Source organism: Chelonia mydas, chromosome 8, assembly GCF_015237465.2.
Source record: "Chelonia mydas isolate rCheMyd1 chromosome 8, rCheMyd1.pri.v2, whole genome shotgun sequence".
NCBI classification, from domain to species: Eukaryota; Metazoa; Chordata; order Testudines; family Cheloniidae; genus Chelonia; species Chelonia mydas.
This window is the reverse complement of record NC_057854.1, coordinates 7,619,859-7,732,546: the sequence shown is the minus strand read 5'-3', so window position 1 is coordinate 7,732,546 and position 112,688 is coordinate 7,619,859. Positions and strand designations below refer to the sequence as shown.

The 112,688-nt window shown below is 43.5% G+C and overlaps 2 protein-coding genes across 3 annotated transcripts; one reads left to right on the top strand and one right to left on the bottom strand.

The window, feature by feature from the left end:
- Nucleotides 1-850: 850 nt before the first annotated feature.
- On the top strand, nucleotides 851-14,264 carry LOC102936619 (leukotriene C4 synthase). Its single transcript, XM_007071486.4, has 5 exons — nucleotides 851-1,368; nucleotides 10,082-10,181; nucleotides 11,877-11,947; nucleotides 12,799-12,880; nucleotides 13,726-14,264. Exons 1-5 carry the CDS (start codon nucleotides 1,311-1,313, stop codon nucleotides 13,871-13,873), a joined length of 459 nt encoding a protein of 152 aa, XP_007071548.1. The 5' UTR covers nucleotides 851-1,310; the 3' UTR covers nucleotides 13,874-14,264.
- Nucleotides 14,265-16,402: 2,138 nt separating this feature from the next.
- MGAT4B (alpha-1,3-mannosyl-glycoprotein 4-beta-N-acetylglucosaminyltransferase B) lies at nucleotides 16,403-108,185 on the bottom strand. 2 transcript variants are annotated; one of them, XM_037906096.2, is made up of 15 exons: nucleotides 107,872-108,185; nucleotides 41,225-41,404; nucleotides 40,453-40,593; nucleotides 39,421-39,554; nucleotides 36,317-36,363; nucleotides 33,048-33,161; nucleotides 30,503-30,578; nucleotides 29,508-29,622; nucleotides 28,158-28,288; nucleotides 23,966-24,073; nucleotides 22,279-22,472; nucleotides 20,874-20,952; nucleotides 19,239-19,326; nucleotides 17,566-17,678; nucleotides 16,403-16,571 (listed from the first exon to the last, which is right to left on the bottom strand). In XM_037906096.2, exons 1-15 carry the CDS (start codon nucleotides 107,966-107,968, stop codon nucleotides 16,548-16,550), a joined length of 1,641 nt encoding a protein of 546 aa, XP_037762024.1. In that variant the 5' UTR covers nucleotides 107,969-108,185; the 3' UTR covers nucleotides 16,403-16,547. The 2 variants fall into 2 exon arrangements, with proteins under 2 accessions (XP_037762024.1, XP_037762025.1); XM_037906097.2 differs by having other exon boundaries at nucleotides 20,874-20,937; nucleotides 107,872-108,181.
- Nucleotides 108,186-112,688: the final 4,503 nt, after the last annotated feature.

The window sequence follows — 112,688 nt, the reverse complement described above, 5'->3', positions numbered from 1 at the left end:
CTTAAAACAAATTAGGCACTTGTGAGTCAGGGAGAAGCATTGTTCAGGAGTTATGGAACTCCTGTTACCCAAGTTTTACATCTTAGAGTTGTGTTTTAGAGGATTCTGATGCCAGTCTAAACTTATTTGACCCATAATCTACTCCTTAATTTACAGTTGTGTTCCCTTAAACAAGGAAACAGTTGCTCCACCTTAGCAACTCCAGGGGAATTCCAAATTAGAACCCGTAAACACTCTGGGTAAAATTTTCAAAAGTGCGTTCTTGTACTTTTGCCTACTTCAAGAAAATGTTATTGTGTGAGTAAGATAAGAGCAGAATTGAATTTTCCCTCTTTTAATGTTGATAAACTGTGTTTTTTGTTTTAATATTTAATCTTTCCCCATGTATTTCATATTGTTCCAGCTGCCCCAGCTACCCCTGGGGTATGCAAACAGTTCCTTCCTGGGCTGAGAACTTGGCCAGGGGGAAAAATCGGCTTGTGTGGAATGTAAAAAGCTTCTGAAAGCTGGACTATGTAATGGAGAAGGAAAAACAGCTGTACCACCTCCCTGAAATCCCTAGGCCAAGAAGAGGCTAGAACCTGGTATTTCAAGCTGGCCAAGAATAACAGCCCCAAAGAAAAGGCCGCGGGAGGGAGTCCAACTTTTAGGTTGCAGCTTTTAAATAAATAAAACAAACAAACCCCTCACTGGCCGGTGTGGTTTGGAGTCTCCTTGACTCAGGCACGAAAAGGAAAAAACACCCCCCCCCCCCAGTACCATTCGAGGCGGGGATGCGTCAGTTTCCCCCTTGCCCACGGGCTCCGCTCCCGCCCCTTTCTCCTGCCTCTTCCCCACCCCTGCTCGGCTCTCTCTCAGTCCTTCCACCCCCCGGCTGCAGGGACGCGACTGCAGAGCCCGCTGGGAAGCGCAGCGCAGCCCGGGATTCCCCCGCGCGAGCTGCTGGCCAGGGAGCGGGGCGCAGCCGGGGACCCGGGGGGCGGCCGCTCGTGCGCGCTCTCAAGCCTGTGTCCGCAGGCACCGCCGCCCCCTCAAGAGCAAGAATTTGCTTTTCTGACCTCGGTCCCCAGGGCTGGGCACGCCTTCCCCGAGCCAGGCACTCGCCTACCTGCTGTCGCTGCGGCCGTCCAGGAACAGCTCTGCAGCATGCAAGGGGTTAACTAGCGCTGCGAGGAGGAAGCAAGTGCTAGCGCGGAGCAATAGCTGTCGGTGGCGGTGTACACACGGCAGGGGGAGCGGACCGCACTCCGCAGTCACTCCCCTGCAGGAGCTGGGACCGGTTTTTTGCCCCAACGCCCGTCAGACGCAAGATGCTGGATCAGATCGCGTTGCTAGCCGCTGTGACCGTCCTGGGAGTCTTGGAGCAAGGTACCGTGCCCGGCCCTTCCCCATTCACTGCCGTTGTGTCATTGCAGCGGGGGGGTCACCAGCCTGTGCGGGATGAAAGGTTGCTTTTGTCCTGGGCAGTAAATGATGCAAATTGTTTGGGGGATGCTCGGGATGAAGATGGAAAATGATGCAAAGAGCTCAGATGACTTGCAGCCCTCACACCTCATCAGGTGCTACAGAAATGAAAATGAAATGTTAACTGGAAACTAACAGTTGACTCACGGGCGTTATCAATTCACTATTCTCCACAGTTGTTTTGTGTTTTTTTTTTAAATTGCTGTAATTTTGCAAATAAAAGCATGGTCGCAAAGTATCCAAACTAAAGTCAGTGGGATAACTACTCAGGGCGTTGAGGAAACTTTTATGGTATTTGAAGGTTTGCGTGCACACGTATAGGTGTAAAATATCTGTACATTGTAGTTTAACATAAGACCTATTCCTATTGCTTCACGAGCAATGTCAATATATTGTATGCTACATTCTCTGTAGTAGGTATTCTGTTTCTTATTTAAATCTATTAAGTGTATTAATAGTGGATGATAAATAAGAAGAGCTGATAATGCAATGTAACGAAAAAGCCAATATGACTTTCTAGGCTGTATCATCACAAGCATCAGAGCAGGAGGCATTAATTAGTCTCTCTCTCTAGGACAGTGGTTCTTAGCCTTTCCAGACTACTGTACCCCTTTCAGGCGTCTAATTTGTCTTGCGTACCCCCAAGTTACACGTCACTTAAAAACTACTTGGTTACAAAATCAGACGTAGAAATGCAAAAGTGTCGCAGCAACCTATTACTGAAAAATTGCTTCCTTTCTCATTTTGTCTGTCTGAAATTTTAATTTGTACTGCCTTCGCTAGTGCTTGTTATGTAGCTTGTAAAACTAGACAAATATCTAGATGAGTTGAGGTACCCACAGGAAGACCTCTGCATAGCCCCCAGGGTACACATACCCCAGTTGAGAACCACTGCTCTAGGACTCTAAGCCCGTGCCTAGATCCCTGCATTAAATTTTAGGTATTGATAAACTGGAAGAATTCAGAAAAAAGCAACAAAACTGATCAAGGGGTGGAGAGAGTGAATTTTTGAGGTAAGAGCTTTTTAAGAAGTACCACTTGATTAAGCAGTAATGACTACAGAAGAGGGCGGAGAGGTATGACAGACTATAACTGTCAACCCATATTTAAGAGACAAGGTGTGTGAAGTAATATCTTTTACTGGACCAACTTCTGTTGGTGAGGGAGACAAGCTTCTGAGCTACACAGAGCTCTTCAGCTCTGAGAATGGTACTCTCAGCGTCACAGTTTAATACATGGTGGAACAGAGTAGAATATGCTAAACAATCTGTTCCACCTTGCATTTAGCTGTGACATTGGAAGTATCTTTCCCAGACCTGAAAAAGAGCTCCATGTGGCTCGAAAGCTTGTCTCTCTCACCCAGAGAAGTTGGTCCAATAACAGATATTACCTCACCCACCTTGTCTCGCTAATATTTTGGGACCAACACGGTTACTACAACGCTACATACAACTAGTGTTTGAACAGTATATAGCAGAGGTAGAAAATTTATTTAGTCCAGTCCAAGGAGTACTGGAATTAGAGTTAAGAGAAGAGATCCTCAGATTGAACGTCATGGAGGAGACTGTTTCAGCTGTATAGAGAAGGTTGAGTTGAATGGGTTTTGGGGGTGGAGGGAGGTTGGTTTTTTTACTTGAAGCAGGGATTCAATCTCTTTACACTGTATATTTCATACATAGCAATCTCACTACAATCACAGTTCTCATCTTAGAGTTTAGAATTAATTTTCTGAGAATTGACAAGTAAATCTGTTAATTAGTTTAGGAGTTATAATTCATTTTAAAATGTGCCCTTTAAGGAATCTGGCACCTTGTCAGATCATTTTTTGTCCCTAACAATCCTAATAATGGAATGATACAGACTCTTCAAACTTTTCGTACAGTTAAAGCTAACTGAACTCATGGCCATAGGCTACACTTTTTGGAATTAATGGTCATTTTGCATATTCATTAAGTGAAAGTTTCTTCAAGTAGCGGCTGAAGAATGTTCTATACAGAGACTTGCACAAAGAACTGCTCTCTTTCAAAATGGCTTCCATGTTTATCTTGTACCCACTGGGAGTGAGGCCATAGGGTGCCCTCAATTAGCCATTTTGAAACAAGGGATAGACACCATCTTCACAGAGGGGCATTGTGTCGTCTCAATCCCATTGAAAACAATGGGAAATGGTGGCTGTTTTGAAAGAGGACACTTGTTCATGAGTTCCTCTGAAAGAGATTTTATGCATCAGCTTCTGTTATGACAAATTTGTTATGAAAAATTATGACAAATCCTAATTTCCCATGGGGAGGTGGAATTAATGTAGATTGGCCACTCACAGATCCCCACAACACCAGGCAATCTGGTACTTCTGGGAATGACATGGGCCTGCGTGATCCTGCCCATGCTGCCATGTGTGCATGCAAGGTTACCTGGCAAGCCATTTTGAAGCGCACCCTGCCCTGCCCAGGTGACCTCATGTGCGCAGTCAGAGAGGCAGGGTAGTGCACTCTTCAACATGGTGTCCCCTGTCAACTGCCAGACAAAACCATGACTGGTTTTGCCCCAGTGCCCGGTAGGGTGACCAGATGTCCAGATTTTATAGGAACAGTCCCGATATTTGGGGCTTTTTCTTGTATAGGCGCCTATTACCCCTCACGTTCGTCCCGATTTTTCACACTTGCTATTTGGTCACCGTAGTGCTGGGTGGGTGGCAAACCTTAGAAAACAGGACCGTTCAGTTTAGAACCAAATGAATGGCTTGCCTAAAGTAACGTGTCCTCAGAAATCATTTAAATCTAATCTGGGCCCCAAACACTGTCATGATTTTAGCCATTTTGTGACTATAGGAGAGAGAGTGAAGGTCATTTTGGGTGCTTGTTTGTTTCCATACTTGAGCATGTCTGAATTTCTTTTCAGTTTAAGCTTAACTCCAAATTTCTTGGGTATTTAAGGCTTGATTGGGGAATAATTGAAATATCCCTGTACTGTAGTTTACCCAGAATTCATCTTTAATTCCATTTTAATGTAGACTTGGTCTGGGATTAAAGAAATGTTTCCTGACCATAAGAATTATTAGATGGTGGAAGCACCATTGCTCTGGGACACTTAAAACCAGACTGAACAAGGAATTTGAAAGTGTAGTGTAACAAGGTAATCCTCCACTGGCCGAGATGAGCTAGCCTTTTCAGGTCTAATTGCTCTATTACTCTGAGTATGCTCTGCAGTTGAGTAGAGGAATTCTGCCTCCCTCAAAACATTCACCTCACCTGAATTTGCAATTGAGGACTCAGGTTTTGCAGTCACTCCCCTGATCTATGTCATTCTAAAGATGTTGGTCATTTCTCTGTAGTTAAGGTCTTGAAAGCAGTTTCAGTACAAAGAGCAATTTGCTGCTGTTCTAAAATTGTAGGAAGAATGTCCTTTTGGGAGAAGAATCAGATGTTGCTAAATTTGGGGAGAATGGGCTGATGTTGGAAGTGTGCCTGTAATATAAAAATAAATACATAAAACATTGTTTTTTCCCTGACTGGAAAACTTGTGACACTTGTTTTATGTCCTGTGTCTACAACGGTGAGCCTGAGAAACTGCAAACTGGGGATGTTTTTGTTGGATTTTTGGTGACCACTAGTGCCTTGTAGCAAATGTGGAATGCAGTGCAGTTGTAGCTGTGTTGGTCCCAGGAAATGTGAAAGTTTCATGTTTTAAATAGGACCATCAGATGTTTCAGAGAGTCCCTGAAACAGAGGGGGATTGAAAATGTAGGATAAGTCTAATATGAAAAAAATTAAAGTTACCTTAAGTTTGGTTAAGGAAATAAATCTGTGTTGTAAAGAAAGGCCCCGACTACCAAGTAGAAGAAAGGCCTTGAAAATAATGAGATAAAACCAAAAGGAATGAAGTAGGGAGAATGTCTGGTTTAAAGAATGACTAACGAGATAAGGGGAAGTTTCTAAAAAGAAGTTTATAAAAAGAAGGAGTGACTGCAGATAGTTTTAAATCAAACAAAGATAATCTGTTTTAAAATGAGCCAACATGGCCCTTTCCCAACCCACACAGCAGTGTTAAATCCTGTGTGAACCCAGGTGTTATGGAAAAGCTGTTGAACAACAAGAAAGAGGGGAGGAAAGGCCTTGGGAAAAAAGAAGGTTGTAAAGATTACCTGGATTAAGACTGGAAATAAGGGTGAACTGTCTTAACTTTTTCTGGGGTGTGTGTGCTGAAGTCTGTAATTGGCAGTGACATCGCTTGTTTAAAGGTATTAAAAAGTAAATCCTTAAAGGGTTCATTGCGAATACCCGTCTGATCATTCTGGAGCCAACCAAAATGAGTCTAAGTACTCCAGGGTTTAGCCTGTTTGTAAGTAGTTTGATTACATGCTTATAAATTTTTTGTACTATTTGGATGTAGTAAATCGCCTATTATTTAGGCTTTTTAGGTATGTTTAGAGCAACTGCCCCTAGAATGCCCCTACATCCTAGCTTCCACTTTGACAACTTTGTCTCAAGACAAATATATTATTGGAGACACATATATTATTGGATCAAGGAATTTTTCCAGGGGGTTTTAGAAGTATTCAACTGTAGGCATCTTGCACTTTGCAGATGGCATATAGAAAGTGAGTCACAGAGCACTAGTTTTATACCTACAGGTCTTTGCTAACAAATGTTGGACTGGGTCACAGCCTTGGTCATGCAAAGTAGTATCATTTTATGCCTAGGAAGTTTTTCTGTTGGGTTTGTCTACACTTACACTTAAGGAGGAGAAACAGTGATGAACAGATAGATTTCTCCCAGCATTTCTGAGGATGATGAGATGAGGCTGAATTAAGGTTGTTTGGCTGATAGTAAGTTATTAATACACTTAATCACAGTTTAACAAAGGTGGAAGCTTAGTGTTCAGTGAATGTACACAAATGTCTGATACCGAAGTGTTGAAAGCACAGTGGGCTTCTGTTTTCTTTTTCTTTTGGGCAAAGCTTTCCCCTTTTGCCCCCTTGCGTCAGCGTAATATTGTGTTTGTCCAGAGATGCATAAAAGGCTCTATTGACAAAAACGTAAAGTCTGAACAGATTCAACTGGCTTCCCTCTGGGAGTTGCCTCTGAGGAAAAAGCTTGAACGTGGGTTATTGCAAAGCTTGGGGTGGGTTTTGTAATGTATCATTCTAAGAGCCACCTGTAGTGTGTAATCCTTCGTTCTTACACTGTGCATATATTTCAGATCCCTACAGCAGGGCTAGGGTTCTCAAGCGGCCCTCACTGCTCTCTGATGGGGATGGTTAATTATACAAATTCTTGTTGCGCGCCTGGGGTTTCCTATGGGAACGTGCTGTTCAGTTGTTCCCAGGTGCAAGTAAACTTGTAACAGGTTTAAACTTCGTTTATTGACTAAGCATAAAAAAAAGTGCAGTAACAGGGTTGTGCAATGAAACTAATCCCATGCGTTATTGACTGTTTATAGGGGACTGAACTGAGAATATGTGGGGACACCTGATGTTCTCAGGGTTATGCCAAAATCCAGCACTCTGAGCACTATCTATGCAGTGTCTTTAAATCAGCCTGCACGTTTTTGAGAAGTGCCTTGGGGACAACAAAATGAGAGAGAGAGGGAAAAAAAGCAGCCTTTATTTAGGGGACTGTGTTTTACTGACATGCAGAGGAGTTGACAGGAATTAATATTTGATTAGATCTTGCTTCTGAAGCTCTCCCCACATATCCTGTAGATAGCACTGAACTGTGTACATAGCCAGGCATGATATCAGCCGTATCTGCTCTCTGGCTGTTTTCTTGGGGTTTTACTGAACTCTGTAGCTGAATGGTACATCAGTGGCATTTGTCATATCACAATCAAAGTGATGATGTAGCTCTTATTCACTGGGTTCTACCTCTTTTATAAGTTTCCTCCCCAATATTATATTTACATCTGAATTCTGATTAATAGGAAGAAATGTGCTGAACAGATCAGCAATTGGATAAGGACATGTGTGTTTTTAAAATAGTGATTAAGTAGGGGGGAAGGATAGCTCAGCGGTTTGAGCATTGGCCTGCTAAACCCAGGGTTGTGAACTCAATCCTTGAGGGAGCCATTTAGGGATCTGGGGCAAAAATTGGGGATTGGCCTTGCTTTGAGCCGGGGGTTGGACTAGATGACCTTCTGAGGTCCCTTCCAACTCTGATATTCTATTCTATGATTAAGTAATATTTATTGAAGTTGTATTACAACATCAGATTATGTAAATCTCTAATATAATTCTTCTTTCCTCCAAGTGTGTCTATACCAGCCTCCTCTACTATACAGGACATGAGCGCTGCTCAACTGTAATGTCTTTCTCCTCCTTAAAACTGATTTTTGTTCCTTAAGCCCATCTATATTGATCTCTCAGTATTTTCCTTTATCTGAACCATTGTCCTGGTCATCACTTGTCTGTGTTAGATTGTAACGGCTCTGGATCGCAGCTGTATCTTTGTATGTACTGTGAAGTGCGTTGTAGCTTTCCAAAGCCATATAAATGCTGAATAGTAAATGTCTTCCTCTAGTGGCTGCAGACTACAGGTGCTAAAAACCCAGCATGGCTACACGAGAGTGAATGTTTTGCCTCTAAGATAATAGATATTGTTATTGACACATTGATCCCATCAGAATGTGACACTGGAGAGAGAGAGAGGAGCCCATGCTTATTCGAATTGTCCTATAAAAACAGGGAATTACATCACCTAGGTTCCCAATTAGGGTTCAGTGTGTCTATTGTGTAAACAAGCTTGGGGCAAGAAGGACAGTGGGGGGGGGGGGGGCGGGAGGGCTTCTTAACCTATTTCCATGTGTGTGCACAACTGCATTTAGTGACTTGAAAGCCCACAAGGTTGTGCTTTTCCAAACCGACTTTTTTTTTTTTCATCTGCTGCGTGCTTTGCACCTGACTGTGCCTCCTTAGGCATTGAGTTTCTGGAGAACAGCTGAATCTGACCCTGGTGAACGTGGCCCAGCTGCATGCAAAGTGCTGCTGAGTGTAGCAACCGGGTACAGGCTTCAAAGGAGCAGCCAGCACCCATTCTCAGAAGACACAGAGTTGAATTTGGCAAAGTTCAGTTTAAAAAGACACAAGCTGCTGCGCCTTATTGCAAAAGCTGCAAAAATCATCCTTCCAGGGCAGGGTGTCGGTCTTTACACCAATGCCAGCTGATAGTGTTTGGCTCTAGCTCTGGCAGCATCAGTTGGCTTCTTAGTCTTTGGACCTGGATCCTGACACGTCCAGATCCATTCTTATGCATCAGCTGTCCATCCCACAGGCTCCAGCTACTTCCTCACTGATTGTGTGTAACAAAAGGAGGAGGTGGGTTTTGAACAGGTCCCTCTGAGTCCTGTTCTTTGCTTTCACCCTGAACATCTCCCTTTTCTTAGGGCTTGAGGGGAAGGGAGCTCTTGCCAGTGTCACCAGCTCTCGCAGTGTTATCACGGGGGTGGCGCTCTGTGGTTGTGCTCAGGAATTTGGCGAGCGCTGCCTGCGGTTCCTCCTTCCGCAGCCAGGCCCCGCTTTACAACTGGAGTGGGTCAGGGCTGGAGCAGGGCTGTGTGGGCGTGTTCCTGCTCCCCCCCCCCCCACTTTCCCAAAGCTCAGCTATTGCACTGCAGCCTCACCAGTCAGGCAGTTTTAATGGAGGTAGGTTCTCAGGGCAGCCCTGTCCCTTGGAGATGGGCCAGCTTTCGGGGAAGCGAGTTGTGGGAAGCAGGAGCATCGATAGGGTGACCCGATGTGCCTATTTTATGGGGGCAGTCCCGATATTTGGGGCTTTGTCTTATATGGGCTCCTATTACCCCCTGCCCCACCCCGTCCCGATTGTTCACGCTTGCTGTCTGGTCACCCTAAGCACAGAGGACCTGGGGCCAGAGGACATGTGGGCTAGAGGAAGAGCACTGGCCTGGAACTCAATAGACCTGAGTTATGCTCTCGGCTCTGTCACTGGATTGTGTGTGACCTTGGGCAAGTGATTCTGGCTCTGCCTCAGTTTCCCCAGCTGTAAAATGGGGATACGACAATACTTCACTTGAGAGCTGCTGATTAAAAGTGCTAGGATAAGAGCTAGGACATTAATTATTATGATCATTTGTATGCATTTAAGGTTGAAGTTTCAGCCTATAATCACCCCACACATGCTGAGCATTGTCAGGGGCATTAACCAGAAGACTGTTCCAAAACTATGATTAATATTTTGGCCTAAAAATAATGAGATCTCTTTTAATGTCATGCTTTGGGGGTTTCTGAATCATGATTTTTGAACTCGGGGGGTGGGCAGTCCTGCATTGTTCTGGAGCTGTGTCTAACTTTAGCTGGTTATGAAACAGAATACACTGGGGTGTCTGTTACTGCGGCTGCTAGCTGTGTGTGAGATTGCTATGCAAAGCACAAGTCAAAGTCTAAATTGTCTGTGCCATACAGTCTGTTCAATACAATGCACATACATGAAATAAATGGGGTATTTATTTAGTCTACCCATCAGTAGTGTCTGATTTTCATAGACTGTAATTAAAATCTATAAACATGGTGGCTATTTTTAGAACTCCCTTAGTTCCAACCCAGATAATGCATGGGCTAGTGTAATGAGTGTAACATACAATGTACAGCTTTGTTCTCTTCTTCCAGCCTATTTTGCGCTGCAGGTGATCTATGCCAGACGGAAGTACAAAGTCTCCCCCCCGGATACAGCAGGCCCACCAGAATTTGAGAGAGTCTTCAGAGCTCAGTAAGAGAGTTTTCCTTTACTCGCTGTGTTTACACCTAAACTGAGGCTAGAGCCAGATGCTACATCCAATCTCCCTTGAAAGACTGATCCAGATCAGATCTTCACCACTCAGGCTTACTGCTGGGTCCAGCCACAGTTCCTGTCTGACGTTTAGCAGCGTTATGAATTTAAGCTCCCAGGCTCTTCTTTTGAAGGGGTCATGCAGTGTTCCTTTGAGGTGTAACATGCCAGCTCAGGAAGTAAATTCTGCCCAGGCTGTGTTCCCATTCACGCTGTTGAGTGAAGGGGTGCATAGTAAGAGACTGCCGTAGCCACAAGAACCCTAAGGCCCCGCCTTTCTTTAATCTCTGCACTTTAAGGAGGGTCTGACTCAGCGCTATTCCTGGGGCAAGACACAAGGCCTTGGAAACAGGTTCTTGCTCAGGTCCGCCACACTGCTAACGAACGTGGGACCCAGTTGTTTCTCCATTCAAAAGGGGAGAGGAAGTGTGTGCTCGTTTTAACCACGTTCTGCCTCTTATTTCCACAAGGAGCCAAAAGGCACGGGCTGCGATTTATGATGACGACTGGACGGCTCGTTTCAATCTAGCAGTAAATTTTGAACAGATAATTGACTGTTTGCTGAGTGAGAAACTACAGACTATGTGTGGACTGGCAGAAATGCTCACGCGAGTTCATTTAAGACACCCAGAAATGCCACCAAGCGTGAAATGCCACGGCCAGTTCCAGCCCACAAACCTTTGTCTAATTCTGTGCATGGCAGAAGATGTGAGGCTGAGAATCTCTGTTGCATCTTTTGTAGGGGAAGTGATGTGATCATTGTTACCTGGGGAAGGTTATTTCTGTGGCAATTGATTCTGAGAGATGAGCTGCTTTGATATGTTTTTAAAAACACAGATTTAGTACTTCATAGTGGAAAACCGGCAGCCTCTCTCTCTCTAGCTAAGGTTTTAAATGCATTTGCTTTATAAAATTTGCAGCACTCCTGTTTCTGACTCAAATATGGCATATCCCCTAGGGCCAGAGGAGAAGATTTTGGCCAAATTTTAGATGAGTTGTCCATGGAATTGTAAAACTTTTCACATTTGGACACGTTGCCATTTACTTGCTTGCAGACGATTTAGTGCCTTTTGCCATTTTAAAAAAAAGGAGCTGGAGGGTGCCAGAATGCTCCTTTGGGGACTTTTAAAGTTGAGCAAAAGTTTGACTCAGCACAGTAGTGTGGTGCAGAGCAATTCTTAAACACCTACAACTTTACACTTTAGTTGATTGTGTAATTTCCTATTAATAACCTAAAGGGGGGAAATACCTTACACATGTTTAATTCCAGATCTGATGCAGAAAGCCTGCGGACTGGGGCAAACTATATGACCTCTGCCTTAGTCTGTAAATCTGTGAAGAGGAGATTATGCCACTGCTGCTCAGGATTGGAGGGAGATGCTAATTTTGGCCACGTGTTCAGAAGATTGACAGCACTGCAAATATTGGTTTACTGGTGCTTTTCCTTAGCCCGTGTTGCATATTTGCCCTACAATGTAGAATTGGGGCCTATTGGCCATAATACCACAAACTGATCCTACCCACGCGCGACAAAATATATTTTTGAAAATGAATTGCTAAATGCACTGCCCTGAGAGGGGGTTTATATGGACTTTGGCTTTCAGTTTTAACTTTCTCTTCTCTGGTTCTCCTCAGGGCAAACTGCTCCGAATACTTTCCAATCTTTGTGTCTGTCCTATGGGTGGCTGGAATCTTCTTCCAACAAGGTAAAATAATTAAAAAATCCCACCAAAATCCAGACACTGTTCTGGGTTTATACCATTGGTGCACTTACAGCAAACCATTGCTAGCTAATTGCTGGAAACAAGCTGCCTCCTGGAGCTCAAGGATGAGCTGTTTTGGCATGGGGAAGTGGGAGGGGATAGGGGAGAAATAGGCCAGACTTACTTAAATGAAACTGAGTTGGTTTGGGCGGCTATATTTTAATACTGAAAATCTGACATGCCAACCTCTTCATAAGATATGGAGGTATCTGTGCCATTCCCAAGGGAGACATTTACGTGACTGCATTGTCCTGTGGCTGGTTAGTGCTTCTAGGCTTTAGAGATGAACTAGTCCTGTCTTCCTCCTACTCCTCAAGCTGCTAAACTTTGCTCCTATATGGCCCCGACCTGCAGGAGTTCCTAAAGGTCTCAGGCAATATACTGCTATTCATTTATTTCTCCTAAAGAGGGAGGGGTGTGGAAATATGGCTTTTAGCCTGGGGAAAAAGCCATGACTGCCCCTCCCAGCAGAGGTGGCAGAAGCTTCCTTCCCCCCGAGGCCCTGCACTCCCCGCTTCCCTTGAGGCCCCCCTCCCACACCACCTCTTCCCCCAGCCCCTGCCCCCTCTTGCTCATCCTTATGGCCAGTAAATAGTGGGAGGGCAGTAGGCCTCTGCCTCCTAGTCAGCACTGGGTGCACTGGTCAGATGTCTCACGGTCTATTTGTAATTCTGATTTTGCTGAATTGTTCTCTTCCAATTACTTGTCAGACTTTGTAGCCTTCAGGCTCTGGCAGTGAAGCATTTGGCGCACTGCCCCATGGTAATGATTTTGGTTCTTGGCTTCACATCTAGGTGTGGCTGCAGTCTGTGGGCTACTCTACTTGTATGCTCGGTACCAGTACTTCCAGGGATATACGCTCTCTGCTCATGGAAGGTGAGTACGTAGCCAGGCATGAAATCGTGTGGGTGAAAGTGCCCAACAACGAGCCTGCCTTATACACATTAAAATCAGTGGGAGTTAGGTGCCGAAATACCTATGAAGAGGATCTGGGCCTGTATCCTTTCCCACTTTGCTGTTAGAAACCCACCGCTGCTATTAATTTCCTCCCTGCCCCCCATGGCAAGAGCACCATGAATGTGTTACCAATTCATCAAGTGGGTCTAACCTGGAGTGTAACAATGGGCAGGGCAGTTCCTCTAAATGAAGCGTACATCTTTCCTCTGGAATGCTCACAGTCCATAAAACTCAACCTGCACTCGAGGCTGACTCCAGGGTGCTTAACAATAACTAGCCAGCTGCATTTAGAACTTTAAACATGCTGCTGCTGAAGGTTACTAGTTTGAGAAGCAAGGTTATAACAAAGTAAATTGATTCTGTACTAGCTGAAGGGTTCTTAAGCATGCTAAAGACAACACAAAAGTTTCCTGTTAAATAATTGCCTGGCCCAGCCGCTCAGTGGCTCACTGAGTTTGTGCGTCCCACCTTGTCACCCACAAGCACTTGTGAAGCTGGCTATTCTAGTGTGCAGCAGCTTCAGTGTCACAACCACACATGCAAATGTGGTGGTCTCACTGTTTGTCAGGGGCAAAGACACTTTGCTAGGCTGCACGGAACTTTAAATAAATAGCTTTAAAAACCCCTTGATTTTTGAGGGCAGAAGGTGGCTGTTTTCAACGCCTGTTACAGACCCTGCTTGTTTTTATATTAAAAAAAATATATATCCTTGCTGGCAGAGGAGGTCATTGTTCTCTTTTAATGAATGTTTTCTCCTCACACAGATTGGGGCCTATGTACTTCAGTGCCAAAGTTCTGTGGATTTTGATTGGTTTGTCCATGGCTGGGCTTTTGGTTCACTTCCTGTCGCTCAGTTCTTTTGTGTGGAGAATGGAAATTCCAAGCAAACTGCAACTGCTCTTCCGGTGGTAAACAGGGCCTGTGACTGCTGACCTAAACCCTCAACTCAGCATCTCCTCCAGCGCTGGGGGAAGAGGGAGAAAGTGGTTCTCTCCCTCCCGCCACCCCAAGTTATCCACAGCAAGTTCCACGTACTAGGAAACCGTTTTAATCACAAGTGGAGACTTGAGCAACGCTACAGTCATTTGCCTCAGTTAGCTTTTAAAACCCCTTCTCTTCCCCCACTAAACGTTGTGCATATGCATGTAGAAAAGCACAGGCTTGCTAGAGAGACGTGATTAGCAGCACATGCTGTTCTTCCTTCCCATCCCATGCACCCAGCTGAAACTAAGGATTTTGCCACCAGACTCAGCTTTGGTAGGATGTTGCTTAAGCTAATAAAAAGAGGCTGTTGTAATTCTCAGCTGTTTTGTCTATGCAGCAGTACTTCAAATAGAGCGTTAGTATACAGACAGTGGGAGGCAAGGTCTAGACCACCTACTGCTAGGACATTTGTTCATATAATGCTTAAATGCTTTTAGGCCCATGTTTTCTAATGGCTTATGGCACTGGGCACCCAAGATGAGATTGCTAGGATCTGCTTTGCTAAAGTTCTGGGTGCTCCTAGCTATCAAATTGGGCACTCAAAAGCACGACAATAACTGAAAAAGATGAGCTTTAATTTCCATGGCCAAATCAAGAGCTGTCACAGTCTGATGTTGCTTACCTTTCCTGAACTACAAGTTGCCTTGAAAATCTGACATTTTTACTCTGTTGTAGTTACTTGCTGCTGCACTTACCTGAGCAATGGGAAACATACACAGGTTTTCTGCTATAAGAGTCAATGCATCTAATGTCATAGGACAGTCCAGCGGTGCACTACATACAGAGTTGGTCAGTGGAGACAGAAAAGAGCCAGAAAAGGTCAAGAAATACTTTCCCAGACTTACAGCTTTAGATATACTGGTTTGAAGGGGAGGAACACAGAAGAAAATTGCTAAAGTATTGTTTTATAACCACACTTTAAAAGCAAAAGCCATTCAAAGAAAGGCCCTCTCCTAACCCAACAGAAACTTGCATTGGTTTTAATAAAGGAATGAGGGAGGGAGGAATTAAGTCCCTCTACTTGGATTCAGAGCCACTGAGAATGTTTTCAGCATCATGTGGCCCTTCTCAGTAGTAGACTAGTAAGAGGGGATAAAAAGCACGTTGTAGATGTAACATATTACGAGTGAGAGTTTAGCAATGGTTCCTTTTCCTCGTTTGTGCAGAGCTGGAGTACCGGCTGTTCAGTTATGTTACTACAGCACCCTGGCTATAGACGCAGGGCACCTGGAACTGGCACCGGTGCCACGAGCAGCACCGCCTCGGCTGATTTATAACCCTAGTTATAATCCAGAGTGACACTGCCGAGCCATGGGAAGGGAAAGCAACTTTACAATCTGCAAGTTAAATATGAAGAGCCTCTTGCTAGAAAGTTAAAACTTGAGTGAAGACAAGGGCAAGGATTTTAAATTTAATTAAACTTTATTACAGTGCACGTTATTTTTAATATATATTTATATAGAGATGTACTTGAAAAATCAAATGTATCCAATAATAAAAAATACAGCACATTAAAGTAGTATAATGCATTCCAGTGTATAGCTGAAGAGACATTGGGATTTCAGAAAAAACTTTGAGAAATTACACGACTCCCTACCATTTTAGAACTGGGCTACTTATTTTCAAAATTCACATCAACCAGTAACTGAAATATTTATTAAAAAGATGGATTTTGCACTCAAAATCTCAAGGCGTGAAGACACTGATGCCTTCAACGTAAGTTTTATTCAGGGGCCGTGTTCAACCCTGGCAGGCACAGTGTGGTTTAGTATTTCCCTGCCATACCGATATACGTAATCTCCTCTGGTAGAACCATGACCCTTCCTGGACCAAGAGGAGAGCTCCATCTTCCTACTCACTTAATCCTCAGCTGTAGTCCTGGAGGAAATGCCTCTTGCTGGGGCAAGGGGAAATGAAGCGATTCAGGCAGTGATGGTTTCCCCCAATACACCTCAACTCTGCTCTGCAGTTGGTAAGGGGAATTCAGTCACCCTGCGCTCATTGCCAAAACCCTCCCCCTTCACTGCTCCAGCAATAGGGCCCCCACCCAATATAGCCAGGGTCTGCCCTTTCCTGGGCTGAAGATACGTATGGCCTTCCTGCTCATTAGATCCTTCGTTCTGTAAGCATGCCAAACCGTGCTGTATGTTCATCTGAGCCAACTGCTACACTCAGGGAGCCATGTCCCTGAGAGGATGAGTGACAGTGTGGTCCTCGCCCAGGGGAACACACCAAACCTTTAAACTAGGAGTATTTTCCCTTGGTCTCTATACAGCAAGAGCGGACAGTTTGACCACCCCCCGCAAAGTCAGCTGCAGCCAACACGTGCCAGTGCGGGCACTGGTGCTCTCTCGTTTAATTCCAGCCAGCACCCACCTATGGAAATGTTTCCCCTCCATGTAGTCTGTTGCAGAGCTTGCCAGGATTTGTGTATTTTGGCCACAGATTTTTTTCTTCTTCCTGGCTTGGAGCAGATGGTGGCGCTGGGCATGCAACACTTTCACACCGTTTGCAGACTGGGGGAAGGGAATAAAAGGGAGAGGAAGATTGGGAGGAGGGACTGAGCAACGGCTTTGCGCATCCACCCTTCGTCCTGGGAATTTCATTCTGCTTTTTTCAGAAAAATCTGAAAAGATAGAATGGGGGAGAATAAGAGAAAGGAAGCAAAAGGCCTCAGGGTTGGGCACTTTCTCAGGCAGTCCCCATGCTAGCAGGAAGAGAGGACACACGTGTGAAGTTTGTTTTACAGAAGACATCCAGGAAGGGTATTCAAATGAGGGTGGGGTTTTGTTTTTTTTTGCTAATTTGTTGCTGACAAGACACCATCTTGAGGTGATACCAAAAGATCACGTGACTGCAGCCTGCGACTAGCCTTCAAAGGGCAGTGCACACACCCCTTACTTAGAGATGCTGGTTTGGGGGACAAGCAAGCAAGGTGACAGCTCTGGGGCATTTGCCCCCTTAGAAATGCAAGACACAAATGATGTTAGAGGGCAGAAAAAGCCAAATCCACTGGCCCAGACCCTCAGGCTATTAGAACTGTGGTGGGTTTGAAGGGATACTATCAAGAATTTAATTGTTTAAAAAATACTCTGCATGTTTAAACATTCCTTGTACAAGCCCATTTTCTCCCTTCTCAGTTGTCTGGCTAGTAGTAAGGGGCAAGCACTTATTCCTTTCTCCAAAGGACGCAAAAGGCTGGTTTTAACAACAGTCACATGGCCAGGAAAGCACTTGCCCCAACTAGAGTAACAATCCCTTTGTGCAACTCACTAGAACTCCACAGGTTCATCTCTACATTAAAAGCCTCTGTACAAAATGCATTGCCATTTAGGAGCCTATCCTACGCCCATGGAGATCCAGGTGAGCTTTTCCATTAGCTTTCATGGGAGCAGGATTGTGCTTCTAAGACCAGGCACTCTGGATTCAACAGGTTGAAAGGCCACTCACCCTTCTCCCCTCAAGGAGAACTCAAAATCCCACCACCCCTTTTACCCTGATATCTGCTCCTCCTGTGTGGGAAGAATTTGGGGGGTGGGGAGGGGTTCTGTCTGTTCCAGGCTGTTGGAAGGAGCTGTCCAGATCTAAGTGGCTTTTTTTAAGCCAGAAAAAAAGGTTACCTCACTCAAGATGATCCACACTGGAGAATCAGTCTGGATGACCAGTCGGATGGCTTCTAGAGGCCCAAATGAAGGGTCCACTTCCCCTTCTGCAACACCCTTAGAAAAGGAGCCTGATGGAGAAAAGCAGACAGGTCTGGGGTAGAATATCCTCCCAAGAGCAGCTGAACTGAACTTAAGACTGCTAAGCAAGCAGTCCCCCCCGCAGCAGCAAGCAGTCTCATTTTCAGTCTAGTTTTCCAGTAGCTGTTACAGAGTACTAACCCAGGCCTTCGCTGGGAGCCTTTGATGGATTATGGTCCTGTACAAACCAACCACTCTTCCTCTTTAAGCAGCTGCAACATTTAAGTGTTGCCTACCACTGAACCTGTCAGAGGGTAACCTCCTGTGCTCGTTGTTTTTAGTTTGCACAGAGCACCAAACTACCTGACTGATCCACTGCACTCTCTCCAATGAAAGGGAGTCAAGGCATTGTGAGGTCAAACATAAGCCCTTCCCAGAATAGCAATACCTTTAAAAAAAGTGATGCATCTCAACCAAAGAAACTGGATTCAGAAGTCTAGAAGTGCAGAGACCTACATGGCCAGTAGGTGGCAGTGTTTCACAAGTTAACATTTAATGCATCTATGGAAACCTTGTGAAGTTGAACAGAGTCCTGGAGAAAAGGACGCTGTAAGGAGTCCGATGAAGTATGCATCCGATGAAGTGAGCTGTAGCTCACGAAAGCTTGTGCTCAAATAAATTGGTTAGTCTCTAAGGTGCCACAAGTACTCCTTTTCTTTTTGCAAATACAGACTAACACGGCTGTTACTCTGAAACTGTAAGGAGAATATTTAGCCCCTTAACTTTCCTGAGCGTGTCTGTATGGTGGCAAAGGCCACCAGAATGCAAACAGCAGCACAGGAGTTCCTCACTCAGCACTGGCTACCCTGAACCACAAGTTGGAGCCTGTACTTTGTGATAAAGGAGCTCCATCTCCAGAGATTTTCTTCAGCTCTTTAAGGCGTACTGGAGGCATTGTTCCCGTAGGGACCTTTCCAGCCCTAGGATCTCCCTGGGGGGTGTATTTGAGCCGTGTGTCCACACCAATGTACGCATGAGCCCACAGTACTGCCTGCTCTGCAGAGCAGAAAAAAGAAGGTGAAATTGACTTAAAAATCACATCTATAATTTTTCCCTCATGGTGAAAGCCTTTGCTCTCTCCAACAATGCCCCACATGGGAACCCTCAAAGCCATACAGCAGCAGCAAGGATCCTAGCACAAGGCATCTGAAAACTACTCCTGTTGGTGCTTCTGAGAGGAAACTTGCTGGAAGTTACTAACGAATGCACCACGACAGCATTTTGCTTAATTGAAAGCCAACTTCGTTCGATCCCTTCAGGTCTGTTCAATTCCTCTTTCCCTGCCCTGGGAATCAGCTTTAATCCTTCTATATTGTTAGATGAGAGAGAGCGCGCGCGCCTTGCACAAAGGAGAACTGTGATTAAAACCCATCCAAGTTTTGGCTCATGGAGAGAAAAAAAGCCTAACTTGCTCTACATGATTGACTTTCAATCTCATTTCCAGGCAAATCAATTCCAAGGAAGGTTTTTAGTGGTCTTTATTCATTTATTCAATGTGGCGCATTATCAGCAAACAGCAGGCCAGCTTTTGCCTTGAACAAGTAATTTACCTATCTGTATGTAGCCATCTGATGTCCTGTGGTACTTGAACACTGTCCCTCTTCCCTCTTGCAGGGCTTCCTTATCTGACTGGAGACTCTGTGCGGGAAACAGACAGTCATTGCAGAAAGCCAGTGGCAAGAATTTCGGAAGCCTGCTGTGGGTACAGCATTAATAGGCAGAGCCATATTAATAGGCAGAGCCATAATAATTTTGTATTTTTCAAAGGAAATCACTGCAGCAACATGTAGACTTGTTGTAAGGTCTTTCCCTTCAAGCACAAGTATAATATATTAAAACACATATGGGAGTTATTAAACCATGAGGTCTCTACTGCCATGGGCTTGTGTCTTACCTACAGACAGGCAGCAACAGCACCTGGTTTACCCCGTTGCTTTGGGTATGAGCCAGGACTAGGGTTTGGGTTCTGATTAGACAGCACAGAAGTTTTACATGCTCTTCTTGAAAGATTTTATCCCAAAGTGGTGGAAATCTGACAAGATTATCTGTTCTGATCTTAATGAGATCCTGGATTAGAATCACAAGAGAACAGGTGTTCTGCAAGATTCCTTTGGCATCTGGACTGGAAAGTATGCACCTAATGGTTTCTGATCTGAATTGGAACAAAAACCATAGGGGGATGGTTCAGATTGGGAATCTGAATCTACCTGCCCTCCCACACACCTTGTAATTTGATTGTCTCTGGATTGCAGGTTCTGGTCTAATATTAACCTAGATAGAAGTTATATATCCAACACCAGGCTGCCATGTGACTTTGAGGACAAACTGCAGGAAGGAACCAGTCAGAGTCTCCAGCTGGTAGAAGCAGCTGCAGACGCAACCAAAGCAGGGACTGCTGCATTTGGAGGGAGTGGGGAGCATAAAATGGGGCCCTGCTTGGGCTACCTCTCACCCCAACAGAAGCATGCAAGGGAGACCCCCGCCCCTCTCTGGTGGCAGTAGAACGCAGCAGTGCCTCCCTTCCTCATGTGGTTATGGGGAAAAAGTGCAGAATGGAGCCAGCCAGAGACTCCAGGCAGTACAAGCAGCTGCAGAAGTAGCCACAGCAGGGACCACTGGACATTCAGAAAACTTTCTACAGTTTTGAATGGACTTTCTCTACCCTGTGCTGATTGGCTGTTTACTCCAACCCTCTCCCTGCCCCTCCCTTCAGCTTCATTCCACACCTGCCCCTCTTGTCCCCTGCCCTGTCCCGCTCACCCCACTTCCCTTCAGCATCACCTTTCCCTTCATCTTTCTGTCTGTTTCCCTGATTCCCCTCTGAAGTGCCGAGCAAAAGTCATTGGACAAATATGACATTTGCTGCAATCCCTCTGCTTGTGTGTTAGACCTTTTTCCCCACTGGTGCCTGTCTCGTCTGCTTAGACTGTACGCTCTGCAGGGACCGTCTGCTCCTCTGTGTTTGTGGAGCACCGAGCACAGTGGGCCAAAGGCACCACTGTAACAGGCATGATTATTAATAACAAAGTCAGAAGAGTCTGATACTAGCAGAACCAGCAGACACGTCACAGCCAATAGATCACGTGCACTTACTAAACATTTTCCTTAGAATTTTAAATTCCCTCATCCAAAAAACTTCCACTTCTCCCTACTCCCAACCTCCAGCCCAATCCCCCATAACTTACATCGAAGGGCAAAACCTCCACAGTTGTATTGAAGAGTTTGTCTTCAGGGTGTTCAATGTTGCCACTGCGGAAGAAGAATCTGTGTAACAGAGACCAAAGCTGTAAGAATCTGACTGGATTTAGAGGTGCGGCGGGACCATCGTGTCTCCTGTCAGGAGTGATTTATTGAGTGTCTGAACCAAACTGGCAGTTTTACACTCACGGAGAGCCGCTTTCATTGAGATGGGGACACTGAGATAGCTCTTTATGCAAAAACAGCTAATTATGGATTATTGTTTCATTGCATTTACAAATGAAGGGTTCCAGTGCGTATGGGACAAACATAAGCAGCTGTTATCCCAATGAGAGGAACTTAAGAGGTAACAGAGTGAGCTCTGGGTGATGGAGAGCTGTGGGAGTTCTGGGCATAAATGGACCTTCTGGATACAGGGTTTTTCCTGTCACCTTTGCTGCGGGTGTATCGGGATTATAACTAACACACACGCACGGAAAAGGGAGTCTCAGAGATGAGATGCCTCAACCCCAGATCAAGACAAAACTGCCAGGCCTTGTGAAGTGCACGCACCACCACATCCTGGGCCTGAACAAGAGCCATGTGAAGATGAGGTTTTTTTCTCTGGAAAAACAGGTCCCTCTAGACCCTTAGCATCTGGCACAGCTTTCCCTCACCTGTAAAAGCGGGAGAGCGACAACAGTGCACACCTGCCTCATGGGGGAGGGGAGGCTCTGGGATGTACGTTTGCATACCATGGAGGGATGAGCAAGGCCTTACTCTGGGGCATGCTTAGGAATGAAAAACCCAGGCAGGACTGTTTCCAGAAAAGTTAGTGTCCTACTACTGACTATCAAGAGTCTGACCCATAAACTACTCTCCCCAGTTCAGATCCAATCTTATTCTCCTACAAAGACCACCCCCTCCACCCCCAAGGGAACTGAACTGAGTCAGGAGACCCTCTGCCCTTTAGACACAATGCATTCACAGAGCTGTGTTATCTGTCCGCAACACAGAACAGGGTATTGACTACAGCTGTTTCTATTATCTTGCTGCTCTTCCCTGGCAGTGGTCAGAGCTATGCAAAGCCAAGTCTAGAATCAGGGTGTGCAAGTTTCTGCCCTGCAGCCAGCAGGATGGGACACCTGTCTGGGCACGAGGGACAACACTCCAGAGAGGAAAATCAAGACATCTGACATAAGGAGTGAAATGACAAAGGCTTGCCTTTGCAAGGAGGGGCAGCAACAAGTTAAATGCAAAGGAAAGTAAAATGGAGTCAGAGAAGGAGCCTGCACCACTTGGGATAAAAATCAGGGTAATATAGGGACAGGGGGGCAGAAAAACAGGGAAGCACATCTCAGCCCTTGGTTTTGTATATTTCCTCCACCACCGAGCACACCCCAACACACTAACCTTTCGATGTGGAGTGGTTTAAAGAATCTGAATCGGATGAAGTCTCCTGCCATGGGGGTGAATGCCCAGAAGAAGTCCTCTCTCAGGTAGGCTTTCTCCAAGGTAAAGTGTTGGTAGGTTTTCAGACTGGTGCTCACCTCTGCGGGAGGGTTGACATGTTCTTTTCGCAGGGCTTGCTTTCCAAAGTCTTTGTCCTCAACACATACAATGCAAAGCAAGAGTGAACTCTCACACACGGCTTTCATTGAATGAGAAATAAATAGGGTTTTCAGCTTTAGGGAGACACAGATTAAAGGCCCCAACATCCCAGTGCCAAAGTATCAGTGCAACATTTACAGAATGTGAGATGGAAACTGGTTTGCAAAGGCCGTGGGGAACAACAGAGCACTCGGGTTCTTTTGGGGAGCTGATTCCCAGAAGCACAAGGCTGCAAAGGGGAAATCATCATCATATGCACTGTGGTAGCACATAGGGAGGCCCAATCAGGGACAGAGGCCCAGTTGTGGTAGGTGACATACAAACACAGAACCCTGCCTCAAGCATCTTATAAGCTAAGGAAAGTCTTAGTTAACCTGGGTCAAATGATTTGCCAGTGATGGAGTTATGTCAGAGATTGACTGGGTTCTACGGACAGGATGATACCATATATTTATATAAAGTGATATTCTGTATCAGTTACAGAGCTATAGCCGAGTTGAAATCCTGCTTCTCGCATTTTTATTGCAAAATACACTTTATGAAAAAAATTAGTGGCACTATTCTGTAGTTGGATTTTGTTAAAATTTAAATACCCCGCCCCACAATTTACACTCTTAAGAAGTGAGCCTTCATTTGCCTAAAAATAAACACCAAGAATCAGATAAAACACAGCAACCCGGCAAGACCGCGACATGACAAGAAGGGCTGTTCTACTACAAGCTACAGCTGTGTTGTGATGCTCAAGATGACGGTCAAGTACCTCCAGTCTCTGGAGAAGGGTGGAAACACCTGTCAACCTCACCCTCACTTCAAGTGCAGCTCTGATGCACTGAAACAAATGGGATTAGGGAAACTTGTCTAGTAAACGTGTCCTAACCTCTTCAGTCATGGCACTTGCCCTGCTTCAAGACCTGACTTCCTGACTGAATTCCGATTTCCTTCCAACATATTTTAAAAACTTCATTATCTCGGGAAGTAAAACATTCCTCTTCTGTTTGGTGCCTCCCTTCCTCCTGTAATGCCCTGAATGAAGCATCTGCTTCCCCTGCTCAAAAGTTAGAAAACTCAAATGCCATTGAATCTATGAATTTGCATTACACCAACCACCACAGCATTAACAAGCAGCTTTTAGTACAGACAGATTGCCTAGCAACCAGCAGACAGATTGCCTAGCAACCAGCAGTCCACTGATGACAGGAAGAAAAAGGAGACACAGGGCAGTTTAATAAAGGTGTCTAAAATGTTCATTTAAATTTGCTGAGCTTGAATGTGTCCCATGTTGAAAAAACAAAACAAGGAGCAGGGGTGTTGCATTACTCCACCCACAAATGGAAACCTGGCCATTAAGATATGAAACTCCAAGCACATCTGATTTCCAAATGCAGCAAGTTGGCGTGCGCATGTGAATCCAGTGTGCAAGAAGGGCCTAACATCAGGGAGATCTTTATGGGTGGGGGAAGAATGCCATGCCACGGTGTCAGATACCCACTTTCAATTTCTGTATCTTCCCAGCCAAGGAGGAGTGGGTTCCCACATGCTGGAAGAGTGAGGGCTTGAAGCGGATTCTCAGGTTCGCCTTCTGCCTGTCACAATGTTTCTGAAATGAGAAAGCACTATGAGAACTCTGGCTTCTGCCTTTGTCGTTCAGAGTGCCCAGATCACCTGGAGTGGGGGAAAGCAAAGGTCAGGTCAGACCATGGGGGAGAGAAGGGTGGGAAACATCCTTTAACAGAGTGACCTGTGACTGGTGACACTTTACTCTGCCTTTGATTTGCAAGTACGATGAATCTGTCAGTGACTTGCAGCTGATTATGCAGCAGGATTTGGTGAGCTGCTCCACCAGCGGGAGCAATGGCACCTATGCTCTTATTAATTCCAAGTTCCTACATTTCAAACTCTCCTCCTCACCCAACACTGCCAAGTGTATTTTGCCATCTGCCTAATCAGTGCCCTTCCTCCCTAAGTTCTCAGCTGTTAATATCAAAGGAACAAAATAGATCAGCCTCTCTGGTTTGCCTGGAAACTCATTTCGTTCCTCCCTTCTTCAATCCCTGGATCTTCATTGACTGAAGAGCAGAGCGCTCAACTGATTTAGTTCCTCCTCCCATGCAACGCTCCTCTCTCTTTGGGCAAGTTGGATACAGGCTCCGGAGGGTTTTTCTTAGTTTGCTAGTTCCTCTGGCAAAGCTGTTTGGCCTGATTTCAAACCACCCCAATAAGGTGAGGTTGAAAGTTCAACTCTAATCTGAACTACCTTATCAGGTTCACATTCTACAGAGGAGAGAGAGCGCAGAAAGGGACAAAGGCAAAAAACAATGAGGAAAATATTGTGAATGTGGAGCAGAGAGAAAACCAGACAGAGAGAGATTGGGGAAAGGAGCAGAGAGGAGTCCTAGGGAAAAGACAGTCTACTTATATCATATTCAGGACCTCTATTGGAAGTCCCTGCCTTGTGGGGATTTATCCCCAGTATATTGCCCCGAAGTCGCATTAGCTAGAAATTTAATTCAGTTTTCCTTGTGGGGAGGGCAATGGGATGCAAATATGGATTTAAGCACAGGGAAAAATAAAGAGTTTTTATGGTACAACAATTTTTGTGACCCCACTTATAGGGATGTTTGCAAAGTTTCAAACTCAATGAGGTCTGTCTATGTACCCTTGACATGGGCTCTCTGAATGCAGTCCCTGCACTATACGAAGACCTAAAGAGGGGGACAAGCTGCATAGAATCCCATCGGTGGTACTCAAGCCTTCCCGGCTAAGCAAGCCCTTGGCACAGCCGGTTACCTGTGCAGTACTGCCAACTTCAAGAGATCAAAAATCATGAGCTGGACTCCCAGAAATCATGTTTGACTCCAAGAAATCATAAAATTGGCCCCAAAATCATGACATTTAAAAAAGAGATTATAGTGTGTTTTTTAGCTCAGTCTCTTGATGTTTGAACTCCCCCTGCCCATCCCCAGGGTATGTGCATGGTAGTGTTGCCCACTCTCCCACATGTACTGGATAAGGTGACTTTCGCCCCTGCTGCAGGAGCTCTCACCCCCCACATCTGCCTGTCTTCTGCCCAGCAATTAATCCTGTCCTCACCCACCCCCCTCAATTCAGTCCTCCCATCATCACCACCCCATCAGTTCAGCTCTCCCACCCCATCCACCCCCACTTCCCTCAGTTCACCCTCCCAGAACTCACCCCATCTGCACAGAACCCACCATCAATATAGGCGCCCTACCCCATCATCCCCCACTCTCCTCACTTCAGTCCCCCTGCAGCCCTCAGGCCATGGTTCAGCCCTCCCAGCCTCACCTCTGCTCCTCTTAGGTTTCTTCACCTTCCCCAGATGTAGGGTGGGGGGGCTGCAGTGAGGTCCCCTCTCCCGTTTCCCAGGCTGGCAGGGGAGCAGCCACCTGCGCTTGACATCGGGAGCCTGGCCCCACTGCCACACACCCGAGGCTTGACAGGAGGAGCCCCTGGTGGCTGACAGGATCGCTAAGTAAAATTAAGCCTCACTTTTAGAGCTCTCAGATGTCAGGACCATTCCCCCCTCCCCCACCGCACCTGGTAACCCCCCCCCCCCCATCCTGACCTTTGAGAGTTCTATCGTGAACTCATGAGCGAGGCTTAATTTTACTCAGCAATTGTGACTCTCATGATCAATCCACGAGAGTTGGCATGTCTGTCTGTGCCTCCCTGGAACCTGGACATTCCAGGGGTATTCTCTGCAGGCTGCATTTGAGCTAATCCGTTAATCCAACTCTCATTACATTATAAAATTAAAACTGGCCATGTTAATGGGAGAATCCCTTTGCACTGCCAGCAAAAAACAAGAGCTCATTTCAGGTCCCTATTTTAACCTAGATGGGAAAAACAGGTCAGGGCATTTGTTAGTGCCCTTAACAAAATGAGTAAGGGGTGGCGGAGGTGCTAAGGACACATTTAATGAAAGCACTATTGTCCTAGGCACATTAGGGTGGGGAATTGCTCCACTAGTAACAGCAAGGTCAGCTCTTCATATGCAACTTTACTAAATCTACCATTAGTTTTCAAATGTAAAGAGAACAGGATATATCCAGATCAGGCAAAGCATTTCCCAAAAAGCTCAGGTCAAGCAAACTTTCAATCAAGAAAGCAAATCCTAGCAGCTACCAATTTGATTCGACACAGTGGGATTTACAAGTCATGTTTAAAGGGGCACTGCACAGAGTTAATCATGCACACAGTGGGAGAAGGAGCCAGAAATCCACACTAGAATTAGGTTAAATGTGTAGCAAAGCAACAATTCAGAGGTTTGCAGCATCCCCTGAGAAGACAGTGGAGGGGAAGCAGTCAAGTAGGAGAGTATGAGCTAACCTGGCTGTGCAGTGGGAATTGCATTAAAAGACTGCTCAAGCTAAAGGCTTTACAAGGGGGTGGGGGTGGGGAGCACCAGCTGCATCTCATCACTCCTGCATGGAGCAGATGCACAAACAAATCCCAATCTTGCCCAGACCAGGAGAAGAGGTTCTATAGGATATGCTGATTGAGAATGGGTCTGTCACCCAAGAGCACACCGGGCCAAAACCACCTGAAGAACAAACAAAAGGTGTTCAGAACACAAATCATCCTACACACAAGAGGATCTAATGGATACTGCTACCTATCTCTCTTAGAGCGAGCAGAGGAGGAAAGATAAAAACCTATTAGAGACAGATACTAGTCCTGCTTCTCTGGGGTCTCTGCAGCACTGACCTCTGCCTCAGATTTAAATGTATTCAAAATACAAAACCAGAGTGTGCATCTGGCAACGAGTTCATCTCACACTCACGGCTGCAACCCTCATCCTCCCATGCCCTCCACTCCACTCCATCCCGGTTACTCTAATCTCTTGTTGTTGCTAGTTTAATTTAGAACACCAGAAAGGATGTCCCTTTTTTATTGTCATCTGTAAAGCATCAGACACACATAGCATGGTAAACAATAGATCACAATGACCACAGTACAGCAATAAGGATTCCCTTAGATTCCCCCCACTCTCCACATCTCTACATGGCTACCACTCTCCTGGCTGTGGAGAAGCTCAGGGAGCTGCAATGGGATCCTTGATCTGCTCTGGTTAAGTTGAGACACACGAGTCAGCATGCACCTGTGCTCCAAATTGAGAGGGCACTCAAGTGCAATTCCAAAGGGTTATTTTGCTGTTACGATAAGTGAAGGGGGGTGGGGGGAGGGAGGCTTCAAGGAAGGGAACACACAGAAGTTAAAAAAGATAAGATAAAACCATGGAGGGGAAGAGACCACTCTCCTTAGGGTTTGCGGGAAAATCCTCTACTAACGGAGTTAAACAAGGAGCCGGTCTCAATTTCCACTAGCAACAAAGAGCTTATTGCCTAGAATGGGAAGTATCCTTCTACAGAAGGGAGGTTCTGACTTTTCTACCCAGCACAAAGAATCCCCATAAAGCATCTCTTAGCAACATGCTAATCTGGAAGGCAACATATTGAACTTTCCAAACATTTTTTCCTAGGTAAGATCCTGAACGAAGCTTTCCTGGCTAAATGAGATTAACAAAGATTCAGAACAAAATTTCATCTTCACTACTTATAAAAAGAGATCTTCCCGTCTTTCCCAGCAAGTTCTGGAAATTCAGAGCAAGTGCAGAGTGGAAAGATTCTCAGTGCCCTCTGTGGGGATTGTTTACTTACCGCATCTTTTTCTGGATTGCAGACTTTCACCCAAAGGATGTGATCAAGGAGCCAGTCAATGGGCTTGTCCTTGTAGAACATGAGTATAAACTCCACTATCAGGCTGAGATCCAGCGATTTGAACATCTTTCCTGCAAGCATATTTGGATGGAGAAGAAACAAAGCAGATACAGTGTGAAACAAACAAGATCCAGCAACTGAAAAGAATTACAAGTTCCTCAGGTTTCAGAGTAGCAGCCGTGTTAGTCTGTATCCGCAAAAAGAAAAGGAGTACTTGTGGCACCTTAGAGACTAACAAATTTATTTGAGCATAAGCTGGGAAAACTGGTCTCTCTCCTTGCATCTCTAACGGAGTTTCAAGTAACCATGGATCTGCGCAGTTGGAGCTTATGCACCAGGATCACTGATGCTGCCAGTACAGTTCTAAAATTAGCATTCATTATAGACTGTTGCTAGCGAGTTAGCAACACACACAGTTATGAGTCTCACTGAAGTCAAGGTCAACAGCATGGAACACTCACACCAGGTGGGGAGGGGGCACCAGAGAGGTACGGGTGAAAATGGCATTCACGCACAGTTCTAGCATAGATTATTTTCCTGCCCTGAGAGTTCAGAAAGACATCAAACCCCGTTAAACTAACGTAGCCAACACCCAGCAGAGGAATATCCAAACTGCTTGCATAACCATACAGTGCTGCTCCTGAAACAGTTCTCAGCTGATGTAAAACTTCCTCCGGCCCACAGACTGATTGTGTTATGGCAGGTGCTTCTAGATCCTGTCCAACCAAGAAGCAACCAGTCACATCCAGGAAGCGAGCCTCTCTGCTGGGCCACTGGGTAGATTTACTTTTTTATTAAAAATGAATCAGAATATCAGTAGTTTAATGCTTGTGGAAGATGCAACATGGACAAGCATGGACTTGCACCGTCCCTACCCACTTGTAAGCAAAGTCTGGCAGGCAGCTTGGCCTGTTTTAACACAGCACATCAATAAAACTTTACGCCACATAAAAGGCAATGAGAAGTTAGAGGCAGTTGCTATTGCCATGCTCTGCGTTTTATCTGAACTGTGTCAACAGGAAGGTGACTGACACACAGGTTCTCATTCCAGCTGTGTAACTATCCCAGGGCCAGGAGGCTCAGGACAGAAAACTTTGAGATAGTTTATTTCCTGAGCAAGTCAAAGGGTCACTATAAAAGTGTTAGAAGAAGCCAAGCATATGGAATTTACCCTTACTATGGGAAAACATCTCCAAGCAAGGGGGTTGCTGTTTGTGAGATCTAGCCAGCTATGCGATAGCCACATTTGGAAGGTGCTCAGGGGGAGGGAGGAGGAAGAGAGTCAATTACCGATAAACCCAAGCTGTGAGAATTCCAGGATCATCCACTCCTCAGATGGCTGCTGCAGAGCAAAGTTCTTCATTGTGCTGAGATAGTTTGGTTTGGCTACAATGTCGTCCTCCAGCTGCAAGGGGAAAAGGAAACTTAGCACATGCAACAAAAACACATGTTTGTTCCAGTCTCTCCGCTGCACAACATTCAACACAGAGGGCAGGCGAAGGTGGTTTTGGCAAAGAGAGTTTATTGTGGAAACATACACTTCTAACCTAGTCCAACAAGCTAAGGGAATACTGACTCCTACTCTGTGTGAATCTCCACCTCTTCCATTCCTGGGCAAAATTCTTTAGCCTGTTTGGCCAAAGGGAACTTTAACAGCTGTGCTGGGTAAGCTGCAGCTCATACATGACAGCAGAGGGACTGCTACTTTTCTAGGCATTAGACCAGGTTCCATTGTAAAGCTTTTCTGCAGTGTGGCACCACAGGCTGGCAAATTTCAAAGTGAGCCATCCCTCCCACAGCTGCATGCTGCTCATAATGTAGAGCTAATGTGCTTTGTTTTCAGGAGACTCTACCTCACACTACAATGAAGACTTATGTTTTGGCTTACAAAGGATTAATCTAACCTGGTCCAAAGTAAATATCTATGCACGAGTGGGGGGAAGGGAGAGGTAGAGAGAGAGAGAGAGAGAGAGAGAGAGAGAGTGTGCGCACGAACTTGTTGAAGGAGAAAGGCAGGGGAGTTCCTGAATCAGACTTGAGAGGACTGGATGTGAAAGAGACCGCATATCCTATGAGTGTCACATTTGGAGAAGAGTCGACACCAGAAACACTCCAACGGCATTTGAATTAACCTCTCCCTTCTTCCCCTCCCTGACCCAAAGACTCCACTTTATGTTTTACACACACACAGACACACACACACACACCCACCCCTCCCCTCACTCACTGGTACAAGATACGTGTCTCAGTGAATTCATACATTCCCATCCCACCATCAAACTTACCTGCACATAGTAAATGCCTTTGGACTGGGCATACATCATTAAAAAGCAGTAATCTAGGTTCTGTTTAGTTCTCCACCTGCAAACCAGACAAATGTGATGAGAACACCGCTGCCTTACCATCAGTCAGCAGATGCTTCATCTGGGGAGTGTGACAGTCTGTGTACCCTTACATTCACCCCTTTACAGGACTATGATAAATTTTGTACAAAGCATACCTTGTAAGGTGTCATTTGAAAACTCATAATTTGCTAATCATTATTGTCCCGGTAAAGTATGTGTGGCAACACTGCATGTAAATTTATAATATTCCTCTGTATGGTATTATTAAGACATGTTCCAAGTCTGGGGGAGCAGCCTCAGATCAGTTCCCCAGAAACAAAAGGCTAGCCAACGCCCCAGCCAGGTGTCTACAAAATCAAATGAACCACCGCGTGGTTAAGTGGCCATTCTCTGGCAGGAACGAGGATATGAGTGAAAATCTACATCCTGACAAAGAAACAGCTGGGGGTTCCCATCCATACAGACTTTCTGCCTCCTGAACCTCAGTTGGAGGTGATTCCCAAATAAGAGAAACAACTATAAGAAGAGAGAGGAGACACCACAAATTATCCCTCCTTTTCTCTCAACGGCATCCACAACACCTGAAGAACAAAGGAAAAAGCTTTGGACTTGGGGGAGGGATCCTGACTACAAGGAATTCAGGCAGTAAGGCTGCAAGAACATGTGGCGGGAGAGACTTTGCTTTGAATTCACTTAGCCTGTTAAGTTAAGCGTTAGTTGCATTTTACTTTTATTTTCTTGTAACCCATTTCTGACTTTTATGCCTCATTACTTGTTGTCATTTAAAATCTATCTTTTGTAGATAATACACTTGTTTTATCTAAACCAGTGTGTGTTTTGGGACACTCCATTTGGGATAATAGGATGTGTGCATATCATTTTCTATTAATAAAATGACAGACTTTATATGAGCTTGCATTGCCCAGGAGAAAGCTGGGCAGTACAAGACACACATTTCTGGGGGAAAGTCTGGGACTGGGAATTTGCTGGCGTTGCTCTGCAGTGTAACGCATGAGCAGCTGGCCATAGCACTCATATACTATAACTGGGAGTAATTTACATGCTGGAGACTGTGTGTGAGCAGACCAGGAGTGGCTGCTCTCACAGCGAAGCAGTGTTAAAAGGCATCCCAGATTGGAAAACTGAAGGGACAGAGCTGTTAATCAGTCCAGATTGTACCCCGGGTAATATCATCATAGAATATCAGGGTTGGAAGGGACCTCAGGAGGTCATCTAGTCCAACCCCCTGCTCAAAGCAGGACCAATCCCCAACTAAATCATCCCAGTCAGGGCTTTGTCAAGCCTGACCTTAAAAACTTCTAAGGAAGGAGATTCCACCACCTCCCTAGGTAACGCATTCCAGTGTTTCACCACCCTCCTAGGGAAAAAGATTTTCCTAATATCCAACCTAAACCTCCCCCACTGCAACTTGAGACCATTACTCCTCATTCTGTCATCTGCTACCACTGAGAACAGTCTAGATCCATCCTCTTTGGAACCCCCTTTCAGGTAGTTGAAAGCAGCTATCAAATCTCCCCTCATTCTTCTCTTCCGCAGACTAAACAATCCCAGTTCCCTCAGCCTCTCCTCATAAGTCATGTGTTCCAGTCCCCTAATCATTTTTGTTGCCCTCTGCTGGACTCTTTCCAATTTTTCCACATCCTTCTTGTAGTGTGGGGCCCAAAATTGGACACAGTACTCCAGATGAGGCCTCACCAATGTCGAATAGAGGGGAACGATCACGTCCCTCGATCTGCTGGCAATGCCCCTACTTATACATCCCAAAATGCCATTGGCCTTCTTGGCAACAAGGGCACACTGTTGACACATATCCAGCTTCTCATCCACTGTCACCCCTAGGTCCTTTTCTGCAGAACTGCTGCCGAGCCATTCGGTCCCTAGTCTGTAGCGGTGCATGGGATTCTTCCGTCCTAAGTGCAGGATTCTGCACTTGTCCTTGTTGAACCTCATCAGATTTCTTTTGGCCCAATCCTCTAATTTGTCTAGGTCCCTCTGTATCCTATCCCTACCCTCCAGCGTATCTACCTCTCCTCCCAGTTTAGTGTCATCTGCAAACTTGCTGAGGGTGCAATCCATGCCATCCTCCAGATCATTAATGTCACAGAGAGCCAACACAATACACCTTTCACTTTCACCGGAGGAGAAGATGGGATAAAGAAAGCCTGTTCTTTACTATATGATTAGTTTGGAGTCACTGGAAAACAAGTGGTTTCTCGAGGTAAGTATCCTGTAGGTTAGCAGCTTTGTCTCAGTTTGACTTGTGGAAAAGACACATGGGAAACACAGCAGAGTAAGCCAAGCCACATGAAGCTAACAACAATGCATATTCACTAGCTCCTTAATTCTCACAAAAAGCAAACGTAAGGGCCTTGCATAAATCCACAGAAGTGTTTATCCCTTCTGAGTCAGGACTATGGAGAAAGTAAGTATTACTTATTCAGATTTTTAAGTCATCTGGTATTACCTGACTCTTTCCTTGGGGTCGCCAAAAGACTCCCGGAGACGAGAAAAGTCTGGATAGAAATGTGGAGAGGGGGAAATGACTTCCAGGAGACCAGAGTGTATTTCCTTGGGGAACCTGAGAGAGAAAGGTGGAAGCGAGCAATTGCTGTACCAGGCATAACATGACAGACTCAGACTGAAGTCACTTGGAAAACACCAGACCATGGAGCCAAACAAAATTAACCTCCAAGATAAAACCTCTATAGTAGCGAATGCACTTGCAGACTTAGTTCTAATAAAAGGACACCAGCAGGGTACTTGTCATGGGATTTTAAATCTCCTCTTCCCACGACTGTTTCTAACAGCCCCATGCAAGCCTGGAACTGAAATCTGTTTGTTTACTGGTATTTGTCTCTCTACTGCATGCAAACATGTTGATTTGTTATGGTAGGTTGCTCAGGGATGCTGGGCTGATAGCATAGATTTTCTTTTTTAAGTGATCCACAAGTGTTGTGTGTGGAATGCCCCAAACATTGGCAGGAGAAACGACACTCACCACATAAGGGAATCTAAGCCTTATTTCTTCCTTTCAGGTTTCTCCCCTCAAGTCACACTGTCCAGTTCCCTCTGTGCCACGAAAGTCCAACCTGGCGGTAAGGTGGCATCCCTGTAGGAGCCCCAAGTTGGCACGTTTGGGAGAGGAGAGGAATACCACCAGGGGTGTTAATAAGCATATGATGAGGTTTTGCGAAGATTCTAGAATATTTTAAAGGTATCTTGGCAAAGCCCCAGCACATGCTTTAAAAAAGGTCACTTACGAGGCCCACCCCCACACACTCATTCCAGTGGGTTCCCGCAGCAGTTGTTCTGAAGCAGAGTGGGAGCAGACCAGCTGCCACTTCAGAGGTGGAGGAACCTGAAGAAGCAATTTGGATCCACTGCTGCTGTCTAAGTGTCCCACCTACCACTTCTGCTTGGGGTGATCTGCATTTAACCCCTTAAAAATATTCATCTGTTTTGAAGAAAAACATAAGCATTTATTTGCAGGTAAAGCCCTACAGACAATTAGCGTGACCCCAGCAAATCTGGCAGACCCAAAGTCTGATTTACTAATATAAGGTGGATATACAGGTGTTTGCAAAGTGTTAAAGTAAATGCCAGTTTGCGGAGATTATATTATGCTTATTTGATAGGTTATCAAAACCATTGTAGTTGGTCTTAGCGGTTATTAGAAGACCCCCAGGAATTCTGCCTGTTTTCTACTGCTGATTTGATTTCCTATCGTGCCAGACCAAGCTACCAAAGTATATTTTCTGTTATATAGTTAAGAACAATTTAAAGGGTCACAGTCAATTAAAAAAAAGTCACTTGTCTGAAGTTACCCATTATTGTTACAAACCATATCCAAAGATTACTGTAACTGCAAGGGATTAGACAGAAAGACAGCTTTCCCCCAGTGTTTTACACTGTACATTTTGACAGCACTCTGTGTATCCTCAGTAAGGCTAAGTTTTTGTCATGGATATTTTTAGTAAAAGTCAGGGACAGGTCACGGGAAATAAACAAAAATTAACAGCAACCTGTGACCTATCTCTGACTTTCACTAAAAATAGCCATGGGAGCTCCAGGGACCCCTACCCCTGGGGCTGGGCTGCTGTGGGGTCCCCTTACCCCGGGCAGCTGGTAGCTGCAGGGTCCCCCCTCCTGCCTGCCGCGGATGGGCAGTGGCGCAGGGTCCCCCATCTGCTCGCTACAGTGCAGGGTCCCCCCACCAGGTTGGGAGCTGGGAGCTGTGAGGGCAGGGCTGGCTGGGAGCTCCAGCCCCAGGGCAGAAAATGTCAGAGAGGTCAATGGAAGTCACAGATTCCATGACATAATCGTAGCCTTAATCATCAGTTTCATTGTTTAACCCCTACAGTCAGTCAGTCTCCCTTATTTATGTGTGAGCATTTACGCCGCAAGGGGCGGAACAGACACGACTGACAGAGAGACTCCAGGACAACAGTCCCCGGAACTACTTTTAACTTGTTTTTTAAATGGGTAACATTTCCAGCTGACATCATGGCGTCCCTTTAAGTTACCGTTCCTCATGCAATGTCTGAAACATGGCTTCTCATTACAGATGCTTGGATGTTGATAAAGGAGCACTTGCGCTTTCCCTGAGCAACACACGCTTAGACTGTAGGCCACCCCCACTGAATTTAAGAGATAATTTATGAGTTTATTGGGGAGGGAGGGAATCAAATCACTAAGTTAATTAAAGTTTTAGACCTTTCACAGAGGGGCCCTTCCTTCGATAGTGCCTGGTAATTTCATCAGGGTACATCAGACTATCAGCTCATTATCTCCTGCTGAGTATACACTCCTGCCGCAAAAGGCAGAAGGGTGGATCTGTCTCACTTGCACAGCAAGACAGAGGGCTCTGTTTCAGCTCTTCTGCAAAGTGCAGTAGGAATACAATGCTCTTCTGCTTTTCTATTATTGGAAGCATGTCCCAACCCCTCTCCCATCACCAGCTCAGAAACTGAATTGAGCCATTAGGTCACATCATCCTTTTAGAAGTCTTGCTCTTAAGGTTCTGTGGTTCTTTGGAAACATGCAGACACGGAAGCTGGACTGGATTCAGAGTCTCTGTTGTTACAGTTGCTTTCTTCTTCCTCTTTGAACTCTGATGCTGCTAATGCCTAGACCAGCTCTCTAATAACCAAGTGTTGGAGAGAAACCTGTCACAGGTTTCCCTCCAACACTTAGCAATTGTGAAGCTGCAGCAGCCACTGTAACTCTGGGGCAGAAGTTTGTTACACTACATGTAATTCCAGAGAGATCACAGATGCAAAAAGGAGCAAGGAAATGGACACTTAGGCTGTAACAGCCTTATTTTGGTTTGAGATCATGTGTGCCAGTCATGCTGTTCACTTGCTCTAACTCTGTGAGCAGGCAGGATGCTGAACTAATCAAGAATAGACACCCCCAGGATTACTGTAAGTATAAATAATCCATCTTCTCATAACACAGGACAGGAAGAGTGACTCAGACGGCATGATCATGTGCATTGAGTACATGAAAGCACAAAACTGGTTGGACAAGATCAGAAAGAAGTTAAAGATACAATACCGTACATTGTTTTAGAATTAGATGAATTTGGGATCAGCTTAATTAAGAGACAGGATGAGACTCTGGAATTTATAATGGAAAAATCAAGCAAACAAAAACACATTTATTTTCTTTAACAAGGCTGTTACTTTGTTACAAGCCTAGTTCATATCAGGGTAACGAATGGGAATTGCTTACAAGTTTTTGATATTTTCTGCCACTCCAGTTGTATACTGTTCATCCGTCTGAAAATAAAAAATTAAACATTGTAAGAAGAGATCATTCCGTTTCAGAGAAACCAACCATCAATACCTTAAATTCCTCATCCGGATTTATTCTCTGCCCAGGCCTGCACCTCAGAAGCCACTGCTATTATTCCCCATTCTGTGCTGTCAACACTTCCATACTCCATTCATTCATCTCCAGGCCTTCTTCTGTAAGGCCCTTGTGCCTGAAATCCCCTCCCCATTTTGGTGGATCAAAACTGAACTCTTCTTCAAATCCCTCTGGTTTGGCCAGTGTTAAATCAAACCAAAATGCTAAGCGTCTGGGCCCAAGGATCGCTTCCTCCTCTATTTTCTGTACAGTGCCAAGCAGGCTGTTGGCATTCAACTAAATGAACAGTCCCCGACAGAAAAGGAATTCTACCCTCATCAGCAAAACAGAAGGGTTTCTATTATGACGTGTATTTACGTTTTGGGTTAATTTCAGCTGCAAACCCGAATCTCTTAGTTGGTCCTGAGATTTGTCCTGGTCACTCTCAGCAGCTCAGGGGAAAAGGGTAATCATGCTGCATGACACTAATATAAAAGATATAAATGCACAGACTTATGCAAGGGGCCAGTGGAGAGAAAATAAGGTCCCATGCTCTCTATTCCAGAATGCTGGATCAAGAGGCCTCCAAAGAGTTCACTGCTCTTGAAACAGCAAACACAAGTCCCAGGTCAGGATCTGAAAAGGAGGAGGGACGATGACTTTCACCATCACCAGGAGTAAGTGCTAAACAATAGCTTGCAATGTCCTGCTCAGTACGAGGTGGTGTCAGATTTGGTGCCACAGTGGGGTAAGGAGTGAGATGTCAGGGGTTTAGGCCAGAAGCCAAGGCCAGTGCTTTACCCAGAATAATGACAAGTCAAGTTTTTCTAGAGAGACAAGCTCTCCTTCTCAAGGGGTTCTCAGAACCACCACGAGAGACTAATTTCTTACCCTGGCAGAGCTGGGAAAACAGCTACAAAAAAGGAAGGAAGATGGCCTTATATTCTGGGAGTGGAACATACAACTCCCATCTGTCACAATAACTGCCTCAGCACTTGGCATCGGACAGCAAACACCACATCTGCCCACACATGCCATCCTGCTTTAATTGATGATGTGGGGGAGGAATGGGGCTCCTCACCACACTGACAACACATTGCAATGCAGCAATCCCACTCCATGAGGACTCTTCCTATTACAGCTGCGTTTAACTGCTCTGACAGGGACAGCTGTCACAGTGCCAATGCAGCTAGAGGACTCAGGCTGGAGTCTTATAACATAATAAGCAGGCTGCTTCCCTCAGTCACCCAATGGAATTTTTTTCACAACTTGTAGAAAGGAAGTTAGCTGCCACAGCCATAGCTGTTGAATTGGGAATTGGTTCTGAAATACTCTAAATTTTAGAGGCAGCCATTAAAACTCCCTCAGGATGGAGCCCGTATCATCACAATGATGTCAGTTCTCTTATCTTCTCCCCTGCCCCTCCTAGGACTTCAGTGGCAGCTTGATGTTGCCTAGATTCTTCAAGCTATCTGATGACTCTTCAAATCTCATACCATCTTTTACATCATTTTCTACCCTAGGCCTGAAGACTTGTGACCCACAGGCAGTGATGTACGAAGAAATGCACTGTCTGGACTGGGTGTGTAACAAGCATAGCAATAGTTCACACTTATATAGCGCTCTCTTGCAGATCTCACAGCACCTGACAGTTAAAAGGACAGAGTCTGAAGTAGTTTTACCTTCTATTGTTACCAGTAACATCTACTACTACTGTAACTGAGACATGAGAAAGATTTCCTCTGTTTTTGTGCATTTGGCAATTTATTTAAGAATTAATTTCACTGTTTCTCCACAATCAGTTTCCCCTATCTGTGAGAGTCTTTCATACTTCAAAAGAAGGACAAACTTTTTTAAAATATAGCGAGGGGGAAAAAAATTGGCAGGGGAAACTCAGTACCTGAAACTTCTTGCGAATCAATTTAAAAAAAAGTTAATTTCATATTGATGCTTCCCTTTAAATCCTCACAGGATCCCTGTAAGATCCATTTCACAGACATGTACATTACAGCACGAAGGCATTAAGTGACTGCCCAAAATCACAGCCTGACAATGAAGCAGTTTGGGAGAGAATCAAACCCAGGTCCCCCAGTCCCAGGAGGAACCTACTAATCCAACCCCCCTCACCTTAGCACTTTGGATAGCAGCCACTTGCTCCTCAAGAGTGTGCTTTCCTTTTGTATACAAAACACAAGCTAGAGACCTGTAAGCAAAACCACTCAAACCATCTAATTGCTGGTGAACAGGAAGCAAAGACAGGTATTTATCTTCACTCTGCTCCCGGCAACACACCCCTGACGTTTTGCTTGCTCAGTGGATTTCTGAAAACTATGACAAGCATTTTAGGCTTGAGAAAATAATCCAGAGGGGAAAGCGATGGAGAAAAATAACCACATAAACCCCTAGATAAAAGTAGCTCTAGTGGATTAACACACCAAGCTCCTGAATTAAGCAACTGATTCTGGCCCCAGGCATCAGTGCAATAAAATGTGCTAGTCTCAGCCTTGGAGAAATGGGCTGGGGGATGGCAGAGAAAACATGATGGAGGCATGGGAGGGCAGCATGAATGAGGTGGAGTGTTGTTTGCAGGGCTTCAGTCAACAGCTGCTTTGGAGTTTGTAGGAGTGAGGTTAATGAGCACAACTTAAATGAAAAAGATGAATGCAAGGGCCATGTTGGCAGCTATAATGTAATCATCTGCTAACATATTGACCCTCTGTAGAATAGCGCATCCAAGCACTGTTTCACATTAAAAACAGGCTGCTGGCCCCCATCAGGGGGATGTGCCTGATGAGCCTTGTCAGACAGCAGCCCAAGGTTGGGCTTATCTGCCTCTGCAGCGGTGGATCTGGCCCTCATCCATGAGAAGACATCCTGCTGTTTTATGGCTGCATGCAGCCTCTGGACCAGCACCAAGTCCCTATCAGACAGAGAAAGGGGATGAAGAGCTGATGAAGTGGGATAAATAGATACAAGGGCCATGTTACCTCAGCAATCATAACAACAATCACAGTGTCCTCCTTTTCCTGCTGGGTAAGCTCTGAGATCAGGGAGTTCAGGGTGTCCGTAAGGTATGAATGCACCTCTCGCTTCACGCTGGGGATTCCCATTACTATGGACACTGCTCAGAAACAAAGCAAAGTGTTTTCAGAAAAATGAACACAGGGCAATGGGCCAGGAAAAAAAACAAGACTGTTCACTCAGCCCCCGAGGTCTAACTTTCTACTTGCTTTTAGCACTATGTTCCATCAATAGGAAAATGGGCTGGTGACCAAAACGCCTGTGGCTACCAAGGGCTAATTCACTGAATTATCCCTATCAGCAGGTTAACTTTTTTTCTAACAAACAGTTTGGCCAGGAAACAAAAAGGAACGGTGTGCTAGCATGCAAGGCCCCCCTTTGAAGCATTCAGTACAGTTATTATAGCTTTAAGGCTGATATTTAGGAAATGCTCCAAAATGTTCCACTTCAGAAAGGCCTTTCAACCCAAAAAGACACTCAAGACTGAGACCTCTTCTGCCCAGAACAGGCCAACCAACAAAAACCTTAACAAATCAATGTTAAAAAAAAAAAGTAAATTAATAAAAAGTTAAAAAACAAAAAACAAACAAACAAAAAACCCCTATCCCAAGCAGAGTTTTTACCCCAAGAAGGGGGAAAGTGCCAGGGACTCCATGAAGTCCACTAGGGGCTTTGCCATTCCATTGACTTTACATGGGAGCGGCTCAGATACTATACTGATGGGTGGCAGTAAAACCCTCAGACAGACAGACAAGGGTCAAATAGCACTTTAGGGCTGGTTAAAGCACAGACAGCATCTCCCTGCACCTCTTAACTTACAAGGGTTACACTCTGCGCATCCACCCTAATGCACTGATGCAGTGAGGAAGCCTACATGGAATGTGCTGCTCTGCTTCCAGTCCTGCTCATCTCGAGCCAGGAATGGAGGGGAGTAGAAGGGCACATGTAAAGTGAAGGCAAGAGACATTGGATCTTACTGCTGCTGCAGCTGCTTTTACCTCCAGTGCGTCCCTGTCCCACATGCACAGCTGGTTGTAGACTGTTCTCCTTGGACAGCAAATGTGGCAAATGATGAAAGATGGTGGGAAGATGCAGCACATTCTTGTTGGTGATATTCCACAGTTTTAATTTGGTTTCATCTTAAAGAGGAAAAGGAAGTCAATATGCAGGATACCATACAGGGAGAGATCACAAGGCTTCTAGCAACAAAACCCCCTCACAGGGCAATCTGGCCATTTCAGATTATCACTAGATTAATCCACCCAGCCTTCTCAGCGTGCACCCACAATTCCCACTAACGTAAGTGGGAGCTGTGGGTAAAGGCACCGAATAAGGTCCAAAATCTTTGAGGGGAGGAAAATGAAGATCAATCGGACTTTATCAAAAAGATCCAATTTTCCCATCCAATCAACTTTTGCACTTTTAAATAAGAGAGGTGCACTGAGCAAATCTAAACCCTCCACTGTGATCTGCTTTTCATAAACATTCAGTAATGAGCACACAATGGGTGATAAAAGCTCCTGAGCAAGCAAGTTAGCGTATATTATCTGCAGAGGCTTGATTCAATGTCTAATGGTGCATGGCCATCTCCATTCAAATAGATTTTCTGAACCTCTTAAGCCCCTCATGCTAAATCGGAGGCGATCTGGACCTTGACCTATACTTGCTCTGGGAGCAACAGGATGCCCATCCTATCTGCAGCCCCAGACAAACACACACCTCACTACCTCCTCTATAGCAACAGCGTCTCTCTGTTAAAGTCTGATTCACCAGATAAACTGCTCCATGTCCGGTTTACATCTCGTAGGGCCTGCTTCTCAGAGATAGCTCTCTTTATCTCGTCTAGGACCAGGTTCAACTCCTTGGAGCGCTTTAGGCTCTCCTGTTCAGCAGCATGCAGACGGTCTCTGAGCGCTAGGAACTCTCGCTGATAGATATCCACAACCTCACCTGTGGAGAGAGAAGAGAGAGGACAAACACCTTTTTCTCTTGCTGTGACAGGTTCTAAAGGCAAAGTGTCGTTAGTCATCCATTCTCCCGCTCCGTAGCCCTAGGCACCAAACCTAAAACAGAGGGGGAGAGAAGCATTGCCAAATCACTGGCTGATTTGGAGGTAACTGCTCACCCATGTGTGCTTCACAGCAAGTAAAATTCTCAGCGCACTGGCCATTTTACCTGAGGGCTCTATCATGCAGGCAGAGCTGGTAGCACCACTAACTAATGTGGCCTGGCGCTTCCCATTAAAGCACCCTTTTGTCAGTGCTTATAACTTTGCCAACCCTTACCTGTGAGGGAAACTGGGAGTGGGATGCGGGAGAACAGGACTGGGACCCAGTTGCCTGGGGGAGAGACACCAATTTGACGAGGCCTGGGGGGAAGATTGGGAGTGGCTGGACAAGGAACCAGTGTGGGAATGAGAGCAGGGGAGACAGATCTGCCAGGAGCTGGGGCATGGGTGGCGGGTATCGTAGGCAAGGGGAGGCTTTGCCTCCTCAAACAGCCTACCGTGGCCCCGCCCCCAGGCCAGCGTGCCTCCTCCCGCGACTCGGGGCCGCCAGGGCGGCTGGTGCTGGGGTGTGCTGGCTGCCCGGAGTCCCAGGGCTGAGGCCTCGCCCCGCAGCCCCTGGGGCTGGGGGGGGGGCCACGATGGGGGTGCTTTGGGTTCCTGCGGGGGAGGGGGAAGTAGAAGGGGGGGTGGCAGAAGGGGAGGGGCGTGGTATCAGGCACAAGGGGAGGGGCCGGGGGCTAGCGTCACCGGTTGCCCATGAGCTGGGGTGTAGGTGGAAAACCTGGACTGCCTGGGCAATGAGATGAGTGAAGGAGCCAGCGCGGGGTGAGGCTGGGGAAGGAGCTAAGGGATGAGGACTGAGATTGGATGAGGGGCCCCACAAGGAAGACCAGGACTGGGAGCCAGTGAATAGGGAGGAGAAAGACTAGACAGATGAGATGTCACCAAGCGGGGAAGTGGAAATGGCTGGGTAAGGAGACTGGGGACAAGGAGTTGGGGCAGGAGTGGGAGAACTGGTACTGGACTGTGGAGGGGGAGACAGGTGGGAATTGGTGCTCTGACAGATGGGGAGACCAGGACTGCCTGTCAAGGAATCTGGGACTGGGAAGAGTAGCCTGAGGAAGTGGAGACTGGGACAAGGAGCCTGGGGTTGAGAAGAGCCAGGGGAGGGACAGGCTGCAGGAGGCAGCACAGAAAGGGTCGCGCTTGGAGAAGAGTCTGTGCCCACTAGAGCACACGCCCCTCCAGAGCTTGGAATGGAACCTAAGATTCTTGTCTCAACATTCCTCTTCTGTCAGCACATACTTGCAAAACACACTGGCAGAGTGGGTGTCTCACCCCCATTCATCACTATTATTTGTATTACCATAGCATGTACAATCCCTAGTCATGGACCAGGGCTCCATTTAGCTGGGGACTGTACAAACACAGAACAAAAAGATGGTCCCTGCCCCAGAGAACTTACAGTGTAAATATAAGACAACAGATGATACAATACAGACAGATGGGGGAGTATAAGGAAACAATGAAACAACATTGGTCAGCGTGATAGGCAGAGAGGTTTCAGCACCGCAGCAGCTCAGCTGTTGTCAAGTTTTTGTAGGTGCCATGGAAAAGGAGAGTTTGAAAGAGGCTAAGGAGGTAACTCTGCAGATGGTTGGGCGGAGCTCCTCCCAAGTGCAAGTGGCAGCATAAGATAAAGCACAAAGGTGTTTGTTTGCAAATTTAACAAGTGAGCAATGGAAGCAGGCATCATGGGCTGATTGGTGATGAAAGCTGACATCTCGATAGTGAATAAGAAATAATACGTAGTGAAGAGACAGGCCATGAAGAGCCCTGAAAGTGAAGACAAGTAATTTACGTTTGATGCAATAGAAAGGAGGAGCCAATTACAAACTACTGCTCCTATCAGTTACTCTGTTATCTCCAGTGGCAGAGATCTATGCAGTGGATCTAAAACTTCCAACCCTGCTGATGACCCATGTGTTCTTCAATACGCCGCCACATAAGGGAATTTCTATTTTTGCAGTTTGCTTTTTTACAAATTTAGGAAATTACGTATAAGAAACCTTGCTTAAAACATGAAAATTGCAAAATCAAGTACTCAAAAGTTTGGAAATGCAGAATTAAGTCTGCCCGTGCAACCAAAGGACTCCTGGCTCATTCGGTGCACAGGATGACTGAATCAGGATTGTGTAGTAAAGGAGACTCTGGTCTGTAGGATCCCTGCCTTATTTGTTGAGGAAGTTAGAAAGGTTGTAGAGAGTGGGTAAGAAATAGAAAGGATGGTCTTATGGTGCTGCCCTGGACAATTAAATTCTATCCCTACATCTCTGCCACAGAGTTCTGATGTGATGCTGGTCAAGTCATTTAAACCAAACTGTTCACAGGTGACCATTAATTGTATGTCCCTCAGTTTTCTATGTGCCCAACTTGAGACACTGCAGTCTGACTTGCAGAAGTGCTGAGCACTCACACCTAGAATAGAGTTGGCTGGAAAATTTCCAATGAAACCGAGTTTTGATGGAAAATGCAACTCCATCAAACTGGAAATGTCTTGTGAAAACAGTTCAGGTTTGAAGAAATTTTGTCAAAACACAGGCAGGATTCTGCCAGATACCTGCCCGGGTTCCCTACCATCTTGCCTGGTGGGCTGCTGGGGACCAGCAGCTCCAGGGCCTTTCTGCCATGCCAGGGTTTCAAGGCTTCCTACCACCCCAGGCCTAGCACAGGCACCATTAATGCTGGTACTGAGCGCTTGACTTTGTGACCTTAATGGTGTTATTTTAACATTGGTTTGTGTGCGTAATCCCATTTAGAATGTTAAGCATTTACAATTCTGTCTCAAGTCTATACCCTGGAGCAAGAGTCCAGAATCTACAGGCAATTATAGTAGTAAAGCTATATACGCACAACCTCGATTTCTCTTTTCGACTCAGTTTTCCAGGAGTTTAATATATAACCTGGCTGATTTTAAAGTCACCTTGGGTTGAAAATGTGCTATATAAAAACTTCCCATGTTGTTAAAGATTTCCTACAAAGGAAAAGAAATTGGGCATTTGCCCTTCTCTGCTTCTTTATAATGTACTGTATAAAGGTGACCTGAAAGTTGGGTTTAAAAACAAAAGAAAGACATTCCAAGTGTGCGTGAACTAGAAAGCATGTCCAGCTGTGCGCACCTGACAGCATACGAGAGCCTGAATTACAATATGCATGCCTCCAAGATTCTGCAAGTTTGAGAGCACATGTCCAAGAGATGTTTATGAGTCAGAGAAGAGGGGGCGTGCACATGCAAATGAGCATTCGTGGGTGGTATGTGGGGTGTATGGAAAGGGTGGGCTGGCAGATTTTTGCCTGTCAAATCTTGACAGTTCTGCAAGGCTGAATTAAGCCATGAGAGCTCATGATACACACGCTTTGTTCCTCCAGCAAAACTAGAGGAGACCAGCTTGATGCTCCTGATAGCGTTGGCTTCTCTTTCCCTTCCCTCCAATGCCCCCGCGTTTTCAAAAAACACACAAAACAAAAAATCTTTGGAACTTTATTTAAACAAAACAAAACAAAACAAAACACAGCACATCCTGGGTCTCTTTTATACATCACAGGGGAACCAAAGAAGGCACAAGCCTGATTAAAAAAAAAAAATCCTTTGTAGGTCACAGCTTTAAGAGTCCCTCATGGCAGCACTTTCATCTTTTGTTCATGCCGCATTGAGTGATTTCCGTATATGAAGCAGCTCCAGAAGCTTCTGAAAATGACAGAGCTATGTCCAAGTGAGGGTGAAGTTATCAGAATTTCTTTGAACTGGCTCTCAAATCGCTTTGCAAAAGCGGATGCCGCCACACAAGACGATGTTATTGCTTTTACTATGGCAACAGAAAAAGACACAAAAAATAGCCTGTCTCCTGCATGAAACTCTCCAGTTTATTTTCCACTCTCCAGATAGTACTATGTGCAAACTACAGCGTCAGAGTAGCAGCCGTGTTAGTCTGTATTCGCAAAAAGAAAAGGAGTACTTATGTTCAAATAAATTTGTTAGTCTCTAAGGTGCCACAAGCTTTCGTGAGCTACAGCCCACTTCATCGGATGCTTTCAGTGGAAAATACAGTGGGGAGATTTATATACATAGAGAACATGAAACAATGGGTGTTACCATACAGACTGAATCCCTCTGTCTCACCAGGTTGTCCTCAAGTAACACAGAGGCTAACACAAAACATTTTTCTATCCCTGCCTGAATCCATTTATAATCTGTTCAGTTATACCATTCTGTTTTATTAAAAAACAAAGAAGTCTTTGGGACAACCCCAAGCATGATAAGAAGAACTGGGGATGAGCCACTGTGTCCCTGAAGCGGGACTACAGTGTGGCATCCAAGAAGTGAGGAAGCTGGTAAGAAGGAAAAACCACACTGGTTACATTAAAATTCTAGTTTAAAAGCTCAGTAATAACATTGCTTCCTCGCTTCATAAATATAAACTACTTGGATATACAGCTAGAAACAGTGCAACCATAACTCCGACCCACTCCAGGATGGGGTGTGGAAATCACAGCCAGGACCAAAAGCCAAATCTCCAGCTGTGTCCATGGTCCCAGCTGCTTCAAGTGGATCAGTGTGAATAATTAAGGACAGGGTGCAGGACCTCAGATTGTGTTCTTAGCCAGATGGCAGAAGAAGGCTCTTGGGATGATTAAAAAAAACAAAAAACCTGTGGGTGGAGTGGGCATTTAAAGAACTAAACAGCCTTTTGTTAAAGTATTTTGTAAGTTATATTTCTGATTAGAGATATTAGCGAGATAAGGAAGGAGAAGTAATATCTTTTATTGGACCAACTTCTGTTGGTGAGAGAGACAAACTTTCGAACTTACACGGAGGCAGTCAGCTACACAGTAATTTAGACAGGTCTTACCCAAAAGGTGGTGATAGAGAAACAGCTGCTCCCATGCCTTGATAGCTTTCCCCTGCAGAGCCCCACATGGCTCAATTCTAGCCCTTTCTTCTCCCCCTCCACTTAAGAAAACTGCTACTGGAGCTTGTAAGAGGACATGGACTTTTACACCAGTTAACAGGTGAAGCACCGCTCTATACCACATTCACATCAGACACCAACATGGGACCAGGGCTCTGTCTATACTGAAAAGAAGAGGATTGCAAGAAATCACTATTTGGTATGCTTGGAAGCTGCAACGCTTGTTCTGTGTCTTGTGTTCTCATACAAGTATCTCTAGGCATATATTTAACAGCAGTTACTTTTATTTCAGTGTGCTGATATGCTATTCTGTGCAGGCTTTAAAAAAAGACTGATAAACAACGGGTGCTCCACAAGTACAGATTTTCTATTCTCTATTTCTGACCCAAACTGTCCCCCATTTTACACAGATTCTTCAATAAGGGAGGCAGGCATTGCGAAGTTTTAATTTTAAAAATGAAACCACCTAAGTTTAATGCACAAAATGATAGGAAGTTTATTAGAAGCATGAAAAGCACGTTTTCCCCATTTCAATATCTGCAGTGGAAAAATGGGATTTTAACAAACTTTTACACACAGTCACCCTGGACTGAGGGCAAGAGTGCAGCCAGCAAAGCTAAAGATGGGTTTTCTTTTTTAGAAGTTATGAATGCCCCAAAAACATTATCTTACAACAAGACTGACACACACAACTAAAACACTGCCACATATAATCTGCACTTCTGCTTATGACTGAGAATGAATTATAGAGGAAAAAAGGAGCTCTTTTTTTACCTTGCTGACTATGGCACTGGCTATGTAAGCGTTTTGTTGACTCCAGAGGCTTAGCTTGGTTCTGCCGATAGTTTACCACTCTGCAGTTTTGTAAACTGGCTGGACTGAAATTTCCAAATACAATTCTAAATATAAGTTAGGCCCCTTAATGAGAGAGAAGATTCCTAAAATAAGAAGCAGCTTACATCTTAAAACATAAGTTATAAAATGCAGTTTCCAAGGCATGACACGTTTTCAGTCAATTCTGTAATTAATCCTTTCCCCTAGCTGGAATTTGCCGGGAAAGTTAATTTTCACTCCTATTACCCCCAACCCCCTTCTAACACGTACACACACATTTCTTTAAAGGTTTAATAATTTAAGCAGATGAAACCAGGATTTTGGAATTTGTTAAAAGTTGTGAAGCTCTCATTCATATAAAACAGACTATACTAGGATTAAGGCTGTGCTGCAAGGTTAAAGAAACCTCATTAACTTAAAAATTACACTCCTGCTTTAAAATGTTTTATCTACTTTTACAAGCAACAGCTAAGATTACTGGAAAAAAATCCCCCCCCCCCATTTACTTTGTGCATTTGACAGCACTTTATCCATAAGCTGTTCTACGTTTTTTCCCCTCTCTAAACAATTAGTTTTCCCTTTTTTTGTGTTTGAGTTTTTCACACTGCAATGTTGCAAAAAGAGAGAGAATTATTTAGAAATACATGAAAAAAATTCTGAAAACCACAAAAAACTGGCAGGGGGATTCAGAGGAGGGTGTAGTATCTGAAATTTTTTTTTTTAGGTTGCTGGTGTCTAAATCAAATACAGGCAGATGCCCATGAACTCCCAAATGCTCCAGAGTATTGCTTTTATACCATTTATACCTTTTAACTGAGCCAAACAATACACACAAAGCATCCAGTAAGGAGTAAAAATAAGAGCTATTTAAACAAGACTGAATATTTTTGTGGCAAGAACTGTCATTTACTATATTTGTACAGTGCCTAGCGCAATGGGTTCTCAGTATGGTTGGGGCAACTGCAGTAGCAATGTTAAGTACTAACAACCCAAACAACATAATCTAATCTTTCCCCCTCTCTTAATAACTAAAGATGGATAGTGGGACCTGGTCTGCAAAGACTGGAAACAGGGTTAAGGGGCAAGGCGTTGCTTAATGGATTTTTTTAAAGCACTACACTCTGCTCATGTCAGAGTTAAATGGAAAATGTCACTGATTATTCATTCACTAATGACCTGCTTGCTCAAGCAGACAGCAGTACTTTTCATTAAACTGGAGTGCTGATGCCCACTTGTAGCAATTTGCTGCATTTCCAACTAACAGTAGAAAAAGTGAAATTGTATCTAACTTTAATGCTTCTATTTTATAAATGTCTATAGGAGGCTTTTCACTTCCCTGTGAAGTTACACATGACCCTGTGATTTAATTACAGTGCCTCCTGCTTGGACAAGTGAGAACTAAGGCATTAAAGCAACTACAGAACGATTTTATTTCTTCTGGATTACCAATCATGCCATTTTGTAAATGTCAGCACATAATGTATAGTTGGAAGATTCCTCCCCTTGCCCTCCCAAAAGAAGAGCCCAATTCCTGAGTGACGGTAGGTATCCTCTGAAAAGCCATTAGGAAAAACAGACTTCGCTCTGACACATAAAAGCAAATTCAAAACACAGAAGGCAGGACTTGCTTCTAATTAGGCTGAACAAATTTCTGTGCTAGTGTGTGTTCAAAATAGCTCCTAGCTACACCTCTCAAACGGATAGATTCTGAAAAAAAAAATCTACATTTTTTCTTCCATGGCCTCCAAGTGTAAAAATAATTGCAACGGTAGTTCTCGTAAAGTATCCGGAGAATCAAGCACATTGAGATCCAGACACAAACTCTCACTGTACCTACCAAAAAACCAAAAGTGTGTCTGTTACTTTGTGGCTTCCCTTTTTTTGATATACAGTATATTGCTGCAAAGAAAGCAAACATAACATAAATTGACCTGTGACATAGTGCATGTCTGTGCTAGGGCAGAGATTTGACGGTACAAATGGGATACCTAGTGGTATTCTGATACCTAGTGAACATTCTGTACTGAATGAAAATCTACAGGCCTGGGAGAATGCCAGGTTTCACACATTGCTATGTTTGATCCTCAGCCATTAGCGATAGTCTTTTTTGAAACCTACCCCCATTCAGGAATCAAAGTCAGAATTGAGAAAAGTTATTCTACAACACAGTCCACCATACAGTCCACACAGGGGATGGCTCTGTTTGCAGACTAGCTACTGAGTCCCAGAACAGTCAGCTAGCTCTCAAACAAAGGTGTCACTCATTATCTTACTAGCAAAGTTTTTGAAAGCATAACTAGGCTGGCAGTCAGGGTAACTGCATTAGAAGAACTAGAGTGACATTTTTCAGAGTCACTTAAATAGTTTACTGTCTCACACAGAAGGCCCTTCCCTCTGGCTTCCTTCCCTGCACTGCATTGCTCTTTAAAACAATGGCAAAGATTATTTGTTTTAAAAGTGTGCCTAAAGTTAGGATTCCAAGTCCATATTTAGGCACCTGTACAAGCGGCCTGATTTTCAGAGATGCTGAGCAGCCCCCACTGAAATCAATGGCATGCATACATCCTGGTTGTTTTGGTGATGGTGGGACCCACTCACATGTCTTTCATGACTCACTTAAGGAGATGAAGGAAGAAGATTGAAACGTTTGTTTGGGGAAATAAAATAAGCTTTATATGGACTCTGCAAGCAGATCAGAAACACTGAAGCAGATAAAATTTTGGGCCAGCTAAGACAGTGCCCATTTAACATCCAAATACTTCACCACCACCGAGAATTCTCTGTGGCTTTGCTCTTCTTAAATTGATATAAAAACAATGACCATGTTTGCTAGTTGGGGAGGGGAGGAAGCAAGGTTACCAGTTACTCATAGGTTTTCAGTTTCAATGTTGAAGCAGAGATAGAACTTTAGAATTAAGCAGGGGAGTCACACAGAATCACAAGTGCAATTAAAATTCAGGCCTTGTGAGCCTCTGAGACTAGTCCACATCCACATTTGTCAGGAGTTTTATGACTTCTATCTGTATTAGTTTTTAAAACCGCAGCATAATCTCCCAGAAAGACCTTTGTGCATTTTAAATATGTCAGCATTTCAGGACAAATTAGCTTTATTTTTGTTCTTTGAAGATAACTTTTCCCAGCAGAGCATATTGATGTCCAAAGCCTGAGATTTCTCCACCTTAGTCTTTTAGCAAGTGAATACCAAGTCTTTGCAAACTGCATTTGCCACTCCATACAATTTTATTAAAATTAAAAAGACCCAGATTTTTTATCTTTATAAATCTTGGTTTTGGGAGGGCAACTACATATTTTGATTATTTTGTTGCAAATTCTGGAGTATTGTGAAGCAAATGCTCATTCCTAAGAACAAAAAGGTAAGGAAACAAATACAATTAGCTGGAAAGGAAGTTCAAGTTCTCTGCTTACAAGCCAAGCCTAGTTAGTGCAGGTAACTGCAAACTCTCTAACAAGGAATTTAATTCTAATCTGAGAGAATCACCCCTTCTCGTTTTATTTCAAATATGGGTAAAATGCTTACCATCAAGCTAGAACAGGTTATATTTGCCTCCGACACACTGTAGCTCTAACATGCAAGTGTCTGATCCTCAGGCCTTGCTCGTGGGCATAAATAAAGCAGATATGGGCACTCAAGTAGCTAATATTACAATTCAAATTACATATGGCAGACTTGCAATACAATTTACTAATTCCAGACACTTTTTTGCATTAGTATCACAAGGTGGGCTTGTCTGGAGTACAAAGGCCAGTACTTTAAAATTCTCACAAAAACGGTGAGGTTGAGTAAAGGTTGCTAGACAGCACTGTCCACAAATGCAAACTGCAGAAAGCGAAAAAACAAGCTGTTAAGTAATTCAACATCCCAGAATACTCCAATCCTCAGTCCCCTTCTCAACTTCGGCCACCTCCCTGATACCACTCACATCTCACCAACCTCATCCCAAGTAAGCCAACCAGGCACCCCTGCACGCAGACTACATTTACCGGTTGCGTGTTCTGGCAGTTGAGTGAGTTATATATGGGTCAGTGTAGCTTTCTTAAGTTATCCTGTATGTTGTTCTGGTTCAACAAGTTCCATTGAACCAATGAGTTTGTGTGTGTGAAATTACTGTCCCAAATTTGGGGACTAAATTCGATTACTTAAGTAAAAAGAGGAATGTTAGTTCTTTCTAAATGCAAACCTCATTGCAACCAGAACTATGAGCGTGAAAACCCCTGCAAGGATTACACAGGTATCAGTAAAGACTACAGAATAAACTGCTAATGCCAACGAGAATAAGTTTTTTTCTTTAAATTAGACCTCCCGTCTGCTAGTTGTTCCTGGAAAGAGGAAAACTGCTGCATGAAACATGATTTTAGATGTATCCCACAAGGAATCTGAGCAGAAGGCAATTCTGCTGGACCATCTGGTGCTATAGATCATGCTTGTGACAGCTTGTAGCATTCAGAGTGAGTTCAAGAAAGTACCGATTTACCAGGAAATCAAAATACTTAGCTGTCCCCTTCACTTAGCTGAATGCCAGATTCAGAGCAACAGCACAGTAACTACCCTCACCAGGAAGATTCTTGATTGACAAGGTGTCTTCCTTGATGCAAAAAGTCTAGAGACAAACTGGGGAACAATATCTTATTACTGAACTATTTTAATTTAATGGGATATGTATACTCACACAAAAACCATAGAGAACTCCCTAACCTCCCTAACCTCAAGGTTAGCAAAGAAGCAAACTATGTAACAAATAAATCATGTCTCAAGGCCAGATTTTCAGGAATGCACAACACCTACAATGGAAACTGGATTTTCAAGGGAGCTCTGCTTTCATTTGAGGATCCGGGTACTTCATTTTCGTGCCTAAATGCAAACTGAGCTTTTTAGAAAATCTGGCACCCAACCACTACTAGAAACCCCAAATTGGAATCAGTTACTTTATATTTCAATATCTAGGTAAAATTCAGGAGACAACAAAACAGGAGAAAAAAGCATCCAATCCTTAACAGTCATGAAGTTAGTCCTTATAACAGGCCCATATACAAGTACCACATTTTGTTCAAGAACTTGAGTGTCCAGACAAAGACAAGCATCAACACCATTCAGCCACAGAACAAATAAAGTCGTCTTCCCCCCTGTCAGGTAACAGATTCTAGGGAGTGCCAACATTAGATTTAACAGCTCTTGTTGTGTCTTCTCAGCGAAAGATCAGATGAACCATTGTGTGTATATATATTTGAAATGCCAGCACCCACTCTCTCTCTCTCACACACACACACACAGTTGGTCCAAAATAGTTGGCAGCCAGTATCAAGCGGAGTGCCCCAGGGGTCTGTCCTGGGGCTGGTTTTGTTCAACATCTTCATTAATGATCTGGATGATGGGATGGTTTGCACCCTCAGCAAGTTCACGGATGACACTAAGCTGGGGGGAGAGGTAGATATGCTGGAGGGTAGGGATAGGGTCCAGGGTGACAGAGACAAATTGGAGGATTGGGCTAAAAGAAATCTGATGAGGTTCAACAAGGACAAGTGCAGAGTCCTGCACTTAGGAAGGAAGAATCCCATGCACCGCTACAGGCTGGGGGCCGACTGGCTAAGTGGCAGTTCTGCAGAAAAGGACCTTGGCATTACAGTGGATGAGAAGCTGGATATGAGTCAACAGTGTGTCCTTGTTGCCAAGAAGGTTAATGGCATATTGGGCTGCATTAGTAGGAGCACTGCCAGCAGATCAAGGGAAGTGATTATTCCCCTCTATTTGGCACTGGTGAGGCCACATCTGGAGTACTGCGTCCAGTTTTTGGCCCCCAACTACAGAAAGGATGTGGACAAATTGGAGAGAGTCCAGTGGAGGGCAACGAAAATGATTAGGGGCCTGGGGCACATGACTTATGAGGAGAGGCTGAGGGATCTGGTTTTATTTAGTCTGCAGAAGAGAAGAGAGAGTGGGGATTTGATAGCAGCCTTCAACTACCCGAAGGGAGGTTCCAAAGAGGATGGATCTAGGCTGTTCTCAGTGGTAGCAGATGATAGAATAAGGAGCAATGGTCTCAAGTTGCAGTGGGGGAGGTCTAGGTTGGATATCAGGAAAAACTATTTCACTAGGAGGGTGGTGAAGCACTGGAACAGGTTACCTAAGGAGGTGGTGGAATCTCCATCTTTAATGGTTTTTAAGGCCTGGCTTGACAAAGCCCTGGCTAGGATGATTTATTTGGGGTTGGTCCTGCTTTGAGCAAGGGGTTGGACTAGATGACCTCCTGAGATCCCTTCCAACCCTAATCGTCTATGATTCTATACCTACCTTATAATATGTACATTTAGCACTATAACAATTTATCCTGAGTGTTTTTCCTGGATCCATGCACATTCTATGGCACAATTCATAAAATTTAAAAAGCACATTTTATGCCACACAGAGGCTGATTCTGTTTCCCATGTCTGCACATCTGTGAGAATATTCATGGTCTAGTTAATTTGCCCATCAGCTCCCTATGCCCCCCAATCACAGCCTATCATGCTTCCCCTAACCAAAAAAATAAAATAAAAAAAGTTCAGTTTTATTTTGATTTATCCATAACCAATACCACATTTAAGATAATTAAAAGCTTTGAGTAACCTTGAGTTACTTGCCTCCCTTAAATAAATATTGTATTTGCAATAGCTGGATAAATGTTGTTTAAGTAAGTGACACATATCTATTATTTGTTCACAGGATATCAGCATTGCCACTTTATAAATATCCCAAGTGATCATTACTCCATGCTTACCACCCATCTGATTTAAGCCACCTGAGAGCCTCAAGGAATTCCAGATTATAAATCAAAAGCCAAAGAAGGGATATGTCTCGACCCATTTTACAGTATTAGAAGACCTTATGCCACAATAGGAAAGCAATATGGACAATCATTGGTAATACTGGGAAGCTCATTTTCGTTTATCATTGGAAACTACTGCTAAGCTCATATGGAGTTAGGAGATCCAAAACTAAGTAAAAAAAGGAGGAGATTTTCCAAATCACTATAACACACAAGTGTTCTGCTCAGAGGTAGCGTATCACAGGTCAAACTGCCACCCTCCCCTATCCTGAGGGGTGACAGTGGTCTCAAAATTTGTTTGGGGTTTATTATTTAAACAAAGTAACTACTATGTCTAGAGTCCTGCAAATCCACAGATATCCACTTTATATCCATAGATATGGACCATCTGTGGACCATTTTTGTGAATCATGGATTGGATGCAGATACAAAATTTGTACCTGTGCAGGGCTCTAACTACATCTATTAAATAGCCTATCAGAGCAGTGAAGAGAGATGGGATTAAAAACCCTAATTTGGCTGGAATCTTATTTTATACAATAGCAGTTATATACAAAGGCACCATTTGTAAAACCCAGGAAGTTACTTCCTTTTATGAGCCATTTTCAAAGAACTCATGGCTGATGCAGTATGACACATTCTCACTAAACAACTGCCTGGAAATAGAAGTTGTTATTGACTAAGAACTCTAGAGAGTTTTCTAATTTTCCAAGTCTACTCAACAGCCATTATTTACATGTTTGTGTATTTTTCAAACACGTAAAGCCCAGATTCAGAAAAGCATCCACTAATCAAAAAAGCACTTAAGCACCACTGACATCAATAAAAAGAAAAGGAGTACTTGTGGCACCTTAGAGACTAACAAATTTATTTGAGCATAAGCTTTCGTGAGCTACAGCTCACTTCATCAGATACATTCAGTTAGTCTCTAAGGTGCCACAAGTACTCCTTTTCTTTTTGCAAATTCAGACTAACATGGCTGCTACTCTGAAAACTGACATCAATGATACTTAACTTTAAGCACATGCTTAAGCACTTTCCTGCTTTGGGGCCAAGACTTAAGGGAGACTGCATTTCCATATAGGCAGTGATGAGCTGCCAGAAGCTGAAGAACCGGTTCCTTCAGTCGCTCCGGGTCTTCGGCGGCACTGAAGGGCCCGCTGTCAAAGTGCCACCGAAGGCCCGGAGTGAGCGAAGGACCCGCCGCCAAAGTGGCGCCGAAGGCCCGGAGTGCCGCCGGGTGAGTAAAAATTCTCAGGGGAGCTTCCCCAGCCGAGAGCTCAGGTGGGACGGACAGGACGGTCCAGCGGGCCACTTGCGACCTGCGGGCCGGAGTTTGCCCACCCCTTTAACAACCGGTTCTAAACCGGCTTCAAAATTTAACAACCGGTTCGTGCGCTCACCACTGCATATAGGTGCAGTTTACAGTACATATTTAGATTTATCACATTGGTAACCTCCTCACCCCACAAAACACAGTCTGGCTACAGAGATTGTCAGAAGTATAATTCAGCCTTTTAGAGAACAAGCAGATTTTCAGTAAGCCTTCCCAAGGGCCAACATGCTGGCTCAGCACATTACTGATGTTACTAGCATGTTGATCCCTGATTCACAGCACTTCTTCCAGCCCCAGTGTTGACAGTGGCTCTTGGATTTGAAAGACAAATCAGCACACTTACTACACCACTATTGTGCTGAGCCAACATGTCAGTCCTCATAGGAGATTTATTAAATGTCAGCCCGTTAGGGGAAAAAAAAAAAGAAATCAAGTGCAGGAAATACTCCCACAGACTGCAATCTGTATGGGTTTTTTATTTAGTTATTTAATAAGAGCTTGTGGTATATTTAACACGTCAACCTGCAACAGCACCACAGAATGAACTAGAAATGCAATGTGTGATTAGATGGTGAAGAACCACCAACTAGAGGAACACTTAACACCACACGGTGACCATTTTTGCTGCAAAATGTGCAATGATATTCTAATCCATCTCCTTTTTGATTTCAGTTTCATCCCACCACACACTCACTCAAAAGAGGGGGAAATATATAGAGAGAACTATAAGAGTACCCCATATTGTACTTCCAAAATTCCAAAGTAGGAGTGGGTGCTGGCATTTGAAATCTAGGTTCAGAAAATACGTAAGCCACACCTTCTGGAAACATTAAAAACCACACTTTTAGCACATACTATTTCAGAGACTCGCAACAGTGCCATAATGGATGCACACACACATATATATACACACATGAATACCGGAGATAAAAGCTCATATCCCATGCCATATGGGAAGGGAGGGACTAGAATCAGTCGGCAGAGATAAAGCCTAGATCCAAGGCCCAAAGCAGTGCTCCGTGCTGTGATGCAGAGGCTTGCTGGAACACACAGTTGATAGATGCAACATTCTGATGGATAATAATCCATGCAATCTTTGACTCACTGTTTGAGAAATGAGGTGATGAATCTGTCATGCATGCCTGATGCTTCTAGTTTTAGAGAAGGGAGAGCACTTGAAACAATGAAATTGTCATCACCCATTCCCAGAACAGGTTTTAGGTGACAAATCTTCAATCAGATCCAAGTGGGTGAATCAGACTGAATGGTTTGAGCCTCAGTCTGCACTTCTAGCTTTAGCATTTAAATGGCAGAAAATTGCCGAAGAACAAGAAAATTTCACGATGGGGTCCCATCAGCAGTTTCTGCCAACAAACATCATCTCTAATTAATCGCTTAGAATTCTTTGAACGTATCAATACATGAGTGGATAAAAGAGAAGCAACTGATATAATTTATTTAGTAGGGCTGTCAATTAATCTCAATTAATCACGATTAAAAATAATTAATTGCGATTAATCACACTGATAAACAATAGAATACCAATTTAAATGTATTAAATAGTTTTGGATGTTTTTCTACATTTTCAAATATATTGATTTCTATTACCACACAGAATACAAAATGAACAGTGCTCATTTTATCTTATTTTTATTAAAAATATTTGCAATGTAAAAATGATAAAAGAAATAGTACTTTTCAATTCACCTCATACAAGTACTGTAGAGCAATCCCTTTATCGTGAAAGGGAAACTTACAAATGCAGATTTTTTTTGTTATATAACTGCACTCAAAAACAAAAAAATTTAAAACTTCAGAGTCTACAAGTCCACTCAGTCCTCCTTCTTGTTCAGCCAACTGCTAACACAGTGCAACACCACCACAGTTTGTTTAAATTTACGGGAGATGCTGCTGACTGCTTCTTATTTACAATGTCACCTGAAAGTGAGAACAGGCATTTGCATGGCACATGGCACATTGTAGCCAGCACTGCATGGTATTTGTGTGCCAGATATGCTAAACATTCATATGTCCCTTCATGCTTTGGCCACCATTCCAGAGGACATGCTTCCATGCTGATGATGCTCGTTAAAAAAACAATACGTTAATTACATTTGTGACTGCATTCCTTGGGGGAGAATTGTACGTCTCCTGTTCTGTTTTACCCACATTCTGCCATATATTTCCTGTTACAGCAGTCTCGGATGATGACCCAGCACTTGTTCGTTTTAAGACCACTTTCACTGCAGATTTGACAAAACGCAAAGAAGGTACCAATGTGAGATTTCTACGGATAGATACAGCACTTGACCCAAGGTTTAAGAATCTGAAGTGTCTTCCAAAATCTGAGAGGGATGAGGTGTGGAGCATGCTTTCAGAAGTCTTCAAAGAGCAACACTCTAAGGCAGAAATTACAGAACCCAAACGACCAAAAAAGAAAAATCAACCTTCTGCTGCTGGAATCTGGCTCATGATGATGAAAATGAACACGCATTGGTTCACTCCGCTTTGGACCATTATTGAGCAGAACCCGTCATCAGCATGGACACATGTCTTCTGGAACGGTGGTTGAAGCATGAAGGGACATATGAATCTTTAGAGCATGTGGCACGTAACTATCTTGCGATGCTGTCTACAACAGTGCCATGTGAACGAACGCCTGTTCTCACTTTCAGGTGACATTGTAAACAAGATGCGGGCAGCATTATCTCCTGCAAATTGTAACCAAACTTGTTTGTCTGAGCGATTGGCTGAAGTAGGACTGAGTGGAGTTGTAGGCTCTAAAGCTTTACACTGTTTTATTTTTGAAAGCAGTTATTTTTTGTACATAATTCTACATTTGTAAGTTCAACTTTCATTATAAAGAAATTGCACTACAGAACTTGTAGCACCCGGTAATGACCACTATTTGGAGACAGGATAATGGACTACATGGTCCTCTGGTGTTATACAGTGCGGCAGTTCCTATTCTCCCAACATTTGTAAACAGGCCCAGAAAGTTCCTACCAGTATTACAAATTTACATGGATATTGCAAATGCCATGTTATTTTTTTTTCCAAAGCAGAACTTCTTCATTAGCCATCTAATTATTCTAGCTGAGCAGCACAAAGAAAGCTCTCTAAGCATTTTCTCTCACATACAAAGCAAAAGGCTTTGTTGTTTTTTTAAGCTCTTATTTGGTTGGGGAATAAAAACATGCTGGAAGTGAACAACATATTACAGAAACCCTGGGCCATTAAACCTAAAAATAAGCATAGCTCTACAGGATTTTGACTACAATCATTTGACTACAATCTATAAGTACCTACATAGGGAACAAATATTTAATAATAGGCTCTTCAATCTAGCAGAGAAAGGTATAACATGATCCAATGGCTGGAAGTTGAAGCTAGACAAATTCAGACTGGAAATAAGCATTGTTAGCGGTGAGAGTTGCCAGTCATTGGAACAATTTACTAAGGGTTGTGGTGGATTCTCTATCACTAATAATTTTTAAATCAAAATTGGAAGTTTTTCTAAAAGACATGTTCTAGGAATTATCCAGTTCTCTGGCCTGTGCTATACAGAAGAACAAATCAGATAATCACAATGGCCCCTTCTGGTCTTGGAATCTAATAAGTGACACGCTCCATGACATGCCTATGGATACCAGCTTTAGGGTTTATTGCATGCCCTTGAAATGCTCGTTTACTTGAAGCCATATCAAGAGTTCAGTCTGCTCTCAACATGGGTCTTGAGAGCCTCCAAACCCTGTGTCCTTCCCTTCCTCTTAATACCATGCTCACAATGGGTTCCAAAATAAATTAGTAGCTAGAATTTTATGAACTGTATAACCTAAGATAAAGACATTAGTACAAATGTCTGGAATTTGCAGCACTGCTCTGCTCCAATGGTACTATAAAGATAGCTTACTGGAAAAGTGAACACTTTTCTTTCCAAAAAAGCACTACAAGCCTAGTCAATGCCAGAATTCTACAGCACTTTCGTGTTTAATTTGAAATTAACTTCATTATAGGAACAGGGGATCTTGTTTTTGCTGAACCACCACACCAATCCACCTCCCTCATAAGCTTGACTAGAAAGGAATTCCTTCAGGAAGACAAGCTGATCTTTGGAAATGTCACTGTTAATTATCTCTCCCTTTCTCTCCAACAGCAGCTGCAGCTAATTACCTGTGATGGAGTTAAAATAAAATTCTTGTTAATCCTCCTCGAAACATGACCGTGATCCAACAACAACATTTTCAAACGACGACACATCACTGACGCTTTACTGTAGCAAGTGATGAATTAGCTAGACCAGCACCCAGAACAGATGGAGAATTAGTGGAAGGAAAAACCCTCAAATCTGCAGACTTACTGGTAAATTTATTGTATGGAATAAGCTATTATCACCCCTTTCCAACAAACTCAGAGAGAAGCAAGTTAAAGAAAGCAGCACCAATTATTCCAAGAGTGGAATTCTGGAAGGTTCAATTCTTGAAAGTAGTGTGGTATTTTTCACCTTAAAAAGTACCTTGAATTCATCATAATCCCTGCAAAAAATACATGTAGATATTGTTCCTTTTCATCAAAAAGGCCTTTTAGTGCTTGTGTTACACACTGAAGCTATTAACAGAAACAAGTAGAAATTTTGGAATTTGTTTAGCTAATAGCATAATAAATCTTCAGCACATTTGAGAATCTCAAAGCACTTCATACGTGATTTTACAGCAAGGCTTTGGCAGAGCAGATCACGGAAATCTAGGGGGAAATACTGGCTCCACTTAAGTTAATGGGAGTTAACTTCAATGGAATCAGGATTTCAACCCTTATTCTTAGCTCATCTATCATGCACTGAAGACTGTATAACAGTGGAAGCGTGTTCAGCATGTACCCTCCAAACATCAACTCCGCTGGCTGTGCCTATGAGTTGTATTTCTGCTCTACCTAGAGATAATGCAGATGCAAGCGAATTACAATTCCTCTGTTGTACTAATGTCTGATAAGATGCACAAGATATGCTAGTGGGTAGAAAAAAATTACCTTTTTAACCACCAATTACAGATTATGGGGTGAGCTGATAGAATTGCACTTTGTTTTCATAATTTTAAATTGGCAGGGTGCTTAGAGAGCCTCTATGGGGACTTTTTATTGATTCTAAATAAAAAATGAAATACATAAATGGTACTAAGATATGGAATAATCATTGGCCTGACTGCAAGGTTGTTAACCCAGCACCTTATGGCTCCTTAGTCACCTTGCTTAATGCACTACGGGAAGGTGCTCAGATACTACAATTGTGAGCGCAGTATAAAAGCCTACACATAGAATTGATATAATCAGGACTTGAAAAATCAAGTAGCTAACAACCAGGGGACCAAACACTACTGATTTCTTCAGAATTTAAGTTGTTTTTTAAAACGTTTTTAGTCTTTAAGATTGCAAAGATAACCTTCCAGATATGAACACCAAATAATTCTGTGTATTCTTCTGAAATTGCAGACAGACAGCTTTAGTATCTGTGTTTCTGTTCAAAGCATTCACAAGTAGCAGCAGAGTGTAATTAGTAAGACTAGTCAGTTTCAAAACCTTTTGGGCAGTAAAACTAAATTTCATGTGGTAGAAACTTACTTGACAGCAGCAGAAGCAGGGACTGGGATAATTCCTGGGGTGAAAGACCCCAAAAAACAAAGACTGTTGGAGCAGTAGATTAGCAAGACCTTTCTCCCTTCCACCCTGCACCCAAGATGATGTGGGAAAGGGATAGAGAGTAATGGAGACCCTCCCATCTCACAGCAGCCACGCAGTTTTAGAAATGGCAAAAGAAAAACTTGAATAAATTTTAAACAGACACCTTGTAGCCTCAGGTATGTACAAAAAGATGGAGCCCTAACCAGTGTCGAGTGACATTATCCTCTTAGAAATCTCACTCTTCCCAATTCAAGCGGGCAGGTAGGGCAAGGGTCAGGGAGATAGACTGAGCCCTGGTCTACACTAGGAGTTGAGGTCGAATTTAGCAGCGTTAAATCGATTTAACCCTGCACCCCTCCACATGACGAAGCCCTTTTTTTTTTTTTTTTGACTTACAGGACTCTTAAAATCAATTTCCTTACTCCACCCCTGACAAGGGGATTAGCGCTGAAATTGGCCTTGCCAGGTCGAATTTGGGGTACTGTGGACGCAATTAGACGGTATTGGCCTCCGGGAACTACCCCAGAGTGCTGCATTGTGACCGCTCTGGACAGCACTCTCAACTCAGATGCACTGGCCAGGTAGACAGGAAAAGGCCTGCAAACTTTTGAATTTCAATTTCCTGTTTGGCCAGTGTGGCAAGCTGCAGGTGAGTGCAGAGCTCATCAGCAGAAGTGACCTCATGGAGTCTCAGAATCGCAAAAGAGCTCCAGCATGGACTGAACGGGAGGTACGGGATCTGATCGCTGTATGGGAAGAGGAATCCGTGCTATCAGAACTCCGTTCCAGTTTTCGAAATGCCAAAACATTTGTCAAAATCTCCCAGGGCATGAAGGACAGAGGCCATAACAGGGACCCGAAGCAGTGCCGCGTGAAACTTAAGGAGCTGAGGCAAGCCTACCAGAAAACCAGAGAGGCAAACGGCCACTCTGGGTCAGAGCCCAAATAATGCCGCTTCTGTGATGAGCTGCATGCCATTTTAGGGGGTTCAGCCACCACTACCCCAGCCATGTTGTTTGACTCCTTCAATGGAGATGGAGGCAACACAGAACCAGGTTTTGGGGATGAGGAAGATGATGATGATGAAGTTGTAGATAGCTCACAGCAAGCAAGCGGAGAAACCGGTTTTCCCGACAGCCAGGAACTGTTTCTCACCCTGGACCTGGAGCCAGTACCCCCCGAACCCACCCAAGGCTGTCTCCTGGACCTGCCAGGCGGAGAAGGGACCTCTGGTGAGTGTACATTTCAAAATAGTATACATGGTTTAAAAGCAAGCATGTTTAATGATTAATTTGCCCTGGCATTCGCGGCTCTCCTGGATGTACTCCCAAAGCCTTTGCAAAAGGTTTCTGGGGAGGGCAGCCTTATTCCGTCCACCATAGTAGGACACTTTACCACTCAAGGCCAGTAGCACGTTCTCGGGAATCACTGTAGAACAAAGCATTGAAGTGTATGTTTGCTGGTGTTCAAACAACATCCGTTCTTTATCTCTCTGTGTTATCCTCAGGAGAGTGATATCATTCATGGTCACCTGGTTGAAATAGGGTGCTTTTCTTAAGGGGACATTCAGAGGTGCCCGTTCCTGCTGGGCTGTTTGCCTGTGGCTGAACAGAAATGTTCCCTGCTGTTAGCTACGGGGAGGGTTGAGGGGGTAGCCACGCGGTGGGGGGAGGCAAAATGCGACCTTGGAACGAAAGCACATGTGCTATGTATGTAATGTTAACAGCAAGGTTTACCGTGAAAGAGCGTACCCATTGTTCAAATAAAATGTGTCTTTTTTCCCCTCCACCAGCTGCATGTGTTTCAAGGATCACAGGATCTTCTCCTTCCCAGAGGCTAGTGAAGATTAGAAGGCAAAAAAAAACGCACTCACGATGAAATGTTCTCTGAGCTCATGCTGTCCTCCCACACTGACATAGCACAGACGAACGCGTGGAGGCAAATAATGTCAGAGTGCAGGAAAGCACAAAATGACCGGGAGGAGAGGTGGCGGGCTGAAGAGAGGGCTGAAGCTGAAAGGTGGCAGCAGCGTGATGAGAGGAGGCAGGATTCAATGCTGAGGCTGCTGGAGGGTCAAACTAATATGCTCCAGCATATGGTTGAGCTGCAGGAAAGGCAGCTGGAGCACAGACCGCCGTTACAACCCCTGTGTAACCAACCGCCTTCCTCCCCAAGTTCCACAGCCTCCTCACCCAGACGCCCAAGAATGCGGTGTGGGGGCCTCCAGCCACCCAGCCACTCCACCCCAGAGGATTGCCCAAGCAACAGAAGGCTGGCATTCAATAAGTTTTAAAAGTTTTAAACTTTTAAAGTGCTGTGTGGCCTTGTCCTTCCCTCCTCCTCCACCCCTCCTGGTGATTCTCTCCTCCACCACCCCTCCCGGGCTACCTTGGCAGTTATCCCCCTATTTGTGTGATGAATTAATAAAGAATGCATGAATGTGAAGCAACAACGACTTTATTGCCTCTGCAAGCGGTGATCAAAGGGAGGAGGGGAGGGTGGTTAGCTTACAGGGAAGTAGAGTGAACCAAGGGGTGGGGAGTTTCATCAAGGAGAAACAAACAGAACTTTCACACCAGGGCCTGGCCAGTTATGAAACTGGTTTTCAAAGCTTCTCTGATGCGCACCGTGCCCCCCTGTGCTCTTCTAACCACCCTGGTGTCTGCTCATAACCAGTGATCAGGCGGTTTGCCTCAACCTCCCACCCTGCCACAAACGTCTCCCCCTTACTCTCACAGATATTGTGAAACGCACAGCAAGCAGTAATAACAGTGGGAATATTGGTTTCACTGAGGTCTAACTGAGTCAGTAAACTGTGCTAGCGTGCTTTTAAACGTCCAATTGCACATTCTACCACCATTCTGCACTTGCTCAGCCTGTAGTTGAACAGCTCCTGACTACTGTCCAGGCTGCCTGTGTATGGCTTCATGAGCCATGGCATTTGCTTCTCAACTGTGAGGGCTGCTCTCATCTTGCTATTCATGTGCTTCAGGGCAGGGGAAAGCAAGCCACAAAGTTCCATGGAAGTGCCCTTACGCATGCGAAAGTTTCGCAGCCACTGGGAATCATCCCAGACCTGCAACACTATGCGGTCCCACCAGTCTGTGCTTGTTTCCCAGGCCCAGAATCAGTGTTCCACTGCATGAACCTGCCCCATTAGCACCATGATGCCCGCATTGCCAGGGCCCATGCTTTGAGAGAAGTCTGTGTCCATGTCCTCATCACTCTTATCACCGCGCTGACGTTGTCTACTCGCCCGGTTTCGCTTTGCCAGGTTCTGGTGCTGCATATACTGCTGGATAATGCGTGTGGTGTTTAATGTGCTGCTAATTGCCAAAGTGATCTGAGCGGGCTCCATGCTTGCCGTGGTATGGCGTCTGCACAGAAAAAAGGCGCGGAACGATTGTCTGCCGTTGCTCTAACGGAGGGAGGGGCGACTGACGACATGGCTTACAGGGTTGGTTTACAGGGAATTAAAATCAACAAAGGGGGTGGCTTTACATCAAGGAGAAACAAAAAGAACTGTCACACAGAATGGCCCCCTCAAGGATTGAACTCAAAACCCTGGGTTTAGCAGGCCAATGCTCAACCCACTAAGCTATCCCTCCCTCTCGTAGTTCAGGCAGGACTGAATCTCCATTAAAGTTTTCAAGGTGCCCCTGACAGACCTCACCAAAACCATTGCTGGCCGTTGATTTCACGGAGGGAGGGGGGAGCAAATGAATACAAAACAAATCTGGTCTATTTCTTGTTTTGATCCACTCCATCTATCTTTTACATCTTTGGCTGGCAGCAGACGGTGCAGTAGGACTGCAAGCCATCCACATCTCCTGGCTGCTCGGCAGAAGATGGTACAATGGGATTGCCGGCAGGACTAAAGAGACTGACCTGGTCGAGTCACTCCTAATTTAGTCCCTGCGCCCATGTCTGCCCAGGCGCTCCTGACCGACCTTACTGAGGCGGCCAGGAGCACCTGGGACACAATGATGTTGGTTTTCAGGCCTATTGCACCGTCTGCTGCCACAAGGCAATGGGTTGCTGCTTGCTGTGTAGCAATGCAGTACCGTGTCTGCCAGCACCCAGGAGACATACGGTGACAGTGAGCTGAGCAGGCTCCATGCTTGCCGTGGTATGGCATCTGCACAGGTAACTCAGGAAAAAAGGCACGAAATGATTGTCTGCCGTTGCTTTCATGGAGGGAAGGAGGGAGGGAGGGCCTGACGATATGTACCCAGAACCACCCGCGACAATGTTTTTTGCCCCATCAGGCACTGGGATCTCAACCCAGAATTCCAATGGGCGGCGGAGACTGTGGGAACTGTGGGATAGCTACCCACAGTGCAACACTCTGGAAGTCGACGCTAGCCTCGGTACTGTGGAAGCACTCCGCCGAGTTAATGCACTTAGAGCATTTTGTGTGGGGACACACGCAATCGACCATATAAAAACGATTTCTAAAAAACCGACTTCTATAAATTCGACCTAATTTCGTAGTGTAGACATTCCCTTAGTATTGTCCTTGGACCTTAGTGGTGCTTCCCACTCTCTTTTGTGCCTACCTCCAACTAGCAGATGCTTGGTGCATTTTTCAACGCAGCATATAAACCAGTTCTTACCTTTACACTATATCATACAAGCCCCGCAAAATTCAAGGCCACATTACATATGCTTTATTTCACTGAAGTCCCTAAAATGCTGTTTTCCCATCACTATTGTAAGTAGAGTATTGGAATCAGTGCTGGACAAAGATCAAATCAGAACAAAGAAATTTTGCAAAGAAAAAAAACTACAAAAATACTCTTTTCAGATATCCCACTTGCCTAGGACAAGCCCATTTAAATTAAGTACATATAATTGGATTTTCATTATTTCACACATGGTTACCTTTTACTGGTGGCATAATTACTATATGTGGTGCCATGACTCAATTGTCCAGATTTTACACCAAGAGGGAAGTCATGTAAAAAGCAAGATTCAATTTGACACATTTAGTGGCTGCAAGGAAAATGCAAGAAGAGCTTTCTTCATTCAAGAAGAAAAAAAACCTCAGCTTCTTACAGGAGTTCACAAAATGGACCCCAACAATCAATGTCAGAGCCCATAAAGGATTTTTATATGACAAACAACAACTGCATCTTGTGACTGACTTCAGCACAGAAAGCACCAGCCCAGCTATGAATACTTAAAGAGTACATTCTCATTCCAAGACAAAGTTAAAAGGAAACATCCAGACAGCGTGAGGAGAATGCACTCTTTCATGTATAGCTGTATTCCACTTGGATGAACCCGGTGCACTGTCAACCACATCTCAGAAATAATCAACAACACAAACTGCAATCAATTTTATATTATATTGGAGACAGTGAGGCTTGCTCTAAAGCTCTGACAAGAGGAAATATCTTTTTAATTTGGGGAAGAGAAAGAGAGAAGAGTCAAAGTGACAGTGAGGGAAAGAACTTGGGGCTGGGAATCAGACAAAAGACAAAGTAAAAAGCAGTGGTGCAAGTAGGGCGGTCTGGTCCGCTGGATCATTAAGATATTTTTTGCCGGTTCGCCGTAGCAGAAAGACACAGGCGCAGAATGTAGGGCTGTCGGGAAGACCCACGCCGGCAGCTCCTCTGGCGTGGCTGCACCGCCCCCAGCCCTTCCGTACAGCTGCGTCTCCTGTCTGGGGTCTGTACAGCCCTGCCAGAGGACAGCGCTGGGGGCGGTACAGCCGTGCTGGTGTGGGGCCATCTGGCGGCCTCACATTCTGCTCCTTTTGCCGCTGCAGTTCTGGAGAGCCCTGTGGTTCAGAAGTCTGTATCCGGCACAGTGGGAGGACAGGGCCCCCACTCCAGGTAACGTGGGATGGGGAGGGGACGTGGAGAGCGTGGGGGCCACAGGCTGGGGGCATGGCAGGGAGGAGTCACACAGGGAGGTCATGTGCCTCCCCTTTAGCTGGTGCCCCCCCTTTGTGTCCCTCCCATGAGCTGCCTATGCACAGCGAACCAGTAAGAAATAAATTCTGCTTGCACCACCGATAAAAGGGGACTCAGCTGTTGTGGGGGTTAGTCCAGATAGTCTCTTAGTGGCTCTGGAAAGCTAAAAGAAGAGACTCAGACATTACGTACATTGGAAATTCTACCTAATAGCTGTAACTGGGGAAGCTGCACAATAAAAGTCCCTCATATAGATAAGCAAAAGCACTAATTGTACTGGTGAAACTAACCGCTGCTTGAAACTATAGTAAACTACATTATTGCAAATTATGGTTTACTTAGTGGGCTCTGATGGGTGAAATCGGGGCAAATCCCCCAGTCGGAAGAGAGCCCCACAATCAAAGCAGACAACATGTAAATAGAACAGGACAAGAAACCAAATTTCATATGCACAGATTAAAACTGGCCTCATGCTTGGAACACGAGACACGAACGGTTTGATTCTCCAATCTGAGCCCCTATTGTCCAGAGAAAGCAGGATTTATTCATAGAATCATAGAACAACAGGGTTGGAAGGGACCTCAGGAGGTCATCTAGTCCAACCCCCTGCTCAAAGCAGGACCAATCCCCAGTTTTTGCTCCAGATCCCAAAATGGCCCCTTCAAGGATTGCACTCACAACCCTGGGTTTAGCAGGCCAATGCTCAAACCACTGAGCTATCCCTCTCCCATTACTGTTAGATTCTGATGAACTGCAATGGCGGGGGAAATTGTTTATACCCTCCTTGCCTGTCAAGTATCCACAACTATATTGGAATACAGATGTAACCTCTCCCTTTGGGCATGTTGGGTACCAAACATTTTATTTATTGGGAGGGGCCATTATTTTATTCCTCCTGCCCCCCCCCGTAACTTAAAACTTCTCACTGAGTCCTCACTATAGCACTTAGAGATTAATTACCTTGGTTGGATACCTCCATATTAATAACCCTCACAACTAGTTACCTGAAGATCATCACTCATGGAGATCAGCTTGGTGGTCTAATGATAGAATACAGTGCTGTTGTGGGGGACTCAGGCTGGGGCCCTCTGCTCTGGAGGAAAGCAGGAGCTGGCAGAACCGTGCAGGCAGCTTGCCTAACATCTGATGGCGAGGTAGGGAAATGGAGACAAAAGCGACTCAAAATGCTTTCAAAATGCAGCCCTATCTGTCGGACCAGAAGTCATGTGGAGGGGCTCCAGACAGAAGATATGCCCAGTGGTTGCAAGGATGAAGTGCTGAGATGTAGCATCCTTTTTGGGAGTGGGTGGTACAGCAATGGTGGCATTTCCCGAGGCCCTCCCTGTTGAATTCATAAACATTTTACAGTCAGGCAAGAACAACTGCATATCACCACCACCTGGTACGTGATCATTTATGAATGAGAATGGGCATACAGAGAACACCTCTGTTAAACTGTCAACATAATGAGTTCCAACTCAAGAACTTGTTAAAAATGTGACTTTCCACTATAGCAGGGGTTGGCAACCTTTCAGAAGTGGTGTGCCGAGTCTTCATTTGTTCACTCTGATTTAAGGTTTTGTGTGCTGGTAATACATTTTAACGTTTTTAGAAGGTCTCGCTCTATAAGTCTATATTATATAACTAAACCATTGTTGTATGTAAAGTAAACAAGGTTTTTAAAATGTTTAAGAAGCTTCATTTAAAATTAAATTAAAATGCAGATCTTATTAGTTTATTGCAGTGGTTCTTAACCTGGGGTGCACGCACCCCCTGGGGGTTCAAAATGCCCTTTCTGGGGATGCGAGACGTGTAAGTTTTTTTTTAGAAGGTAAATGGTCAAAAACACAAATTAAGCACAGGCATATAAGTACAACTACTTTGTTTCATCAAACCTATGTATTTATTAACATTGTACATTTTTTAACGATTACTGTAATATATAAAGTTTTTAAGTTTTCAAATTTTTAAGCTAATTGTAGTGTAATTTTGGATAAGGGCTGCAGAGCGCTTGGCCCAGGCCAGGAGCAGAGCCCTGGGCTGGCTGCCAGTACCCCAAGCTGGCAGGAGGGCTGAGCAGGGCCGGAGGCCCGGACCCCAGCTGGCAGGGGGCCAGGCAGCTGGAACCCAGACCAGCAGCGAGGATAGCAGGGCCGGCGGTTGGTAACCCAGGCCGGCAGTGGGCTGAGCGGGGCCGATGGCCAGGACCCCGGTTGACCAGGGGCTGGCGGCCAGAACCCCAGACTGTCAGCGGGCTGAGCTGGGTGGCGGACAGAACCCCAGACTGGCAGCGGCTCACCCGCTGCCGGTCAGGGGTTCCGCCAGCTCCTGCCAGCCGGGATCCCGGCCGCCGGCCCCACTCAGCCCGCTACCGGCCAGGGGTTCCGTTCACTCAGGCCAGCTGTGGGCTAAGCAAGGCTAGCGGCCAAGACCCCGGCTGGCAAGGGGCCAGCAGCCAGAACTCCAGACCAGCAGCGGGCTGAGCGGGGCCAGCAGACAGAACCCCAGACCGGCGGCAGGCTGAGCGGGGCCAGCAGACAGAACCCGAGACTGGCGGCAGGCTGAGCGGCTCAGCCCGCTGCCGGTCTGGGGTTCCGTCCACCGGCTCCTGCCAGCCGGGGTCCTGGCCGCCGGCCCCACTCAGCCACTGTCAGCCTGGGGTTCTGTTCACTCAGGCCAGCAGCGGGTTTAGTGGGGCCGGCAGCTGGGACCCCGGCTTGCAGCAGCGTGCCACCAAAAATCAGCTCGCGTGCCGCAGGTTGGCAACCCCTGCACTATGGTATACTGCTGGAGCCTGAATGACCAATACATACATAGAAACATACATAGTATTGCATACTGAGCTGTTTCACTATACATGTTAACAGAAATTTACTCCCGATTTTAGCATCAGATTACAAGGCTATGAAAGGGAGGAAGAAGTGCTGTTATATTGTAACATTATACATCAAGGGAAATCTATTTTGCTGTTAATGCTCATAACTCCTTTATTGAGAATAATATGCATCAATGGCAGAACAGACACCTAAGACAGTTTCCCCAAAACTTACAATGGTTTCTTAGAAATCTGTTTTGGCCAAGTTTCTTGAAGCACAGAATTGCTGAACTATATAACTCTACTCTTTACAACATCCATTTGTTATTTACTACACGGACTTTAAAGAATTACACTACCAAGACCTGCAAAGTGACAGATCCCATTATCTTTCTAAAGCATTGATTAGCTCCTCTGGTCTAGTTTTCCTCCCTACAATTCATGAATTCTGTTCAAGGGAAAATAATTGTTGGAATTTTAGTAGTAACATACACCTATCTGTTACAATTCACACATGAATGAGGTGCACAATTAAATTCACATTTAAGACATCAGGTAACCTCCTGAGCTGTACTCTGAATGTACTGACAAAAGATGCTTCCCCAAAGCTCATGGAAGATAGTTTGAAGATGAATATGCAGGCTAAGGGACAAAGAGTTTTTAGACAGGACCCTGATTTATGAAGAGGAACATGCCCCAGGCTGAAAACTTTTCAGAAGTGAGACTAAATTTACCTACGGCTTGCTGTTCCAAAGGCATCTTGTGTGTGTAAATAACTTGTTCAAGTTTCCTTGGCTCAGATGGTGATAGCTTGTTTGGTACATTATTTCCAGATGTGTGTTGTATCCTATTCAGTTAGCTTCCTTCCTAAATTAAAAAGCTACATAAACAGTATGGCCTAATTGGCTAATTCACCTTAAACAGTCAGAAGAGACTTTGTAGATAAACCAGATCTAGGTGACAAGGAAAGATCTGTTAATCCAACCAATCCCTCTCACTGATAGAAGAGGTCTCTGAAGGTTGGGGTTGAAACACTTTGTCAGGGCAATTTGAGGCACCTTGCACTGTCATGGGTTCTGCTCTACAGCTTCTGTAGCTCAGAGAAATTACTTCAGGGATGAAACTCCACGCTTGTGAAATGTGCCATGTCCTTTAAAAACAAAAAAAACCACAATGCAAGAAAAAGAAAAAACAAAGCAAGCAAGAGAGCAATATAGCCTTGTTATGTCCTCTTATCTGAGTACAAAAAACAAACTGGGAATTTAAAAGAAGCATAAAGGAGTTGCGTTCCCAAATCTCAACAAATTTCCCCTTAGGCTGCTTTGAAAAGCCCAGTCCAAAAAATAAATATATTTTTTTAAATAGCCAACACCATCTTTTAAAGACAGCCATTGAGACAAAAGTACAAGTTTTACTATTTTAATCAATAGGAACAGAACAAAACCCATAAAACATAAGAACTTTCATCCCCTAAGCTTTTTCTAACTGTACTATTCTACTATGTGGTATTTATTTCTTGCATAACCATAGACCTTTGTTTAAAAGTTTATCAGTTTAGGCTTTTGCCATAAAAGCATCTTTTTTGAAGCTTCATCTGGTCCTGCAACTTATTTTTAATGTCATAATCCTGTTTGTGGCATCAAAGTAGGTCACTGTGGAAATGATTATGAGGTCAAAGGATTAAAAGCAGATTCTGCAAGTATTCTTAGTAATAAAGAATTAGGAAAGAAATCCAAAAGGGAAAAAAAAAAGTTATAAAATGAAGAGTTTCCCAATGCAAGTCATCAAAATGTGCCACAAAGCATTGATGCCTTTTGTTATTCATGGAAGTGGGATATTAAGGCCCAGATTCAGAAAGGTATTAAATCTCATATCTAATTTTAAGTATGCAAGTTGTCCCATGCACTTCAATGGGACTATCTATATGCTTAATGTTAGGCATGTGCTTAAGTACTTTGAGGAATAAGATGCTGAATGAACTCCACAATACTTCACTGGGAAAGAAAAAGCACAGACGGGTATTAGTACTGTTGGTATTGGCAGGCAGTAATTTCTGTTGGTCACAGTATTATGGGTAAGTTCAATAGATTAAAACAGCTGGGAAAGAATGGCACAAACAGTCAGGAGCATCATAATTTCTACTAGACATTTCTACACAAATACTGCAAATCACAGAAATCAGATTAAGAACAGTCCACACTCAGCACAATTCTTGTCTCCAAGCAGTCGCCCACGACCATCATGATAAAACATCCTCCTCCACATGCTAATTTACAGTCCAACAATACTTCACCACGCAATGTACACAACAAAAAACAGTCAGTCTGCAACGCAAAGGTCTGCCCTTTTACAGCACTACATAACAAAATGATTAATATGTCCATTCATAATAAAAATCAGCAGCCAGGCTGCCAGCTCCCATCACCATTTGAGCTATGTCAATGAGACCCGCCCCAAGAAGTTTTATATGACAAAGTAGTTAAAATAGCAAGAAGAGCCAGTGGTCTGATGAAGTGAGCTGTAGCTCACGAAAGCTTATGCTCAAATAAATTGGTTAGTCTCTAAGGTGCCACAAGTACTCCTTTTCTATTTACAGAAGGGCTCTCAAAATTGCTACCCCAGCATTAGCAATTGTGGAAAAATTTCAAAGTATTTCCTTAGTGTACATTGGGCTGTATCATTTTTATAGCGTTTTGACTTTATATACAAGTGCTATTACTGTACTCTGGTTACTCCTTCAAATTTTATTTTTCTTTACTGCACACATGTTATTCCTTCCGTGAGAAATAAAGCCATTTGTGTACTTCTGATGAAAACTAGAAAGTTGGAATGCAACGAGAGGGCAAGACAGATTCACACCCACATTATCTGCATTAAGAGCTCCAGCAAATTTGTGTAATACCCAGTATTAGAGAAATGGATTTCATAAAGGAGAAGAGCAGTTGGCAGGGATTATAAACGAGTTGAAAGGCACACATATAAAAGGACTCTGAACAAATTAATGGAGCAGGAAGAAATAACTGAATATGCACAGAGTAGGTTTGGGCACAAGATGACTTCCTATCATAAAGAAAGTAATGTCTCATTATGGAGGAAACTAATATCATAAAGATGAATATTCCATCTTCTTTTGGCTACGTTTTAAGTGCTAGGTCAATACAAATTCTCAGGTTATATTTCACTAAAATAGCTACTCAATAACATTGTTGGTAACGCAGCAGACACAGAAAATTTCATTTGAAAAATAAATGCTCCACTCTTTCTGCACAGATGGTAAAATGTACAATGTAGGCTTTCCATCATAATACCTTCTCCTGAGAGAAAAGGAAACCCCAAAATGGGTTCACAATGAGAAAATGTTTTCTCCCATTACCCCAGCCTGTACTAACGAATGCTCTACAGAGAGAGCTACAAACAATACAGCTACCAAAGGGTTACAGGAATGTTAACCAAAGTGTTACATATCAAATGGTTTTCTAACTGGTAAACATGGGGGTAATCCTGTATTTAAAGTAATCAGCAGAACTCTCTGTGGCAAAAATGAATTGACAGTGTTATTAATATTATCATACAAAATTATGTTAGATCGTCTAGTCCAGGGTGGGCAAACTATGGCTGCGGGCCGGATCTGATCCCTCAGGGCTTTCGATCCGGCCCTCGGGATTGCCCCCTGTGGTGCCGCAGGCCCCGCACCGCCCTCAGAAGTGGCCGGCACCACGTCCCTGCGGCCCTGGGGCGGTGGGCGCGCAGAGGGCTCGGTGCATTGCCCTTGAGTCCAGGCACCGCCCCCCGCAGCTCCCATTGGCCGGGAACGGGGAACCGTGGCCAATGGGAGCTTCGGGGGAGGTACCTGGAGGCGTGGCAAGGGTAGCGTGAGGAATCCTGTGCCCCCCTGTTTCCCCAGGGGCCGCGCAGGGTGTGGTGCCAGGGAACCTGCCCTGGCCTCGATGCACGCCGCTGCCACCCCGGAGCCGCTTTAGGTAAGCGGCGCTGGGCCAGAGCCCGAACCCCTCCTGCCCCCCGCCCCCCAACTCCCTGCCCCTGCCGCTCCCCTCCTGCACCCCAACCCCCTGCCCTGAGCCCCCTCCTGCACCCTGCACCCCTCCTGCACCCCAACCCCCTTCCCTGAGCCCCCTCATACACCCCGCACCCCTCCTCTGCCCCAATCCCTTGCCCTGAGCCCGTTCCTGCACACCACACCCCCTCCCGCACCCCAACCCGCGTCCCGGCCCTGCATACAATTTCCCCACCCAGATGTGGCCCTCGGCCCAAAAAGTTTGCCCACCCCGGTCTAGTCCCATCTCTGCCAGCCAGTGCAGGACTATACTAGAGTACTATGGAACAACTCTTTATAAAATAACCTAGATTTAAATAATTTTACATAGTATGGAACCACCACCATTCAATGGCTAAACAAAGAAAACTATCAGAAATTTAAAAAAAAAAACATTAAAAACTACTAAGTGTATCAGAGCACTTTGGCAAACACCATGATTTCTAGTCTATTTTCAACTAAGTAAAGTAAAAGAGACAAGGCTTCAGACACATGCATGCTTCTATGCCAAAGCTAAGGTACGACTTGGTTCACTGATTTATTTATTAAATCCCTACAAGGAAACAGGTACATAAAATAGTCCTGAATCTGCAGCCTAAGGTGCATTATAATATACTTGGTTTTGTCTTACAAGACTGTCAGGAAAAGATATCAGACACAAGATCGATTCATCTACTCCTTCAAATGACAATGGGGGAAAAGTATTTATTAGAGCTGTCGATTAATCGCAGTTAACTCACACGATTAAAAAAAATTAATCGCAGTTTTTATCACATTCTTAAACAATTGAATACCAATTGAAATTTATTAAATACCATTTGGATGTTTTTCTACATTTCCAATTACAACACAGAATACAAAGTGTACACTCCTCACTTTATATTACTTTTTTATTACAAATATTTGCACTGTAAAAATGATAAACAAAATAGTATTTTTCAATTCACCTCATACAAGTACTATAGTGCAATCTCTTCATTTGTAAGTTGCACTTTCATGATAAAGATTTTTTTTGTTACATAACTGCACTCAAAAACAAAACAATGCAAAAAACTTTAGAGTCTACAAGTCCACTCAATCCTACTTCTTGTTCAGCCAATTGCTAAGACAAACAAGTTTGTTTACATTTACAGGAGATAATGCTGCCCGCTTCTTATTTACAATGTCACCAGAAAGTGAGAACAGACATTCGCATGGAACTTTTGTAGCCGGCACTGCAAGGTATTTATGTGCCAGATATGCTAAACATTCATATGTCCCTTCATCCAGCGGCCACCATTCCAGAGGACATGTTTCCATGCTGATGTTCGTTAAAAAAATAATGCATTAATTAAATTTGTGACTGAACTCCTTGGGGGATAATTGTGTGTCTCCAGCTCTATTTTACCTCCATTCTGCCATATATTTCAAGTTCTAGTAGTCTCGGACGATGACTCAGCATTTTAAGAACACTTTCACTGCAGATCTGACAAAATGCAAAGAAGGTACCAATGTGAGATTTCTAAGGATAGCTACAGCACTCGACCCAAGGTTTAAGAATCTGAAGTGCCTTCCAAAATCTAAAAGGGTTGAGGTATGGCGCATGCTTTCAGAAGTCTTCAAAGAGCAACACTCCGATGTGGAAACTACAGAACCCGAACCACCAAAAAAGAAAATCAACCTTCTGCTGCTGGAATTTGACTCAGATGATGAAAATGAACATGCGTTGGTCAGCACTGCTTTGGATTGTTATCGAGCAGAACCCGTCATCAGCATGGACACGTTCTCTGGAATGGTGGTTGAAGCACAAGAAGGGACATATGAATCTTCAACACATTTGGCACGTAAATATCTTGTGACACCAGCTACAACAGTGCCATGAGAACACGTGTTCTCACTTTCAGGTGACATTGTGAACAAAAAGTGGGCAGCATTATCTCCTGCAACTGTAAACAAACTTGTTTGTCCGAGTGATTGGCTGAATAAGAAATAGGACTGAATGGACTTGTAGGCTCTAAAGTTTTATATCGTTTTATTTTTGAATGAAGTTTTTTTGGGTACATAATTCTACATTTGTAAGTCCAATTTTCATGATAAAGAGACTGCACTACAGTACTTGTATTAGGTGAATCAAAAATACTATTTCTTTTGTTTTTTACAGTGCAAATATTTGTAATCAATAATAAATATAAAATGAGCACTATACACTTTTTATTCTGTGTTATAATTGAAATCAATATATTTGAAAATGTAGAAAACATCCAAAAATATTTAAATAAATGCTATTCTATTAATGTTTAACAGCATGATTAATCGCGATTAATTTTTTTAATTGCTTGACAGCCCTAGTATTTATTTAATTTTACCCACCAATTTTGCCCTGCAAAGTGGCTTACCTTGGGCTAATGGGCATGCTGAATGTTGCAAGGCAAGGCTAACAAATGGTAACACAAACCACAGAAAAAATAGCGAATACACATTCTGTTCCTGTGAATGAGTTGGGCCTTTAGCCCCAGAAACAGATTTTGCAGGGGGGTGAGAGAAGAGGCCGGGGGAAATATTCCTTGCTTCCATCCCTTCAAATTCATCACTATCTAATTACACTACAAAATACGAACCTTGGGAACTTTATTTAAAAAATACACTATTCAGGTGAACTGGGAACATGGCAGATTCAAAAAAGGGTACTTTGCATCATGAACACCAGTATAAAACAGCAGCGGCAGAAACAAATATAATAAATGCAAAACCACTCCCATTGCACACTAGTAAATATAAGTCAGGAAGTTGCATGGATAAAACCATGTGCAGAACTGTTATGCTTTAACACACTGTCTGTCCAGGCACCTGCTGGCCTCTTTCATCCACTGTGGAGCCACCCACCTGCCACACCCAGTTTCTACAACAAGACAATGTGCATTAACTTTGAGGACACCCTTTAATTCTCTCTCACTGAACATGGCTTAAGGGCCTACATCACTCCTAGTATTGCACCCCACAATTTAGGGAGTTTTCCTATCAATGTATAAGTAGCAATGGACTAGAGTCCTCGCTACATGTAGATGGGAAGTAAGACCCCTCAAATGCTATGAATTATTAAGTATCTTCAACTACTGACTAATAAAAATAAAAAGACTAAAGAATGTTAGGGTTTTCTCATAATTTGGGAGCTCCTTGCTTTACTAATTTGTAGAGTATCTGTCATTGGAGAACTTCATTTTTCATGTATATTCCATTTAGAAACAAGGAATCTCCCTTTGCCTCACATCTTCATTTTGATGTATCAATCATATATCGCATATTCATTTGCATAATTTCTGAGGTGTAAACTAAGTGATCAATCCCCATATTTTAGAATCTTCCAAACTATGTGTACTAAGCTCGCAGCACAGAATTTTTTGGTCTTCTGCAATACTGTATATAGGAAAACATCCGAGAGGGAAAGGATTGGATTTCTTTGAAATGCACAGCAAAATCAATGCCTGCTTGCAACAAAGAGTTCTTACTTTGTTATACAGCTGTGCCCAAGAGAATGCTAGAACCATTATTTTCTCTGTAATTTATCCTATATTACAATTGTAAGTAGTAATATTTCAAAAGCCTTTATTTACTTATCAGAAACAAATCCTTTATCTGCTTAATGCTTCCCTCCTTCAGTCTGTCTGATTATGTACAGTAGAGAGCTCTCATTTAACAAAGCAAAAGACAATTAAGCCAACTTCTGAAAAATAACTGAATAGCTGAAATTCTTAGTGCAGTATTTTATTGGATTATCTTGATTGTAATGGAGAAGAAACAAAGCAAGCACTGCAACAAGAGACAAAGAACTAAGCATCAGCCAGTGCCTAGAAATCAAAAAGGTCATTTTAAGAAAAAAATCATTTCTACTTAAAAATGTTTTCTTCCTACAGTTTCTAACCGCATAGCATTCTTGTAACGGAGATAAGAGAATAAATATTTTTCTCCCCATTTTGTTTACATTGCATTTGACAGCACTTCGTTTATTATCAGTTTATCCAGTTACTCTTTCTAATGTCATGGATCACAGAACATGCCATGTCTTGTACCGTTCTGCAGTGTCCAGGAGTGCACCTTTCCCAGTGACATTCCCTCGGCCTCCACGTCACTCAAGAGGGAGTCCTGCAACTCTGCACTCTAAGACTGCGCCCCTGGGCTTCAGCACCCCAGATTTCTCACGGTGGCTCCTTTAGCAGGGACAATTTGGCTTGGGGTCCTGCAGGAGTCTTCTCTCTTGGGAGCTCTGTAGCCAGAAAACGTATGCGGAGGCATCATTCAGCCTTTTCAAAATAGCCAGCACTAATAGAGTAGTCAGAGAAATGGATTAAAACAACAAAGGAGGCCTAGATGCACGACTCTTACCTTCCTCTCTTACACAGGCCCTGTTTAGCCCAGGCAACCATTAGCCTTGGGCTGGGAGAGAGAGCTTGCATGCCTGCTGCTCCTACTTCAGTTAGCCTTTCCCAGAGTCCTACTCGTCCCTTCCCTGCCCCCCGCGTGACAGGGGTCCAGTTCAAAGGTCTTTATTCCAGATTTTCCCCCATGCTGCCACCTTCCAAGTCTTTTCATTTGCTCTCAGTCTAGACAGAACCAGTTTATGCCTCTCCCTCTGAGTCTTACTCCTCCTCCTGGTGTTGCCTGCCCAGCCAGAGTTCTCTGATAGGTGGGCCTTCAAAGGAATCCACATGTGTGTTGTCTTTTGAATATGGTGACTAGGCTTATCTCAAGTCATTATCTGCACCTTCCCCATACAGACAGACCATGGCTCAGATATGAGAACCCTTGGAGAGTCCAAACAGGCAGCAGTTCAAAACTGAGCAAATAAATGACTAGAATAGTCATAGAAATGATACAGAAGTCTCCCATGTCTTCCACAGTGAGCGAGTTAATCAATTTGTGTGGGTCTTTCACAAAGCAAAAGGGATGGCAGACACATTATTAAAAAAAATAGAAGTGTGTGGTTGAAAGACTACAGAAATTGACAGAGTTGCTCAAGGGCAGGCATAGCACATAGAACCAAGTTTAGGTTTTGGAGATTTTTTTAATTGTCTAGATTTCAAGTTGATAGTGTCTCTTCTGAGACAAGAGGAATGCCCAACAATTATAAACACCTTCTATAAATGATTAGAACAGTTCATTCCTGGCTACCAAGGAATCGTGTGAAGTTACAGCGCCCAGCCTACCAAATATTCACAAGGCTGTAAATATGAACACAGATAACAAGAGAGGTATTATAAAGATGTAAAGAAAATCTATCCCAATCTTCTGCAATGGTAGCCAATTCTAGGGGGACCTATATATAGATAACTTATCTCCTGTTGTGGAAAGAGTTATGTTTCCACAACAGGAGAATCAATTTACTCATCCCAACCTTAGAGTAAATTAATGGTTAACTGCTGTTTTCCAGTAATGTCTATGCCATAAGAAGTTGTTGCCAAAGCAATAGTCTTGTTGTAGAAAATGTAGGGGAATGGAATAAGGATCCTGCCATCCAAGTCCACCTGCAGCATCTCAGCACCAAGAAACACTGATGTCTTCTCCAGGGATCCCATGCAGCTTCTACAGTTACTCCAAGAACATAACCCTCCTTTGCTCTCCCCAACTCTCAAGAGTCCTGCATTGTCAGACAATCTTTCAACCCCAAGAAGGATGCACACAGCCCCCTCTTAATCCAATAAGGCCATTTCCCAGTCAGTCAACAGAGTGATGCAAGGCACTCCTAAACAATTTGAGTGAGCTGCTTCTGTAGCTCTCCCTGCCAGAAAGAGCTACGTGCCAGGTTTTCAAAGGTATTTAAGTGTCTAAAGAGGAAGATAAGCACCTAGTGGGATTTTCAAAAGTGCCTAAACAGGTTAGATGCCTAGCTCCCAGTGAAGTCAACAAATTAGGTACCTAACGTGCTTTGGTGCTTTTTAAAATCTGGTCCTAAATGTTCACATGACAATTCTCTTTAGAGTTGTACATGGCACCATCACCAACACCAGTGATGTCTGCAACAGTTGCTCTACCACAATACTTTAGTGATGGAGCTTCTATCCCCAACCCCTCTCAACTTTTCCAAACAAACCACTTCTAAGATTCCAGCAACGGAACTGACATTTCTTCAGGAAAAACAGGACATAACAGGTCAAATGCCCAAAGTGAAAATTCCTTCACCTCAGGAAACAGTCTTATCTCACAGCAAGTCAGCACATTCAGTCCATGAAAGCTCAGTTCCTAAAGACTCAAAAGTAGGAAGGTACCAAGCAGCATAAGCAACATCAAATGAGGCGCTTTGAATTACAAGTTACTGTCCAATGACCAGAAAGTTACAACTTACACATTTACTTGACTGAACAGGGTGAAATTAAGGTTATTTTAGGTCACTGGCCAATACCACTCTTGTGATTTGTTATGTGCCGCCACAAGCACTTTTATATTGTATTCAGAGTCCGTGAGGAGTTTATTTGGACTGCTCCTCAAACCTAAGATACTTCTCTTATAAAATTACTTCAATCCGTTAAATGGCTGAGCCACAAAGAGGGCAAGTTCTTCATGTAACAATCCCACATATTATATTATTATTTGTATTACCATAAATATTGACCTGTGACACAGATTTACTACGAATGCAATAGTGCACATTACGACACATACAGAAAGGCCTATTGCTCAACATTTCAGGAAGACTTGCGATGGAATGCAAAAAAATATAGGCCTGAAATGAGAAATAAATTAGATTTCAAGTTGATTGTGTCAAGCCACTTCCATCTAAAAATATCACTTCCTGAGATAAATTGTGCTAGTTCACATTCTGCTAAGACACACAGGCACAAGAGAATCGTTTTGCAAAATGGGATTTGTATAGTCATTGTTCACCATTAAACTGTTAGTCATACTTTAATTCCAACCTCATCAAATCCAATCTAGATCATAACAGACATTTCTTCGCTTTTGTGGAAGAGTTCATTCAGCTTTAGCAAGTTAGTAGGGCTGTCAAACAATTTAAAAAATTAAGTGCAATTAATCACAGTTTTAATCATACTGTTAAACAAGAACAGAATGTTTCCTACATTTTCAAATATATTGATTTCAATTACAACACAGAATACAAAGTGTACAGTGCTCACTTTATATTATTTTTTATTACAGTGCAAATATTTGCAAAAATATAAACAAAAAAATAGAATTTTTCAAATCTCCTCATACAAGTACTGTAGTGTAGTCTCGTTATCGTGAAAGTGCAATTTACAAATGTAGATTTTTTTTTACATAACTGCACTCAAAAATAAAAACAATGTAACATTTTAGAGCCCTACAAGTCCACTCAGTCCTACTTCTTGTTCAGATATCACTAACACAAACAAGTTTGTTTACATTTACAGGAGATAATGCTGCCCACTTCTTATTTTCAGACTACCGGACAGGATCAAGATTGATTAGTAGAGCGGAGGAGGGCGTGGAGAAGACTGCTGAAGTCACCCAGGGTGGGTGGAGTCCTATGATGGTGGCTTTGAAGCACCCTTTCCCTGCTTCACGTCCTTGCGGGCTACTGGCCATTGCCCTTAGCCCTCCCCCCTCATGTAAAACAAATCACTAGATTATCACGGGGGGCGGGGGGGGGGGGTGAGTAGGCACAAGACCAGCTCCAAGAAGTTGGCAGGCATTTCAGTAATCTGCACGTTTCGTCTGGATATTATGGAGTCTTTTGTCCCTGGCCATCTCCTGCTCACTGCTGGTGCCTCCCTCCCCTCCCGGCCACCACTGAATCCCGTCTCCAGAGGTGTGCAATTAACACTTGTTAAAAAAAGATGTGTTAATCGTATGAATTAATTGCGATTAATTGACAGCCCTACAAGTTAGCAATTGAGGTAAAAAGTCCAAAAATGCTTTTGGTTCATTGCCCAACTATTGCCCAACTATTAACTTTGTACAGGCAAAAAGGGCAGCAGTGACATTATTACTAAACAGGCAGGTTCAGCTGTCCAATTTAGTAATTTCTCTGAATTTGGTTCTGCATTTAGACTGAACCTTGATAAGACTGCATTAGTTCAGCAGATAAGATCTAGGTATGGATAGTGCTCTCAGTTACAATCACATAAACCTAAAAGTAACTTTATTGACTTTAATGGAGTTGCTCAGGATTTATATTGATGTAACGGACAGCAAGATATGTCCCCATTAAAAGATTACTAAGGCTTCATGAAAAGCTTTAATATTCCACTGAAAGACAATTCTGCCTTTCTTTTCATATTACCTGTAGTGTTCTCTTAATAAGGGGATCATTATTTACCCACCTGAAATCAAAATCCTCTAATGTCAGAACAGGTTGTAATCTTACCTTTATACAGCGTTTTTCATCTTGAAGAATCCCAGAGTGCTTTACAAATGTTATACACAGAGATCACTTCACTTATCAGCGAAGTCCAGCCACATCTAGGTTTGGAAAGTGGCAGGTGTTTTGCAGAGCACAGCAACACTACGCAGCAGGTTAGGGCAGTTTAGGAGAAAAGAATACCATATCCAACTGAAACTGCTGGAGGAAATTTAGGCAGGCAGATAATTGCCCATGAGGGAAGGAATTGGAAATTGGAGGGAAAAGAAAAATAGGAACTTCTATTTTCATGGTGGGCTAGGGGAAAGGTGATCCGTTCTGCTCTGTTTAGCATCTCAGGAGAGTTGATTTCACCCACTAGCCCATGTCTCGCCCCACTCTCCAGTCATCAATGAATTCACCCATTTCCCTTTCTTGTCTACACTTCCAGTCAATTCTAGAAGTTTCCTGATAGGTCTAGTAGGCCTAACAAGAACCTTGCTACCTCATTACTTTCCTTTTAACTTTTTAGAATGAAGTTTGTATTCAGAGTGAAATTACAGCCCTGTGCTTCTAGCATCTAAAGTCTTTCAAATACTGTTATGCTCATGTCAGTACTCCAGCATGACAAAGATATTCAAAAGAATGGAAAAAAAAATTTTAAGCAGCCCAGGGAAAATCTCTGGTTCATTAAGACACAAAAACCAAGAACAAAAAACTGAGCAACACACACATTTTGCTCTGATGATGCAAAACTTAAGATGTGTGCATCATTGCAGCCAAGTCCAGTGGAGAGGGCACTGGAATGGAAGTTGGCAGATCTAGGTTTTATTTCCAGTTCAGTCACAGATCTGCTACATTCCTTGGTCACGTAACATTTCCTCTCTCTGCCTCTGTTTCCCCTTCCAAACCTTGTTGGTCTTATTTACAGTATTTAGATTAGGAACTCTTCAGGGCTGAGACTTACTTTTTTAACACTGTGCATACCTACAGCTCTAAGCACAATAGGGCACTCATTGTCAGTTACTGTGATACACAAATAATAAGGCTGCTATCTTTGGTTCTGATGTTTTAAGGAGAATGAACTGCAAAAGATGGAGAGTCTTGATTAAGAAATCCCTAGTATAGAGTGTTTACACTTAAATTCCAGCTGTAAACACTGTCCAGTTGATCTTAACGGTCACGAAGGACTACAGGGTCATCATCTTACCTGACCGTTGAAGATCATCACCAACATCTTGAACTGCATCTGGAAGTTAACAAGTAGCCAATACAAAGACTCATCCTGGACCAAACCACTCAGGAGCTGGGCAGCTAGCTGTACTAGGTGGCACTACTATAGTAGAACCTCAGAGTTACAAACACCAGAGTTACGAATTGACCAGTCAACCATACACCTCATTTGGAACTGGAAGTACACAATCAGGCAGCAGCAGAAACACCACAAAACACAAGCAAATACAGTGCAGTACTTTGTTAAATATAAACGACTTAAAAATAAAGAGAAAGCAGCATTTTTCTTCTGCATAGTAAAGTTTCAAAGCTGTGTTAAGTCTATGTTCAGTTGTAAACTTTTGAAAGATCAACCATAATGTTTTGTTCAGAGTTACAAACATTTCAGAGTTACGAACAACCTCCATTCCCAAGGTGTTCATAACTCTGAGGTTCTACTGTAGATAGACAGATTTCCAGGGTAGCCCTAAGTAGAAAACATTGTAACAGTCTAGGCCGCTAACTCAAGACTACTGAAGATAAACTGTTACATAATTTAGAGTCAAAATGTAGGCTTTGCTTAAAGATTTACAATCCACAGTATTAAAAGATACACTGGAATTTCTTTTTAATTAAATGTCAGGTTTCAGAGTAGCAGCCGTGTTAGTCTGTATTCGCAAAAAGAAAAGGAGTACTTGTGGCACCTTAGAGACTAACCAATTTATTTGAGCATAAGCTTTCAATGCATCCAGTGAAGTGAGCTGTAGCTCACGAAAGCTTATGCTCAAATAAATTGGTTAGTCTCTAAGGTGCCACAAGTACTCCTGTTCTTTTTAATTAAATGAAGTTTAAACAAAGTTTGCTTAGATTTAAAACAGTCCCCTTCAATGTTAGTATCTCAACACCCCAGGCACTGTGCACGTGCTGGAATCCAGAATGCTAAACTGACTAGCCTAATACCAACTGTTCAAAAGAGAATTCATAAGGCAGACCACAAGAATGGTGAGAAATACATTACATTTTTTAAAATTTCATTGTTTAAACTTCCTATACTATTAACAGATATGCTTTTATGAACAGGGACTGTGGCTTTCTGTTTGGAAGGCACTTATGTTTTAGATGCAATCACAATCTAAATAATTACATACAATATTAAATTAACAGAATGTTAAGATTACAAAGTCAACCATTCAAAAAAGTTTGGAAAGGGCAGAACTAAGGCTGCTTGTGCAATCTTGTGCCTATGCATTATGATACAATCTGTCGTTACACCATCACGTATTGTTCGGTCCACATGACTCCAGCCTCATTCATTGCACTGGGTGGATGGAACTCACTGATAAGCAGCTACTCAATATTTTATTTCATCCTCATTGTTCAGTGAGCAGTCCCATGCCTTATTTTCTGCACACTATTCAAACCCTCCTCTGAATTCTGAATTTTTAAATTCTTCATAGCCTCTGTGATGCTCATCACTGTAGCATCTGAGTTCTTTGCAAATATTAATGAAATTTTGGGCACCCAATTTGAGATTCTGAATGCCTGATTTTTCAGGGAACTTAGTATTTTATAAGATATTACTGGTTCAGAAAATAGCTCACACGGATTCAGTTGCACTTGTGAGCGATTAGCATTTCAGCTAATCAGATTACAGCTGTCTCAAGATTGACGCCCAGAAAATGAAGAACATACACTTAGTGTCAATCTGCAGAAAGTTTAGGTGACTTGCCCAGCTCGACATAGGAACTCTATGGCAGAGGCAGGTATACAATCCTGTTCTCTAGGACAACATTCAACTGCCTTAATTACAAGAACATCCTTTCTCTTCCTGCAATTCCCTGCCTCATTCCTACTCATCTTCCAGCTTCAGCAACAAATCAAGCAGGAGCCCTACAGACAACAGTTCCATCAACTACACAACCCTGATTAATTCTCTGAGCACAGTCCACCCTGCGCAATAAATGAGGCAGGGGTCCTTGGAAAAAATAATGTGATTATGTAATTAAAGAGTGTTCACATACCTTAAAATTACAAGCAGCTCTTCAACCACAAGTTTTTACTGTTTTTTTTTGTTTTGTTTTGTTTTTTTTTTATCACAGCAATCAAAGATACAAAGGTTTCCAAAACTGGCCTATATGAAATCCACATCACCTAATTTTAATCTCCTGTAGAAAAGAGGACTAGGATAGAGATGCCTTCCATCTCTGACTACTCACTGCCAAATCTTTGAGCAATGCACCAATAGTGCCAAAAATGTAACCTCAATTCTACAGATCAATTGCTTTATTTGAGCAATTATTTATTCAACCTTTGTTTGGACAAGGAAGAAACAAACATTGACTCAAATACTTTGGCTTCACATGACCCATCCTCAATACAAAGACAAGACGTAGATGACAAGAACATATTCAGATTCATTCAGATCATCAAGCAAGGGTAACAAAAGATTGTCACCAAGGAAAGAGATACAGATCCTGAAGGGAAAATACCCCATTTTAGAAAAAAGTAACCAGTTAGATCCTGAAAATATCTTGACAGCTTTAGCTTTCTATATACATGACAGTTGTGTCAAAGCAACAGCAACCTACTAGAAGGCCACAAGTTAATGCAGCTGAGATAATTATTTGGATCCCTCTTTATCCCATTAGTGGGTTTCATCCATGCCCTGGAATACTATAAGAGGATTCCTCAACTATTATTTGCCCTCTGGTGTTTCAATCCCAATTGGAATTATCTTTATACTCTGGTAACAAGAAAAGATTACACACTTTCCAAGACTAGCTGCAGTGCCCTCTTTTCTGAGATTCCTTTACCACCTGGCAAACCAAAGTGCTGAATGGAATCTGAAAATAAAGTATCACCAACCTAGACGCTGACCTTCCACCCTTCCTTACTTCCCCCCTCTGCAAAATTAGATGATGTGCCATCCATATCACGTCCCTAAGTGAGCCTAGAGGAGTAGATTCAACGGCCTATTTCACCTTCCATGTAGAAGAATTAATGGGATCTGATTGGGTAATCAAAATTATGAATAATATGGTAAAAATCTGATCAATGCCTCCTTTTTACTGCTATCCCATAACAAAAGAACAAGGAGACCCAATGAAATTGAAGGATAGTAACATTTAGAATCAACTAAAAGAATCACTTTATGCACCCCGTGGAATTCACTGCGACTGGAAGTCATTTAGGCATGCACTGAATGGGTAGTTTTATAACTACTAAGTAATGTCTGTAATTATGCTAAGCGTAGGAAAATTTATCCACGTCTTACCTGAAAAATTTCTTTTCTTGGAGTAATGAGGTCCACAGATCCATGACACTCAGATTTTTATAGCAGTATCCATTCAGGGGGAGAACTACACACAGATATTATGTAGAGATACAAAAAGGGATAACCCTTTCCTAATAATTATTAAGATGCTACAGCGAGGAGCATCCATCTGCTGAAGGCAGCATCAGATGATGATTGGATGTTCAGTTTGTAGAATTTTGAAGGTGGTATGATCAGATGTCTGCTTTACTGATTTTCTTGTATAAGACATATAATCTTTCTGCCCGTTAGGCTGCCACGGCTCTGAGGGAGTGAGCTGTGATACTGGAAGATGGAGTTAGGCTTTTTGACTTGTGCCAGACAACATCTCTGAGCCACGTGGAAACGGAGGATTTCAAACCCTTCTTTCCCTTTGACTCTAGATAAAGCACAACTGAAGCATTTTCCGTCTGACCTGAGCTGGGTGGTGAATATACACTCTGAGAACTCTGCAGACATCCCAAGAATGCCACAATTTCTCTTTGGGACTGGACAGAAGGATGGAAGAACAGTTTCTGGTGCTCTGTGGAGGCTGGAGTTAAGTGTAACTCCTTAACAGATATGCTTTAGAGCTCTGCAACTGTTTCCATGGGAGAGCTGTCTTACATAGCTGTATTTACACCAAGTTATAAAGACAGGAGATACAGTGATAGCAGGTGCCATTTCTCCTAACTTCCAGTGAAGGATTTTCCATTTCTCAGCTTCCCCCAAAGCAAGATATGCTACTACTCTAACACATTTCTTTGAGAACATGCAAATATTGCAGAAGATTTCTCAGCCCTTCCCCTCCAAATAAAGATGCTGTGCTGCTTCATAACCACCACACATCTGCAGTCCATGTCACAGATTTACCCCATGAGTCTCAACCAGCAAACAATTCTTCAAAGGACAGAAGGTGGAACATTAAAAAAAAAAAAAAACACCACCACCGATTTAGCAGCATTTTAGTCCCCCTCTTATTTTGGTTGTATAGAATCTAGCCATTCCTACTGATAAAAATGTTAGAAAATAGGTTGTTTAATTGTGGCTGCAGGGCTTGTTATCTGTCTACAATAATGTGTTTAGTTTTAAGATGAAGATACAAGCAATGGTTGTTATTCTCTCAAGACATCAGTGCTTTTTAAGATGCCAAATATTCACAAGTAACTAGTTCCAACAGATGCAGTACAGCTTCCATTCTCTCAGGAACACACACCAAGATACTTGTAAAATAAGTGGAACTTGATCTCTTAAATCATTATTTTCAAAATTAGCAAATAATTACCAAGTCCATAGGTGACCTTATCAATAGCCAAAGTAAAGAGATGTGTTTATTTTGTGATTAAACAAAGATAGTTAATGCTTGCCATGCACATGCCAAATAATCTAAACACTTATAGTGACTAGATATTTTAGCAAATCACTGGAGAGGTACTTTCAAAAGTAATAAATGAATCTAATAAGACAGCAGGCAGGGCAGAACTAGATATTCGTGGTACACAAACTGACCTATAAGCAGCGAATCCAAAGCCCATATTCTTGTTATGTTCCCTCCCTATACAACACACTCAACCCTCATCAGCTTTTGCCTATTATCACATTCAGCCAGAACGGCTACTTCATGCAAGTTTACTGGAACAATAAAGCAGACAAGATTTTAAAGATACAAACCAAGAAGTTTGCACTTCCAAATTTTTTTCTAAATAGATATTTTACTTTACTCTGTTAATCCTATTTCCAGATATCTGCAAACGTATCTCCCATTAGCACCAAATAACTTCTCCTGTCATTTGCTGGAAGTGCTATTCCCTCGCCCCCACTATTTACCTCAACCACAATCGTCAAGTTATGGGAAACCCTACTCTTGTCATTCTATAAGCTCGGATGCAGTGCCAGCACCCCACACTCCCTGCCCCAGCTTCATCATGTCCATAAAGACCCCCTGTTCTCCACTGACGTCAGAGCTTTCTCACAAAGGCAGACTCAATCAGATGAGCTGCTGCAGAGGTTTGTTCAAAGTTATTAACGTGTTCAATATCAGATGTAACTAGCCATCTGTGCACTGAAGCACCATTAAGTGCAGATACTTGGTTAAACAGGATGAGAGCTACTAAAGTCCTACTCCACTATTGATCAGGTGTGTCCATCTCTGATGAGAATCCCTTGATGGAGTTAAGTTATTTATTTGTATTGCGAAAGGGCTCCATTTTGCTGGGCCCTGTGCAAAGACAATCCCAGACATGAGAAAATTACATTCTAAATGTAAGACAAGAGACAAAAAGTGCATACAGGCAGTTGGACTGGTTTTGGCGCATCAACCATTCCACAGTACTGCATAGTCCCTGCATCAGCTGTTGATGTTCCTCACCACTGTGGTGTTGAAGGTGCATAGCTGATACTACACAGTGACTTAAACACCCATAAAGAGGATGAGTCAACTGGATTCAGGATTTCACAGCGACCACAACGGCTATCCCAAGAGGTTTATAGCTACATGTCTACAGTTAGCTTCGCTCTTGTTTTAGCATTTGGGTTGAGACCGGAGTCAGAGATTGGACAATGTATATTCATGCCACAAACGGGCTGTTGCCTCCTTCAGTTTAAGGGTGAGGGGCACTCATCAGTTGGAGCAATTGTCCTGTTTTGTTAGACTGCCCTAGGACACTGATGGACACTGAATGTTTCCAGAGGGATCTGAGAGAGAATGCTGCCCTGCCAGCAGCCTCTCTATCAACAGCTTGGTGGAATTTTAGAATGCTCCTTGTACTCAGCCATTGATAAGATGCCCGCATCCCTGCCCATGCATGCTCCACCCCCACTTTCCTGGCTTCAGCCTCAAAAGATCATCTTAATTTATGGATGGCCTATGACAACTGAAACATGAAGGAAGACTGCTGAAGTGCTGGGGGTAGAAATCTCGGAGCAAAGCTGACTGAGACAAAGTCTTGGACCACAGTTCTGCAGGAGGCACAGAAATGCTTAATTGACTGCCCCCGCAGCATCTGCAGAGACTCAAATCAGCAGCTTTGTTTTGGGGCTGGCACACAACACAGGCAGCAAGGACTGGCTATGGTTGGTGCCCAAATCGAGTTCCCCGCATTGGGAAGATGTTTCTTCTTATTTTGCAGATAAGTCACACTTGTTCCTGAAGAGTCTTCCGCTTCCATGGGGACAGAGGGAAATATTTTAAGGGGACCAGTGCCGTCTTTGCCTGGATCTTACCTACCTTCACTCACTAAGCACTGAGAGTGTTGTACACGTTACCAGCCTGCACTTGGGAACCCTCACGTCCTTCCTGGCTGCTGAAGAATCATGGGGGAAAAACTGTGCCCGTTGCTGGAGGAGCCTAGGAGTACACAGCCACTGCAGGTGGATGTGTAATTTCCAGCTCGGGTAGAGGTACACGTGCTAGCTTTGATCAAGTGAGCGTGCGACAAAATAGGCGTGAAGGTGTAACAGCATGGGCAGTGGCACGGGCCAGCTGTCCAAGTGCTTATCTAGGGTCTCGCCCTGAACTGTACTCAGACAGCTAGCTCGGGCTGCCACCTGCCCCACCGTGGCTACCCTGCTATTTTTAGCACACTAGCTCAGTCAAAGCTAGCAAGCATACATCTACCTGAGCTGGAAATTACAGCTCCAGCTGAAGCATAGATGGACCCTGAGTGGAATCTAGGCTTCAAATTGATCACAAAAACTTATTAGCTGGAAGAGGATACGAAAGACGGAGCTCTTGTAAACAGTCTGAGCAATGCTAACGCCCTCCCCTTTCCCGGAAACAAAGGCAGGGATTAGTGTCACTCTTGGGCAGTGTTCCATCCTCACACCATTTTTGGTATGACTTATGGGCTAACAGGGTTACTTGGCTATTAAGTGTCTGGTAAAGTTTCCCAAAGTAGGTGAGCAGATGAGAGTGGGTGGGATTGAGAGCGCAGGAAAAATTATTGTAATAAATTTACCAAAATAGATTGATTTTGTGGAGCAGAAGTGGAACAAAAAGAGAAACAGAGGGAAGGAGATGGCGGGGGGCGGGAGGGGTACAAGGATGGAGGGAGAGAGAAAGGAAAGAGGAAACAGACACCAAAGACAGCTCCGGAAAAGATACACTATGATCTGTGGCAGGAAAATGAGTAGTGTTGAGACAGGAAAGGGACAGAGATCAAATGAAAGCAAGGAAGTTCAAGTAAGCAGGAACAGTCACACAGACACTTGCAAAAATACTGTTCAGATTTCATCAGTATATTAGCGGAGTAGTTTGACAAGTATTTTTGTACGTGGTGTTCAGGCAGCTCTATGAGAGAGTCAAATACTGCTCAGCAAATACATATGACAAATACGGAATAAGACATTAAAGAAATATGTCTTCTGGTATTAGTAGTATGTAATAAATCTTTAAAAATGTAATAGAAAGTCAATGACAAATATTACATTAAATACATTGTACAACTGCTTTATTCCTTAAAACTGCAGGGAGTGTAGCTTTTGGGGACCAGGGGATTGTAGTACTGGTCGGTTTCATTCTCTTTAGGATGAGTCAGGAAAATTTTCCAAGCCACATACATGGGTATTGAGAGGATGAGCTGATATTGGTACAGCGCTATGTATGCGCTAAGTCAGGGGCGGGCAAACTGTTTGGACTAAGGGCCACATCTGGGTATGGAAATTGTATGGCTGGCCACAAATGCTCATGAAATTAACAATTCATGTTCAAACAGGGACAACACAAGTTTGTTTCAAAAGCAACACTATTAAAATAATTCTGTTGAACAACATGCTGTTAGAAAATTACACTACTGGGCTATTTGTTGATTTTACCACACAATTTTGCTCCTATCTGAACACAAATTGTATGTTAGCCTGGATTTGTCGAGCGTCAGCTTCCAGTCATTGGAACTCTTTGAGATTCACGAGCCCCCTGCTCTCAGAAATCTCCTCCCATGTAGGTCCCAACAGCCCACAATCGAGTCACCTCTGGGTGCTAGGAAAGTCACCTAAGCCAACAAGCAGCAAGCACCTGGGCTTGCACGTTCCAGGCTCTGATGGCACATGAGGATGGTGCAGCTGGAGTAACATCCATGTCCTCACGCCCGTAATGCAGGAGCGCCGGGCAGCAGGAGCAGGGCAAGCCCCGACCCCCGTCCCCAGCTGGAGCGGGAGCGCTGGAGTGGGGCAATGGAGCTTGAGGGATGGGTTAAAAGGTCTGATGAGCCGGATGCAGCCCGTGGGCCATAGTTTGCCCACCCCAGTGCTAGGCTATTATTAACCTGCCTATTTCAAGCAAGGTATCTCACATTGCTGCTATTGCTTCTTTGAACACATACAACAGCATTTACAGGTTGTGCAAATTCCCTGGTGCCATTAGCCCCCATAGCAAATATATCAAGGGGTGCAACAATTTATACAGTACAAAGGTGTAACAATTCGGGGAATGTGTCTATACAACTTACGCATTCTGGTTAGTATTGTGAAGATGTTTTTATGAAAACTGCTGTATCATGGAATACGGTACTCAGCTGGACAGAAGGCTGTTCAGTGGTCTAGCTGAGTACCCGTATTCCAAAGCTTTTAACCCATCCCTCAAGCTCCATTGTCCACCTACAAATACTGGGTGTCAGACTGTCCCAGTATAAATCTCCAGGTCAGACCCTAGTACTGGAAAGCTCTTAGCATTACAGAGACCTTTAGAACACTAATTTTTTAAGGCAATGTTTTGACTGGTGATTCATAAGGTCTTTGAGAACAAATTTAAGAAATGCAGCTAACTTATCTTCTGCTCTGTCTACTAGGTAGCTGAAATCATGCTGGCCATACCGTCCCCGTTCCTTATGGTCAAGGAACCATGGTAGGACTCGGCAGCAGAACAGTAATGATTAACCACTGTTGTTGCTAATATGATGGACAGGGCACGAGAGCAATGACCAGGCTTGATTATGCAGTTCAGCAAAATGAAATAAAAACAAAAAAATGAAGTGAAGAGACTGGAGAAGGTATCATATATTAGAATTAAAGCACAAATCTATTCATATGATTTTTTTTTTTGCTAATTTTGCCCACTTTAAGTTATTTTACTTCTATTTAAGTATGTTCTCCTCTTCAGAGCCTTGACAGTCTTTTTATATTTGTACAGTGCCTAGCACAACAAGGCATTCGCTGATACCACAGCAATCCCATTTTATTTGATCCTACTATGAAGTCACAATGCTGTCTTTGTGACAGCACAATCATTTCTATAGCAACGCACTGATGTCACAAGCACAAGACTCAACTGCAAGAGGAAGCAGGAGAAGTAGTGCTATAATAAAGCTAACAGAAAATGACTGCATAAGTAGATTTTTTTTCTATGGACATTCTCGCTTCAAGTCTGAGGCGGGATACAAGTTGTCTTTTAATGGTAGTTTAAAAACAAATCAAACTGACCTTTTTAAAAAAAATTTTTTTCCTTGTCAAATACAAAAACCACAATGAGGCAGAAAATAAATTTATAGAAAATAAATTTATAATTTATATAATAAATTTAATAGAGGCATTTGCCTCTATTAAAAAAGAAACTGGAACAGGAATCTATAATACATAGTTTTGGGGGGTTTTAAATTTAGGAGTTGTGTTTGGTAACCTCTGGGCACCCTTGTCTCTAACAACACAGCTAACCTTCCAGCCCCAGCTGTAAAGATCTCTTTGTTTATTTTAACAGTTTCCTTTTAATCTTTTAATCTGATCAGTAACTTCTGCCTATGTGGCAACTTTATTGCCCCTCACCAAGCCTAGCTGACCTAGTGGACTTCTATTTGTTAAAAAATGAAATCCAAAACTAAATGACCTTAACAAATAAGAGCAGCTTAAAAAACATTAAAACTTTGGTTTTCCAATACCTCCACATACGTAGCATGTCACCAAGGGATACGATCAAAGAAGTTTGCACTCGACTGCAAATGGAACTCAAAGAGGTAAGCAGCTGTTTTTGATGCTACACCTGTAATAAAGCTTCCTGCTCCAATGTTTTGGTGTCTGCTCAGACATCAAATTCAGAAATGAGCTTTCTAGAATTCCCCAGAGTTTGTTTACCCTTGAATTTAAAACATGCTAACCGACTCTCACATTTACCTCACCAGAAACAACATCAATGGTGAATAAATATTTGGCCAGTTACTACTTAAGGATTAAAGTTTAGCATTTTAAAACAAAAGAATGTTCAACATGTTTGCAATGCAACTGTTTAGGCTGCTGCTCAATATTTAACTTCATTTGTTCTCCTGTAATGGAAAGAAGTGTATAAACAGGTTACGTTTTTCTTCATGTGGGGTTCTGCCACATTGGTGTTTGATATACATAATGATTTTCTTCCCCATTCTCATTCCAAAAATAACTTTCCAGTTCCAGTCCTTTTGTCTGCATTGTAACCTCTAAGATTCAGAGCTAGAATCTCTCATCTTAGTGTGTAAAAAGTGGTGCATTTTCTTACCATATTCACTCTCCATGGAAGAGAAAATACCCACACACAGTTTCCTTTTACTTCTAAATCAATAAGGCTGGAGGATACGGTGTTGATTTGGAAAAAGAAGGAAATTGGGAGGTTGCATTCAATTTCCAAAACTTTGTATTGATGACATCATTACTGGGTTGAGGATGTGGTTTGTGATCACTTGTACTTACAACATATTTTCTTCTAAAAGCCATCTGTGTAGTAACACATTGGCAAATGGTTCCCAAAATCCATGCCTATGGAGATCCAGAAGTTCGCTAGATATGAGGGGCCACTATAAACAGATCTTCTTCTCTCCCCCTCCCCCCCCCGTCAAATTAAAATCATCTTTGTGATCCACCAACGCCAGCCTCTAAAGGGGAAAATTCACCACACTTCCTTGCGCCCTGGTCTCCTTCATGACATTGTGCTGCACACACCTCCACAGCAGGAATTATTAGCTACCCATCCATCTACAATAAAAATCCACAACTTGTAATGAGATGTGTCTTCACACTTATACCATTCTTCCTTCCCTCTTTGAGCAGTCTCTTCTGTGATGGAAACTGCAGAGTGTGGGTGTAAGGGGGTGGGGGGGAAGACACCAACCCTGTAATTAGCTCTCTCCTCCTTCCCAGTATCAGGTGTACACTTTACACAATATGCAAGGAAGGTGGTAGGAGAAGAAGCCTTTCAAAACATTGTCTGTTCGCAGGAAGAGAAGGGGGAAGACAGAGTATATAAAAAATTCTATTTTCTTCTCTCACATCTTTAAAAAACAAAACAAAACCAAAAAACCCCTAACCACATGTATCTGCTTTCCGCTTCAAAAGCACGCACACTTTTCTAGCCCATTTCTACCTTAGTTCACTAATGCTCCAGAACAGCTTAACCACACTCTCACTTTGCAAAAGAGGATTATAAAGATTTTTAACTTTTAACAAGAAGTGTCTCCAGGGAATGTTATGTCATCACACAGATTTACTGTATCTTGGAACTCATTTCATACCAAAGCCAAGGCAAAACATCTGTACAGAAACCCCTCTGCAATTTCAAAGTCTCCAACTTCTACAGATTTCAGCTTGAAATTAATTCCTCTACACAGCACTGATTTTTCTACAGCTGAAAAAATACTGCAGAAAAAGAGGAACTGGGTAATCTTATAACAAGCTTTACATTACTTATCCTTTCCCTCATCCTCCCCACTCCCATGTTCCTTCTCATTGCTTATTACACCTCCTGCTGCATCTCATCTTAGGCCAGGTTTACACTCAAAAGTTATGTGACAAATCCGCACCCCCTGAGTGATATAGTTAAGCTAACCTAACTCCTGGTGTAGACAGGTTGATGGAAGAATTCCTCTATCAACCTAGCTACTGCCTCTCAGGGAGGTGGATTAACGATGCCGACAGATGAATCCCCCCGTCGCTGTAGTGAGTGTCTACACAGAAGCACTGCACTTCGAGGACCCAAGAAGCCCCCCAAGCACTACTGTAAAACAAATACTAAGTTATACCACAGAATTGGTATTTGCCATATTTTCCTTACCTAAGTAATTAGATTAACTGAAGGTTTTACTATAAAGAGAATTGGTGCAAAGGTTTAAAAAGTCACTTTATAATGAACTGTGGTAAATTCAATGGACGATCAAAAGTCTACCTGCAGTAATGTACCGACAGGGTGGATTTGTTTAAACCAAGGTGATTTAAATCACCACATGGAAAGCCTCGATTTAAATCACCCATTTTATCAACTTTCCATTTATACTTCAGTTATCTTTTAAAGAGGTGTATTTTCACTGCTTAATATCCAAAACATGCTGATTTACAACTAATGAGAACCTTTATACTAGATTTGGTACACCTTTTTGCTACGTAGGAAGGTACACTGTGACTATATACATTTGTTTAAGCAATTATATATTGTAATACTTTCAGATTCTTAGTAATTGTAGCTTTTTAGTATGTTAGAAAATGGTGAATGAGATATTGCTTATTTACTAGATAACTTTTTGCTTATGATTTGTGTTAGGATGGTAACTGGAATTTAATTAAACAAACACACAAACGTGCATATAAAATATATTTTATTAAACAAATCAACCAAATATTTTAGATACATAAGATAAGTTTATCAAAATATGTTTCACGTTTACAATAAAATGATTTATAAAACAGAGGGATTAACTGTAGTCAGTGAACTAAACTGATGATGTTTAAATATGCCTAAGTGAAAGTGACTGGCACTTAAGTTCCTACTCACCTAATTCTCTTGAAATGAGTCTCTGAAGTTACTTGGGGAGACTGTTGTGCCATATTCATAAAGCTGTGACCTCAAAAGTTAGAATCAGGAGAAAAACATCTTTCTTTATATAAAACAGCAGCCTTTAATGCAAAGTTTTTGATAGAGGCTCATGGATTCACCACATTTATTTTTTTATTTAAATGTTTTAAGAGATTATAATAAATTTAGGCCTTAACATATTTTGTATTAAATTCAGATTTCATTTTAAATAGATCTTTAAAAAGAAAAAAAACCCTATCATTTAAATAAAATTAAAAAATCTAATTTAAATTAACAATCCAATTTCTTTGCTTTTTTTTTTTTTTAAATCAATTTTCATCCACTCTGCCCACTAGTAGTTACATTTTGGGATAGAACAGTCATTTACCAGGCTTTATTACTAAAGCAGTTTGTTCACTGTTCTGCAGACTTCAAAGCCTTCTACAAATGACTGGTAGCGTTACTTTAATGTAAAACAAATCCATTGTTTGCTAGCTGAAACCAAGTATATAATCAATGTGTGTTCAGGATATAAGCATAAATCAATGTTTTCTTTTAAATGAATCCGTTGAATCAAATGAATGAGAAATTGGCCTACTCATAGTATACAAGTACAGGGAAAATACTAAATATATCTGGGTCAGTTTATCACCTCCTTTCTGTATGTTATGACCTTTCCATCTTAGATACATTTCTGGCCCCTATCATCACAGAATCTGAGTGCCTGAATATTTAATGTATTTATCCTCACAATATCCCTGTGAGATAGGACAGTGCTATTTTCCCTTTTACAGATAGGAAACTGAGGCACAGAGATCCTAAGTAACTTATCCAAAGTCACACAGAAAATCTGTGACAGAGCAGGGAATTCAATATAGGTACCCTAAATCATTGGACCATCCTTCCTTGCCCCCAAAATTCTCAAGTTCATCCAAATATCACTACAGGAGTAATAGCTGTACCTATAATTCATACAAAAAGGTATAAATGAAGTACAAACAAGAACGTCCAATTTGAAAACAAAACAAAACACAAGTTAGAGAAGTACAGAGAGGGATCTATTCTGATAAGTGTGTGTGAATGCCACAATATTATACGTAGTTTTGTTGTAGCCATATTGTCCCAGGATATTAGAGAGACAAGGTGGCTGAGATAATATTTTTACTGAACCAACTTCTGTTGGTGGGAGAGACAAGATTTCGAGCTTACAAAAAGTTCTTCTTCAGGTCTTCCCAGACTGCAATTTGTCAGTGCGAGGCTAAATCTCATCAAATTGTATGCAAAATAATTTGTAAATCCTGCTGCATTCAAGCCATCGATCACACGAGTTATGATAAGCAACATACCAAGCAAGAGATGGTTGTCAGATCTGCTCACGCACTGCTCGTTTGTCAGGCATTTGAATGATATCCTTCTACATTCTGCAGTCTCCAGGAAGGAGTTGGCCCCTTAGTAGATAATCAGTATGGATCTGGCTCTCTGGGACTTTAGAACCAGGTTTTTGTGTTGCCATTGTTGTTCTGTGGAACCATACGTTGGTGAACTCTTAGACTTTGTCTACACCAGTTTCAAATGGGATAAAGCTACACCCGTACGAGTCTTAATTTACCCTTCTACATTGGGGGTTGCACTGGTGCAACTACACCTGTGACTCTCCAACAACAGCTGTAATCGGAGCAAATCCCCAGCACAGACAAAGCCTCAGAAGAGCATTCACAATTTACATGAAAGGAAATCAGCATACAGTTTTGGAAACACATATGGGAAATGAGGAAAGTCCTGCATATTGGAATAAAAATATACCCCCTTATTTAGCAGTACAGCAAACTCTGCTCCTCCTGCCTCTAGAGAAGAGACCGGCTTGCATATTTATACAGAGATTTTGTTACAGACTGTCATTTTCTTTAAGGATTGAAGCTGCACTTACTGAGCCTTATTCTTCATAATCACCTACCAAGCAAGCACTTCAAAACCATACAAGTGTGGCTTATAAATCCAGGTTTAGTCAAGTAAACACGATTTCCCCCCCCCGAACACTATCTCTAAGCCTGCCCCACTGCAAACTCATTAGAAAGTTACACTTGGAATCATTCCAATGTTTGTGATACAGTGGGCCAAGTTGTAATAAATATCAATGGTATCAACATCTAACCTCATGAGAGATCCTCTTTGCTTTAAGCTTATGGGCCACATACACAGTCACTCAAAAGACCAGGACAGGAGTTGAAAAGGGTACTTTTAAACTGTTGGGCGCCAAGTAATTTGGTCTTAAAAAATTACTAAAATATTTCACTTAGAAAAACAAGAAATGGAAGACCAGCTCGTACCAACTGCTTCTCTCATTGCCAACTCAGGGATTTGGCTTCCACTATTTAGTCACAGGGGTCCTTTTATATACCTTCAGGCAATGTTTCTCAACCTTTTTGATACCAGGGACTGGCTTGCTGCCTTCCTAAACTGTACCAGGGAAATCTCAGGGCCTGGCGCCACTCAATGGACCAGTTATTGAGAAACACTGCCTTAGGGGACACCATGATCAAGACCACCCAAAATAATCGCAATTATTAACTACAGCTGTTTTATTATTAAAGGAAAAGAAAATATTAACCACAAATGACCAAACACAAATGATAAACTGGCTATTTCCATTACAATCTCTTCTACATGTCTCTCTACATCAGTGGTTTTCAAACTTTTTTTTCTGGAGATCCAGCTGAAGAAAATTATTGATGCCTGTGACCCAATGGAGCTGGGGATGAGGGGTTTGGGGTGTGGGAGAGGCTCAGGGCTGGGGTGCAGGAGGGGGTCAGGGCTCTGGGCTGGGGGTGCAGGCTCTGGGCTGCAGATGAGGGGTTTAGGGTGCAGGAAGGCGCTCCAGGTTTGGGGTGGGGCTCAGGGGATTGGGGCGTGGGGCTGGGGCACAGGCTTACCTCCAGTGGCTCCTAAGCATGTGGATTGGTGAGAGGACGTTAACTAAGATGGGGCCAAGTGCTTAAATCATTACAAGAATTTTAAATCTTGTTGGAATATTGAAATAATTTAAAAGACTAACAGTTTTTCCTGTTAGTCCCCAGGTGGTTAGACCACATATTCCTGGAGAGGAGACGGGCTAAATACTGGTAATCAGAGAAGTAGTGGGATTTCATTGGATTTAAGATTCTTAGTGTTGGTTAATTGGCCTGTCTCAAGACAACAACTCCTTAAATGCCTTCTTCTAGTAACCTATTTAAATATTTTCTCCTGTTTTCATAAGATATAGTAAGATTGCTTACTTTGCCAACTAGAAACTGGCTGGTGGTTATTAATAACCAACAGGTTCACCTGCCCTGAAACAAAGCTCTTTTGCCCATCTGTAAACATTCTTATTTATGTAAGGATATACTCAAGAATGGATTCACAGTAAGTTTGGGAAAGAATGTATTTTGGTCTTAATTTACAGAGAGAAGAGTACACCTTGGAGGTGCTCCCAGTTTAAGCCAAGGGTTTGAACTCATGCTCAAGCCTAATACCCCTTCATCTACACACAAATCATGCTAACCCAGGGCTCAGACCCGAGGTCCCAGGAGTCCACGAGGGTGGAAGGTCTGAGCCTGAGTCAAGCTGGGACCCAGGGTTCAAGCCCTATTGTTTTGCAGTGTAGATGCAGACCCACTGCATTCTTGCTCTAAAAGTCTGCCAAAACCCAAAAGTATCCCACAATCCCATAGACTGTCTTTCTTTTTCCTCTGGATAGTCAAATTTGGTGCACAGTCAAGTTTTCTCTCACTGCACCATGAATGAAAGGCCAGAGTGGCCACATTTTGGGAGGAAGATAGGAAGTCTGGGATATGGGCATTGAACACAGGCCTGCACAATATAGTGTAGGTCAGATGTTGGGAACATTTCAGAAGTGGTGTGCCGAGTCTTCATTTATTCACTCTAATTTAAGGTTTCATGTGCCAGTGATAGATTTTCAAGTTTTGAGAAGGTCTCTTTCTATAAGTCTATAATATATAACTAAACTATTGTTGTACATGAAGTAAATAAGGTTTTTAAAATGTTTAAGAAGCTTCATTTAAAATTAAATTAAAATGCAGAGCTCCCCGGACCAGTGATCAGGACCTGGGCAGTGTGAGTGCCACTGAAAATCAGCTCGCGTCCCGCCTTTGGCACGCGTGCCATAAGTTGCCTATCTCTGGTGTAGGTGCTGGAGCCCCAGGTTGGGACCCGGGATTCAACAATTCCTAACTTGGGGTTGCAAATGAGTGTAGATACAAACCCAGGGACTGCTAACTCAAGTTCTGCTAACTCCGGGTTTACATTGCAGCGCAGGTATACTCATAGAGTCAACAATTTAGGCTAATTACATTGAGTTATTTAATTTTAAGACAGTTTTGAGAACTAAAACCTCTTATATGAAAAACAGGAGTGTCTAGACATTTTTGAAAACAGTATTTAATTTCCTGTAAAACTCTGATAAACTTGAAACAATATCTCAGAAAATGGAGTTGAAACAAACTTTCAAAGTTATCTGAATCTTTCCTGCCACAAGAAGAACAAAGGCAGTTAAAGAAATGTTGCATATTAATTAAACAAACTGCATATTCAGGAGCTGAAAGTGTCATTAGGACGATCCCGAAGGCATGGAGCCAATTATAAGAATGACAGCAACCAATTTGAATCTAAACAAGCATGAAAGAGGTGTGTTTTTCTATAATTTAATGAAAATAAGGAGAAGGGTATAAAAGACTCTGAAATGAGCACCCCACATTCAGAGCCTCTGCTATTCTGCTTAGAGAGAAAGCATTTCACAACTCATCCTGTCCATCTCTAGAGGTAAGCTGCCTCAGACAGATAAGAAAATCAGAGACAACTCAAGAAGAAACCAATCCAAGTAAACCTCCCCACCAGAAACAAAGGTTTTTACCTTTAAATGAAACATAAGTTGGAAGTAACCAGTTCTGTTAAATGTTTCCCACCACAAATGTTCTCCAAGTTTAAAGAATGAAGACTTCAGTGTGTTTACAAAAGAAGTCAATTTTAATAAGGATATTTCTAGAATTCTTTGTGTGGGCTTAAACTCCAGTTTTCCTTTGGGAAAAAAGGGGAGGGGGAAATTGGAATAGGAACACTTCTAGATTTATTGCTTGGATATCGTAACCGTGCATTCCTTTCACAATCACATTTCTTCCTAAAAAAGTGTTCACTTGGTTAGTCTGCTTGATGTTTGCTCGTCCTGGGAAGACAGAAGCAGAAACTTTCTGGAATTTCTTTGATTAGCTTTAACATTTTGTAATGTAATAAGCTAAATGTGCAATTTTATATTTCTAAACATTCTAGCTACAGTAGAACCTCAGAGTTATGAGCACTTTGGGAATGGAGGTTCTTCATAATGCTGAAATGTTAGTAACTCTGAACAAAACATTATGGTTATTCTTTCAAAAGCTTACAACTGAACACTGATTTAATACAGCTTTGAAACTTTACTATGCAGAAGAAAAATGCTGTTTTTAACCATCTTAATTTAAATTAAACAACCACAGAAACAGTTTATTTACCTTGTCAAATCTTTTTTTAAACTTTCCCTTTTTTTTAAAAGTAGTTTATGTTTAACACAATACTGTACAGTTATTTGCTTTGTTTTGTTTTTTTTGTCTCTGCTACATGATTGCGTGCTTATGGTTCCAAATGAGGTGTGTGGTTGACTGGTCAGTTCATAACTCTGGTGTTCTACTGTATAACACTCTTGTACCTATACCTTAATATTCAGTAAAGCAGCAAACAAGTTTATAACAACTTTAAAAATTTATAATAATTTTATTAATATTTTTGCATCAGTATTGAGGTCTCCACCCCACAGGATCCTTGACGGGCTCTTGAAAGTCAGGATCAGGAATTAAATACTCCATGCAGCTTTACACTATTTTTCCTAATTGCATCATCGGTATAAGTGATGTTCTATAGCCACTCCTCATTAAAGAAACTTCGACAATAGGCAGGAGTTCCAGCTTTAACAAAGTGGACCAACAAGCTGCTGGAGGAAAATCTATTAAAATCATCCAACAGGTTTTCAATTACCCCCGTACACTATCCTTCTAAAGCGGAGTTTTGGTTCCCCGCACACCTCATCTGAAGGCTTACTCCCATTGTCCATGCTTTACCTATTAACTGAAATAATGATCATTACTGGAATTATCAGGAAGTGACCTAAATAATATTCCTCTTCCCATCAAACAACCTGACACTTCTGTTATTCTAGGATTTAACCCTAGTTAACATTGGGGGGTGGGGGGGATGTTAGAATAAAGATCCCTTATTCAGCAAAGAAGTGGGAATACTAATGCAGTATGCGAATGGTAATTCTTTACATGGATTTCTTAACTTTATTTTCAAAATACAGTTTCAAAGTTCACATAGGAGAAGGGACTCCCACCATATGTTGCGCTGTAAAAGATGGGTACTTATTGCTGTGAAAGCACTCTGTGGATATGTCCAAACTTTCAGTTTCTAAAATACCACAAAAGCCTCAAAACAGGGTGCTAGACAACTCTACAAGCACTAGATCAGAAAGTAATTTCCATTCATCATAACAGTAAAAGTAATATAGAAGTTAGAATTTAGTCTTGCACAGAGAATTTGCGAGCACACATTGGGCATGCAACCCCAGTCCAAAACTGCATGACCATTCTCTCCTCCAGGAGAGTATGACAGGATGCCCCTAAGAGATCACCCTAAATGTTTCTTTCATTATACACTAGGGCAGAGGTTCCCAAACTGTGGGCTGTGGCCCAAAGGTGGGCTGTGACACAGTCCCGGGTGGTCTGCTGGCACAACCATAGGTGAAGTTTGGGGAGGCAACACCCCCTCCCAAACTGTGTACACTGATAGAGGGGAGGCACAATTTAAAAGTCTGGCCACCCCCCAACAGCTTGAGTCATGACTCCACCCCGGGAAGGCCCGCTCCCACCCGCAGGGCACCTGGCACCACCCTGTCCGACTGGGAAGCAGACAGCGAGGAGGAGCAGGACGCCAGCCTCCTGCTGCCGGAGTGGTTGTTGTCTATGACCCCCACCCATGGCCAGAGGAGACCAGCACCCCTGGCAGGGGAGGGGAAAGCAGAGCCAACAGGTGGAGGGCAAGGAGAAGGGGCCAACCCCGAGAGGCAGCAGCTCCCAAGGCGGCTGGAGGGTTCATTCCTGCTCTGAGATGCTGCGCCCCACGATCCGTGGCTGTCAAGCCTCCTGGAGTATCAGCCCCACAGTCCCCCAGAGCGGGGCTCTGCGGTGCCACTCTATTTCTGCCTGGACAATGCTGTATTTGGGACCATCATAGGTAATGGCCGGGCCCAACCTGAGCACCTGCCTCTACCTGGCACTGGTGGCCCCTGAGCCCTTCCCTCATTCCCAGGCAGGGGGTGCCTGTGAAGTGCATCGGGGTGCTGGGTGGGTGACTGGGGCAGGGCTTCCAGGTGATGAGCTCAAGGCACTGAGCGGGCTGTTGAGGTGGAGGGTTTCGAGGGGGATGGCTATGGCATCTGCCTAGCCCCTTTGCCCTATCGTTGGCCCTGGTCCCAGCTAAGTGTGGACACACAAATGCCATTACAATAGCAGGAAAGCTGCTGAACAGACACACACTGAACCCTATTACATGTAATCAGTTGGTGGCCATGACACTACTGAGTAACAAAATCACAGCTATAGCTTGAGAATGAACAGGTCGCTAGAGATGGTTGTTCCAAAACAGCACTGAGATACAATGGGGATACAGTAGAACCTCAAAGTTATGAACACCTCAGGAATGGAGGTTGTTCGTAACTCTGAACAAAATGCTGAGGTTGTTCTTTCAACAACTGAACACGGACTTAATACAGCTTTGAAACTTTACTATGCAGAAGAAAAATGCTGCTCCCCCCCCCCCTTTTTTTTTTTTTTTAAGTAGTTGACGTTTCACACAGTACTGTAGTGTATTTGCTTTTGTTTGTTTGTTTGTTTGGTCTCTCCTGCTGCCTGATTGTGTACTTCCGGTTCCAAATGAGGTGTGTGGTTGACTGGTCAGTTCGTAACTCTGGTGTTCATAACTCTGAGGTTCCACTGTACTTTTATTTAAGTCTCTTGTGTGGTCAGTTTGGCACCTTATCAAGGACTGGGAAGGAGAGAAAAAGCAGGCATCCTTTTAACATGCCACAATGCATATTATCCTTAAATGAAAGGTTAGAATTCTATTTTTAATGAAATATTGCAGAAAACACCTGCTTCTTTAAACAGGGCAGCCACACTTCAGGAAACTCCAGTTACTAATTTGCCATTCTGCTCATACAGTGAGGTGTTTGAGGTTCTTTTAAAATAATGAACAATGTCTGTGTCCATCACAGGAAAGCAGTTTTCCAGAGCATTCCTGTACATATAAATATGGGGAAGTTACCCCAGGGTTTGGCATTTTTGACTGAAAGAACATAACAAAACAGGTCATGCATTTTTAGAGGGGAAATCTCAAAAGTAATATTCAGCCAATGACACAGTTACAGACACATCTGCCCTAAAATCATTCTCAACAATCTTGCTATCTGGAGCTCTGTAGGGAGGTGGCTATAATGGGATTTAAACCATGCTAGAAACATAGTTAGCAGAACCTTTTAGTTGATGAGTAATGCGGGAAAACCAAATAATGTTTCATAAAAAGCTAAAATCAATTTTACAACAATAAAAAAGAATCGTTGTTTAAATGGAGGATGAGAGGGAGCAGAGCAACCATTACATTAGACAGATGGGTAGTGCAGACTTAAGGACTTTTAGAAGAGCAAAATTTAGAAATGAGTAGAGTCACTAACTGAACGAAGGGCCAACTGAGCGTGGAAGGTGCAGTACCCACTGGCTAACTCAAACCAGAGACAGACAGCTGCAATCGAGAAGCAACTACAGTAATTTTTCACTAGCCAAGTAAAAAACAGGACTTTGAAGCTGTGACTGACAGGTTGGGGAAAGGTGGCTATTACGTTGTTAGAAAAAAGTAAGGCCAAGCTTCACAGGAGAATCTCTCATATACATGTATATACGTGACCGCAGGCAGAGGGGGGTGCCTCTGGTAAATGGAATCTAACTTAAAAGCAGGGCCCTGTGTGCTCTTCAGAATTGTGCACCATCAGCTAAACTTTAATTTTTTTAAGTTATATTTCTAGCCCTCATACTTAAGAAAATGTTCTACATTTGACTGGAGCTGTAAATCTACAATGTATTGCCTGACTGGATTTTAAAACAATCTGAAATATGTGTTCAAAGAGAAAGTGAATACGGTGTTAATTTTGAAACCTAGTGATGACAATGTAAGTGTCTAATGCTGTTAACTGTTTCACTGCTGATCATTTTAACCAACATTCAGCTAGTGAGCTTTTCCCAAACTGCTCCCCGCACCTTTTCACATGCCAAAAGCTCCAGATGTCTCTTTTCCATTTCCAAAGTCTCCAGCTTTCCCCCCGCCCCCAATCATGTAAACAATACAGTTACATGTTCTCAATGCAAATTTCAGCACACTTGAAAATTAAATATTTAAGGGAAGTGTAAAATAAATTTAATTTGATATCATATTAAATAACACAGGGATTACTGTACTGGTTTTATTATTCATTTTCATATTTAATTCAATACAAAACTCCTTTTTAAAATGTTCGGCAGCTGCTGCAGTATCTACAGTCTGCAGCACTGGAGTGCTGTGGAACTCAAGGGCCTTGCCACAGAATATAGGTCACGCTTGCCACAGAGTACAGAGCGCCTTGGTAAAGATGTCTTCATTTGTTCATCCATATCCTGACCAACAGGCACTTGCTTTACATCACTCTGCAAAGACTCCTCTCATCAAATCAGCTCCACAGAGCTCTGCATCCACTTTCCTCAGCCAGCGAATTGTGGCCATGATGGGGAGCAGAGATGTTTGAACGAGGGGTGAGCCAGGACTGAAAAATACTTACATACTACAACGAAAAAGAAATCCCCAGACCGGCCAACCCACAGATGGGACACACTCAGAACGCAGCTACAGGAGAAATAAAGCAGCTCAGGATGATGACAAGGTAGCAAGGCAAAGGAAAATCCAGGCTCCAGCCAAGGCTACTCAGGAACGAGAGAATTAAGTACAGCCTATGATAACGGGTTCCCAGCGAGTTCAGGAAGCTATCAGTTTACCAGATTAAAAACTTGGCTGTACCAAGCATTAACTGCTGCTTGTCATTCAGTATATGGGATCCAACCCCACACAGGAGCTTTTGCGACTCCAAATGCCCGTCTTATCCTTACAGGTCCAGAGCACACATAAACAATGAGAAGTTCACAGTCGGGGAGAACAAGGGTCTAGTTCAGAGACTCATCACTAAGGTTGGGAGGAAGGGGAACCTAGAGCAGGGATTCTCAACTTTTTTCTTTCCGAGGCCCCCCCCAACATGCTATTTAAAAACTCCACGGCCTCCCTTTGCCACAGCTGTTTTTCTGCATATAAAACCCAGGGCCCGTGTTGGAGAGCAGTAATCAGGGCAATTGCCCAGGGGCCCCCACCACAGGGACCCCCGCAAAGCTAGGTTGCTCAGGCTTCAGCGTCAGCCCCGGCTGGCGGGGCTCGGGGCCTCAGGCTTCAGCCCCATGCGGTGGGGCTTTGTCTTTCGGCCCTGGGCCCCAGCAAGTGTAATGCCGGCCCTGCTTGGCAGACCCCCCTCGCAGCCCCTGGACCCCTGGTTGAGAACCACCGACCTAGGGTACCCAGTTTAAAAAGCTTGAATTATCATTGGTTGGGAAGCACTGGCCCGTGGGATGCACCTTTAGAGCTCAACTCTGGGCTGTGGAATTGGTTGCAAACGGAGAATAAACTTCAGGCTGAATCCCTAGAGGAAGGCACCCCGGACTGCGTATGTACACAGCACTGTGTTCCAGGGGATGCACGGGTACCCCTGAGGAGGGCGGAGAGGGAACTTCATATTCAGCAGCAGAAAGAAGAGGACAGGCAGAGCTAAACACAGAGGGGGGAAAGGAAGGCTGGCAGCTCCAGTGAGCGTCCAGGTCCCTCTCGCCTTTCTGCCTGCCCCATACCCCGAGTCCTGGGAGAGGGATCTAGGAGACATACCCTGGGGGAAGGGAATACTCGACAGCCCCTTACTCCAGAGGAGGTGGTCAGGGGGACGGAAGAGATCCTTAGCCACCCCTTTACTGCAGAAGAGGGCTTGCAAGGGGCTGGCTGCTTTAGGAGGAGGAGTGGGGGGGGGGGGAAGGAGACTTTGGGTGCCGGGCTGGAGGGGCAGGTCCCCAGGAGACTGGGGAGGGTCCCCAGGCTGGGTGCCCAGAGCGTGGCGGGGAGAGGGCTCAGCTCCGGGTCAGGCTCTGCGAGGTGCAAGGCGAGGGGCGCCGCGGGAGGGCCCCCTCCGGGAGACGGGGAGGGGTCGGTGCCTGGCGATGCCCGGCCGGGAGGCAGCCCGCGGGCTCCGGCCGCCCCTTACCTTTGTGCCCGCTGAAGGCCCCGTACCAGGAGAGCGAGAGCAGGGCGCAGAGGCAGCCGAGCAGCAGGGTGAGGAAGGTGCCATGGCGGAGCCTCATCTCCTCCTCCGCGGCGGCGGGGGAGGCCGCATGTCCCGGGCGCGGCGCGGCCTCAGCCTCCCGGGCCCCGGCCCCGGCGAGGAGCGGAGGGGGGGGCCGCCGCGGTGGGCGGGAGGGACTCGCCGCCGCCCGCTGCCCTCATGCACTGGCCGCGCCCGGCCGGGCCGCCCGCTCCAGCGGGATGGGGCTGCGGCTCGCGGTCCCCGGAGCAGGGAGGGGGCTGCCGCCGGGGAGGGGGAGGGGCGGGGATGGCACCGAGTTAAAGGAGCCGCGCACATGCGGCGGCCGGGCGGACGTGCAAGGGGGGTGGGTGGAAGGGGCAATGTGCGTGTGCAAGGGCGCCCCGCGCCTTGCCGTGAACAGGGGGCGGCGTGTTCACGTGTGCACGCGCAGGCAGGGCCTCGTGAGTGTGCCCGGGCGTGCCCGTGTCAACGGGGCCCTGGGCTTGTGCAAGCTGCTGGGCTCGTGCGTGCGGGGGCAAGCGTGTGCATGGTGTGTGTGTGTGTGTGTGTGTGTAAGTGTGCACGGAAATCCACGCGCAGATGTGTGTGTACGTGTTACTAAGACACAATAAACAGCAGGATGGTAACTTCTAACACTGCCCTACAAAAGGCTGGCAAAGCCCTTGCCCGTTGCGATACCGAATCACAGCAAGGCAGGTGAATGAATGAGGGCAGGCGACAGGCTTTGGGGACTTCACTGTCTGAATAATTAAAACAAGAATAATATTAAATACACAACGTCTTCTCCCATATGCAACCGGGAGCTTCCCTGCCATAATCCCATTTTGGGTATTTTCTCTCTCACTCTTTTACGATTTATTCTAAATATGATTCCTTGTATTAAATAATGAAACATTGGATAATACTGCTAACTCTTTGTTTTTCCTTCTGATGATTTATGTAATAGTGTTTTTTAAATAGCTGTATGAAATTAGATTCATTCTGCAATAGCCTTTTAACACTTTTAAATGTAAATATAAAAAGGAAAATTATGAAACACCCAAAACAATGAAAGCAAATACATTCACAGCTAGCGGGTAAACAAACCATAAATCTAAATTGCAACATCTTAATTACTGCCTTAAATCATTTTATTGTGCCTCATTCTTCATCTTTATTAGTATATTCAGAATATCAATATATTTACTTGGTGTCAGCTTTAACATCGATGTAGTTTTCAGCGGGTGAAGCTGCACAGATGCTGGGGATATTATATTCAAAAGTGTTTCCTTACTTTTCATTAGAGAACGCGAAGGCATACTCACTTTTGTGGCAACTAAAACGTGCTACATGTTGGGGGGAAAAACAGGATTATATCCTGCAGATTTTTTCAGCCCCACTGTATAACGGAAAAGACTGAATCATCTACGTTAAACTGAATTGCCCTCTCAATTCATCTGTGAGAATATGTCCTTGACAGAGAAGCTTTCAGCCTGAGGGGGATTATTGTTCTTAAAAGTTTTGGGAAAACATTTTACCTGACAAAATTTAAAACGTCATTTTAGGAGTTGGAGAGGGAAATGTTTATAATACAAACACAGACATACATTTTAGCTGGAGTAGTGCCAGTAGCAGGCAGCACTATAATAGACAAAATACCGTATCACAGGTTTCAGAGTAGCAGCCCTGTTAGTCTGTATCCGCAAAAAGAAAAGGAGTACTTGTAGCACCTTAGAGACTAACAAATTTATTTGAGCTCTTGTCAACTGCTGGAAATGGCCCACCTTGATTACCACTACAAAAGGTTCCGCCCCCCCCCCCCCGTCCCCCTTGCTGGTAATAGGTCACCTTTCCTGATCACTCTGGTTACAGTGTGTATGGTAACACCCATTGTTTCATGTTCTCTGTGTATATCATTAGTATACACTTGATAGCCTCACAGTGCCTTGTACCTGCTAGCAGAAGTCAAAGAAAATACATTAAAATAAAAAACACTGCATTAACATTGGTTGCATTCTATGTTAATCTGAAAGAAGAAGCAGCACAAAAACCAGCTGGATTTTTCCTCCTCCTGATATTTCTAAAGTTTGATTGAAGACACAAGATGCAATGGAATGGACGTGATGTGTCCGGATGTCCTGCACTGGGCTCAGCCAAGCCAGCAGCGCCACCTGCTGTTTCCACCATGGCTTTGAGCACCGGAGGGAGAGAAGAGAGTGCGTGGTATTTGTGGAGTCACTATTCTATTTCGGAAACGGAAGTTAAGAGGTGGGCTTGCGCTACCTAACTATACTGGGTGCCTATGGCGTGGTGGATGGGGTCTGAGGACGAGAAAGAGAGAATGCCTGTGAGCTCTCTTGTATAGAGGCTGCTTTCAACTAAAACCTCATAATCAAACATTCCCAACCCTTAAGGGATTTGGAATCTAAATCCAGATCTAAAGGTGAGTTTTGCAGCTGATCCCCACCTCTGTAATGGGCCAAACCAAAACCCTGGATCCAGGCAGCCCCAAACTTTGTCAGAGAAAGGGGGTATCAAAATACAGATTTCAGATCTGAATTGTTTAGCTCTTTCTGGTCCTTCTTTAGATTTATATTCACAAAGCACTGGTGCTACACACACATTTGTCTCTAGTGGGATGAAGGAGAGGAAACGGAAATGGAAGAACAATGTGCAATAAAGGTAGCACAATATAGAAGGGTTCAATCCTGTGTTTTCCAACAGGTTTAGTTCTTAAGTCTAATGTTCTCATTTCTTTCTAGTTCTCATTTTGTAATGTTATTTTCCATCCCAGGAAACACTAAATATTCCAGAGAAGTAGGATTAAACCCTCTGTGTCATAACCTAATTTATCACCCCTCCCACCCACACAATATGTCACCCTTATCATCCAAAGCACATTTCTGAGTGCTTTCTCTAGCTGTCTCCATAGCTCATTGAACTTGGTATGAAATTGAAAATATGCTGAAGCAGTGCAGAACAAAACAGACTGTCATTGACAAAGGCCCTGCACACCAGAAATATCTTTTATTATAGAAAGACTAACTAAATCATTATAAATAAATATGCCAAGGATTTTAAAAGGCAGTTTGTGACAACAAAGTGGAGGGGATTAGATTGGCAGCCTCTGTTACAGAGCATGATGGAATATCCGCACTGATTCATGACATTCTGCACTAGATTATAGTTGTTCCATAACTGGAGTTGGAATTATGTCACAAGAGGCCGGAGCTCAGTCACAGCAATTCCCCCAAGGTACATGATATGGTCATGAAATGTTCATCATGGGAGCATTGCTACACTTGGACAGATTCTCAAAGACGATATTTGATTAACATTTTCTGAGATGGTGATGTACTGGTTTCCCCCCATATTTCCTTTCCCAACATTGACTTTTACCAAGATATTTCTGTGTAAATGGAGCTTTCCTATTTCTAAACTACTGCTTCCTCAATAGGTACTCTGTGATGTGCTTGTTTACACCGTGATATAACTACCATTCCATAGTCCTTACTGAGGCCTTGTCTACTCTGCATTTCTAGCCAAACACCTTTGTGTAGACATGACTGAGGCAGTGTGTTTTGGACTGGTGCAGTTTACCCTAGTTCAAAATTTACCTGATTCCATTTGCAAATAGCATTGTTTCAATGAAAATAACAGCTACACTAAAAGATTTGCACTAGTGGTTAAAAACCCAGTGTAGATAAGGCCTTAGTCACACAGTGGAGAAGCAGCAATGGAGTATGAAAGGTCTTCACACTTTAACTAATGGGTTTGTTTGTTGTTTGATATATATATACTATTTCCACTGATACTAGTGAGAGTTGCCTGTACCTGTCAAGAGTAGATGAAACCCCTCTTTGCTTGTAAGAGTTAGTGATTATAGTGGCTGTTGGAATGCTGGTGAAACTGCTTTAACTATATCAATTTATAAACTGATATTGTTAAAGTGATACAGACCCCTATGGACACAGTTATACTGGTATAAAAGGTGCTTATATCGTAAGCTATGCCAATACTGTTTGGAGACAAGCCCTTGGATAGCAAGGGTAATGAAAACACAATAGGAACATTCAGATGATTTAGTGCAGGGGTTCTCAAAGTGGGGGTGGGGACCCCTCAGGGGGGTCGCAAGGTTATTACATGAGGGGTCGTGAGCTGTCAGCCTCCACCCCAAACCCCGCTTTGCCTCCAGCATTTATAATGGTGTTAAATATATAAAAAGGTGTTTTTAATTTATAAGGGGGTCACACTCAGAGGCTTGCTATATGAAAGTACAAAAGTTTGAGAACCACTGATTTAGTGGGTTCTAAGAATATGTAAGTTTAATAAAATAACCATTCTATGGCAAGCCAGCAGGCCAGTTATTATATGTAGCCACTGAAGTCCCTGCAGGTATGCTTGGCAGAGTTTTATGAACATTTTAATATGCGAATATGTCCTGATCAATGTGGCTTTGCAGTGCACATTTGCTGTCATTTTAGCAAAGGCATTTAATCTTAGTTAAGGAAATGGCATCTAATGTCTACTGAGAGTAAATCAATGATGGATGAACATGGCAAAGGGAAGCTATTGCCTGGAAAAACAACATAATTTTTAAAGGACTTGAAACTAGAAGGTTATAACCGCAAGTTGTTTGCCAAGCTGTAGACCAGTAGTAATCAGATTTTTAAATGATTTGGTCTGTTTTTGTCTGTTCATATAGTCAATTTTATTGTATTTAAATCAGCCAGGAGAGTTACACAAAGGATGAATTTGACCCATTTTCTTTACTGCCC

Excerpts from the sequence above, each read along its gene's own strand:
- LOC102936619 (XM_007071486.4), top strand. The coding sequence starts at position 1,311 with ATGCTGGATCAGATCGCGTTGCTAGCCGCTGTGACCGTCCTGGGAGTC. Across the intron at positions 10,182-11,876 it reads GAGAGAGTCTTCAGAGCTCA|GGCAAACTGCTCCGAATACT; the intron begins GTAAGAGAGTTT and ends GGTTCTCCTCAG. Across the intron at positions 11,948-12,798 it reads TGGAATCTTCTTCCAACAAG|GTGTGGCTGCAGTCTGTGGG; the intron begins GTAAAATAATTA and ends CTTCACATCTAG.
- MGAT4B (XM_037906096.2), bottom strand. The coding sequence starts at position 107,968 with ATGAGGCTCCGCCATGGCACCTTCCTCACCCTGCTGCTCGGCTGCCTC. Across the intron at positions 33,162-36,316 it reads GCAGAAAATATCAAAAACTT|GTTCCCCAAGGAAATACACT; the intron begins GTAAGCAATTCC and ends TTTCTCTCTCAG. Across the intron at positions 19,327-20,873 it reads TGGAGGTTTTGCCCTTCGAT|AGTCTCCAGTCAGATAAGGA; the intron begins GTAAGTTATGGG and ends TTTCCCGCACAG.